General features: G+C 46.5%; 6 protein-coding genes across 7 annotated transcripts in view; 3 read left to right on the top strand and 3 right to left on the bottom strand.

Annotated features, from left to right (window-relative positions):
- LOC118078516 (cysteine-rich protein 2) overlaps positions 1–45,897 on the top strand; it is a 46,529-nt gene extending 632 nt beyond the window's left edge. Inside the window, exons 2-8 of the mRNA XM_035102413.2 lie at positions 26,701–26,795; positions 32,738–32,795; positions 36,887–37,024; positions 39,691–39,759; positions 41,180–41,274; positions 43,927–43,984; positions 44,479–45,897. Of these exons, the coding sequence (XP_034958304.1) occupies positions 26,701–26,795; positions 32,738–32,795; positions 36,887–37,024; positions 39,691–39,759; positions 41,180–41,274; positions 43,927–43,984; positions 44,479–44,546 (581 nt within the window). The 3' untranslated portion in view covers positions 44,547–45,897. The remainder of the gene's footprint in view (positions 1–26,700; positions 26,796–32,737; positions 32,796–36,886; positions 37,025–39,690; positions 39,760–41,179; positions 41,275–43,926; positions 43,985–44,478) is intronic.
- Positions 45,898–55,723: 9,826 nt separating this feature from the next.
- CRIP1 (cysteine rich protein 1) lies at positions 55,724–65,519 on the top strand. The gene is made up of 5 exons (XM_035102414.2): positions 55,724–55,904; positions 61,978–62,072; positions 63,798–63,855; positions 65,073–65,120; positions 65,229–65,519. Exons 1-4 carry the CDS (start codon positions 55,865–55,867, stop codon positions 65,111–65,113), a joined length of 234 nt encoding a protein of 77 aa, XP_034958305.1. The 5' UTR covers positions 55,724–55,864; the 3' UTR covers positions 65,114–65,120; positions 65,229–65,519.
- A 9,807-nt stretch (positions 65,520–75,326) lies between these two features.
- Positions 75,327–100,275, bottom strand: ALDH9A1 (aldehyde dehydrogenase 9 family member A1). 2 transcript variants are annotated; one of them, XM_035102410.2, is made up of 12 exons: positions 100,137–100,275; positions 91,366–91,572; positions 84,836–84,981; positions 83,166–83,295; positions 81,683–81,817; positions 81,134–81,330; positions 80,304–80,444; positions 79,250–79,438; positions 78,019–78,106; positions 76,948–77,089; positions 76,478–76,590; positions 75,327–75,819 (listed from the first exon to the last, which is right to left on the bottom strand). In XM_035102410.2, exons 2-12 carry the CDS (start codon positions 91,544–91,546, stop codon positions 75,725–75,727), a joined length of 1,557 nt encoding a protein of 518 aa, XP_034958301.2. In that variant the 5' UTR covers positions 91,547–91,572; positions 100,137–100,275; the 3' UTR covers positions 75,327–75,724. The 2 variants fall into 2 exon arrangements, with proteins under 2 accessions (XP_034958301.2, XP_034958300.2); XM_035102409.2 differs by lacking the exon at positions 100,137–100,275 and adding an exon at positions 93,341–93,427.
- Positions 96,284–110,631, bottom strand: TMCO1 (transmembrane and coiled-coil domains 1). Its single transcript, XM_035102412.2, has 7 exons — positions 110,454–110,631; positions 108,917–108,994; positions 108,155–108,214; positions 105,726–105,772; positions 103,049–103,116; positions 100,137–100,281; positions 96,284–96,739 (listed from the first exon to the last, which is right to left on the bottom strand). The coding sequence occupies exons 1-7, from the start codon at positions 110,521–110,523 to the stop codon at positions 96,641–96,643; spliced, it is 567 nt and encodes a 188-aa protein (XP_034958303.1). The 5' UTR covers positions 110,524–110,631; the 3' UTR covers positions 96,284–96,640.
- Positions 110,632–110,813: 182 nt separating this feature from the next.
- On the top strand, positions 110,814–127,276 carry UCK2 (uridine-cytidine kinase 2). Its single transcript, XM_035102411.2, has 7 exons — positions 110,814–111,217; positions 116,816–116,975; positions 118,397–118,493; positions 122,710–122,852; positions 124,339–124,436; positions 125,351–125,399; positions 125,872–127,276. The coding sequence occupies exons 1-7, from the start codon at positions 111,101–111,103 to the stop codon at positions 126,009–126,011; spliced, it is 804 nt and encodes a 267-aa protein (XP_034958302.1). The 5' UTR covers positions 110,814–111,100; the 3' UTR covers positions 126,012–127,276.
- Positions 127,277–136,254: 8,978 nt separating this feature from the next.
- FAM78B (family with sequence similarity 78 member B) lies at positions 136,255–141,059 on the bottom strand. Its single transcript, XM_035102424.2, has 2 exons — positions 140,797–141,059; positions 136,255–137,960 (listed from the first exon to the last, which is right to left on the bottom strand). Exons 1-2 carry the CDS (start codon positions 141,057–141,059, stop codon positions 137,438–137,440), a joined length of 786 nt encoding a protein of 261 aa, XP_034958315.1. The 3' UTR covers positions 136,255–137,437.
- Positions 141,060–141,572: the final 513 nt, after the last annotated feature.

Below are 141,572 nucleotides of genomic sequence, written 5' to 3'. Positions count from 1 at the left end.
AGAATAGGCGGCGGCTCTTGGGAAATGGAGAGACCTGAGCCAGACCCGGCAGGGATGCTCTTATGCAACAACCAAACCTCAAGCCACTCCACTAGTCCAAATGTACTTTGCTGGAAATATTTTCTCCTTATCGAATCATTTGCTCTCGCAGGCCTCCTCCTCCAATCATTTCTCCTTGTCAAAAATTCGCTTTCCTACCCAGCGCATTCATTCCTGCCAGATTCCCTCTCCTACTGAAAGAAGAACCTTGGAGCACTCAGTTCTTATAGCACTCAGTTTGTTGCTAGGTTACCAGCTCCTCTTTTTAGCGCAGGGCTAATCATGCATATGTCCTCCTAAACAAAATGGTCAATTAAAAATGAACAGCAGCAGCAGCAGCAGCTATCTAGCCAGCAGCCCCCCCTGGTCTGCAAGAACAGGCAGGTGGGTGTGAGAGAGAAAGTGTTGGGCGAAACCATTCGCTAAGCGCATGTCAAGTGTGTTGGGGGTTGTAGAAAAGTGGAGCCACACCCCGACTTCACCCCATCCTACTTAGCATACCATAGGCTTGCAATGAGAAGCTGCAACTGGCTCCTTCCCATTTTTTGTTGTTATTGGAAGCTGTTTATAGGTGAGAAGGCATGCAATGCAGGTGCCTGAGGTCAAGGAATCCTGCATTCTTGTTGCCAAGAGCAGGAGAGAGAGAACTGGAGCCTCAGTAGGATGCAGTGGGGCTCCCCATGCATAGACCCACACATTAATTTTGTATATTGCATGAGAGTTTGAAGATCTCATGTAGCCATCTTCCAGGCAGGACCATAGCTAGGCAAGGTGGCAAGGTGGGCCCCTGCCAGGGGCGCAGGGGATTGGGGGGCACAAAATTGGCTAAAAGTATGTCCATAAATATAAATATTGATTATTGCCTCATAAGAAATGGTTTTAAATAAAGGGTGAATTGAATGGGTGGAGGGGGGTGGGTTGGAGGAGAGGTGGAAATAAGAGCTCATTTGTCCATGGCTAGGGGGTGCCATCTGGACGGTTCTGCCAGGGGCACAATACCACCTAGCTACGGCTCTGCTTCCAGGATGATCAGAATATCATATTCTCTGCCCCAAATGTCATTAATACAGAATGAAGGTGAACAAGTGAGACCCGGGCAGTTCATGAGCCACCATGTGATGGGTTTCTGGACATCATTTTAGGGTCCTTAACTTGGCAGCTTGACTGTTTTTTTGTGTTAAATTAAGCAAGTGCTGAACACCTCAGAAAGGCAGTTTCTAAATCTTGGGTGTTGGTTTGTTTAGTTCAGTCAGTCAAAGGAGGCACTAAGAATGCAGCCAAGTCCTCTTTTACTGCCACTTTCTTGCCTTCATGACCTCTTGTTCAGCAGTAGATGGTCCAAAATGTGGGTCTGGTCCATGGGGTCATGAAGAGTCGGACATGACTAAACGACTAAACAACAAGCCACTGCATAATGGCCCAGCCAGATTCTGTTCTGCCTGGACAGCTTTTGTTCTGGGAATTGCTGTTTTAAATTAGACAGCAATTTAGGGGGACCCAAGCGCTCACCAGATCCCTTTCTAATGGAATTAGCGTGCACCATTCCCTTGTTACACCCAGTCAGGCATCAATTCCATGCTGAGGATTTGCTGCGCATTGTTCGCTTTTCCTTCCTGGAATTGGTTGAGGCTCAGTGAAGCAAATGACATCACAATGGTACCTTCCTGTTTGTTTCTGTGAAGGAGTTATGCATCAGCCAGTGTGCTTGTTTCCCTCCCACCATCTGCAAGTAAACACACAAAGGAAGACGAATTTGCTGTTTTCTATTTAAAGACATTTGTGTGGGGGTGAAAAAACTCATTATCCCTTTCCTTGGAATCATGTTTGTGATGGGAATAGCACATATTCTTTCTTCAGCTCTCTGGGGGAGTTCTGTTCTCTTGAGCATGATATGAGAGAGACAATCTAATAATTTTTTAATGACTCCTGTGAGAAATATGCGTGGGAAGCATTAAAGTCAGAATTGAAAACCTGTATGAATTTCTCAGGAAAGATACTTGGACCAGTTACTGGCCTAGTTTCAGCAGAACAATACTGGACCAGGAATTAGCCATGTGGTCCTCATTGCACTCCCAGCTTTGACAGAGCTTTCCTGGTTTCTTAAGTCATAGTTTCTCTGCTATCCAAATTGGGAAACTGGTCTCAGTGATCTTAGAGATGCTGTTTGATATCCTGGTTTGTTGGTAGTGCTCAGATCTCAGTTCAGATGTTTCTGGAAGGAGAGCTTTAAACAAGAAAAGCTTTGCTGAAGCTGGATGTGTGAGCAGAGGAAGATGGTGAGGTGAATAGGGAGCACACAAACATACAAGTTGTTCCTGGTACAATAAGACAGGTATCTTCAGACCCAGGACCTGCTTTTAAGCCTATGCATTTGGGGACTCATTTCTTAACCCTTTCCCTTATATTTGAATGTGACAGTTCTTCCGTTTGTGGCCCAGGCCTCCGCCTACTAATGGGTCCTCAGAAATGGTTTCTGCTGTTCCTTCTTTAGAGATATTTCCTGAAAGATTTATTCCTACATGGACTTGTGCTTTTACTAATGAAATGCATCAACAAGGTTCTATGATTCTATGCGACTATGAATTCTTATATTGTGTCTAGCTCTCACTCTTAGCTGTAGAAATCACTATTGTGTTTGGAAATACTTAGGTCATGTGTACAGTCGTACCTTGGAAGTCGAATGGAATTCATTCTGGAAGTCCGTTCAACTTCCAAAACATTTGGAAACCAAAGTGCGGCTTTTGATTGGCTGCAGGAAGCTCCTGTAGCCAATCGGAAGCTGCAGAAGCCCTGTCGGATGTTCGGCTTCCAAAAGAACGTTTGAAAACGTCGCTTCCGGGTTTTGATCGTTCAGGAGCCGATTCATTTGGGAGCCAAGGCGTTTGAGATCTAAGGTACGACTGTACATGGTATTTTTCTACACCCGTTCCCTTGTATGTAGGTATATGTCTCCAAATGCTCCCACAATATGATGTTTCTCTTTTGAATGGGACATTGTATCCACAATTTAAAAAACCCAAAACCCCTTATTGATGGGAAAACTATTTCTAGGTTACTGCTTGCCTCTGACTCCATGGAAACTACAACAGATGTTGGATTTTCCTGTTGTTTTGAGTGAGATTAATGGTAAAAAGGGGTTCTTAAAATAATATGGGAAATGCATGCTAGTGGGATCTTTGATTTCAGCTGTGTAATTTTCCATTATCTTCTATATATATATAAATGTAGAAGGTGCATGTTTGTATGGCCACACCTTTCTCCACAACTGCTTGCCCGACCTCCCTCAAATTTGCCCACAACATCAAGTGCACATGTGGGAGTGTCTCTATCCACTTACATTGGCCAGGTGACACACCTAGGACAGGTAGAAACCTGGATTTCTGTACAAAAAAGTGCCCCCTCCAGTGGACATCCAACAAACAACACCCAACATACTGCCAAAATCCCGCCCACTCCCCATCTACCCCACCACCCCGGGACCCATCCTGCCCCGGAGACCAGACCTCTGCCAGGGACCAGGCCACCCCAACAGTATTCCACTCCCCAAGGACCCCTGCCCACCACGGAGGTACCTACCCCAGAGATCCCCCCTCAGGGAACAAGTGGGCCTACAGGGGAGTTTGAAGGGGGACTCTGAGGCCCCATTTCACAGACTGAGCCACAGTGGGGCCTACAGGGGGAGTTTGAAGGGGGACTCTGAGTGCCCATTTCACAGGCTGAGCCACAGTGGGGCCTACAGGGGAGTCTGAAGGGGGACTCTGAGAGCCCATTTAGGGCCTACAGGGACTCTGAGGGCCCATTTCACAGACTAAACCACAGCAACGCGTGGCAGGGCCAGCTAGTTTATAATAAAATTAGAAATGGGAAATGACAAATTTTGGGAATGCATAGCAGTAAAAACTATTAATCAATTGAGGCTAGAAACAAAACAAAGCAAAACACGTTGGGCTCAGGTTTCTTTAGGCGGCAATCCCATACCTACTTACCTGGGAGGAAGTGTGAATGAAATAGAACTGACTGCTAAGTAGAGGAGTGTGAGTGTGCTGTGAATCTGTTAGGAAATGTGGTTGGTATGGGCTCCCTGAAGCAAGGCAGCTGACTGCAAAAGAGACCTTAAGGATCATGGGGGATTGGAGCAGTGTGCCAGTGCAACTGCTATTTTCTCCCCCAAAATATTTTTATTGACGTTTTAACATAGCAATAGCATTACACATGAAATAACTTGTCACTTTATGGTTTTTTCTATCACATTAAAGATTAATTCTTTCCAGAAAGTACTGTGAATTGTAGGTGGGTGCATGAATTCTACAAGAATGCCATGTAGCATAGAACAAGTCTTTTGGGTAGTGCCTCTCGTGACTCAAGAATGGCGGGTCAGTTTTTCTGACTGGACTATGTATCTGCCATAATCTGTGCAGCCATTTGTTGTATGACAGTCCACTGATGTCTAGTGGGCTGCTAGTTCTGATCTGGCTGCTGCTAGGCCAGTAATGTTTTGGTAGGAGTTGGTATACAGTCTATAATGGATGTTTGACAGGAGAGTCGTTGTTGGGAAAGGTGGCAGCTTGTGTTTGGAGATGGAGGAGGGTGGCAAATATCTCTTCCCCAAAGTGGGTGATCTTTGCACAGGTCCACCACATGCCCAGCTTGGAGCAACCTCACCAGCTGATGGGCAATAGAAGGGGAAACAAAGGGGTGTGTTGTGCCATCTAAATATTGTTTTTAGTGTCATTTACTGTGTTTTGGCCAATATAGATTTGAGCAGTGGGTTAACCCATAGCCTGTTCCATGTGTCTTCATCAACCTGGGTTTCTACAAGGCTCTACAAGATATGGATGAGCCCTTCTTTGTGCCAGTAGTTCATAAAGCTGAGAAGACATACCTTTGTGTTATTGATTAGTTTGGGTGCAAAAACATCATCTGTGAGCGCATTGCTTATGAGTGAATCACAGCACTGGGGTTGCAAAGCCTGCCTATAAAAGTTCTAATTTGTATGTATTGTAGCCAGGAGTGAGAAACTGAGTTTGGAAGCTAGTGCTTCTTTACCAGTTGGTCTCTATGGAGGATGTCCCACAGACTGCATATGCCTTTTGACTTCCCGTCCAGCTGCTATCATCTCTTCCAAGCTTTGTTTATTACAAACCCTGAAAGTTAAATGAAAAAAATTCAGGAAGATAAGTAAGTATGTAGCAAATATGTTTGTCTCTGAAAAGCCTGACAAGCTGATAAGCAACAGGTTTCTGAATGTTGGTTTTCTCTCAACTATCTTGACTGTTAGAACAAACCAATGTGTGGGTCACTTTTTGAGGAAAGGCTGGGAGCCAAACAGTGGATCTCTACCTTTTTCACAGTTTGAACTGGATGAAGGAGGAGAGATTTGAGAGAATGGAAAGTTTGTCTTGAGCCTGAATTGCACTAGTCTTGAATCTGCCATGGGTGTATTTTTTCTCCAGGATGTGAATTGCAATGACAGTTTCTGTAATCTAGGTTTCTATTGCTTGTTGTTGATGCCTCCCTGGAAAAAAAAACAACAGAAGGAGTTTGATTTCCATTTTCTCTCTTTTGTGGACTGAGGGAGAATTATTAGCTCTCACAGTGGCTCGGGACATAACAGGGGGTTTGGCTAAAGACCTGGGAATCAAGTATGAGTGAAGTTGAACTGCCCTTGCCAACTTCTAGGTTTGCCTTGTTCCTTCTCAGTGTCTTCATTTTGCTTTAGGAACTATTTGCACCACTCCTTATTGTCCCTCAACTCATATAGTCTGATTAGGAGGATCCTATCTCTCCTTAATAAAGCAAGATATGAACAAGCCTTTTGCCTGTTAACTCAGCTCCTTCACAACTCCCTTGACAGAGTGAACAATCGGATCAGGAAAACTCTAATTAATCATAGTTAATGAACCACTTCAAATAGTAGTTTGAACTGTAGTTTAATATCCTGGCTTGTTGCAAAGCTGATGACTATAGTTTCCCAGTTTGGAGCACATGGGAAGCTCTGGTTAATGAGAGACTTTCTGGATTGTTTTATTATGCATTCACTGCACTCCATTGTCTTTCAAGACAGACAGGTGCGAACACAATAGGCAAAAGACTTGTTCTTCTTATTGTCCCATCAGGGATCCTGTTTCACATTTTTGTTCATTTTAAAAGAAATTCTGTCAAGCACATTTATGTCAAAGGATGGCTGAAAATTTACTGCTTGGGGGTGCTCTGGTGTGATGTGCCTTTTGCATTAAGAAAAGAGGGAAATGGGGGTCATTGCATAGAGTCTGTACAAGTGGAACAGAAAACAACTCTCTAGTCTGCTTATCCTGTCGAAGACGAAGGAGGAGCAGATAGAGCGCACAGTCGTATTTGCAGAGGGGAAATAACTGTCAACCCAAACTGTACCCATTTAAAGACCACCAGCTTCATTCACACAGAAACAACAAGGTACTTGGTAGTACAGAGATAGTTGTGGTTGGAGGTGAGTTGCAAAGAGCAGGAGCTAATCACTGTATGAAAAACAGTCTGAGGCCGACTACCTGTAATGCTGAACAAGTGTAAGATAACTTAGGTTTAATTTTTAAAAGAGAAGAGAGAAAAGTCACTTCAGGAGCAGGAATTTGCATTGGGGAAAGAGTTTTAACCGGAATGAGTTGATTTTTTAATCAAGGCAATGTAAATATTAGTTTCAAATCCCTAACAAAGATTGTTGTTGTTTAGTCGTTTAGTCGTGTCCGACTCTTTGTGACCCCATGGACCAGAGCACGCCAGGCACTCCTGTCTTGCACTGCCTCCCGCAGTTTGGTCAAACTCATGTTCGTAGCTTCGAGAACACTGTCCAACCATCTTGTCCTCTGTCGTCCCCTTCTCCTAGTGCCCTCAATCTTTCCCAACATCAGGGTCTTTTCCAGGGAGTCTTCTCTTCTCATGAGGTGGGCAAAGTATTGGAGCCTCAGCTTCAGGATCTGTCCTTCCAGTGAGCACTCAGGGCTGATTTCCTTCAGAATGGATAGGTTTGATCTTCTAGCAGTCCATGGGACTCTCAAGAGTCTCCTCCAGCACCATAATTCAAAAGCATCAATTCTTCGGCGATCAGCCTTCTTGATGGTCCAGCTCTCACTCCCATACATCACTACTGGGAAAACCATAGCTTTAACTATACAGACCTTTGTAGGCAAGGTGATGTCGGCATGGATAAATCAAAGTTTATGATAAATCTCATTTTTTAGTACAGATTTCCAGAACGAGCTTGCATTGTATACAGTTTGGACCATAATTTGAGAGAAGCAAATTTGAGGAGGTGAGATCCTGAGTGTTAGAACTTACATGTCCACCTGTGCTCTCTATGGGGGTTGTGTGATCAGGCAGACTCCTGAAGAGGGTTTCTCCGAGGCTTATAGGAACAAAGTGGGTCTTCTGATTAAAATATACCTTTGCAAAAACAAGGGCTGATGGGTACTGGGCAAAAATAGTGGAAAGTGAGATGGAAATTAAATGTTTACAATGTTTGGTTCATAAATACTCTGAATTTAAGAAATGAATATTTGGTCACCCGCACTGAGAGTGTAATGAAACCTCTAACTAAAGCTCCCACCCACCAAACAGAAACTGACTAATTTAAAGACATTGGAGAATGCAGTTGCGCATTTGTAAAGCCATAAAGTAGGGCTAACCTGCAACTGCAAGGTGAGGCTTCCTTGCAATTTGACATGGAAAAGGACATTGCTTTTTGCGACTGGCAGTCAGCCTTTGCAACTAGATGGAGATGTCCAGGAGCCACCCTTGGCACCTAGCATCTCCAACTGTCTGGATGCAGTCAGCAGGTCTGCTGGCACAGCGGCAGCGAAAGACGCACATCCTTTTCTGTAGCACTACCCCTGCCAAACACCTAATTTGCTCAGCAGCGCAGCAGCAAAAGATGCATCTATTCTGCAGACCAATTCACCCAGATTATTTTTTGGTTGTTGTTGTTACGGGGCTTTCTGGTAGCAAGGCAGGAAAAAAAGGTGGGGCACCTAGACATTTTACTTTTAGACAGACCACAATCTAGGTCCCAGGAGCCCCACGGCTCCTAACATTCCTATCCCAGATCCTAACACTCAGTGTTCCCCTGCAAGGTTAGGGGCAGGAAATGATTCCCTTCCATATGATATACAGTGGTACTTCAGGTTAAGTACTTAATTGGTTCCGGAAGTCCGTACTTAACCTGAAGCGTTCTTAACCTGAAACGCACTTTCCCATTCAAAGTAATGGAAAAGTGGATTGATCCGTTCCAGACAATGAAAAACACACCCCAAAACAGCAATTTAACATGAATTTTACTGTCTAATGAGACCATTGATCCATAAAATGAAGGCAATAATCAATGTACTGTGCTATAAAATAAATAAGACAGTATTGTAGATGAAAATTATTTTTTTCTTACATGCACTGATGGGTGCTTTTATCCATTTCTGCAGTCACACAATCAACCAGTAGCTGAACTGGGCTCCACACAATCCTTAAAACAATGACAGAAGGCAGAGTCCCCCAGAAGCCCCCCAAACAAAGGAGCAAAGCAGAGACAAAGGCACAGGGCAGACTCACATAAACAAATCCCAAAATCCCTTGCAGAATCCCAAAATCTTCCACTCCCCCCCTCCCACAGGGTAGGTGGGCTTACCTGGCTAGGTGCCACCCATCTTTCTGCAGCCGTGGGGGGGGGCAAGGGGTGGTAAAGGGCTTTTTGGCCCAGGCTCATCTTTGTTTTCTTAACAGCTTCACTGCTCTTGGTCTTCATTAGGTAAGTGTTTCTTACCTAACTTTGGGGCTGGGATGCGCCCTGCTGGGCATCCTGAGGACATCAGGGCCTGGCTCTGGGCAGTTGGAAAGGCTTTGGAAAGCTCTCACAGCTGGAGGCCGATTGCGGAGCCTCCGCGGATGTTGGGGCTCCAGGCAGAGCTCGGAACACTCACTTCCAGGTTAAAAACATTCGTAACCCAAAAAAATGTAAGCCAAGGCCTTCATAACTCGAGGTACCACTGTAATTATCCCCTTTTACCGGTACTATAGAGGGCCTAGGTGGGAAGAACACTCTCCCCAGAGGATGTTCTTCCCACCAAACTATGGAAACCCTTTGAGGCTGCTGCTTCCCAGAACTTTCCTGGGTGACATGCTGCTGCCTACAGTTTCCTTCCTGGGCCTTGCTGCCTGCACAGTTGGGAAGGACCCCAAAACCTATATCAAAACTTCCTCTAGAGGAGCTTGGAACAGGCTCTCTGTTCTGGAGCTGAGCCCGCCAGCCACCACATGCCTGCCAATGCATACGCCCAGCCAGCTGCTGTGTAGCAGCAGGGGAAAGAATGACGTCCATGGAACTGCCACCTCTTTGGAAATGCATGCATTGGATATGGTCGAGCTTAATCCCGTGTGTGGAATTAACAACTGCATATAGATACTCCTGGTCCTTGGCTATGTCCCAGATGCTGGCTTCCCCCCTTCCTTTCCCACTAAATTGCCTGCTGTGTCTTCCAGCCAGGAAGGCAGGGAAGTTGGAAGAAATGAAGCAGACTGTCATCTTTTTACTTTCTGAACTGTTGCATTCCGTACAGTAGGAAACATTTCTCTGCTTCATGACCAGCCCACTTTCCTCTCTGGAAAGAACACTGGGCTTCTGTCCTGGCTTCTGGCAGGCTGTCTCTGGGGCTTCATGTTGTCGCTGCTTCCTGCACTGGCTGCTTGTTAGAGGCCGAGTTTTGCTTTACGGACTGGATTTTGTTTCCTACGTTCCCTTTATGAGCAGCTCAGCAAGTTGGACTGATTGCAGTCTGGTTTCTTCCTTTTTGCTTTCCTTTTTTATAGCACACCATCACTTCTTCCCTTAGTTTGCTCCATTGATTTTGGGTGACAAAAACATTAGCAGTTTCTCAGATACTTAAAATGAAGTGCTCTGTGAAAGCTTGTGGTGCTTGTGGTTTAAGATGCTACGGGACTTTTTGTTTTGGCTGCAACATGGGTAACGTGGCTAATTGTACAGGAATTTGTACTGCTGAAAATTGTCCAGTACCACAGTGAATAGCAAGCTTGGTGTGGAGTATGAAGAGAGCAAGTAGAAGCATTTTTAGATTTTCCCCTAAGATTTTTGTGTGAAGCTCCAGAGATTACATAATCATCATGATCTGGTTTAGGCTAAAGCATATAGTGAACATTTGAAGGGGGTGATATCATGTGCGTGGAACAGCAAGTGCCTGGGAGCTTTCATTTGAAAGGGCTTTTTCATTTGAGTGCTTTTTCTCTGGATTTGCCATCTTTTGTTTACTTACTTACTATGGAGCAGCTACATGATTTTCAGAGTAAACCTTCAGCATTTCCCCCCATCAATTCGTAGCTATATTTGTGATAAAGTGCAGCTGCAAGACAAAGATGGGCTTTTTACTTCCAATGCTTTGCAGGACTCGGAGGAAACGGCCTTATTCCAAGTCAGACCTTTGATCCCGGTAGCTCAGTATTGTTGACTTTTAGTCCAAGGTTTCAGGTGGGTGTCTTTCTGGTATTCTCCCACCCAGCTATGGCCCTTCCCCACTATTTAACTATTGAAAATAAAAATAAAAATAGAGCACATGAGTAATTTTAAGATCTCCCCCTGCAGGAAGAAAAAGTGTCATCAGGGAAATTTCAAGGGGTAAATTGGAAGTACAGTATTCATCACAAATCCCTAGCCCAGATCAATAACATAGGCTGAATTTGCAAACAGAAGCCTTTCACTTAGCAACACAATGGATCTTTGCAAAATGTCTACTTGTGAGTAGACCCTATAGAAAGAGCATGGTTATGGAGAAGGGCATCTTTGTTGGGCAATCTAGAAATCTATGTAGGACTGTGTGGACCACCTTTTAATCCCATGTCCAGGTTACTGCAGAAAATACTGCATCAGCTGTGCTGAAGGGCATTAAGGGAGAAGCACCTTCTGCTTGTCTTTACTTTCCTGGGATGAGCCATGAAGAGCCAGTTCTCCTGACCAGTTGCTGGGAATCCTTCGTGGGGAGAGTGCAGCTCCGGATTATGGCCTTGTGAAAACAGGAGGCTGCACTAGATGGGCCTTTGGTCTGAGCCAACGGGAAAAGTGCTCCCTGAACCTCACTGCTACATCCTGCAAAGAATGGATGAGAAGGTGAAGAAACCATGTCCCTCTTTTCTCATAGTTTATTTATTTATTTATTTTTACAAAAGAGTTCCTTCTTAAGCCCAGCTCCTTGCAGCAAACAAAGAGAAGGATGAAGAAGAAGGGAGAGGTGGCTTCTGTTTCGCAAGTTGGACTTCAGAAGGAAGTGCCCTCAATGTCTCATTGCTCCTGCCTTCTATGGAATCCTGAAGAGACTGAGAAGCAATGGCCCCCTTTCCAAGAGAGAAATTTGTCCTTCTCACATGTAGTTTTTCGCACTTCCCAGTTGGGCTTGGCAGTGCGGTGCTGCTTCTGCAAAACCCAGAACAAGGGTTCTAAGCATGTGGTTCGTGTCCCATGAAGTGGAGGGTTAATAGCAGCCATGACTAATGAAGCAGGAGTGATGATGTGTGACTGTGGACACTCCTGCAGCACTACTAGGGCACAATCTATATGTGTGCAGCAGCAAGCATATTCTCCTGTAAATATGTAATTATAACTTAGAAGAACCCTGGGCCCTGCAGTCTTTCTAAACAGCAAACACCTTCCCGTGGGGAGAGAGGGAACCGTAAGTGGCAGGCAGCCATCAGCCCTGCCATCCTAATCAACTTGTCTGGACTCTGTCACAAGCGGCTTCTCCTCACTCACTTGGCCACAGTGTCAATGGCTGGATTGATAGCAAAAGGCTTTTATCACACTGGTATGTCCAACCTCTGGACAGTTTCATCCAGCAGCTTCATTTGGCATCCCAGAGGTGATAGCACTGATCCTTTCAGGACATTTCCAAAGTAGCACAGAAACTTGGCCAACATGGTCTGTGTGGGCAACTTAACTTTTAAAAATCTGCTTCTTGCAAGATTCCACAAGCAGTTTGCCAGAATTTGCCACCCTAAAGTATTAAAAACTGCTGAGAGTTCTAAAGAGCATAATACAATAATGATTTATGGATCTGTGAGATTTGTGAGAGAACATAACATAGCGGATAATTTGTGAGACTGCAGCCGCCTCCCTCCCTGCCACTTTCATGGGCCCATTTACAACCAACTGCCCACAGAGTGTGAAAGTAATATGTACATATCAGCAGGGCCGTCTTAAGCCCCTCCGGCGCCGTGGTGCAAAGGTCCCTCCGGCGCCCCCCCCTTTCCCAGAATTACTGACCTTTTGGGGAAGGATGGGATCCGGACGAGGCAGCCGGGCAGGCAAGCAGAGCCGCCACCCCCGGAAGCCTCCCCTAGCAGCTCCCGCGAGCCCCTCCCGGGCCGGGAAACTGCACCAGCTGCATCTGCTATATAATTAGAGCGAGCAGCGCAGGTGTGACAGCGGCAGCCCCTCCTCCGAGGCCCCAGCAGGAGAGCAGCTTCCTCGCTCGGCCCCCTCGGGCCTGCTGGAGCGCTGAGCAGCACTTTGCCCGGCCCAGCATGGCGGAGGCGCCCTCCAGGCATTGCTGCTCCGTGCCGCCTCACCACTGGGGGAACCGCTGCTGCCACTGCTGCCCAGAGCGGGCGCGGCGTTGTGGCCACCAGGTGCCGCGGAGGCAGAGGATGACAGCGCCGCCACTGCCGCCAGTAAGGAATGCGGCGGCAGCGGCCTCAGGACCCCCTGAGCCGGGAGCACTTCCCTGGCCCACAGCACGTCCAGCAGGAGGAGGAGCAGCCCCAGCCCCAGCCGCTGCAACGGCACCTAGAGCCACCTGGCGAGGGCGCACAGCCCTTGAGCTTCCTCTCCTCTCCTCCTGAAGCAGAATCAGCGAGAATCCTGCCTAGGGTGAGGCAGGCAGGAGTCTGGCTGATTCTGCTTCAAGAGGAGAAGAGGAGAGGAAGCTCAAGGGCTGCACGTTACTGCCGCCGTGGGGGGGGGGCAGCACTGCTCCCAGAGACCAGCCGTTCGGTGCCCCTTCTGCGCCGCTGGTGGCCAGACGCCCTGGCGCCTTGCGCCACCCGGCCCGGGCCTAGAGACGGCCCTGCATATCAGCATATTTGCATTGAGAAGTACAATGCCTATGGACATAAAGATTGTGTTTGTCTGCAATAGCGACTAGCTAATTGATAGGCCTCTACTCCAGGAACTCTTCCTTTAAGAACATCTAAGCTAGTGGTGATAACTAGTTTAGATGTATTCAAGTCTCCAGGGCCAGATGAACTACATCCAAGAGTATTAAAAGAACTGGCAGAGGTGATTTCAGAACCACTGGAAATAATATTTGAAAATTCCTGGAGAACAGGCGAAGTTCCAGCAGACTGGAGGAGGGCAAATGTTGTCCCTACCGGTATTTTCAAAAAGAGGGAAAGAGAGGACCCAAACAATTACCGCCCAGTCAGCCTGACATCAATACCAGGAAAGATTCTAGAGCAGATCATTAAGCAAACGGTCTGTGAGCACCTACCGGTAGAAAGGATCACTGTGATCACTAAAAGTCAGCATGGGTTTCTGAAAAATAAGTCACGTCAGACTAATCTGATCTCATTTTTTGACAGAATTACAAGCCTGGTAGATGAAGGGAACGCTGTGGATGTAGCCTATCTTGATTTCAGCAAGGCCTTTGACAAGGTGCCCCATGATATTTTTGTAAAGAAGCTGGTAAAATGCAGGCTAGACAATGCTACCATTCAGTGGATTAAACATCTTTATCAATGACTTGGATGATGGGCTTGATGGCATCCTGAGCAAGTTTGCATATGACACCAAATTGGGAGGGGTGGCTAATACCCCAGAGGACAGGATCACACTTCAAAATGACCTTAACAGATTAGACAACTGGGCCAAAGCAAACAAGATGAATTTTAACAGGGAGAAATGTAAAGTACTACAATTGGGCAAAATAAATAAATAAATGAAAGGCACAAATACAGGATGGGTGACACCTGGCTTGAGAGCAGTACATGTGAAAAGGATCTCGGAGTCTTGGTAGACCACAAACTTGACATGAGTCAACAGTGTGATGCAGCAGCTCAGAAAGCCAATGCAATTCTGGGCTGCATCAATAGCATCTAGGGGAAGTAATAGTACCACTGTATTCTGCTCTGGTCAGACCTCACCTGGAGTACTGTGTCCAGGTGATATGATAGCCATGTTCAAATATATAAAAGGATGTCATATAGAGGAGGGAGAAAGATTGTTTTCTGCTGCTCCAGAGAAGCAGACATGGAGCAATGGATTCAAATTACAAGAAAGAAGATTCCACCTAAACATTAGGAAGAACTTCCTGACAGTAAGAGCTGTTTGACAGTGGGATTTGCTGCCAAGGAGTGTGGTGGAGTCTCCTTCTTTGGAGGTCTTTAAGCAGAGGCTTGACAGCCATCTGTCAGGAATGCTTTGATGGTGTTTCCTGCTTGGCAGGGGGTTGGACTGGATGGCCCTTGTGGTCTCTTCCAACTCTATGATTCTATACTTCTTGGGGAAGTGACTTCCCAAAGGAATTGGGTTCCTTGGGTGCTTCTTCACTGAATGACCTTGCTTTCTATCTCTATTCCTGGGTAAGAAGCTGGAAGTAGACTGGGAAGCATCTGAACGTGTCAGTAGAAAATCTCCCTCCGTTTGGATTCCTGCAGAGGGTGGTGTCTTTGTCTCCCCCTGGGCAGCAGGCCTTTCTGAGGAGGAAGAGCTGCAAGTCTGATTCATTTCCTCTTGTGCTTCAGTGCTTTCACTGTCATACTATTGAGGACAAGTTGAACTGCCAAGGAATTACAAAGAGACTAGGCAGGGTATGGAAGAAATGGGACCTGCAGGTCTAGAGAGCCAGTGTGGTGCAGTGGTTAAGAGCGGTGGACTTGTAATCTTCCCTGCTCCTCCGCATGCAGCTGCTGGGTGACCTTGGGCTAGTCACACTTCTCTGAAGCCTCTCAGCCCCACTCACCTCACAGAGGGTTTGTTGTGGGGAGGAAGGGAAAGGAGAATGTTAGCCGCTTTGAGACTCCTTCGGCTAGTGATAAAGCGGGATATCAAATCCAAACTCCTCCTCCTCCTCCTCCTCCTCCTCCTCCTCCTCCTCCTCCTCCTCCTCTTCTTCTAGTTTACAGCCAGAAAAGCACCTGGTGTCTCAGCTTTTGAGAGGAGTTGAATAGTGGACCTTAGCACTGTTTCTTCTGCTCCTGCTACCAAGATCTGCCTACTAGTGCAGTGGCTAGCTAACCCCATGCAATTGTGCCATGGGGTTGAAATCTGGTGTTTTCATTCCAAGGCTCAAAATTCAAACATATAGCCAGCACGTGTAGAGACAAAGTCAGAAAAGCTAAAGCATAGAATGAACTCAGGCTCGCTAGAGAGGTTAAAAGAAATAAAAAGGGCTTTTATGGGTATGTCCGTAGCAAAAGGAAAAACAAGGAAACAGTGGGGTCACTCAGAGGAGAAGATGGTGAAATGCAAACAGGGGACAGAGAAAGGGCAGAACTCCACAATGCCTTCTTTGCCTCAGTCTTCTCCAAGAAAGAAAACAACGCCCGACCTGAAGAATATGGAGCAGATGATTCAGCAGGTGAAATACAGCCCAGAACAAGTAAGGAGGTAGTACAAGAATACTTGGCTAGTTTAGATGTATTCAAGTCTCCAGGGCCAGATGAACTACATCCAAGAGTATTAAAAGAACTGGCAGAGGTGATTTCAGAACCACTGGCAATAATCTTTGAAAATTCCTGGAGAACAGGCGAAGTTCCAGCAGACTGGAGGAGGGCAAATGTTGTCCCTATTTTCAAAAAGGGGAAAAGAGAGGACCCAAACAATTACCGCCCAGTCAGCCTGACATCAATACCAGGAAAGATTCTAGAGCAGATCATTAAGCAAACAGTCTGTGAGCACCTAGAAAGAAACTCTGTGATCACTAAAAGTCAGCATGGGTTCCTGAAAAATAAGTCATGTCAGACTAATCTGATCTCATTTTTTGACAGAATTACAAGCCTGGTAGATGAAGGGAACGCTGTGGATGTAGCCTATCTTGATTTCAGCAAGGCCTTTGACAAGGTGCCCCATGATATTCTTGTAAAGAAGCTGGTAAAATGTGGGCTAGACAATGCTACCATTCAGTGGATTTGTAGCTGGCTTACTGACCGAACCCAAAGGGTGCTCATCAATGGCTCCTCCTCATCCTGGAGAGAAGTGACTAGTGGGGTGCCACAGGGTTCTGTCTTGGGCCCAGTCTTGTTCAACATCTTTATCAATGACTTGGATGATGGGCTTGAGGGCATCCTGAGCAAGTTTGCAGATGACACCAAATTGGGAGGGGTGGCTAACACCCCAGAGGACAGGATCACACTTCAGAATGACCTTAACAGATTAGACAACTGGGCCAAAGCAAACAAGATGAATTTTAACAAGGAGAAATGTAAAGTACTACACTTGGGCAAAAAAAATGAAAGGCACAAATACAGGATGGGAGACACCTGGCTTGAGAGCAGTACATGTGAAAAGGATCTAGGAGTCTTGGTAGACCACAAACTTGGCATGAGTCAGCAGTGTGATGCAGCAGCTAAAAAAGCCAATGCAATTCTGGGCTGCATCAATAGGAGTATAGCATCTAGATCAAGGGAAGTAATAGTACCACTGTATTCTGCTCTGGTCAGACCTCACCTGGAGTACTGTGTCCAGTTCTGGGCACCACAGTTCAAGAAGGATACTGATAAGCTGGAACGTGTCCAGAAGAGGGCAACCAAAATGGTCAAAGGCCTGGAAACGATGCCTTATGAGGAACGGCTTAGGGAGCTGGGTATGTTTAGCCTGGAGAAGAGAAGGTTAAGGGGTGATATGATAACCATGTTCAAATATATAAAAGGATGTCATATAGAGGAGGGAGAAAGGTTGTTTTCTGCTGCTCCAGAGAAGCGGACACGGAGCAACGGATTCAAACTACAAGAAAGAAAATTCCACCTAAACATTAGGAAGAACTTCCTGACAGTAAGAGCTGTTCGGCAGTGGAATTTGCTGCCAAGGAGTGTGGTGGAGTCTCCTTCTTTGGAGGTCTTTAAGCAGAGGCTTGACAGCCATCTGTCAGGAATGCTTTGATGGTGTTTCCTGCTTGGCAGGGGGTTGGACTGGATGGCCCTTGTGGTCTCTTCCAACTCTATGATTCTATGATTCTATGAATGGCTTGTCCCTATTTTTCTAGGGCATGTGGATTTCTTAGCCACCAAAAGTTGTAGTCACCCTGGACTACATGTTGGCCACAGCTTTTGGTATGTGAGAGCAAAGGCCACATGCGCAGGGGCATACCCAGGATCAAAACTAGGGGGGCCAAGGGGCGGGGCCAAGGCACAGGAGGGAAGGGAAGGGAGGAAGCGCACACGGCGGGGTGGGGGAGGAGGCGGGGGAGGAGCCGGAGTGTGGTGGCTGCCGAGGGAGGGGGCCGGCGGTGGCAGCAGTAGCAGCAGTAGGGGGCCAATGCAATTTTACAGCAGTATTTGAGATGCTATGTCAATCAGAGGCAAAATGATTGGGTGGATCGATTGCCCTTGGCTGAGTTCGTGTATAAGAATGTGGTACATGTGTCCACAGGAACCGCACCCTTTAAGGCCAATTATGGGCGGGATCCGAGAGCCTTTCCAGGTTCCAGGGGGAGGTTTGAGGAGGAGGCTCCTGCAGCAGAGGATTGGGCAGGAGAAATGGAGGCAGTACATCAGCAACTCAAGGAGAACCTGGAACAGGCCAAGGAAGCCTATAAGAGGGGGGTGGGGTGGACAGGCATAGGAGGCCAGGGGAAACCATCAAGGAGGGTGACCTGGTGTGGCTGTCGTCCACAGGGAGGTGCAAAAAGGTGACGCCCAGAAGGCTGGGCCCCTTTAGGGTGTTGCAGCAGATCAACCCAGTAGTGTTCAAGCGGCAGTTACCTGAGTACATGAGAATACACCCGGTGTTTCACAGGTCCCTGATCTCCCCATATAGAGGACACGGGTTCCAAAGAGGGGAAACGGGAGGGCCTCCCCCACCCGACATAGTGGAGGGGGCATTGGACAACAAGGCAACTGAGATTCTGGACTCCAGATGAGGGAAGGAGGGTTTGGAATACCTGGTCGCGTGGGAGGGGGCTCCACCATCAGACAATGCCTGGGTGCCAACAGAAAATGTGGAGGAGGGGTACTTAGTAGAGGAGTTTCATGCACTGTTCCCAGAGAGACCCAAACCTCCCAGCATGTGGGTGGGGGAGGTTTTTGCACCCACGGATGACGAAGAAGTCTTCAAAGGGTTTCCAGCCAGCGAGGAGGGGGGCAGTGAGGAGGAATGGGAAGAGGAACCACGGGAATGTCAAATGTGGGGATGGGAAGTGGTGTTTGCGGACACTGATGAGGGGGAAGGTTCTTTCAGAGGGTTTCCCGAGAGTTCACAGGAAGAAACGGACTGGCAGCAAGTGTTTGCCATGACAGACTTGGACGACATTTCGTTTGAGGGATTTCCACCCTCGCCCATCCAACAGCCCGCCTCGGGAGGGAAGGGGGGGCCTGAGGGGGGTGGATGTCAGGGGATCTCAGGACAGGGAGCCTCCGCCCATCTTCCACACCAGCACCTTGACCAGTGAGAGCAGCAGCAGCAGTGGGTCAGGCGGGGGAAATGAGGAAGTTAGCGGGATGGAGCAGTTAAGGCTCAGCGATGGAGGAGAGTCCTGACCAACAGGTGGAGGGGAGCAGGTAGCCACTTCCGTCGCCTGATTTAAGGCGCGCGCCGAAACGTAAGGTCGAGGGGGCGGGAGGCGTTTTGGGGTTCCCAAGCTCTTATGCTGGACACGTAACAGAAGGCGTAACTCCCGGATTCTGCGAGTGACTGAGAGGTCATGGTTTTTGCTATCTCTGCACTGTAAATACTATGCAGAATAAAACTCTTAAAGACAGAGCAGACTCGGACGTTGTTACTCAAGAGTAACCACAACAACACCTGTCACAGTGGCCGGAGTGGACTACTTCAGAGTAACGACGCTACGCAGCTCTGCATTTTATTCTTTTATTGGTGCTGCGTATTTACAGTGCTGAAGTCATGCTATTTACACGGAGTGATGTGATCAGTCGGTTTCAGAACCTCCTAATGGCTTTTGGCGCGTCTTTCTCCAACACAAAAGCTTTGGCAGACCCATCCTCTTTCCCCTCCTCTTTCTGCGTAGTTCTGGCGTTGGGGGGATGGGTCTCCCCCCCTTATTCGCCCCTTCCTGTCCCACCTGGGACCCTGGCTCCTCTACCTTGCCTGAGCCTCGGACACGACTTCCTGCTTCCCCACTGGAATCGGAACTCTCTCTGCTTTCCCCTGTGCTCGGGGATGGGCTTGAACTCAGGAGGGGAGGGACTTCGCGATATCCCTTGTCCCTCACATCCACCCCCCTCCCAAGCTCTCCTTCACCCCTCCCCAGGTCCCCCCCAGGTGTCGGTGACGACTGGAAGCCTAAGAACTCAGTGCTTTCCGAGCCCGTTGGTGTGAACACCTCCCCCCAGTCCTGCACGCCCCCCCCTTCCGCCTGGGAGGATTGGAATCCCCAAAAGTCCGTGGCGTCAGAGCTGGTGGGGGTAAAAATGTTCTGCCAATCTGCTCCTTCCTCTGACTGGGTGGATCTCGGTGACACCCATACCTCATCCTCTGGTTCCTCAAACTCCGCTTCCCAGCGCCATGGTGAACTGCTCTCCCGTGCTCCCTCCCCCTCCCCCTCCCTTTCCATGTGCCAGGGCTTGGGTATCGCCTCACCCCCCTTGACGTGCATGGTGGCCACCGTGGCTATGGGAGGCCCCTCCCCTGGTTGGTGCTGCATGCAATGTTCCAGGCAAAAGTCCGATCCAAAAGTGATGCATCTCTGGTGCCAACTGATGGAGGGGTCGTGGCGCGCCAGCCAGCTCATGCCCAAGACGATGGGGGGGTCTGAGATGGTTGTGACGTTGAATGCCAGTGTCTCTGAGTGCCTTCCCACCGTCATTCTCATGGGGGGGGGGGTTTGATGAGTGATGGCCCCTCCCAGCAGCTCTCTGCCGTCAATGGTTGCCACGTGCAGGGGAAAATCCAGCTGCAGAAGCTGGATCTGGTGCTCTTCTGCAAAGTTTCTCGAGAAGAAGTTGGCTGAGGCACCACTGTCAATTAGGGCGAGGACCGTCAGGGGATAGCCATTTGGGAGCGTGAGCGTCACTTCTAGAACCACTCCTGCTCTGGGAGGGGTGGGCTGGCTCTGCTCCTCTCCGTGCGGGTGGGTGGGCTGGGGCTGATGTCTGCTGACTGTGCCTGGCTGCTGCCCCTTGTCTCCTGCAGCCAGGCTTTCCCGTTTCCCTGCTGTGGTGCTGCGTCAGTGGGGGAGGGCACAACCGTTCCCGCCTTTCCTTGCCACTCCCTGCGATGTGGGCAGTCTCTGACGAGATGCTGGGGGGAGTTGCAGAGAAAGCAATTCCCACCCCTTCCCTCCTTGCGTCTTGGCGCCGCTGGGGTTTGAAAAGCCCGCGCGCGCGCGCTATCAATCTGCATGGGTTCCTGGTCCTGACTGGCCCCAGGCGTGGCTTGAAAGGGTTGTTGGGGGAGTGGCTTCTCCTGCGACCGTGGGAACCAAGCCCACTTTGCGCGCGTTGCTTGCTTGTCGCTCCACCGGGATTCCTGTCTCACCCCCACCGCCAGAGCCGCTTTGCTCAGCTGATCCATATTACTGGGCTTTGGACCTCTCGAGAGCTCATCCTTCACCTCCTCATGCAACCCCAAGTAGAACGCCGCTTGCATTGGGGGTGACTCCAGTTCCCACCCCAATCTGTGCACCAGCATGGTGAATTTCGCCCAATACGCGCGAACTGTCATATTTCCTTGGCGTAAATTATGAAGTTCCTCCTTAGTCTGGTCCATATGACTATCGGACGAATACATCGTTTTCAAACCTTCTAGAAATAGTTTGACATTCTTCATGCAAGGATTCTTTGTTGCGATTAACGGTCTTAGCCACTCCCTGGCTGCCCCGGTAAGGTGCTCCACAATAAACGCTACCCTGTGCTCATCATCAGGGAACTCATCGTGGTGCAGCTCAAGAGCATACACAATCTCAGTCTCAAAGCCCTGATATTCCCTCGGGTCTCCATTGAACTTGCTTACTAGGGTCCCGGCTCTCCTTCCTGGCAGCACTTGGACTTGGGGTGCCCCTCCCGCCTTGTTTTTCTCTGCATCCAGCTTGTTTTGGAGGTCTACCGCCACCGCCCTTAATTCCTGCTCTCTTTCCTGTAGCGCTCTCACCTGTTCCGCAAGTTGTAGCCGGTCGTCCTGTACCTTCTTAGTCTCTTCTTTAGCTGCCTTCAATTCCCCCTGCGCCTGCAGCGACAGCTGCTGCAGTTCTTGCTGGGCTTGCTCCGCGATCTGCCGCCATCTCTCCGCCTCTGACACGCTCATCCCGGCAACTCCAAAGTAGCCCAAAAAGGATTAGGAGGTTGCTGTCACAGTGGCCGGAGTGGACTACTTCAGAGTAACGACGCTACGCAGCTCTGCATTTTATTCTTTTATTGGTGCTGCGTATTTACAGTGCTGAAGTCATGCTATTTACACGGAGTGATGTGATCAGTCGGTTTCAGAACCTCCTAATGGCTTTTGGCGCGTCTTTCTCCAACACAAAAGCTTTGGCAGACCCATCCTCTTTCCCCTCCTCTTTCTGCGTAGTTCTGGCGTTGGGGGGATGGGTCTCCCCCCCTTATTCGCCCCTTCCTGTCCCACCTGGGACCCTGGCTCCTCTACCTTGCCTGAGCCTCGGACACGACTTCCTGCTTCCCCACTGGAATCGGAACTCTCTCTGCTTTCCCCTGTGCTCGGTGATTGGCTTGAACTCAGGAGGGGAGGGACTTCGCGATATCCCCTGTCCCTCACAACACCCTTACAGCAACTAACTGTGTTTCATCTCTTGGCATTAACACACTTAGATAGTTAATAGATTTGTAACAAACCTGAAATTGTTATTCCTTGAATGAGTGTGCAAACTGAGAGCAACTGTAAGTGTATCTCACCTGAGCTTCCCAACATGGCTTGCTATCATGGCATTCGTAAACACAGAATAGTTGCTTCATCACAAAAGCAAAGTGACTCTGAAAGCTCAAGAGGTTCAGACACCATGTAACCCAAGCTCAGAACCTCAGGCAGATTACTTTGGTGCTGGTATCCTGACAGGGAGAAGAAAAAAAACACCCTGATAGCACATTTAGCACCATCCTCTTGCTGACACTCAACAGCAATAGCCACGGGCATCTCCCATATCAGCAGCAGAGAACGTGTCCAGCCAGTGTACCCCAAGCACCAACCGGGCAGGGGGAGAGAACACAACAAAGCAGCAGCTGCCATCTCAGTTACTCTTAGAACTGAAGTCCTCCCTGACACTGTGTGGATCAGGTATCTGCCTTTTAATATTTTAGGCTATTTTCAAATTAGAGCATACAGTACATGGTTGGGCTTTCCAGCTTGACTGCAACATTATCAGCTGGCAGGGAGCGCACTAAAACTCTCTCTTGTGCATAGGATAACAGGTGAAATTAAACCTTCCTTCCTGGCCCATTTGCCTCACATCAAACACCAGAGGCAGAACCGCAAGCACAGGAGAAGACGCATGTGCATGGGCGTACCCAGCGCGGGGCAGGGGGGCAGCTGCCCCCCTAGAAGCAGGGCCGGCGCACAAGAGCGGCAGGGCTGGTGGGCGTAGGTGGAGGCAGAGCACAGCCCAGCAGAGCGCGAGTTCGGCGTTCCCACGCGCCGCGCCGTGCCCTCCCTCCAGCTTCCCGTCGCACCCTCCGGCAAGGCCAAGCGCGGCGGGGAACCAGAGAGTGCGACGGGAAGCTGGAGGGCACGGCGTGGCGGGCGGGAACGCCGAACTCGCGCTCTGCTGGGCTGTGTGACGTGTCACGGCAAAGAATATAAACAAGAGAAAAAATGTATATTCCTACTTCTTAGCCCTCTATTTCTCAGCAAATAGGACTAAATTCTATAATAATCTTGGTTCTTAGACTTCCCCATTTTATCTCTCCATTAAACTCAGATAAAAGATAAACAAAATATAAGACATGACATATACTTCTAATATTCTAACTCTATTTATCATAATATCATATTTTTAAACTATTTTGTTGCTATCACTTTTCCTTATAAGACGAGAGCTATTCTATTGCAAAGGCTGTTTTGGTGTTGCACTGCTTTTTTAGATAATACAAAAAACTGTTGCATTCCTCAGTGAATCTGTTTCTCGGGTTGTCTTTTACTTTTTCTGACAGGTAAGCCAATTCCGTATATTCTAAGATTTTGTAAAACCATTCTTTTTTGCTAGGTGTTATTGCATTTTTCCAATGAGACACTATCAATGTTCTTGCAGCAGCAGAAGCATATAGATTTTTTTTGTCTTTTTAATTTTTTTTTGGTCATTTTTAAATTTTTGCAACTTTATCACATTCCCACCAGATGTGATACCAACTTCCCACCTCCTCGCATCTCCAGCATAGGTTACTTGCGTTCTTATACATTTTCGAGAGTTTATACAGGGTAATGTGCCATCTATAGAACATTTTTATTAAGTTTTCTTTAATAGAGTTACATGTAGTGAAATTCCAGCTCATTTTCCATAGGCTTTCCCACCTTGTCGTTGTTATATTATGGCCTATGTCTTGTGCCCAGTGTATCATTGAGGATTTAGTTTGTTCTTCCATCACTGTCCAATCTAGCAATAACTGATAAGCCTTTGAGAGAGTTTTTTCCTTGGAATTTATCACTTCCATTTCAAATTTTGACTGCTCTTTCTCAAATCCTATTTTAATGTCAATTTTGTATCTCTCAAGGAGTTGGTGGTATGTAAACCAGTCATTTACTATTTTCTTCAGGTTTTCTTTAAGAGTTTTATTGTGCATAGTATTTACAGTGCAGAGATACCAAAAACCATGACCTCTCAGTCACTCACAGAGTCCGGGAATGGACGCCTCCTGTTACACATCCAGCATAAGAGCTTGGGAACCCCAAAACGCCGCCCCCAACCTTACGTTTCGGCGCGCGCCTTAAATCAGGCGACGGAAGTGGCTGCCTGCTCCCCTCCACCTGTTGGTCAGGGTTCTCCTCCATCGCTGAGCCTTAACTGCTCCATCCCGCTAACTTCATTTCCCCCACCTGACCCGCTGCTGCTGCTGCTCTCACTGGTCAAGGTGCTGGTGTGGAGGATGGGCGGAGGCTCCCTGTCCTGAGGCCCCCTGACAGTTACAATTCATATGACTAAATTAATAAAAGAGGTTTATTCAGATATTGATAGGTAGGAGTCATTGAACCTTACCCTTTGAGTGAATGCTCTCAAAATGAATATTATTCCCAGATTCATTTATATCTTGATAGGACTTCCAGTTTTTATATCTGGGTCATATTTTCAAAGGATAAACTCATTGTTCAGGACATGCCTTTAGGGCTCAGCAACACCAAGAATATCCTTGCAGAGAATGCACCTACAAATTAAAGAAGGCGGTTTCAAAATCCCAAATTTGGAATTATATAATTATGCTTACCTACTGTCAAGTACTAAATATTGGAATTCCACTGTTGGCCGTAATTTTCCCATGTGGGCAACCCTAGAATATATGTACATAGCACCTTTGGTTGGTTGGACAATACTAGGATTGAAATATTTGAAATGTCAGGGGACTCTGGAAACAATTAAATCACAGAAGAATATGGAATACATTGGCTAATAAAAACAAATTTGTTTCATTTTTATATGCTAAACTTACCATGTGTGGGAACCCTACACTAAGAATTGCAAAAAATAAAATAAAATGGTGATATGGAAAAATTGGATGGAAGCAGGTGTACTCAGTACATTGGACCAACTGATAGATGAGGAAGATAAATTTTATGCTTTTGCTGTTTTAAGACAAAAATATCACCTATCAGATGCAGCCAATGGCAATATCTTCAATTACAACATCTCCTAACAAGTATGTTTGAGCCATCAGCCCTTTCAGCTTCCGAGACACCTGAGATATTGGAGCAATTGGACAGTTTATTCAAAAATAAAAAAGCCAGCAATTACTTTTTATAGATATCTATTAACAATACACAAGTTCAATATGCAGACTGTACTTTGGGCGCTTTCCTTCCCTGGGGCTGGAAGAGGGCGGAGATCACCTCCTCTCCATCCCTCCCTCTTCGGGAAAGCTGCAAGGCCCAGTGAGCTCTAAATTTTGGGAAAGGGAGGGGGCGGCGGAGGGATCTTTGCGCCACGGTGCTGGATGTGCTTAAGACTACCCTGAAAGTGGTGCTTCAGGTTAAGAACGGACCTCCGGAACGAATTAAGTTCTTAACCAGAGATACCACTGTATGGGAATATTATATATTGCTTCCCCTCTCCAAATTCTCACTTTTATATGTTTGTTGTTGTTGTTGTTTTTCTCCCTCTCACTTTTCCTTCTTTTTTCTGTATCACTATATTTCTTTTGATTGAAATCACCTTAATAAAATATAAATATTTAAAAAGTTGCTCCCAGTTCCAGTAACCACATGGAAGCAGCTTAAGGCTTAGTATAACTGTTCTGGACATAGATATATACAGCTTGTCAGCTTTTACAGATACAGATATCTATATCTTTGTACAATTACAAAGTATCTCCATTGCTCCAAATAAACTCCAGCAATGCTTGACAACTAACACCAACAGACGGATGACTCATAGACTAACAAACATTACTGAACTGACATACATTAATCACAGATATAGTTGAGGCACTGGGCTGTTACCATAGCAACTAGAATGGCTAATTTTGCACATCCATGGGGTGATTTACACTTATGAAGGAAAGCAACCCCTTCTCATGTCCAGTTATTCCAACAAGGCATCGCAAGCAAAAGCAATGTAAGAATCTCCAAAAAGGAAGGGGTTGAACTTGAAAACAGAGAGATTCTTTTCAGTGATCTAGGATTCACCCCAATATCTTAACTGACTTGAACACAAACTTGAATTCCACCTCTGCAAGTCAAATACTGGTTTAACAGTGAATGAGGTTCTTTTGGTCTTGAGGTACTTCAGTCCCCAAGAGAGAAAGGCAGAAAGGGGGTGCATACTGTATTATTATTTCTGAGACACTATTGCAGCAGCAGCAGCAGAAGGAAAAAGAGCAGATAGAGGGTTCTTGAACTGGTACAGTGGTATCTCTGGTTACGAACTTAATTTGTTCCGGAGGTCCATTCTTAACCTGAAACCGTTCTTAACCAGAGGTACTACTTTACCTAATGGAGCCTCCTGCTGCCGCCGCACCGTGGTTTCTGTTCTCATCCTGGGTCAAAGTTGTTAACCCGAGGTACTACTTCTGGGTTGGTGGGGTCTGTAACCCGATGTGTTCCTAACCCAAGGTACCACTGTAATTTCTGTCTATTTTTCAACTTCCCATCCACTGGGGACAGCATCCGGCCAGAGCATTGCGCCTCCCTCCCACTAAGCCAAACAGAAGCTTCCTGGGCTTTGGGAAGAAGGCACAGGGCTCTGATTTAGGGAAAGAGAAAGGTCTCAGAATTGCGTTCTGGAGCTCTGGGTGTGGTGTTTGGCATGGGGAGCTAGTTTGTAGGCATCTGGAAGTTCATATTTTGATTACATGTTTTCTTGTTTCTCTGCTGTGCAGCTGAGAAAGTAACTTCCTTGGGAAAGGACTGGCACAAGTTCTGTTTGAAATGTGAGCGCTGCAACAAGACCCTGACTCCTGGTGGGCATGCTGAGGTAAGAGTCCCATTGGGGCAGTTTCTGGGAGCACGTGCCTTTGATCTGTTAGCCAATAGCCTCTCTTCTGAATTCTGCCCTATGCTCCATTAGCTAACAAAGTGTTTTGGGGCAATTGTAGTGTCATGCAGGATAGGCTGTCCAGCTCTTCACTGTCACAATTACCCAGAGGAACAATTGGGGCAGCACTTCCCAGTCTGTGAGGCTCCAGCGCAGGAGTCTCCAGTTCACAGGCTTGTGTGGGGTTTGTTACATATTAAGATGGGCTTCCAATTTCACTTTACACAAGTGATAGTTCATCAGGAGTATCTTTTCAGTGGCAGAACAAGAAACAGGAATGACGATTTAGAAAGGAAAGAAATGATTCTACCTAATTCTGTGTTGCCTGAAAGCAAAAGCTTTGCATTTTTATATAAGTTTCTGTGCCATTTCAGATAAGTTTGTGAAATGATGTATGCCTATCTTTCCCCCTTTCTGTCTGCACATGTAATTGCTCCATTTGTATCTGGAGGGTGGTTGTTCTTGTTCCTTTTAAAAACCAAATAAGGAAGTTAAATTATACCTTAGACAATACATTGATTAATTACAAAAATATTTCTACCTTGAACACTGTATCCATACATGGGGATACCAGGGCAGTTCACAAATCCAGTATAAACAATAAAATCATCAAAATAATTAAAACACCTTAATCAGCAGCAGCAATAACGAAATCAGCAGCAGCAATAACAAAAGTTAGAGCAGCCATAGACAATAGCAGTTAAAGTGCCAGGCAAAACAAATGCATTGGCCTCCAATGGCACCTTCTGCAGTCTGGGTGCAATTGAGAAGTGCGTGGGCACAGAGCAGAACAGAGGCACGGGGTGCAATAAGCCTCATCCCACAAGCATGGTTCACCATGGTTTGCTTTATTGAGGGCAGAGTAAAGACAGAAAACCCTGAGAGTGGCTGGCTATACAGGAGGGAAGCAGGATGTTGTACTGTATAGTCCTTGGGCTTCCTCCATTGCATGGGGCCCCAGGCGCTGCCCAGCCAGCTCCCTCCCTCAAGGCTGCTGTTGCTGCTCCAGAGTGCTTGGCATATGCTCCTAAGCCTAGACTTTGAGTCATTGTAAATTGTTGGAAGGTGACTTCTATTCTTTCTTTCCACTTTGGAACCAGACATTATTGTTGCTTCAGCCCTTCTGCTCCTGGCCTAGGGGTGCCTTGCCTCGGTCAGCTCAAGCAAACACCGTTTATTCCCCAATTAATGTTGTAGAGAGAATAGAAGAAAAGTGTATCTGGGTACTATATAAAGTGTGTCCACCTACCACAAGAGAGCTGTAGGTAGGAATCGTCTGGTTTGAAGGCATGAGGTTCCCCCATTATGTGAAATCTGAGAAAAGTGACTCACCCCAGAAACACTTTCTCTCTCAAGGTGTGTCTTGGCCAGCACACTTGAGAGCTCTGCCAGGGAGTTGGGAAGGTTCCCTCCTGACTGAACCACGTCCCACACTTGGAGGAGTCACATCCAGCAATTTCCTTTCCGTGCTTCATGTGGTGGGTGAGGGAAGCAGTGGGCTGTCTCAGTCTTCATGGTGCTCAAAAACGTTTGCTTCTCTCGTGTCTGCTAACTGTTGACAAGCCTGCTGTTGCTACTGGGAGGTGGAAGGGTATTTTCTCAAGCCCGGCTGTATTTGCTTTTCCTTCTATGGAAGTCCAAGCAGTGCATTCCTCACATTAAGGGAGAAATATGTTCCTGCCTTATCACCATTTCCTCTCACAAATTGACTCCTGTTGACAGTTAAGTGCAGATACTGCCAATTGTTTGCTATGCCTGTGATGTTCAGGCTAGAGCAACACGGCACACTTACGTAGGTACTAGAGCACGGAAGGAAACCTACGGTAATGAACAACTAATCATGCAATACCTGAATACGTCCTCATACATATGCAACTCAAAACATCAATATAAACAAGTATAGAAATTTTTCTCCTAGTTTTCTATGTGGAAATATGATACTCCTGTCACTAAAAATTGTGGATGATTCACAAATTATCTTCTTCCGTTTATTACAAGCATATGAAAATGCACAAGTAACACCTGAAAAGGTCTGGGTCACAAAATTGCTGCTTTACAGCATAACCTGTTATTGCTGAATTATTTGCTTTGTTCATTTGTATATAAAACTTAAGAAACACAGTTTAAAAAAGAGAGGAACAGGAAAGGTGCTGGTTTGCTGAAAGGTACTTCTGGTGCCCCAAGGGGGTGAGGAGGCAGGGAGAGAACAAGCCTCCTTCTTCTCGCTGCAAGCTGCTCCTACTGCTGCTTGCCAGGTGAGTAAAAGGAAGGAGATTTGGCGGCTGGTGCAAACGGCTTTGGTAGGCCTGCCATACAAAGGTGGTGCTTTGTCCTGGATCTTAGGCAAGGCAATCAGTTTTTTTGCCAGCTCAGATTCAGTTGGCTTTAAAAGCTTGGTTCTCAATCGATTTTTTTTTTTTAAAAAAATGCTTTATTGATTTTTTTTTAAAAAAAACTACACAACACAAAGTAATCAACAGAAAGAAAACAAGCAAACATTCATTTCATAATTAGTGCTTGTTGTAGGTAAGTTTGTAGTTGGTTTCCACATGACCTCCGATCCCCCCATTGTGGTTCCCAAATTACATTTTTTTTACTACACACTAAGCTTTATCTCTTCTAGGTTATTTTAATAACATTGCTTTTATAAAGTTCTCTTGTTACATGCTGAAAGTCAGTCCAGACCTGCCAACGGATTTATGTTTTTGCAATGTTCTTTTAAATAAACTCTGTACACATCCCACTCTCTATTAAATTTTTGATCAGTGACATCTCAAAACCTTGCTGATAGTCTGGCTAGTTCTGCACATTTTTGCATTTTGTTTTGCCATTCTAGCTTGGATGAGATAGCATCCACTTTCCAACCCTTTGCAATTAAAATTCTAGCTGCTACTGTAGCATACATGAAAATCATCCTAAATTTCTTTGGAATTTTGTTGTTCATTCGTCCTAGCAGGAAGGCTACAGGCTTCTTGGGGAAAGAACATTTAAACATTTTTTTTTATGTTTGCTGTAAATTATCTCTCAAAATTCTCTAATTCAGGGGTCGGCAAACTATGGCCCGGGGGCTGGATGTGGCCCACAAGGCTCATAAATTCAGCCCGTGGACCCTGCCACCTGCTCGGTCAGTGTCTGTGCTGAGCTAAACAGGTGCGGCGTTTCCTTGAAAAGAAGCCACGGACACCTCGCCGCGCGGAGACTGACATCCGTGATGCTGGCATGGCTTCGGATTGGCTGCAGGAAGTTCCTGCAGCCAATCCGAAGCCTCGCCGCCCGCGGACTGAGGTAAACCCGGCTTCAGCTGCAGCTTGGCCCACCTGCTGGCCCCGTGCCTGGCGCTGCTGCTGGTGGCGCACTCAGTGTCTGCGCTGGAGCAGCTGGAGGGCGAGCTGCGCACCACCTGCCTGACACTCCGCATGCGCGGCCTGCCCGCTGACCTGGCCTTGGACGGCGGGCTGCAGCATGTTGTGCATGCCACCTGGGAGCTCCGGGGGTCTGGCCCGATGGAGCGGCTGCTGCCCGTCAAGAATGCCGGTGAGCGGGCAGCGCCAAGACACGCTCCTGAGCGCATGAAGAGTGCCTTCTTCCTCCAGGTCTGGAGGCAGCTGCGGGACTGGCTTGCAGGGTATTTATATATTTCAAAATATAGTCCAGCTCGCCACAAGGTCTGTGCGACAGTGGACTGGCCCCCTGATGAAAAAGTTTGCTGACCCCTGCTCTAACTCTTTTACAGTTTCCCCACATGTGGATTATTGTGCCTTCCGCCTCACTGCATTTCCAACAGGTGTTTGGCCTAGATTTAAACATTCTGGCCAGTTTGACAGGTGTTAAATACCACCTCTCCCATAATTCCATTTGGGTATTATAGCCAAAGTCCCTGGCCCACTGCACCATTACGGATTTTACTTCTTCCTCCTTGAGCTCCCAGTCAAGGAGGAGCCTATACATGTTGGAGAGTAGTTTGTATTTAATTTGAATCCGATCTTTTTTGAGCCTCGAAGGCTCAAAATACCTCTATGGAAAAGCCGGGGTTTTTAAAATCTTTTTGGAAAGTCTCATTCAGTTGGAAATATTGCAACCAATATGTCAGGTAGTTTCAGATTTCTTTGAATTTTTAAAGTTTTAACCTGTTATATTTTTCTTCCAGCAGTTCTTTATAGGTTGCCCAAATACCTCTCATATTTTCTCATATTGGTAGCCACCAAGGCGTTTTGGGTTCTAGAAAGGTCTTATATTTATCCCACACTTCATACAGTGGTACCTTGGGTCTGTTCTTATCCCAAAACTATTCTTAACCTGAGGCGTGCTTTTGCTAATGGGGCCTCCCGCTGCCGCTGAACCGCCAGCACACAATTTCCATTCTCATCCTGGGGCAAAGTTCACAACTACTGTATTTCATGGTTAGCGAAGTTCGTAACCCAAAGCGTTTGTAACCCGAGGTACCACTGTATAACGATTTCCTAATCACATGGTTTGAGAAACCTTTATGCACTTTGGCCTTCTCATAACCTAGATAGGCATGCCAGCCATATCTAATATCGAACCCTTCTAGGTCCAGGAGATCGGTGTTTCTTTAATATCATCCACTCCCGTATCCTGGAAAGGCAAGTTGCTTCATGATACAGTTTCAGATCCGGTACTGCAAACCGCCTCCCGTTTCTTTTATATCGTTCAATAATTTGTGCTTTATACTAGATTTTCTGCCATTCAAAATAAATCTTAGTATATTTCTTCTGCCAATCTTTGAAGCAGCTTGGTATGAATTGAAACAAAAAGATAATTTTTGGAAGCACACTCATTTTTATCGTGGAAATTCTTCCCCAAAATGAGATATTTAGCCTATTCCAGATTTCCAATTTGTTTTTTATCTCCTTCCAGGTGCTGGCATAATTAGCCTGAAATAAATTGATGTTCTTCACTGTGTGCCATATGCCCAGATATTTAACTTTTTTGCTAATTTCCAGGTCACAGAACTCATGTATTTCACTTTTTTCCTGGGCTTCCATATTTTTGACCAATAATTTGACTTGAACTGAACGATACCAAACAGTCTCCTGGCCACTTGTTGGCTTTTGCCACACTAGATTTGACTCTGAATATTTTTTCAGTTCCCTTAAGTACTGTATTTCGCCTTCTTGTAGCTCTAACCACTTGGCTAGCTCCTTAATAATTTGCTCATCTATAATCTCCTCTTAGGGGATACCTCTAAATCTCAGAGTCATCTCTTTTCTCTGCATTTGTAAAGTGGCTGTCGCATCTAGTGCTGCCTCCTGAGTTTCTTTCAGTTCTGCGGTCCCTTTTTTAATCTTATCTTGCTCTCTTATTGTTTCTTTGCTATCATTGTGGGCTTTCTTGGAGGAATCTTCTAGGTTTTGAGATTTATTTGAGGCAAGATGCTTTTTGAGCCACCATGTGCCCTTCTCCTCCATGTTTGGCTAGTACCAGCAATTCTTGTGGGAACTGGAACAGCCTTTCTCTTTTGAAGTCCACAGGAGTTAGAACTCCTTGTTCTCATCACTACTGTCTATATGTTTTTATTTTATTCTATTTTGCTATGCCTTTGTTCTAACTTTGTGATTTTCTAAATATCCCTGAAAACTGTGTGTGTTTTATGTTCTGCGGTATCTTTTAAAAATATTGATGTATTTTTTTTAAATTTTACAACAAGCACCTTGTGAGTGGATGGCAAATTTAGAATCTCAAATAAAATAACAAAACCTTGTGGCATCTCCAGATTCTTTATAGACTCAGGATCACATGAAATAGTCAATGCCCTGCCTTTATGATTTAGTGATAAATCAGCCTTCAGTGGACAATTGTTTGAAGCTAATAATCTTTTCTTAACACTGGTTAATCTAACAGTTGCCATTTCTCTGTCTTAGCATGATGGAAAGCCCTATTGTCACAAACCCTGTTACGCAACATTATTTGGACCAAAAGGTAGGTTTCTCTTTCTGGGTGGTTGGACCGTTTCAACTCTAGACACAAATACTGATAAATCTCTCTCCCTCTCCCTCTCACCTCACCTTCTCATCACCAAAGCCAAGTAGAGACATCACTTTTGAGTTTATGTAATGTCTGTCTGTTCACATATCTCTGGTGTGGCACACCTTGTGGTTTGAGGTGTGCTCTACTTTAAATAGGAGCAACTTTGAGCAGAGCAAAACATTACATGCAAACATGTAGAACAGAGAAGTGCTGAGATGGGTGTTCCACACTTTCCCTGCTACAACTACCCAAGTCCTATCCTGCCCCCCCCCCAGTGTTTCTGCCTCATGAATGAAATAAGAAGTGAAAAATACTGTATGCTTTTGATTATTAGCCCAGAGGCAGGGTGCTCTTAAGACAATGACTAAACCAGCCTCCTTAATAATGACGGGGTCTGGCCCTCAAGCAACTCCTTCCCATTCCTGTGATCACTACAAACCCCGTAGTGGAACCAACTCCAGCCATTCTGTTGGCTAGGGCCCACTCCCAAGGCAGCTCTCACCTCCTCTTAAAAACAGATTAACTTATACAAACTACAAAATAAACCAATAGGAAATAATGATAAAATGAAATGCATGTTAACATTTGCTGTTAGGGGACTTTCTTGGGTGTAGGAATTGAGCTCTTATGGTGAAATCCCCTAACATACAGTGGTGCCTCGCAAGACAAAAGTAATTCGTTCCGTGAGTCGCTTCGTCTTGCGATAATTTTGTCTTGCAAAGCATGGTTTGCCACGGCAAAAAACAACAACAAAAAACCCCCGAAAAACTTTGTCTTGCGAAGCACGGCCATAGAAAACTTCGTCTTGTGAGTCACAAGCAAAATGCTTTCGTCTTGCGAGCTTTTCGCCGCGCGAGGCATTCATCTTGCGAGGTACCACTGTATTACTGGATAGTGACAGTATCTACATTACTAAACTCTGGCTTTCTAGGATGTTCAGATCCTTAGTAGCACAGGCTCTCAACAATATCTTGATTATTGTTGAAAACACCCCTCCAACACAGACACTGTACCAGTAGAGGAATTTGCTGCTGGGTCCAAAACTTTGAAAGCACTGGGGATAGAGCAAGGGCTGGAGCTCACTGGGAGAGCACATCATTTTGTAGGCAGCTTCAGCTCACCATGTACGACTGCGAAAGATCCCTGTTTGAATGAACCCTGAAGAGCTGTCCTCAAGTCAGTGCACTAAGCCATAGGGACCAGTAGTCTGACTCGGTTATGAAGCTGCTGGCTCCCTGTAGTAGTATTAGTAGTAGTAATAATAATAATAATAATAATAATAATAATAATAATAATAATTTATTATTTATACCCCGCCCATCTGGCTGGGTTTCCCCAGCCACTCTGGGCGGCTTCCAACACAATATTAAAATACAATAATCTATTAAACATTAAAAGCTTCCCTAAACAGGGATGCCTTCAGATGTCTTCTAAAAGTCTGGTAAATGTTTTTCTCTTTGACATCTGGTGGGAGGGCATTCCACAGGGCGGGTGCCACTACCGAGAAGGCCCTCTGCCTGGTTCCCTGTAACTTGGCTTCTCACAGCGAGGGAACCTCCAGAAGGCCCTCAGCGCTGGACCTCAGTGTCCGTGCAGAACAATGGAAGTGGAGACGCTCCTTCAGGTATACTGGGCCGAGTCTGTTTAGGGCTTTAAAGGTCAGCACCAACACTGTGAATTGTGCTCGGAAACGTACTGGGAGCCAATGTAGGTCTTTCAAGACTTGGCGGCCGCTCCCCGTCACCAGTCTAGCTGCCGCATTCTGGATTAGTTGTAGTCTCCGGGTCACCCTTCAAAGGTAGCCTCACGTAGAGCGCATTGCAGTAGTCCAAGTGAGAGATAACTACAGCATGTACCACTGGCAAGACAGTCTGCGGGCAGGTAGGGTCTCAGCCTGCATACCAGATGGAGCTGATGAATAGCTGCCCTGGACACAAAATTGACCCACAAACAGTACTTCTGTCTTGTCAGGATTCAACCTCAATCTGTTAGCCGCCATCCATCCTCCAACTGCCTCCAGACACTCACACAGGACCTTCACCGCCTTCACTGGTTCTGATTTGAAAGAGAGGTAAAGCTGGGTATCATCCGCATACTGATGAACACTCTTACTGATCTCTCCCAGTGGCTGCATGTAGATGTTGAAAAGCATGGGGGAGAGGACAGAACCCTGAGGCACCCCACAAGTGAGAGCCCAGGGGTCTGAACACTCATCCCCCACCACCTTTCTGGACACAATTCAGGGGGAACGGAACCACTGTATAACAGTGCCCCCAGCCCCTCAAGACGGTCCAGAAGGATGATGAGGCCTGAATCCCGACTGGAAGGGATCCAAATGGTCCACTTCTTCCAGGCGTGCCTGGAGTTGTTCAGCAACCACTCGCTCAATCACCTTGCCCAAGAATGAAGATTTGAGACTGGGCGATAGCTGGCCATATTGGCTGCATCTAAAGATGTTTTTAAAGAAGCGGTTTAATAACTGCCTCTTTCAACGGGTCTGGGAAGGCTCCCTCACAGAGAGAAGCATTCACCACCCCGCGAAGCCCATCGCCCAGGCCTTCCCGGCTAGCTTTTATAAGCCAGGAAAGCCAGGATGGGAAGGATCAAGGAGACAGGTGGTTGGTTTCACTCGTCCAAGCAGCCAGTCCACATCCTTGGAAGTAACAGATTGCAATTGATCTCACGCAACTTGACTAGACAGGGCTCTAGCACTCCCTTGCCCCAGCCCTGCTCCCACGGTGGAGTCTACCTCTTCCTGAATCTGAGCGACTTTATCTGCAAAAAACTTTGCAAAATCATTGCAGGAGATCATGTGGCCCATGCTGAGCCCCGATGCAGCAGGTGGTTCCGCTAAATTGCGAACCACCTGAAAGAGTCTCCTGCTACTGTTTTCTGCAGATGCAATAGAGGCAGTGAAGAAAATCTTTGCCGTCGCTACTGCCACTTGGTAGGCTCGATATTGAGCTCTAACCCGTGTTCGGTCAGCTTCAGAATGAGTTATCTGCCACCAGTGCTCTAGCTGTCTCAGCGATTGTTTCATTGCCCTCAGATCAGTGGAAAACCACAGGGTTGTCCGGGCTCCATGTAATCGGAGAGGGCGCTTCGGAGCCAGACAGTCAATAGCCCTGGTTAACTCCACATTCCAGCGGGCCACCAGGGAATCGGCTGAGAGGCCATCAACATGGGATAAAGCATCCCCTACCACTCTCTGGACACCATTTGGATCCATTAGGTGGTGGGGGTGGACCATCCAAATCGGTCCCACCTCCCTGCAGAGGGGAAGGGTCGCGGAGAAGTCCAGTTGCACCAGGTAGCGATCTGACCATGGCGCTTCTTAAGTTTCGCTTTTACTTAGTGTCAGATCACCCACATCCATAGAAGTGAACACCAGGTCCAAGGCATGTCCGTGGCTATGAGTTGGGCCAGAGTTATTCAGGGACAGCCCCATGGAGGCCATGCTTTCCACGAAGTCCCGAGCAGCCCCTTGTAAGGTTGTGTCGGCATGGATGTTAAAATCCCCTAGGACAACCAAGCTAGGTGCCTCCAGGAGAACATCCGCCACGACCTGTAGCAGCTCGGGCAGGGAATCCTTGGTGCAGCGGGGAGGTCGGTACACCAAAAGGAATCCTGTACTGCCCCCATTGCCCAACTTCCAGAACATGCACTCAGAGAATAATATAATCATAGAGTTGGAAGAGACCACAAGAGCCATCCAGTCCAACCCTCTGCCAAGCAGGAAACACCGTCAAAGCATTCCTGACTCAGAGAACTGGGTCTTCCCAATAGGACGCCTGGTGCAAACTAACGACTTTCTGGAAATCACTGCAACCCCCCCCCCCCCCGCCCACAAGGACTGGGTTGCTGTATGTTCTGATGGTGGTTTTAGCTGGCTGGGCTAGGCTGACAAACCTTTTTGCCCATTGCTGCAACCATGGGAAGATGTTTATGGCTTCCCTCAAATACATAGATACAGCTGTGGAGAACGGAAAAGCACTTCTTTTTGGGCAGAAAGCCCTTCTGACCTCTCCTGCTCCATTTTCCAGGTGTGAACATCGGAGGGGCAGGATCCTACATCTATGATAAGCCCCAAACTGGAGGACAAGTGGCTCCAGGCCCTACTGAGCACATACCCAAAGTGGAAGACAAGAAAGTGAGTGCAGCACCCAAGGGACCCAGCAAAGGTGAGCATTGGGTCCCAGGAAGCAGGAGAAGGGGTTCTGCGAGGGCGTTTGGGTTGTGGCAGGCAACAGCCTATGCACCCCTGCTTCTTCCATTCCCTGCTGGGCAATGGGGAGACTCTGTGGTTGGCTCATTTCATGATTCCTGATAACTCGCTTGCTATCCATTTTTGTTGCTCCTTCCATACTCAGTGTTGTGTCTTATGTTGCAGTTCTACAGAAATAGAGAAAAGTTCCATACATTTTAGGTCCAGGTTACCTGACAAGCCATGTTCCCTCATAAGAACCTGCCTGGGTTCTCAGATCTTTGGGGGAGGCCCTTCTCTCGCTCCTGCCACCCTCACAGACACACTGGGTGGCGATGCAGGACAGAGTCTTTTTGGTGGTGGCTGCTCACAGACTTTGAACTTCCTTCTTAGAGAGTTAGACTGGCTCCCACTTTGTTGTTCTTCTGCGGACTGGTGAAGACTGTCTTGTTCCAACAGGCTTTGGAAACTGGCTGCTTAGAAGGAAAGGGAGGGTGCTGTGCTGTTTTTTATTGTGAATATCTGTGTGTTTTAATGGTAGAGAGAGAGAGAGAGAGAGAAAGTGACATTTCAAATTGCAAGGTGCAAGAGGGATTGTTTCTTTATTGCTTGGTGCAGTAGTTCAGTCCACTTGTCAAGTGATGCTCTGAGCTCCAAGCAGCCATTGAAACCTGCAGACAGCGGCAGGTAAGAACTGTCTTGACTGGCAGCTGCCTGGCTTAAGGTGGGCAGAAACTGACCAGTGAGACACGATGTTCTCTCCCACCAATGAAGGCAACCTGTAGCGCTTGAACCTCACGCCAGTCAGGTTGAGCTTCTAACTCATAACTGCTGCCTCCTACCTTCTTTTTGCTGCATTAGCAGCACCAAAGTGACCAGCCTGCAGCACAAGCCTGGGCAGTGTCTCTGGAGCCAAGGGCTGTCCAGATGAGGGCTGCCCACTCTCAGCCTGGCTGGTTACATGGTCCAGAGGAAAGCAGAGCAAGACGTTTGGCACCAGCTTGGCTCCAGGAGTTGCCAGAAGGAGGCGTACAGTGTGCCATCTGACCATCTTAGGGACTCAACTCTGGATTTATATAGGGTTTACTCCTGGGTGGGCTCCCTTCCTAGGGTGACAAGCCCCATCTGTCCCTCACTTCCCTCCACAGCATGGGCAGAAGCCGCCTTCTTGACCGTTGGACCCCCTCTTGTCCGCTCAGTCTGCCAGAGCCTGTATTTGCATGCAGGGGAAGTCCCCAACTCAACGAGGGTTTGAGACCCATCAGCTTCCCTCACCTGGTTAAGCCAGCCAGTCAGTGTCGTTTCCTGGGGTGCGGCCGCTGTCACATGCTGACAGCTTCTAGGAGCCACAGGTGAGATTTCTCACTGTGTCAGCTGCAGGAGAAGTGCTGAGAGCAGAGACACCCCTTGACTTCCTAGACCTGACAAAGGCATTGGTGCCAAGTTCCGGATTGAAAAATCCAGGATCAGCAGCGCCACGGCACCGGAAGTCGCTTCTATGCACTTCTGGACATGCATAGAAGTGACTTCCGATGCCACTGTGCCCATTTCCAAAATGTCTGCAGCGCCAGAAGTCGCTTCTACGCATGTCCGGAAGTGCATAGAAGCGACTTCTGGCACTGCAGACATTTTGGAAATCATAGAATCATAGAGTTGGAAGAGACCACGAGGGCCATCCAGTCCAACCCCCTGCCAAGCAGGAAACACCATCAAAGCAATCTTGACATATGGCTGTCAAGCCTCTGCTTAAAGACCTCCAAAGAAGGAGACTCCACCACACTCCTTGGCAGCAAATTCCACTGCCGAACAGCTCTTACTGTCAGGAAGTTCTTCCTAATGTTTAGGTGGAATCTTCTTTCTTGAAGTTTGAATCCATTGCTCCGTGTCCGCTTCTCTGGAGCAGCAGAAAACAATCCTTCTCCTTCCTCCATATGACATCCTTTCATATATTTGAACATGGCTATCATATCACCCCTTAACCTTCTCTTCTCCAGGCTAAACATACCCAGCTCCCTAAGCCGTTCCTCATAAGGCATCGTTTCCAGGCCTTTGACCATTTTGGTTGCCCTCTTCTGGACACGTTCCAGCTTGTCAGTATCCTTCTTGAACTGTGGTGCCCAGAACTGGACACAGTACTCCAGGTGAGGTCTGACCAGAGCAGAATACAGTGGTACTATTACTTCCCTAGAAATGGGCAGAGCGGCATCAGAAGTCACTTCTACACATGTCCGGAAGTGCATAGAAGCGACTTCCGGTGCCGATGTGGCGCTAGAAGAAAATGGCTGCCGGCAGGAGCTCCGTAATCCGGGGGAATACAGGGTATTTTGCCAATCAGGACACCTGCGGGAAATGGTGAGAAAATACGAGGGTACTTGGCAGCTGTGGACAAAGGCCTTTGACCTCATCAGCCAAAAAGGACTCTTCGCACAGCTCCACAAGAGAGGATACCTATGGTACCTCAGCGCCACAAGATGATTGTGTCCTTCCAGGTGAATAGGTGTAGTGTTGTCCAGTATGATGGCTCCTCCTTGGATGCTGTGTTCAGAGCTGGTTGGCTGAAGAGGAACAAGGTCTGTCAGATCCCGTTCTTGAGGTTGGAGCTGAGCATTTTGGAGAATTTGTGCCTTCCCATTTGTGTTCCAGCTACCAGCATTACCACCTTCACTGGGGAGCCAAACATCTGCCCACGCTGCTCTAAGAAGGTCTACTTTGGTGAGTATTGGCCTGTCCTGCATCTGTCCCACCTTTGCTTCAGAGATAGCGAAATGTTGCAGCCGAATGAAACCAGCGTCACCAAGCCAGAAATGGTCATGGCCTGGAATGGCAGATAATTAGATTTTTCAAAAAAGGAATATATCATCTCTAGCAGACAAGCAAGCTCCAATAAGAAGTAATAAACTCTCTGGCAGTTTTATGTAGGTTTATTTAGAAAAAGACAAATCCAGAGCCCGGCTTCTCGCCTGCTTGCATTTACGTTTGTTGGACAGTCTGAAATCTCTCCCCTCCCACAACAGGAAGGATGCCAGACTCCTGCCTTTCCCCTCTTGCTTTCCCGTTGCCTTCTGATTTTATCCAAACGCCTGGCTCTCCCCCCTCCTGCTCACTCTCACTCAACCCAGACTCAGACCTCTGCTTATCTCCTGATTGCCTATCAACGCTTTGACTGCTTTCCAACTCTTCCTCTCCTTGAGAGCCAATAGAGTCTTCTCCAAAAAGGGGGGTTGAACGGCCCTTTCTCGATTCTGACAGGCAGTTCTCTGCAAAGTCGGTCCCTAGTTCAATCTCTAACTCACCCCCTGCACTCTGAGGGGCTATGTTCCTGACATCCTGGTTTCATAGTGGGGAGTGGGTTTGTGTGAGGTGGTAGCTAAAGAAACAAAGGATTGAAGGGTCATTCCAGTCTGCTAAGACTGCAATCTGTAAGGCTACACACCAAGTTCTCCCTTGGGACATAGAGTTGTGTCAGAGCAAAGAATGGCCAAATGGAGCAGTTCCTGGTCTGTTCCTGGAAGTTATTGGCAGAAAATTGATCGGTTCAGTGGCTGCCTGCAATTTCTAGATTTATACTTAAGTAGCATGCACACTCTGTTAGAAAAGGGGGGAATTCCTAATGGGACTACTGTATTGATTTGCATAAGGGGATGGAATTCCTGCTGACCCTTGTACACAGGACTGAACAGAACAAAGTAACAAGGATTCTGCAACTAGAACAGTTGAGTTCTGTGCCCTATATTAATCATAAAGATTTGCATTAATGCATGCAGTATCTGTTATGCTTCTGTGAGGGGCAAGAAGCTTTGAAGAGCACGGAGGCCTCATCTCTCAGTCCACAGAACGGAGCCTCCTTGTAGCTTTGGGGATTTTGCCCTAAATGTGCAAGCCTTTCATTTCACCCAGAATGGGTGGGAACTTGCTCTAAAGGAAATGGGGAGCCGAGATTCTGAGGATGCTGAATTGTGGCCAGAATGTTACATTGAGATTCTTGTGCCCAACCCTCCCAGCACTGCTTTGGGTTTGTCTGATCTCCGGAGGGTTTTTTTGTCTGATGGTTTTCTGTGAGGCACTAGCGGCATCAGTTGCCATGAGGACAGATTGACTTGCAGATTCGCATGCCACTTCTTGTCTGTTCTAGCTGAGAAGGTGACTTCACTGGGCAAGGACTGGCACCGCCCCTGCTTGCGCTGTGAGCGCTGTGGAAAGACTCTGATCCCCGGAGGCCACGCTGAGGTAAGGCTCGGGTGCAAACGCTGCATTTTAACACAGGTGTCTCTGGGTTGGGTAGATACTTTGCACATTTAAAATACACGTAGTGTTCAATAAAATTGTCGTAAAGTGAATCTTCACAATTTTTGTGTGGTAGTTTCATTTTTTTCTGAATGGCTTTCTCTTTATCTAGAAGTAATATTGGTGAAAGATACTGAGAAAACACTGCCTCTCCCCCCACCCCACCATCAATCCAATAGAATCTCTATGTGCATTTTCTTATGGAGATTTTCCTACTCTAAAGGATAGATGTTGTTTTCAATTCGCAAAAGGTTGTACACTAAAAATTTCAAACCACTCACCATAATAGCAACACGGTCACTAGAAATGCATTGTTAGGGGTTATGGTTTTTAGTAAAAACACAAAAGCATTTGCCTGTGAGATTGCCACCAGAAGTTTGGGAAATGGCTTACAACCTGAGGATTGGGTTAATGACATGCTTTGAGATCGGCAGGTACACACAAAATGATTCCTGGAGCGATCTATGGTTTTGAGCAACTTCACATGTGCACTTCCAAAGTATCACAGATGTGAAAGCTCTCTGAGAATTGGTAAAAATCATTAGCAAGAAATGCTTGTTGCATAAAGATAATGAGGAAGAGGCTCTGATTAACTGACTTTTACCAGCGGCAGGTTAATGTGGCATTGGTTTATTCCAAACTTAGTTGTGAAGAGCTTTCACAGTATGTATCAGTCCAGCTTAGAGAGGGGTTTTGCTCACCTTTCAGAAAAGGTCCACTCCTTTGACTTTAGAGTCATCCTGCCTTATGACTGTGATTTCTCATAGTGTACTTCTAGCCTCTGTGACCTGCTCAGGGCATAGTCCTTTGTCTGCTCTGGAATATTAAACACTCCCTCCTGTTTTAGGTTCTCTCGAGCCGCTTCATACAGTTGTTGTGGATTCCTAGCATACACTTCCAGAGCCAGATAACATTTGTATGCTCTTCATGTGCGTAAAGTGCTTTTTTGACATAGCATTTCATCTTCTAGAAGGAAAAATGCAATGTGAGAACTGTCAGAAGTTATAATCCTAGAGGCAGATTCAACCTTGTATGTTTGGCTGCCTGTTTGCTAACTGATATAGCAATTTGATGAGGAGCCCTGCTTTGTAGCCAGAAATCCTGGCTGCAGCTCTTCCCCTTTGAACTGGTTTTGGCATGAAGAGCTTCCTCTGCTACTGCTCTGAAAAGCAAACAAGCGGCATTCTTCTGTGTCCACAGAGCAGCTGTATGTATGCAGAAGGAGCAAGCAAAGGAGGGTCCAGGTGCCCCACAGCATCTCGGACGTTGACCTTCTAGGGTCTCTCGGGGTTTGACTCTGTCCCCTTTGCTATTTAACATTTATATGAAACTGCTGGGAGAGATTGTCTGGAGTTTGGGAGTTTGGTATCTCCAGTAGGCTGATGACACCCAGCTCTCTTTCTCCCTTTTCACCTGGACTCCTGAGTGTGAAGCCCAGGTCTCTGCGGTCAGAAGTAGTTGCTAGGTGTGCCTCTTCCTGAAGAGGTTGGCTTGGGCCACCGTGATACATGCTGGAGTTAGATCCTGTTTGGGTTCTTGTAATGAGTTCCACATGGGGCTGCCTATGAAAATGGTTCAGAAACTCCAACTGAAACTGACTGTTTTAAAGGAAATGGCTGTGTGTTTTGTTTTTTAAAATTGTAAATATCTGTATGTTAATTACCCCTCCCTGGTGTTTTTAGCTATTTCTGTTTTATCTGTATGCCTCCTTGAATTCATGTTAGGGAGAAAGGCAGAATATAAATAAATAGAATAGGAGGGGGAAATTGCAGTTCTGCATTGTTCCTAGTAGCTATATGCACTGTACAGTCATACCTTGACATCCGAACGCTTTGACAACCCCCGGAAGTCCTTTCGTCATGCGCGCCTGGCGCATGCGCAGAAACACAAAATCGTGCTTCGCGCATGCGCCACAGCGGCACTTCGAGAACCGAAAACCTCGACTTACGAAAATGGCCACGGAACGGATCGTCTTCATAAGTCGAGGTACCACTGTACATTTAAATCTCATTCTGTCGCCAAAGGATTCTGGGCAATGTAGTTTACCCCTGACAGTTACCATTCCCAGCAATCCATAACAAACCACAGTACCCAGAATTCTTTGAAGGGGAAACGTGTTTTGAATAGGCTTTAAAGGTGTAATGTAGACACAGCCAGAGAGTTCCAGCTCTGGATGCGAAAGCTCCCGTGTCACTCAGGGACAGTAAACCCCTGCTTCATATTAATGGGTCTGGCCTATGAGATCTAAGACATGCAGAATCCTTGGGAACCAGCCTCTTTTGTATCTTGCCACAACAGAGGCAGACCCAAGCCTTTTGTGTTGCCCTTGTCCTTAGGCACAAGGTCATTTCCAGGCAGGGAGACTCAGCACTTCACTATGATCGGTGCCACATGGGCCAAGCTGGATCCTTGGCCAGCCTCTGCTTTTGGTGAGGGTCTTTGAGAAAGACCCCTGCCTCCCCCTTCCCCCAGCACTTGCACACATGGCCAGTAGGAAAGGCTCCTTGGACATGCAATAGTTGGCCATCCAGTGGTGGAGAGGCTAGTCTTATGGCTTATAGTGATGTATTTCTCTCCCATTTTCCTCCCCTCCAGCATGATGGACAGCCTTATTGCCACAAGCCATGCTATGGGATCCTCTTTGGACCAAAAGGTGAGTCTGATATTGGGACAGATGGATTTTCTGGAACTCGGTTGTTAAACAAGAGACAAGAAAACCTGGCCTGACATAAACTGACATAAACTGATGTAGTAAGAGATACTTAAAAGAAAATACAATGAGAAGTTTAATAATAATAATAATAATAATAATAATAATAATAATAATAATAATAATAAAAGATATCAGTTTGGTCTCATACATAATTGCCCATGTACATGGAGTATTTTGAAGTTAGTCAGTGCTATGCTATGCTATGTCCCCAAACAGAGAGAGGCTTTCTTTCTTTCTCACATGAGATGGCAGTTACAAGTCAGATCTGTGAACTCCTCTTAGTCCAAGCAGGAGGAGCAACACCATTTGAAGCGGAAAAGAAACTTAGCACAGAAAGTTGTGCATTCTGCTCTCATCTTCTGCCTGCTGGGTGTTAACGTGGCCTTTCTGCTTTCAACCATTTTCTTCCATTGACGCTTCTGCTCTTTTTGCAGGTGTGAACACAGGTGCAGTCGGAAGTTACATCTATGATCAAGACTCTGAAGCGAAAGACCAGCCTTGAGAGTTTCTTCTCTCCATCTCCGCTTCCTACTCAGCCCACTTCCACTCCGTTCTCTTAGACTAATCCCCTTGTGTGTTTAGATGTAGTGAAATCAACTCCTGGCTTGGCCCTGTCACAAGAGCGGATGACGCAGCTGGGCTTGCCCTGCTGTCTCCTCCCTGGGCCAGTCTGGCAATCTATTCCCCGCTCCGTTTTTATAACAAAGGCTATGCTATAAAAGAGAGTCGCCTCTCTCCCCTGGGTCTTCCTTTCCTTTTCCCTTTGTCCGTCAAGTGTGTCCTGGGCAATGGCCTGAGCTGCCCTCACATGGCTCCTTGTGGTCACACAAACCAGGCTTTATTCCAAGGAAGTTCCGCAGCCAACTATCGCTCCAGCTTAGTGTGGGTCATTTAATGGCTGCCTGCCTAGAGAGGGTAGGACAAGCTCAGCAAAGCAGGGGACTTGCTTCATTTTTTGAGCCATCTTCTTCTGGGGCTGCTGGTATAGCATTGTCTGCTTGCTAGACTAAGACCCAGCCATCCTGGGAGCAAATGCAGCAGTGGCTCCATCTGCTGGCTGACCTGGACTCCTGCACGCTTGGCCAGAGCTGTGTTCCTCCCACTTGAAATCTCATCTCTGGACAGAATCTGTGGGCTTGTGAGGCCAGGAGAAGGCTTTTGTCATGACTTGGGAGAGGAGGTGAAGGCCTTTGGAGACCTGCCAAAGGATGTATTTGTCCCTTTTAGGCTGATAAGTTTAAATGTGAGGGGTGCATACTTTGTGTCTGTTGCTGTGGGGGTGGGGAAGGAGGGGACTCTGGTTACTTGCAAAGTCTCCCATTGTGGGTGTGCCTCCCTAAGTGTTTGAGGTTTATTCATAACTAGATAGTGATTTGCTTTTTGCTTTGGAGAATGGCTTGCCCTTTCCATAGCCTGGGATATTAGCCAAAGGGACAGCCAGTACCAACCGCGGGAGGTTGGGGGTCAGAGGCTGAATTAACCAATCTGCTTTGCAAAGCCTGCACTACCCAAATTGCAGACCACCTTCTTTATCCCAAACTGACTCACCAGCCTAACTTTTGCTGACAATAAAGGTATTTGGCAAACAGTTTGTGCAGTTCAGTTGGAGCCTTTGTTTATGTGGAGAGGAAGGGCTTCTCATGCTAACCTTGAAACTGTTTTTTGGCCTCAGAGGCACGGCTGGTGATATTTTGTCCTGGCTCCACTTCAACGGATGACAAAAAATGCAGTTTCATACCCAGAGGCCCCTGAAGATTGCTATACACAAGGGCCTTTTCTCCTAAAAGTGTGAGGACAAAAAGTAGGCTATATTTGGCTCATTTGAGGGAGGAAATAAAACACTAATCAAACCACCTCTTGACTCCTAAAGTGTTTACTGCAAACAAGAAGAATTATTTTTCCATAAAGCCATCTGAATTTCCCCCATCAGAGGGAGCTAGAAGAGCTAAGAGCGTTTAAGTATCTTCACATCAAACATTTTGGGAACCACACAAAGTAGCCTTTTTCTGGGACTCCAGCTGGGTGATGGAAAGATGGCTGTTAGAAAGCAGACAATCAATCCGTTACACATTACCTGTTCATTCCTACCTCTTGGTTAAAATATTAACCTAACAGAAACAAAAGGATTGTGGGGGGGGGATCAACAGTTTCTGGTATAAAACCATAAAGCTCCCCTTTAAAATAAAAATGTGGATTGGAAAATAAATACATTGCAATACAACAAAAGGTGCCTAAGAAAAATCTGTCCTCCTTACAAGTAAATTTTAAAAAAATTTTTTTTAAAATTTAAATAAAAAATAAAATAAAAAGAGGGCTGGTTTAATCTTCCTCCTTACAAACAGAAATTTAGGGATGCCTCTCTCCAAAACACTGACACTGTATGGCTAGCTCTCAAGTTGTTTACAGGAGACAGAAAATGGGCACAAAGAAAAGACTATTGTAAAACCAACAAGGAGAATAGAATTCCAGAATACAATCCTAGAAATGGGGTGGTCATTCTCCCCAAGGATTTTGTCCACTAGAGGCAGATGTAGACTTTCTGGGTCATCCACATCTCTTCACTCTGCTGCATAGACTTCATTTTTTTATAGAAGAAAAAGCAGCAGCTGCAGTCAAGACTCAAGACAGTCCAACCAACCTGGCTGGAAGTCAGCAGAGACACCAGCTGAGAGCCTCCAGGAAAGAGCCCTTTAGCTCTCACTGTTCATCTTGGTGCCTGTGGGACAGGAAGGGCAGAGGCACCTCCTCACTTGCAGTGACCTCATTCCAGTCATTCTTCCCCACCAGGCAAGCTTTTGCTCAATTTGGTCCAGGGTAAGCCAGCATCTGACAGATTGTGGGACAAGCATCACATTGCAGTTGCAGGCAGCAGTTCCACAGGCAACCCCACTGCAGTCATTCTCTCCAGTCACTGCCTTGGATTGCAGATAGAGTTGCTCTACTCCAGAAATGCCCTCTCCCAGACAATCAATTCAGTATCCCACAGCCCATGTTACAGCCTGCAGTCCCACAGTGTTTTCATTCTGTAGGTTACACTGGCATTTTAATCCTTGATAAAGTCCCAAATGGGCATGGCGTTTGGGGAGGGCCAGCACAATACATTTTGGCACCTGAAATGAACCCAAAATGGCACCCCTCTGCCCGCCAGGAAAAATCTACATCAGGAACAAGGGGAGAATAAAGATCTACACTGGGGTCTGCTGCCCCTGTGGATCCTGCCACCTCAGGCAGTCGCCTCACCTTGCCCCACGAGAAGGTAGCAAGGCAATTTGGGGGAAAGCAGAAAAGAGGCTGGCATTCTGCTGGCTAGCCAGATTCTCCTATGTCCCTCTGCCCATTAAACACTGTGAGACAAGCACCCTGCTCTCCTCAACTGTTACAAACTACAGTATAGAATTAACAGTTTGACTAGAGCAAAGAACAGTCAAGCAGCAAACACAGCATAATGTGAAAATTAAAAGTGCAAATATCAGAGCCCCAGAAAAAAATATTAAAACTATCCTCTTATAAATTTGCAGTGGAAAGACTCCCCTAAAATATCTGGATTTAGTAAAGGCTTAGAATTTAAACAAACCCCTAAATTCCTGGATTTAGTGGGGGGCCTGGAGTTTAAACCAGTTTTTCTGTGTCCAGGAAATTGCCTGGCAGAACAACAAGATGTAATCACTAGATTGGCTCAGCCATTAACCCATTAAGCAAGCCATTAATAGAGACCCACTTGGCAAACCAAAAATGAGGAAAGCTCCTCCCTGAGGGGGGAGAGAGACAAAAGCCCAGAATTTCAGGAGGGAGGGGCAGAATTGCAGTACAGGGATGAGGTAAGTGTACAGGGAAAAGGCACAACTTTTGCAAGCTGCCTAGGTGGGGGTTGGCAGAGCACGAGTCTGTTTAATGCTGCAGAGTTTGGGGTCTCTTGGAATCTGAGACTGCAGCAATGGGAGGAACAGGACACTCTTGGGATGTGAAAGCTCTGCACTCACTCCATCTAGGCAGAGGGGCTATGGTCAACTCTGAGGGGGTGCAACAAGGCAATCCCATGACAGGCTGGAGCCACGAGAAGGCAAGATGGGGCCGGGTCTTTGGAGCTGGACTGGTGGTGGTGCCTCCTCATGGTGAAAGGATGCCCTCATGTGCCCTGCCCTGGGCCAGCCGAGAGGGAGAGGGCGCCACCACTGCTCACCGAGGGAGGGAGGGAGGGAGGGAGGGAGGGTGGTAGTGCCGTGTCACTCCCCCCCTGCTGCTCTCTGGAGCGCCCCAGGGAGCTGCAGAGGCCTCTTGCTCAGCATTGGCCCATGTGGAAGCAGCAGAGAGGAGCGCCAGGAGCAGCATTGCTGTGCCTCTTCTCTGCTCAGTTCCAGCGTGTGTGAGGGAGCTGCAGTCAGCTTCCCCAGCAACAGCCCAGCACCACCGGGGGGGGGGGCACAACACTTGCCCTGCCCCAGGTGCTAGTAACCTGTGCTACGCCACTGCATCTAGACACAGGTTATATGGTATATATGTGTGTGTGTGTGAATCAACCATAAAGACACCAGACTCCTTGAGAGGTCTGGAGGGTGGCAACACAAGAACGGGCCTTCTCTTTGTGGCTCCCCGTCTGTGGAATGCTCTCCCCAGGGAAGTTTGCCTGGCGCCTTCATTATACACCTTTAGGCGCCAGGTAAAAATGTTCCTTTTTAACCAGGCCTTTGCTTGACAGATCAACATCCTATGCCCTTTAAAAGGTGGCTGTTTTGTGGGGGGTACTGAATTATTTTTATTTTTGATGTTATATTTTGTGATTTTTATTGTAAACTGCCCTGAGGCCTCCGGGTATAGGGCGGTATATAAATTCAATGAATGAATGAATGTTGAGCCTCTTTGTCCAAAAGAATAACATTGCTTTTTTTGGTGCTGCACCACATTGTTGACTCATGTTAAGCCTGTGGTCCACTAAAACCTCTAGATCCTTTTCACATGAGCTACTGGCCAGTTGTCCCCTGTCTTATATGCTTCCTAAGTGCAGAGCCTGCCATTTGTCCCTATTGAAATTCCTGTTCGTTTTTGCCCATTTCTCCAATCTGTTAAGGTTATCTTGAATCCTGATTCTGTCTTCTGCAGCATTAGCTACCCATCCCAGATTGGTGTTATTTGCAAATTCAATGAGCAGCCCAATTCTTTCATCCACATCATTTATAAACAAAAATGGGCCCAGGATAGAACCCTGAGGCTCTCCAAGTGTCACTTTTTCCCAGGATGAAGAGGAACTGTTGGTGAGCATTAATGGGTTTGATCAGTCAACCAGCTACAAATTCACCTAACAGTTACCTTGTCCAACCCAAATTTCAGGAGTCCCTCTATCATGAGGGACTTTGCCAAAAGCCTTACTGAAATCAATATACACAGCATTCCCCTTACCTACCAAGCTTGTAACTCCATCAAAAAAAGAAATGATATTGGTCTGGCATGACTTATTTTTGAGAAACCTATGCTGGGTTTTATGGGACCCAGGTGGCGCTGTGGGTTAAACCACTAAGCCTAGGGCTTGCTGATCAGAAGGTCGGCGGTTCGAATCCCTGTGACGAATCCCGTTGCTTGGTCCCAGCTCCTGCCAACCTAGCAGTTCGAAAGCACATCAAAATGCAAGTAGATAAATAGGAACCGCTACAGCGGGAAGGTAAATGGTGTTTCCATGTGCTGCTCTGGTTTGCCAGAAGCGGCTTTGTCATGCTGGCCACATGATCCGGAAGCTATACGCCGGCTCCCTCGGCCAATAATGCGAGATGAGCGCTGCAACCCCAGAGTCGGTCACAACTGGACCTAATGGTCAGGGGTCCCTTTACCTTTACCTTTTTATGCTGGGTCTTAATAATCACGGCATCCTTTTCTAAGTGCTCACAGACTGACTGTTTAACTATCTGTTCTAAGACCTTTCCAGACACCAATGTCAAGCTGATTGGTTGGTAGTTACCTAGGTCTCCCCTCCTCCACCCTGCTTTTGAAGATAGGGACATTGTCCGCCTCCAGTCTGCAGGGACCTCACTTGTCCCAAAATTCTCAAAGTTTATTGTCAGGTTTCAGCAACCCTCACCCCTCCCAGCCACCCCTCCTGATGTCGGACAACTTGGTAGGAATGGCAAGAGTTGCAAACCTCCTGCAAAACGTAGCCAAAACAAACTCAGCAGAATCTGCCACCACCTCTCCGTTCCCACGCAAGCACCTTAGGGGGAGAGACCGGAGAAGAAATCCCTCTGCCCTTTCCAGGTTGCAAGGTTCTTTGATCTCTTTGTGAGACACAGACAGAAGTTCAACCGGTTTGGTTTTCCTTTACCAAACCCAGCCTACAAAAGATTCATTCAAAAGGTTGTTACAGGACTCTGGCCCACCTTAACATGGCGCCAGCAACTTAACACAATGGTAAGTGACCAAATGGTTTAGGGACCAGATCAGTTTTGCCCTCCGCTCAGCAAAGCACACACAAACCAGGAAAAAATAATATTCCTGTTCCAAAATTTATTTAAAAGGTTAAAACAAGACAACTTAAAAATCAGTGCATATTTCTTAAAGAGGTTGCAGACAGGAAAATAACAAAGTACAGTACAGTGGTACCTCGGTTTATGAACACAATTGGTTCCGGAAGTCTGTTCATAAACTGAAGCGTTCATAAACTGAAGCGAACTTTCCCATTGAAAGTAATGGAAAGTGGATTAATCCGTTCCAGACGGTCCGCAGAGTAACCGTTCATAAACTGAAGCGAACTTTTCCATTGAAAGTAATGGAAAGTGGATTAATCCGTTCCAGATGGGTCTGTGAAGTACTTAAACTGAAGCGTTCATAAACTGAAACATGGGTGTAATTGGTTCCGGAAGTCTGTTCATAAACTGAAGCGTTCATAAACTGAAGCGAACTTTCCCATTAAAAGTAATGGAAAGTGAATTAATCAGTTCGAGATGGGTCCGTGGCGTTCATAAACCGAAAATTCATAAACCGAGGTGTTCATAAACCGAGGTTCCACTGTATATAATTTCTCTAGCTAATACATACGTATAGATCTGAGTTCCAATAGGGTGACGAGCAAACTGCAAATTTCCATTACCGGAGCAACTATTCTTATCCAATTTGCCCCCCGTGGGGTTCCGTTTTTGAACCAATCAAATAGCTGTATTAATTAAGACTTGCCAATGACTTTAGGTGTAAAGCATAACTCACAGCTGTCCATAGTTAAGCAATAAGTGGGCCCTGGAATGTCTGAGGGTGACTCCTCATTGCTTCTCAGTCTAATTGATGTACAACAGACCTTCAGGTGGAAAAGGGTCTCCTGATCTTTTTTGACCTATTCCTGCCAACCTAGCAGTTCGAAAGCACGTCAAAGTGCAAGCAGATAAATAGGTACTGCTCTGGTGGGAAAGTAAACGGCATTTCCGTTTGCTGCTCTGGTTTGCCAGAAGCGGCTTTGTCATGCTGGCCACATGACCTGGAAGCTGTACGCTGGCTCCCTCGGCCAATAACGCGAGATGAGCGGTGCAACCCCAGAGTCGGTCAATACTGGACCTAATGGTCAGGGGTCCCTTTACCTTTACCTTTACCTTTACATCCTCCTTTCGCATCCCACAGCCCTGCCATACAAATGTAAATCAGGGCTAATCAGACAACAGATGGGCCTCTTTACAGCTTTGAGGCAATTAACTCACCTTCTACAAACAGACTAAGTGGGGGGGGGGGTAGAGACTGGCTTAAAGAACCAGTTCGCATCCTTACACCATGGAGTTTTCCCTTTCTCCCATCATGCCTCAAAATAAATGAACCAAAGTTTATAAGTTCTATAATTCCTATTTCCATGACAGTTCTAGACAGAGGCTCTGAGATTCCATCTGCAAGCTTTTTTATTCTCCTTCTTTGGAGGTCTTTAAGCGGAGGCTTGACAGCCATCTGTCAGGAATGCTTTGATGGTGTTTCCTGCTTGGCAGGGGGTTGGACTGGATGGCCCTTGGGGTCTCTTCCAACTCTACGATTCTATGATTCTAGAACCCTTGGATGCAGCTCATCAGGTCCTGGAGATCTGAATTCCTTTAAAGTAGCACCTCTTTTCCTTTCTCAGACTGCAGCTCCCTCCTTACACCATTTATTCTCTTATCACCAGGTTGGGCATTGCTTTCCTTTGGAGTGAAGGCAGAGGTGATGAGCAGTTCCACCTTCTCTCTGTCACCCAATAGCATTTAAAACATAAACAATTGTAAAAAAAAATCTGCACCTTTACAAAAAATGGAATGTAATCATTGAAAAATACACAAATGAACCCCCTCGATTAAAAAAAAAGGTTTGTTTCTTTGTTTTGTTGTCCATTCACTCAATTAGAAGAGCTAGTCATAGTCCGCATGAGTTTTCACCACGCTAAATAAGTAGGGGATGCGGGTGGCGATGTGGTCTAAACCACTGAGCCTAGGGCAGGGGTAGGCAACCTAAGGCCCGTGGGCCGAATGCAGCCCAATCACCTTCTCAATCCGGCCCATGGACAGTCCGGGAATCAGCGTGTTTTTCATAGAATCATAGAGTTGGAAGAGACCACGAGGGCCATCCAGTCCAACCCCCTGCCAAGCTGGAAACACCATCAAAGCATTATTGACATATGGCTCTCAAGCCTCTGCTTAAAGACCTCCAAAGAAGGAGACTCCACCACACTCCTTGGCAGCAAGTTCCACTGTCTAACAGCTTTTACTGTCAGGACGTTCTTCCTAATGTTTAGGTGGAATCTTCTTTCTTGTAATTTGAATCCATTGCTCCATGTCCACTTCTCTGGAGCAGCAGAAAACAATCTTTCTCCCTCCTCTATATGACATCCTTTTATATATTTGAACATGGCTATCATATCACCTGGACACAGTACTCCAGGTGAGGTCCGACCAGAGCAGAATACAGTGGTACTATTACTTCCCTTGATCTAGATGCTATACTCCTATTGATGCAGCCCAGAATTGCATTGGCTTTTTTAGCTGCTGCATCACACTGCTGACTCATGTCAAGTTTGTGGTCTACCAAGACTCCTAGCTCCTTTTCACATGTACTGCTCTCAAGCCAGGTGTCACCCATCCTGTATTTGTGCCTTTCATTTTTTTTATTTTTTTTGCCCAATTGTAGTACTTTACATTTCTCCCTGTTAAAATTCATCTTGTTTGCTTTGGCCCAGTTGTCTAATCTGTTAAGGTCATTTTGAAGTGTGATCCTGTCCTCTGGGGTATTAGCCACCCCTCCCAATTTGGTGTCATATGCAAACTTGCTCAGGATGCCCTCAAGCCCATCATCCAAGTCATTGATAAAGATGTTTAATCCACTGAATGGTAGCATTGTCTAGCCTGCATTTTACCAGCTTCTTTACAAAAATATCATGGGGCACCTTGTCAAAGGCCTTGCTGAAATCAAGATAGGCTACATCCACAGTGTTACCTTCATCTACCAGGCTTGTAATTCTGTCAAAAAATGGGATCAGATTATTCTGACATGACTTATTTTTCAGGAACCCATGCTGACTTTTAGTGATCACAGCGTTTCTTTCTAGGTGCTCACAGACCGTTTGCTTAATGATCTGGTCTAGAATCTTTCCTGGTATTGATGTCAGGCTGACTGGGCGGTAATTGTTTGGGTCCTCTCTTTCCCCCTTTTTGAAAATAGGGACAACATTTGCCCTCCTCCACTCTGCTGGAACTTCGCCTGTTCTCCAGGAATTTTCAAAGATTATTGCCAGTGGTTCTGAAATCACCTCTGCCAGTTCTTTTAATACTCTTGGATGTACAGTAGTTCATCTGGCCCTGGAGACTTGAATACATCTAAACTAGTTATCACCACTAGCTTAGATGTTCTTAAAGGAAGAGTTCCTGGAGTAGAGGCCTATCAATTAGCTAGTCGCTATTGCAGACAAACACAATCTTTATGTCCATAGGCGTTGTACTTCTCAATGCAAATATGCTGATATGCAGGGCCGTCTCTAGGCCCGGGCCGGGTGGCGCAAGGCGCCAGGGCGTCTGGCCACCAGCGGCGCAGAAGGGGCACCGAACGGCTGGTCTCTGGGAGCAGTGCTGCCCCCCCCACGGCAGCAGGGAGAGCAGCCCGGGCGCCCCCACCATGGTCCAGCTGCCCCGCTGCTCACGTGGTCGGCTGCATCTGCTCCGTGGCGGCTCTTCACGCCGTCGTTTCCTCCGGATAGAGGCGAAGCAGGCATCTTGCATGGCGGGGAAGGAGCACGCCGCCTCGACCATTCGCTCCGTCCCGCTTCTTTCACTCCCTATCCAGCGCTGACATAGATTCCTCTACCAGTCGCTAGTTGGCTCTAGATACTTCTCGGTTTTTACACCATTTCAATGTAGTAAACAACTGATTATTCGACATCGCCCTACCTAATTTTGTTTCGTTTCATCACTTTATAACCATTTAATTATTTTTTGCTTCGGGGGGGGGGAGCTGCCCCCCGCCCCTCGCTGGGTACGCCCATGATGGGAGCCAAGCAGCTATTATGGGACGGAACTCCAACACTCAAAGGACGAAGCTCTAACTTTTCTTTTTGTAAGACAAAGATGCTGATCTGAAGTTACAGGAATTCCACCCAAAATCTGTTTTACGCTGGGTTAGTTCAGCATGTAAGAACCACCAGCAGTGTAGCTGTTCTATTAACATACACACGGCAGTGGAGGCAAGAGTCCCACTCTCCTTCCTTAGCCTCAACTTGTTCCTGTGCCAGCCAATGATATATTACTGATTCAGACGGGAGGGTTCCAAGGAGAGCAATAATACTCTGATTCAGATGAGATAGGGAAGTGCTGAATCAGTGCTTGAGCACATTAATGCACTGAATGAGAGCCAATAAAGTGAAACTCAATTCAGGCAAGGTGGGTTCATGGGATCAGGTTGGTAGTTCAACCAGTGTTGGATGGAGCTGCCTGTACCCCCTTAAAGGAGCGAGTTCACCATCTCTCTCTCTGTGTGTGTGTGTGTATGTGTGTATACCTAGTCCTAGACCCAGGGATGTCACTAGAGGTGCATAGGGATTCTGGACCTAGAATGCCTTCTATCAGCTTGCCACTGGGGAATTGCTCTAGTTCAGGGGTACAGCAGCTGTTTGGCATGCAGAAGGTTCCAGGGTCAGTTCCCCCATGGCATCTCCAGGTCGGGCTGGTGGGAGAGAACCCTGCCTCAAATCCTGGAGAGCTGTTGCCAGTCAGTGTGAACAACACTGAGCTAGATGGACTGATCATCTGACCTGGGATAAAACAGCTTCCTCTCTTTCTGTATTCATTACTGGTCAGAAAGAGCTTAGCCCCCTATCTCCATCTCTGGTCATCACTAAGATGACCGCCTTTGGAAACAACTGAAGATGACACAGCCGCCTTTGGAAACAACTGAATTCCAACTACTGTACCTGCTGGGAATGTATTCCGTTAAACAACTACACTGGTTGGTTGGTACCCAGGTCATTTCTGAGCCCGCCGAGTTCAAAAGGCTGCTGCCTGTTTAATTCAGGCTGCTGCAAACTTGGAGGAGCTTCGGTTGCGCCCAAATGCACAACCCTTTTGAAACTGTCTCCCGACTCGCTCCATCTCGGGCATGGCCTTTTGCTTTCTCCACCCGCCGCCGCCCTGGGTCTCCCGCCCGCTGGGTCCGAGGAAAGGGCGAGGCGTCGCTGGCGAAGCTTCGAGGGTGCGGCCAAGGCGGGCGTGGTCGGGGGCGCCCAGGCAAAGCAGGATCCTCTCCGCGAGCGAGCGAGCAGGCAGTGCAACGGCTCTCCGCTAGTAAGCTGCGACCGCTGCCCTCCGTCGGGGTGACCGAGTGCTTGACGCCGCCGCCGCCGCCACCGCCATGCCCAAGTGCCCCAAGTGCCAGAAGGAGGTGTACTTCGGTAAGACTGCGCCCGTCGCTCCGCACTGCCGGCGGCACCTGGAAGGGAAGCCCGTCGGGGCGCCTAGGCAGGGGTGGTGGGCTCCGAGCAGCAGGGAGTAGCCCGCCCGATCCTGCGCAGGGAGGCTTTCTTGCCCTAGATCGGGGCCGCCCGGGGCGCGAGCGGACTCAGGAGCGAGGCGGAGCCCTTCGGGGGCGCGTCTCTCGCGCGGGCAGCGCGCGCCCAAGCCTGCTTCGTGGACCCGCCGCTTGCCGCCCTCCTCCGGGAGCCCCGGCGGGCGAGGCTGGGCAAAAGGGCGCTGCCGGCCGGAGAGGCGCCCGTCCCCGCGACGTCCCCTCCGGAGGGTTGCTTTGGCGAAGCTGCTGGCGGTCCTCGCAGCGGGTTTCCCGACCGGCGGCGCAGTGGAGGCGGGAGGGTCGGGCAAATGCGCGTCTGGACGGGGCTCGGTGGGCAACCCGGCTTCACCTGGGAGAAACGGAGGCCAGATTGCAGGACGGGCGGGCGGGGCTTCGAAAGGAGAACCTCGACAGCTGCGTCCAGATTTGCGGGAGCAGAGCAACCTCGGAGCACGCGCTCCCGGGGAGTCTCTCCGGGGTAACGGAGGGAGGCCCAAGCGGCCAGTGATCGGGGACCCGGAGATGCCGAGGGGGAGATCCGCAGGCTCGGGCTCTTTGTGACGACATGGGCTGGTCCGTGGTGTGGCGAAGGCACAGAAGAGCCAAGTTCGACGGCCTTGCCAAGCCTGTTGTCTGGCAGACCCAGAGAACGGGAGGCCAGCCAGCCGGCCACTCCCTACTGGGAAGAACCAAGACTATTGTCAAGGAATCTGCTCCCTACAGCCCTATTTGCAATGCAGGCCCAATAGAATAGCACTAAGCTGGGGGGGGGTGAGGTGGGGACAATAGGATAGAGGAAAATGAGTAGGAAGGAACCTGGATGGTGCGGAGAGGAAACAAGATGAGAGGATGGGAGTCTTCCAGACATAAGTTGCAATATTGATCCAGCAGGTCTGCTCGGGAATGGTGCCAGATGAGGAAATATCATAGAGACATAGACCATAGGAGGAATATTCAGTTAAGACCAAGACGAAGCATAGGAGTTGCTTGGGCACCCATAAGAATACAGTTGTGGGGGCTGGGCACCCACAAAGTCAATGAGAAAGGCTGGCCGGCAGCAGGGGTGGGTGCTGCCTCCCAGAGAGCAAGAGAGAAGCAGTTCAGCTTCGCCCTCTGCTCTGCATCCAGCCAGTGAGGCAGCCTTTTGGGGAGGGGGGGGCTTGGACCTAGAGGCAGGGTCTGTGCTTCTGCGTCCGAGCCCCTCCCTGTGTGACATCAATCCTGAGGGTGAGTTGGCACCCCAATATTAAGTATCACTATGGACAAGTAAAGAAGATAGGCAAACATTTTACAGAGGGGAGTCACATGTAATAAACATGATGTGGCATCAATATAAACTGCTCTTATCCCTCAAACCCTCCCCATTGGCTTCTCTACTAGAAGATGAACAGTTCAATCTAAAAGGACAATTGGGAAACCTCCAGATATGGAAAGAAAATAAACAGAAAATCTTTCAAGATTGGAAAGATTCCAGACCATTGAACAAAGTATAAGCAAAATTGAAGGTAGACCCACTCAGAGATCAGTATTTACAAATTGGGACTTTTCCGAACAGGCTGACAAGAAGTTAGGAAATTTGGAAGGATAAGACTGAGTCAAACAAACTGAAAGATACCTCAAGTATTCTCCAAGATTCTCAAATTATTTATAAAAAACATAGGTAAATAATCCATAATCATATGATGAAATTGAATTACAGTACAAATAGAGAAATTCCAAGGAAATAATTTTGAAAACTAGTTGATGAACAAAATATCCAGTTTTTGTTTCAGAGGGGCTCTAATTTTTCAATTGCCATATCTTATAAATAAAATTAAATAAAAATGGCAGTTCAGTGGTACTGGACTCCATGTGTATATTGGAGGGGAAAATCTGTAAATCAGGAGAGGGAAAGTGTTGGATTTGACAGGAACCAAAAGGTGATTTTTATTTGGGGGGGAGCCTTGTAAGAAAGCAGTAATATTGGCAAATGGTAATAGAAATATTTAAGGAAATGTTTCACATACAAATAGATGCAGCTCCATCTTTACGCTTGCTGAATTTTACACAATGACAAGAGCATTAAAAAACATAAAATACAGATTATGCAAGGATACCAATCCATTGCAAGGATACTGATCGTAGAAACAACAGAACAGAGGACCAAAAAATGAACTAATCAGGAAAGTTTGGGGGGAAATTAGAGGTAATAGAACTAACTGTGATGATGTGTCATTACAAAACGATTAGAGAGGAAATGGCTACCGTAAGTGAGTTCTGACAGTCCCCGAAATAGAATTGGGTACAGTATAATGGATACAGGGCTGCCAAGAACTTAGATTCATATGTTCACATACAGATCAATATTTATGTGTATGTATGTTTATGATTGTGAATGATTATGTAAAATATTCTTGCTTTACACACACACACATTTAAAAATGAACAATGTCTAAGTGATACATCACTCATGTAGAATGAACATACAGTCACAGCATACTGGAAATACAAAACAGGCTGCCAGAACCATAAAAAGATTAAACAAATGAATCTAAGAAAGCTAAAGATCACCAATTAAGCATCCTTTTTTCAAATAGGGAAAATGTGTATTTGTGTTACAAGTTTGTATGGGACCCAGAGAATTAGTGTTCAAGCATCATCTGAGGGAGTCTGGACTGCCAAGCAGACACGGTGTTCACCTCTAAGACGCGGTAATCAATTTCAGAAGTCCTCTGTGCATCTGAGGACAAAATGTACAAATCCAACTATATGTGCAGTCATTTCTGATCTGCAGCAGAACTCAGCCCTGCCTGGAGTCTTACAACATGGGAAGGGGAGTTCTGAGCATGTGCAGAGGCCAGGGCACACGACCACAGGCAGCTTCCTCCTTAGATGGGTGAGGCTTCAAGACAGATATGCATCCCTGCCACTGCTGTACTGTATTTAGAAAAACCAGAACACTTTGCTCATGTCACTTTTCTTTTCATGTAGTGGGTGCTGTTGAACAGGAAACGGTTAACAGGAAATGATTGCCTTTGACATTGATAGTTCCAGTTCATGGGGAAGTAGCTAGAAGTTTTCTGTAGACAGAGCTGGCTTGATGCCACTGACTTGAGTTGGCTCATATCACCTTTCATCCTGTGCTGCTTTTAGCATTTTCTTACCTATTTGCTTAAGGTGTTAATGCAGGGCCAGATCAACAGAAATCTAGCAATGTTGCTCTTGCTTCAAAATGTACCTGCAAAGCCCTTTAAATCTCCCAGCCCTTATAAATTGTAAACAGCAGTGGTGTAGCCTTTTAAAAAAAACTTTATTTTTTGAAGTGTGTCCAGCAAACTCTTCTCTTTCTGCATGTAGTGGATATTTGCCTGATTTTGTTTTTTTTCCTATAGTTTGTAGTTTGTGATCTGGAAACTTTTGCAGATTTCTAAATGACAAAGAGCAGGACCACAGTACTGTATTCCGAAGTGGCAAAGCTATTACACTGCTGCAAAAGAAAATGAACTTGCAGGAGCACCTCAAGGCATGTTTGAAACTAGGCAGTGCTTGGAACAATGGATCTTTAAGTGTGAACATAAAGCTAAACAATGTTGCTGTGAAAAATCTAACCCTTGTCCCTTGGGAAATATTTGTGAGCTGCAGTAGTTGAAGGAGCCTTATTAAAATGACACCCTTTGTAAATAGGACTAGGAGGGGAAGCAGATAAAAGATTGTACTGGTGGCGGTTGAATTCATAGAATGCTTGCCTCTATGTGTTTGACTTGAGTTGAAGTGGCAAGTTAATTCAAATGATACTTGTGGCAGGAGAGGCTGTCTGCCTGCAGTCCCTCAGAAGCTGAAGAAGCAGGTGATCTATTTGGACAAATGTGTCACTGCAAATTCCCACGTTCTTGGTTTGGGGCTTGCAGAGTTCAAAATTTGCCAGGCGCCAAGCACATTTTGCACCTGGCTTTCGGCCACTTGCAACCAGGTGAAGATGCCAGGATGGCACCTGGAGCTGCATGTCTGGAGATCCTTGGATTTTGACTGTTTTCACACATCAGCAACACATCCTGTAGAATTCTATCTGTACTATATCTGCACAGTTAGAATGAATTTCAGGATTGAAATGTATGGATAAATATGGCTTTTGAACCATCTGCCCCCCAAATGGCAACTAGGCATTCCGTTTTGGTGACTGTAACCCGGGTTTAAGGAGCCACTAACACTGAGTGCTAGTATACTGGGCTCTCACTTGTGGGGTGCCTCAGGGTTCTGTCCTCTCTCCAATGCTTTTTAACATTTATATGAAGCTGCTGGGAGAGATCATCAGGGGGTTTGGGCTGGGTGTTCATCAGTATGCGGATGATACCCAGCTCTATCTCTCTTTCAAATTGGAACCAGTGAAGGTCCTGTGTGAGTGACTGGAGGCAGTTGGAGGATGGGTGGTGGATAACGGATTGAGGTTGAATCCTTTTTTCTTTTTCTTTTTAAATAAATTTTTAACTTTCTTTTCTGTCATTACAAACATATTATATCAATAACATACATGTTACACACCTTCACCCCTTCCCTCCCAGGCTTCCCACAGCTTCCATTTCTGGTTTGTTGCCCCCTTATTACATACTGCTGTTTCTTACAATCTACTGTATCATTTATACCTTATTTTAAATGTTCTCTATCAATAAAGATATGAGTGTTTATTTAAATCCTGCCATCAAGTCAATGTTCTTTTTTTGTTTCTGCAGATATATTATGAAAGGTTCCCACTCTTTTTCAAAGTCACTGTTGTTCTTTTCTCATAGTCTATCTGTCAGTTTTGCCAGTTCTGCATAGTTCATCAATTTCTCCTGCCATTTTTCTTCTGTGGGAATTTCTCCAGTCTTCCAGTTTTGTGCTATCAGAATTCTTGGCACCATAGTAGCATACATAAATAATGTGGATTGAGGTTGAATCCTGACAAGACAGAAGTACTGTTTTTGGGTGACGGGGCGAGCAGGTGTGGAGGACTCCCTGGTCCTGAAAGGGGTAACTGTGCCCCTGAAGGACCAGGTGCGGAGCCTGGGAGTCATTTTGGAATCACAGCTGCCCATGGAGGCGCAGGTCAATTCTGTGTCCAGGGCAGCTGTCTATCAGCTCCATCTGGTACGCAGGCTGAGACCCTACCTGCCTGCAGACTGTCTTGCCAGAGTGGTGCATGCTCTACTTATCTCCCGCTTGGACTACTGCAATGCGCTCTATGTGGGGCTACCTTTGAAGGTGACTAGGAAACTGCAATTAATCCAGAATGCAGCAGCTAGACTGGTGACTGGGAGCGGCCGCCGAGACCATATAACACCAGTCCTGAGAGATCTGCATTGGCTCCCAGTATGTTTCCGAGCACAGTTCAAAGTGTTGTTGCTGACCTTTAAAGCCCTAAATGGCCTCAGCCCAGTATCCCTGAAGGAGCGTCTCCACTCCCATTGTTCTGCCCGGACACTGAGGTCCAGCTCTGAGGCCCTTCTGGCAGTTCCCTCCCTGCAAGAAGTGAGGTTACAGGGAACCAGGCAGAGGGCCTTTTCGGTAGTGGCACCTGCCCTGTGGAACGCCCTCCCATCAGATGTCAAGGAAATAAGCAACTATCTTACTTTTAAAAGACATCTGAAGGCAGCCCTGTTTAGGGAAATTTTTAATGTTTAATACTGTAATGTGTTTTTAATATTCAGTTGGAAGCTGCCCAGAGTGGTTGGGGAAAACCAGCCAGATGGGTGGGGTATAAATAATAATAATTTGGAAAGACAGGGGGCTAGGGCTATAGCTTAGTGATTGACACATGCCCTGCAAGCAGATGGCCCCATTTGCCATCCCTCGACATCCCTCGGATGTGCATTGGAGCCCATTTGCCTTCTTCCAGCTTCCCATGTTGGTGTGGTGGGGAGCACTGACAGGATGCAGCCTGAGGTCTAGGTTTCTCTGAGCCATTTCATCATTATTTCTTGTTTGTGTCCCTGCCATGGCAGCTGAGAAAGTCACCTCCCTGGGGAAAGACTGGCATCGGCCGTGCTTGAAGTGCGAGAAATGCAGCAAGACCCTGACGGCAGGTGGCCATGCAGAGGTAAGTCGAGGTTTGAGGTGGCTGCTTCTTGCCTGCATTACAAACTTCCAGGTGGAGCCAGTTTGCAGAGTAACTGCACTTTCCCAGGTGGCTTTTTCTGACGTGATGCTTCTGAATAATTTGCTGCAAACATATGCAGGTGTCTCTAAAGTGGGTTGAGCAACAGAAGCAAATTGTGATGTTTGCTTGCTCTGACAGACTGTGCAGATAGTAGCCTGCTACCTAAAGCCACTGGCTTCTTTCTCTGATTATTTATTACATTTATATGCCACCTTTATCTCCCAGCAGAATATGTGAAATGGACTTTAGTCCAGGATTTCTGGTCACCTGTTTCTTACTGTTTTTCACATGTCTCATTGGGGAGAACCATATATGATATCATTAATTATATTTCTAAAAGCTACCTGTGCTGATTCCTTTCTAAAGTTCTACACAGGACCCATGGTTTACGCAATTTATTGGTGGGTGGTTGTTTCCCCCCGGTTAAATTACTGTGGTTCCCGTTGTGTCCCTTGCACATACATATGAGTAGAAGGAAAAGAGGTTCACAAAAACATTTCTTTTGGCAGCTTATTAACTGGTCTCCTACCGTTCAGGAGTGCATGTACATGAGGAGTGTTCCCTGAGGGAAACAATTCAGAAGGAACGCCAGATGACAGACAGCCTTATTGTTCAGATTAGTTGGCTGCAGGTCATGTTTGTGCTGCCAGGATGCCCGGTTCTCACACCACAGTAACCACCAGCTAACAAACAACACCCTGGTTTGCAAGTGTCCTGTTTCTCATGCTCATGGGAAGGAGCAAAGCAGGGACTGCAATGATTTGCCACGAGGATCACCCAACACTGTGCAGCACGGCCCCTCCTGATTATTATAGAGTTACTTCTTCTTTTTTAGTTTAACTTTGGGGGGAGAGAGTCCCGTTCCTCGTACCCGCGGCCATGGTGCTCCCTTCTCTCTGCACAGAGGCTGAGCAGAAAAGGAAGAGGGGGGTGCAGCTGGAAGGTTGCTTTGCAGCACACCCAGCCCAGCAGCCTCTTCTGAGAACAGGAAGAGGGGTGTGCATGGGGAAAGGGAGCTGGGCTGCCTGGAAGGGGGGCGGGGGGGAGCCTTGGCGATGCTGGCAGGGTGGGGTGGAGTGCCTGTTTGAATGGCTTGTGTTTGAATGGCTTCCTGAGTGGGTGTGGGTGTGTTGTGTTACCATGGTATCTTTGTGAGAGTTTATTTTGAGCTGTGGAATGAGTGAGTTTGGGTTTCTTCCTGGGTGGGGGAACTGAAGGTTATCCTTTCTTTCTCCCCCCCCCCTCTCTCTGTGTGTTTTAAAAGGAGTCAGAGGAAATATTGCTGGGTAGGTGGGGGAATGTGGAGTGGGAGGTTTTGGAGGGGTTGGTTTGGGGTTTTGGAAAGGAGAGATTCTTGTGGGGGGTTGTTTGTTTGTTTGTGAGGGGACTGTCACAATGGTTTGTCAAAATTGCCCCCCCCCCTGCTTTGCCATTATTTGTGGACTCTACTCTGGCAGGGCAAACAGATCTGCAGGCAGCTGCTCTGAGCAGCAGGCTTTGTTTATGCCCCAAGGCTCTGCCTTCTTAGCCTCCAGCAGGAATTGGTTGGTGGCTGGGGGTCTGCCCCGTCTTCCACAGATTCTACAATCCCCCAAAGCTGGACTGGGTTCCATCAACTGTCCCGCCTCCCCTGCTTCCTCTGAGATGTTTGTATTCTCTCTGCAGCATGATGGGAAGCCTTATTGCAACCACCCTTGCTATGCTGCCTTGTTTGGACCAAAAGGTAGGAATCCTCTGGACAAGCACTTGTTGCTCCAAAGATTTCATTTTATGGAAATAGGATCACATGCCGGAATATCCCCACATATATTGGAACCTGTCTGGCTCACAAGAGGCAGAACTCTCTCTGTGAAGTATGGTAGTTATAAACCGGATGCTGGCTGGGCTGCACATTAAGTGCCTCCGCTGTTTGCTGTTGTACGTTAATGTGTGTTGTCTTTGCAACATGTCCAAGGCTCCATTTCCCATCTCTTCACACCTTCCGTGCAGTTAGATCATTCTGAAGACATGGGGAAACACTGGAAAAAACAACACATTGTAAATGCTTATTGATATTTTTACAATTTCCATTCAGATAAAATGAGAGTATTTGGTCTGGTACAAAGTATGCAACTATATGTTTAAACTATTTACAAAACTAGGGTGGGTCCCAACATTAAATGCTTTTATTTAAAAAATAATGTAAGACAATCTACAGTATTAGAGAATAATAATTCTTATACTGAACACTCAGATGCAATATATATTTCCGCACTAAGTCTATGAAACGAGCATATAGGTAAATTGCATGTGACTTCTTCTTGCCTTGCCTTTTATATTCTATGTTGTAAATGATACATTTTACATTGTTAAAACAGTAAAATAAGATTATTTGATATGCTTTTTTATTTGATATGTTTTTCTAAGAAACACCCGGAAGAATCTGTGTTTTAATGGCTTCAACATTTCCTGTAATCTGAGTGTGGACATAGCCCCAAATCCCCAAACTAGGATTTCTGCACCCATTCACTGGTGGGTCTGGGAAATGATCTTCAGTCTCTGTTTGAGAGGCTAATTGCTGCAGAAGAGCCAAATAGCCAAATGTATCCTTTGGAGGAGCTGCCTTTCCATGTGGCAGGGATTGAGGAAGCTCGCTCCTTGGTGATCGTGGTCCACCAAACTAGAGATGTACTGTCCTTTCATTAAATTAAGATGACTTTTCAGATCCCTGGATAACTCTGGATGAACCCCTTTTCTGTACGTGTCTGGGAGGCTACAAGAGAGGGAATTGCCATTAGCTTTAAAAAGTCCTGGCAAAGCACTGCGGGTCACTCTTCCTGAGCTGGCCTAGGCCCATTCAGAGCCTCATCTTGGGTGGGCTCAGGGGTCAGAGTGGCTTTTTTCATGGATAGATAACCAGAGGTGGAAAATGAGTATTGATTTTGTCTGGTTTCCTTTCAGGGTTTGGCCGTGGAGGGGCTGAAAGCCACACCTTCAAATGAAGTTCAGGTAAATAACTGTTATTAGAGCTTCTTCTTGATAGAGCCAGGATTGCTTTTGTAGCCCTGATGGCTTAGATCCGTTTTGCTCACAGAATTCTCTTTGCCTTCTTTTTAGAGCTGGAAGGATGGAATTGGCTGTGGATTCCGGCAGTTTCACAAATCGTAATAGCCACCATGTGCCTCCCCCCCCCCCAAACATGTAGCAAGCTAGCTTATTATGAAGGCTTTCAAAAGAGGCATCATGCTAGATAACTGGGAGATTTCCTGCTCTGTATAAGTGGAAACATACTTTGAGGTGGAGACCAGAGGTTCTTGGAAATGAATTCCTGCCCAAAGCCTAGCCCTGCTTTTAGACTCTGCTGTCCATGATGATGATTGTGTCTCAGTAATAAAATCCTGATTTGAAGAGGTTTGCTGCAGCTCATCTTTGGCGTGATGTGCTGGTATTTGCTCAATATCTTTAAGAAAATGCTGCCCTGGAGGCTCTTGAGCAGACCCTTTGGGATCTCCTTTGGCATCCCAGATGGAATGGATACTAGCCATTGCTGTGGGGATGTTTAGGATTAGAAATATTTGTTAAGTATTATCCTTCCTTCACTCACGCTAGTGAGTGACGTAGCAGAGCAAATCCCCTCTCTACTCACGGAAGCTGGCTGGGAGATTCGTTTGAATCTCTACAAAATGACTAATCCAGTCTGGCTTGCCCAGATTGTCCCCTCCTAAAATATAATAAAGACTCACAAGTCTGTATTTAAAAGTATAACAATAAGCTTACTTACAAGTTGTTCACAGTACACATCCTAGAAGGCAGGCTTTAAGCTTCAGGTTACAAACATATAACATGGCTTGCATCCTTTGTGAGGATGGGCCTAAGTGCTAACAAAATGGATTAGACTTAACTATGAGTTGAATCGAACAGGAACTAACAGGGCAGAACATGGCTGCGTGACTCAGCTTTTATAGAGTCACACTCATATGCTGAGTCACTTAGAGCAGGATCAGGAACATACACATCCCCCTGTCTCTGTCTACTCTAGGAAGAAGGGCCGTCTCAAGCACGTTGGGTGCCCTGGAGCCGTGGTGCGGAGATCGCTCTGGTGCCCCCGCCCCGCTCCATTTCTTGCCGCAGCTGGTGGACGGGTGCAGTGCGCAGTATGCATTCCATGCGGCTCTGCCGTGTGGCGCCCCCCCCCCCACCGGGCCGGTGCCCTGGCACCCCGCACCACCCAGACTATCCCTAGAGCCGGCCCTGCTAGGACGTAAAGCATGTTGTAATTGACTGTACTGATGTAACACATCCCACAATTGCACCCATGGAAAATTCCATTCATGCGCTGAAATTGTTTAGTTGGTGACATCCATCATAGCCAAAAGTGTTGCTCCATCCACCTCTGGCTGCTGTCTTGGTAGCCAATCAACAAGAGGCTCCACCCCCTCTGACTACTGTCTTAGTAGCCAATCAGCAAGAGGCTTCAGACCCCTGGTGGAATTCCGAGGGACTGCATCAGCAGACCCTGCTTTGGCTCTGCTGCCCCCCCTCGCCTGGGGGGAGAAGTAGGGAAGAAGAGGGGGGGGAGGGATGTTGGAGATAGAAGGAGAGGGAAACACAGAAGACACTCCTCACTGTCAGGGCTATTTTTACATCTCACCTCATAGAACTGGGGGACTCTCAAAAAAAGGAGGGAGGTTATTGGTGCTGGTGGGGTTTTTTGCTAGGGAAGGGTGTTACAAAAAACAAAACAAAACAACTCCCCCCCAGGAGGGGGCACACACGCTATCAAGCTACTTTGCTGTTTCTTGCATTTCTCAAGCCCTATGTGTGAAACTAACTGAAACTGGGGTGGATTTTGGTTTTTTTGTGGGGTGGGATTTTAAGCAGATCGACAGCAGTAGCAAGCAGTCATCATACTGAAGCCTCATTTGCTCCTTGAAAAGGGAGCAGGGGAAGGGCAAGGCACACAGTGAAGGAATCACAGTATGAATCCCCAGATACCTGCACATCAGCGACAGACAAGGACAGCCAACCTCCTCACGCCACATCTGTTGTCAGGGATGCTGCAGCAAGCAAACAAAGGCAAACTTCCTGCTTCCCCTGGATGTGCTTGTGCTCTTCCTCGCCCTGAGCCCATGAGAGGACCCTTGGCATAAAGGGTGACAGAACTGGAGAGTGGGCGGAGGGGGAGACTGGGAATCTGGGAGGCAGCAAACAGGAGGAGGAAGAGGAAGAGGAGGAAGAAGACTCCGGGAAAGATGGCCAAGGCTCAGTTTGAGAACCAGTGTCTTACAGTGAAGACGGTCAACAGTGTCTTACACAAGTTGCACATTGAAGGAGCTTCTCAAATACAGTGGTACCTCGACTTACGAATTTAATCCGTTCCGAATGGACCTTCGTAAGTCAAAAAATTCGAAGGCGAAGCCAATGGGGAATTTTTTTTAAAAAAATCGTAAGTTGAAAAAATCCTATTTAAACAGCATCCAAAATGGTGGATGGAACTCTGTTCGTAACTCGAAACATTCACAAGTCGAGTCATTCGTAAGTCGAGGTACCACTGTATTCCTAAACCATGGCACAATACACATACCCAATTTACTATGTCATTTACATTTTACATTTATATGTATTTTACTTATAATTTACTAGTCCACACTTTCTTTTTGAGGGGATATTCTGCTGCAGAGGTTCTGCACTGAAAGAGCAATGTTTTGAACTGTAGTCACAAATTGACCCTTCTTTTTGTACACTATATGAGGCTCTAATATTTACAGAATAAGGTGACGCCACTCTTGTTCCTTGAGCATTTCGGCTCCGCATCTCCTACTGCAGCAGCCAGATCCTTGGATTGTCGAAATTACTGTCTCTGCCAGAGCCTTTCTGTAGACTTGAACTTAAGCAATCCTACTGAAGGGAGGAAAGGAAAACCTAAATGGAACCTTTCACTTATTTTTAGAAGGAAGGGTCAAGGGTCGCCCTTTCCTTCTGCCAGTTCTACTGCAGCTGCTACAACTATAGCTACTGCTAATCATTAGGTGAACGTGCAACAAAGGCATTGGCATTAAAATTCATTTGCCAGACTGCAAAGAGATAAATGTGACAAATGTCAGATCATGATAGGGTAGGGATAATATGCGTTCAAAAAAGCTTGGATGAAATATGCTGCCTTTATTGTGGTTCACTGCAGGAAATTTTAAAGTTACTGCTGCATAATTGGTTGTTTAAATGGTAAATCCATCTAACTAGCAACTTGGTCACTTCAAACTCCCAAAGCAGCAAGTTAAAAGTGCCTTTATCTGTTCTTAAGGGTATTTTTGTTCACGTTTGCTGCTGCAATAGGGAATGAAAAATAAAATAATAAAGGTGATACATCCTTCTGACAGGAAGTGAGCTCCCACTTACTTTAAATGCGGTTTTTCCACTTCATTCCGACACCTAGATTGGTGTTTGGGTAATATTGGGTAAAATACAAATACATTGATATGATAAATTAATCTGTTACAAAGCAGGTGGCTGAGTATTCTTCAATAGCTTGAGAAGCCTTAGATAACATGGGTGGTTTTTAAAAAGACCGAGACCCCTGGTGAGTGAGGCTGGAAATACAGTAGACATCTGCTATTCTGTTCTCAGAAGAAAATTGCAGCTTCTTGCCAAAGAACCCAAACAGTCTCTTGACATAGCAAGCTGTTCCCAAGCAAATAATCTGACACCAAGAACATGAATAGGAAACTCTTGCTGTGCCATTTCAGAGGTTTGTGGAAATTCTGGTTGCTATAAACATTTAGTCATCAAAGCAAAAAACAATCTGTTACGCTGGGCGTGGGTGGAAACGGACAGATAATGAGCGGAATGAATCAAACAGGAAGCTGGCTGTCTTTGCAACAGATGTATAGTTGTAACTGCCTGAGACCAAGAAAAAGGGGAAGGTTATTTATACAATATCCATTTTTTGCTGCTTTTGCCTATACCACACACTTATTATTATTATTATTATTATTATTATTATTATTATTATTATCATACAACCATTCAGCTGTAGATATCAATATAAAACCACAAAATACATAAGAACAACAACAAAAACAAAATAATAATAATAATAATAATAATAATAATAATAATCCCCATTTAAAAGTTCATCAAATGTCAATCAGCCAAAGACCTGGTTGAAGAGGAATGCTTTTGCCTGGCACCTAAAGGTGCCAGCTGACCCTACCTGAGGAGAGCATTGCACAAACAGAATAACCACCCATACTCTATTTTTGGCATAGCAGAGGAAGGAGACAGAATCATAGGATTGGAAGGGACCTTGAGGGTCATCCAGCTCAACCCCCTGCAATGCAGGAATCCCAGCTAATGCATCCCTGACAGATGCCCATCCAACATCTGCTTAGAAACCTCCAAGGAAGGAGAGTCCACAATCTCTCCATGTCTGTTAGAAAGTTCTGCCTGATGTTCAGTCAGAATCTCCGTTTTTCCAGAGATAATGTGATATCCAATATTTATGGTGTGGCTATAATTAATCACCATATAATTATCTGTGGGGATTAATTATAGGCTGTTGACAGACTGTTGACAGGAGATGTCTAGATAGAAGGAAAGATTGGGGGGGGGACACACCTTGGAGAAAACTCTTGGCCAGGGAGCCCAAATGTAGCAGGACATGGGGCTGGCCAGGACTGAGAAAGAGTGAGAGAGCCACTCCAAATTCCTATTCAGCCCTTGGATGGCCTTGTTCAAGCCATTCTCTCTCTCTCAATATAGGGTTTGTAAAACACACTGTGCACTGAAAGATGAGATAGAAATCTACGGAGGCAGCCCATATGCCTTTCTTATGCTCAACAACTTTAACCTAAACCCCAAAGAAACAGGGCTTCCCCTCCTAAAAAAAAACTCAACAACTTTGACCTGAACCCCCCAAAAGGGGGTAGATCACTGCCAGTTTTTAACTCTGTGAGTAGATTGCAGTCTCTTGGGAGTTGGCCACCCCTGATCTAGACATGCCCCCTGTTTTGCGTAGTGATGGCCGTCAGTCTGGGATGGTTTTAGACGGATTCCTGGCTGTCCTGCCTTTCCGTGTTTGAGGCAGCAAATCCTTCTGGTTGCATTGCTGGGATTCACAAGCGGGGAGAGTTGCTGCTGTTGCCCAGGGGTCCTGCTTGTGGGCTTCCTTTGAGTACAGGATGTTGGACTAGAAGGGCCATGGGCCGGATCCTGCAGGTCTTTTCTTAGATTTTAATGTGCTTATAAGTTGCTCACCTTAAAGATTAGGATCTCCATTCCCCAGCATGGCAGGGGGTTCAACATATTTTTAATTTGCACTCTGACCCTGAGTGTGTGAGCAGCTTTTTCTTTGCTTTTCTCCTTTTCCCACTGAGGTGGCAGTTGTAGTTTCACTATCTGTCTCATCTTCACAGCAAACCTATAGACTAGTGACATCTAACATTCACCACACATTAACATCCAGCATCTATAGAGCACCCTTCAATTGTTTAAGCAGACATACGCTATCCCAGTAACAACAGTATTTTCGCCTTTTTGCACAGAGGCTGAGGCATGGCGGCATCCTTGAAGCAAGCTAGCAATGGGTTTTTTCAAAGGTGTCTCTGCTGTCCTTGCATGCTTTTGGCATCACATATAAATGTTGTTATACAACACATATTTTATTTTCATGAATGTAGGTCAATTTGAAAATGACCCTAGTCGCTATCCACATCTCTCAGAATTGAGGAAACAAGAGAATGGCTGAACGGTGGCTCTTCCCAGATCCAGATTTAACATAACGGTACTACTCTGTGATGCAAGCTGCTGCCTGGAAAGACCACAAAGCTTCCCTTTGTGATCAAACACAAGGGCTACTCCAGATGAGGGTTTTAAACACTGCCACCCATTGTTTTCCAACTGTAAGCTACAGAGCTTTCCATGCATCCCCGTCACCTCAATTTTCACTCACCTTCTCCAGGGCAGAGTGAGAATTGCACATTTAAAGACTAATGTGGAAATCCCCACTGTACTGGGCTCAACCAAGCAAGAAACTGTTTTCACTCGCAAGATCACTCAAGTGATATTGGCTCCTTCCTGCAACTGCAAGGAGAAAAGGTACCATGGCTAGTGAAGGGAGGAGGAACTGCTACGTTGGCAGTGATCAGCTGATTTCAAGAATTTGTGGCCAAAGGTTGAGCAGCAACGCAGCCCTCTTGCTCTCCTGAGAATATGGCAGCAGGGCCAGCCTCTTTGCTTGCTGCGCTGCAAGTATCATAATGGAATAAACTCCTTTGGAAGCTTCAGAAAGGAGGTTGAACAGCAACCTACCAGGGATGCTTTTATCCTGACCTCAGTCCAAGAAGTTCCTTTCACACTTTAGGGTTTTGATGACCACTTTTTGCCAGTGACCGATTTTGCTTTTAGCTTTAGGCTCCCCACCCTGCCTTCTCCGTGGACCAAGAACGAGTTGCGTCTAAACATTGACATCTGCCTGCTATGGAAAACAGAAGCTGGCTGTTTACAGAAGTTCACCTCAGTCAAAGCACATTCCATTAATATTTTGGATTTCCTATTTATGAAAACAGGGCACATTAAGGGCAGTTATTTTTATTCTGACATTAAGGGGCCTGAGAAATGCTGATCATCATCATAAACATGCCATAAGACTTTGGGAGATGGTGGGAAAACTGCTGTGAGAACGGAGGGAACATCAGAAGCCTTCACAGCAGACCAAATTAGCAAGGGAGTTTCTCCCAATTCTTCTCTTTCCCCACAGTATCCTCCACAACAAGTTATGTGAGTGCCTGGAGGCGGTGGGAGGATGGATGGCAGCTAACAGATTGAGGTTGAATCCTGACAAGACAGAAGTACTGTTTATGGGGGACAGGAGACGGGCAGGTGTGGAGGACTCCCTGGTCCTGAATGGGATAACTGTGCCCCTGAAGGACCAGGTGCGCAGCCTGGGAGTCATTTTGGACTCACAGCTGTCCATGGAGGCGCAGGTCAATTCTGTGTCCAGGGCAGCTGTCTATCAGATCCATCTGGTACGCAGGCTGAGACCCTACCTGCCTGCAGACTGTCTAGCCAGAGTGGTGCTGGTTATCTGGTTATTTCCCGCTTGGACTACTGCAATGCGCTCTACGTGGGGCTACCTTTGAAGGTGACTCGGAAACTACAACTAACCCAGAATGCGGCAGCTAGACTGGTGACTGGGAGCGGCCGCCGAGACCACATAACACCGGTCCTGAAAGACCTACATTGGCTCCCAGTACATTTCCGAGCACAATTCAAAGTGTTGGTGCTGACCTTTAAAGCCCTAAACGGCCTCAGTCTAGTATACCTGAAGGAACGTCTCCTCCCCCATCGTTCTGCCCGGACACTGAGGTCCAGCGCCGAGGGCCTTCTGGCGGTTCCCTCGCTATGAGAAGCCAAGTTACAGGGAACCAGGCAGAGGGCCTTCTCGGTAGTGGCACCCACCCTGTGGAATGCCCTCCCACCAGAGGTCAAAGAGAAAAATAATTACCAGACCTTTAGAAGGCATCTTAAGGCAGCCCTGTTTAGGGAAGCTTTTAATGTTTGATGGATTTCTGTATTTTAATATTTTGTTGGAAGCCGCCCAGAGTGGCTGGGGGAACCCGGCCAGATGGGCGGGGTATAAATTATTATTATTATTATTCCCATGAAGTCAGAAAAACTCCAGATGACTCTCCTACTGGGCTGGCAGATGCCTGCTCTTTGAGCAGCTCCATCTCAGCTTCAAGGCTTTTCGGTGCACAGCCATGGAGGGGTAAGTGTTGCAGAGACAAATGTCTGTAGGCTCCCATGGAAAGGAACGGCCTTTCCCATGTTCAATTCTACATTCGCCTACAACTCGGTCGCGAGTAAGACGTCGGCATTCCCGCCTCCTCTGCTTACAAGTGAACGCTTACTGTGCTGCCTGAAGACAGGGAACAGGGAAAGTAGGATGCCTTGTGTTGCTATTCTTCAGGGAGGGTGTGCAGATGCAATGTTCCCATTAGAGAGGGGCCTCCCCTCCCCCAGCCGTATTCCTACCTTGCCCCTTCCCACATACTGATATTCATTCAAAATATTTATACCCTGCTTTTCAGCCAGAAAAGCTCACAGGGCAGCTTAGAAAACAACAACAACAATCTCAGCATGACAATCTAAAAAAAGAAATGACCACAAAAGGAAAAGATGATTTGCAGGGAAGATGCAAACTAGCAAAATCTACTTGTTTAGAAATATACAGAGTTCACCAGCTTGGATGGAAACATATTGTCGCGCGCCACCCCAATCTCTGTGTGGCAAGAGGTTCATGTGGTCGAGTGTGAGAGAAGTGTGGAAAGTGCCTAAACTAGCCATCTAGAGAGCAACATCGAGCTCCTTCTTTGGTCTTCTGCTGACCAACTAAAGCCATTGCGCCTTGATAAGGCAACTGGTTTGGCAGGCTTCCTCTTCTACACTCCACTCCGCCCTCACTGTACATTTACCAAGAGGGAAAGGACCTCCATCATAGATGGAGAGCTCCTCTTCTTGGAACGCCCCATAAGCGAAGGAGTTGGCCCCACCCAAAAGGCATAAAAGGACCTCACAGATCTCCCTTAAGCTGCAGCTCCACAGGGTCTCCTTTCTGCCCCTATTCCAGGGGCTCTTCTCCTGTCGCCATGGAAGGTGCAAAGTGGACAGAACGTGCAGCTAACACTCCAGCTCATTTTCCAAATTTGTCATGCTTTTTGGACTCACTTTTTAGACATGCATCATTTCACGACACAGTAATTCAGTTTTATTATCAAACTGGAGGTTATAACCCTTTCCAGCCCCGGGAGGAAGCTGGGGAGCATTCGCATGACACGCTGCAGCCGGCAGTTTGGAAAGCTCTGCTTTAGCCTCTCGACGGTGGTCCTCCCTTCTCCCTTAAAGGGCAAGATGTCTGGGGAGGAAACTAAGAAAGCTCCAGGACAGTTTCTGTGAAGAGGTGAGACATTTTTCTCCTCAGAACAGGCAGGAATGTGAGTAAACTGGACAGATATGGGAGTAGCCCTCTAACAGAGTTTCCGACGTTTCCCTTCTTCACCAGCTTGGAGGTGCTAGAATTCAGGATCAAAACCTTTCACTTTAGAGCTGTCTGCTTTGCCGTGCAAAGAGGGATGGTGCGAGGGATGGTGCCGCCCCTGAAGAGGAGGCAAAGGTCTTCCAGAGGCATTCCCAGGAAACAGATTCACAACATACCACATTTGTCTTGGCTTTCCACTTTGATCTTTAGGGCAGGCATGGCCAAACTTGGCCCTCCTAATGTTTGGGACTACGACTCCCATCATCCCTAGCTAACAGGACCAGTGCTCAGGGATGATGGGAACTGTAGTCCCAAAAACTTGGCCACATGCCTTGTGCTATTTCTGCATTGCAAGTGGCTGGACTAGATGGTCCTTGGGGTCCCCCAACTCTACAATTCTAGATTCTGTTTTACAGGACAAGCCCAAAGACCCCAGACTTACTGCTCCAAGGGCAATACTGGCCCTACGGATCAGAGCAAGTCTTGCTCAGGCTGTGGGGAAGGATGTCTGGCAAATGCTCCTCAAAATGCCCATTTCCCCTCTTACAGACTAAGGGAAAAGGTCACCTGCAATCCACTTAGAGCCCTAGAATTGTAGAGTTGGAAGGGACCCCAAGGGTTGCAAGGCAGGAATCTCAGCTGAAGCACCCATGGCTCAGTGGGGAAGCCAGAGAGGGAACCACCGCTGCTGCGTTCTCATAATCTGTAAGGAAGGAACATGTGACAGATTTTGTTCCAGGTGGAGGTAGAGGCTCCCAACTTTGGGGAATTGAGTCTGAAGCTAGCTGATAATCTGCTTTTTACAAAATGCTGCAGTGACATTGCTTCCTACCTAAGTGGCATGTTTTGCCACAGAGCTCCATCCCTCTTTAAAGCAGCCATGGCTCCTTCCCACCTGGACACAGCTGATGGCCTCTGGGTTGAAGGCAGTTCCACCAGAGGCCGGCATTCACCATGTGAAACTGTCACATGTGGGTGAACAATGCCGCTTGTCACCCCGCCAGCCCCCCCCCCCCCGGCTGAATTTTACATTTAAATCAAATAGCTATTGGGGCCCTATGTGATGGGTCCACAGGGACGGCCAAACTTTGTGTATGTATATATGCTCACCCCACACCCCACCCCCACAGCACAGGTGTCCCTTGACGGCAAAGAGAGCTATTACCTCTTGGTCTATGCAATTAATATTGAAAAAGCAGCTCTTTTATTTGCTCAGAAAACTGTGTACAAAAGTGACAGCTTAGAAAAGGTAGCAGATATATCATTGCGGCAGTAGATGTCTGATTACTTGACAGCTAAAATAGAGATCTCGCAAGCAGATATGTTGTCACAGCCCCTCTAAACAGGAGCAGGTGGTTTTTGGCATGCACTGCTCCTAGTGTCAGAAAATTAAGCAAGAGGCAGAATGTGAGAACTGGTGGATAGGAACTTTTTCTCCTATCTCCACTGTGAATTATTTCAAGGCAGCAGAGGGAATTCAAAGGAAGAGCGGGCAGCAAGAGCGCCACACCTTCAACCCCCCACGGCACACAGCACTTCAGATGTGTGTTAGCTGGAATAAACGGACAAGACCAGGCCATTAGAACACTGATTCCACATTGCCCATCTCCACACAGACAGTCTTCAGCTGAGAGTAATATTCTATTGCTGCTTCGCCATTCTCTCGGCCAAACCCTGCAAAAGAGAGAGGTCTGTGGTAAGACTGCAACTCTATGGCTCCCTGTAGCAGTTCCTGTTTATCTACTTGCATTTTGACGTGCTTTCGAACTGCTAGGTTGGCAGGAGCTGGGACCGAGCAACGGGAGCTCACCCCGTCACAGGGATTCGAACCGCTGACCTTCTGATCAGCAAGCCCTAGGCTCAGTGCTTTAACCCACAGCGCCACCTGGGTCCCTTCCGAAGCCACTATTTGCTCTTAAAAATATGTTTTTCCTTGTGAAGGTTTCAGAGGCAAGCTTGCTGGCAACTTACCTGTGAGAATGCAAAGGACCCAAGGGAAGGGACTTCCTTACTTAAGTGTATGTACAGGTGAACCTAAAAGCTGGAGTTAGCATGTGCATGTCCTTTCTCACAGGGTGAGCACTGCAAACAACAGATGTATGTATCTCCAACTGTTTCAGGCAGGCTGTATGGCCAACACCCAGAACGACCTTAAGCCAGAGGAACTAAATGACACCAGCATTCTTGGCCAGCACCACATCCCCGCAAAAGGCTGCAGCTCTCTTGGTCCACAACCCAAGCTTGGCTAATATTTCGATTCCCTTTTGCCAACTAGCACATAATATGCTGAGAACCAAAGCCCAGCACTGTAGCCACCAGCGGAGCAGCTCACCTGACATCTTGTATCCTCCGAAGGGCAGCTCCACAGGGCTGACGTTGTAGTTGTTGATGAAGCACATCCCCGCCTGGAGTCCAGCCACGACTCGATGAGCCCGCTGGATGTCCCTAGGAAGCAGAAGGATGGGGTGAAGCACCAGTGCGTCTCCCATGGCCCAGAAACCTTGTGGTGTTCCCTGGCCTTCCTTTCCAATGGGACAGGCTAGAGTAGGCCAAATGCCACTAGGCACAGCTGTCACTTTGGAGCAATGCCAGCTGATGAGGATGGCACACAATTCCAACTTAGCAGAGGCAACTGGGCAGCAAGCATTGGCCATCATGCTCTGGGCTGATGTGCTGCTTCCCAACTTGCATCTTCCACAGATGCCACATTACAGAGCAGGCAGCCCCATTTACTGTCCAGTCTGGCCCCCCGTTTCATTTTCCATCTCCCTTCCTGAAACCTATGCCCTTCCTTGATGGTACCTGGTAAAGACACCTCCTGCCAGGCCAAAACGAGTGTTGTTGGCTCTTTCTAGGACTTCCTCTTCGGTGTCAAAGGGCAGGATGGACATGACAGGCCCAAAAATCTCTTCTTGTACACATGTCATGTTGTCATTACAGTTTCCTGAGAGCAACACAGAAGTGATCAAATTATATTAAATAGGTGTGCAACTGTTCTGAATGCACAAGTGAGGAAGAAACAGATTTTCCCACCCAGTTATCCTGCAGTTATGAAACAAATTGGGATTTCATAATAATAATAGTTTATACCCTGCCCATCTGGGTCTGAACACTCATCCCCCCCCCCACCTTTCTGGACACAACTCAGGGGGAATGGAACCACTGTATAACAGTGCCCCCAGCCCCTCAAGACGGTCCAGAAGGATGTTATGGTAGATGGTGTCAAAAGCCGCTGAGAGATCTAGCAGAACTAGGAAACAGCTCTCACCTTTGTCCCTAGCCCGCCAAAGATCATCAACCAGTGCGACCAAGGCACTTTCAGTCCCATGATGAGGCCTGAATCCCGATTGGAAGGGATCCAAATGGTCTGCATCCTCCAGGCGTGCTTGGAGTTGATCAGAACTACCTGCTTGTTGCTTTAGATCTGGATAAACTATCAGCCTAAGTCTATGCATTTTTATTTGAAAATAAGTCCCACTTTGTACAACAGGACTTGCTTCCAAGTAAAGTGTGGACAGGATCTCAGTGCCTGACAACTGAATTATTTACTGCACCCTCCATACTCTATAGATGAAAGCTTCCTGCACAAATAAAACTACGATGTAAGGAGGCGAAATTACTTCTCTGCACAGGAGGTTATTTATAGTACAGACCATTCAACATGTGAACCTTGAGTACCATCCCAAACAAGTCTTCTGGTCATGTAGTTCAGATCACAGCATCAGGTGCCTGCAGAACAATGAAAGGGGCCACCATCCTTTCTCAAGCTCAGGAAAGATTGTAAGGAGGCCAATTTCTTAAGCTAAAAATGCCATATAAATCTGTGCACTGTGCTCATCTTCCATCCCCTTCAACCAATAATGGGGTTCATACCTAGCACACAGGGAGACATGTAAAAGCCGCCACTCAACTTAGGGTCATCTGGCACATAGGCTTCTCCTCCACACAGCACCATTGCGCCCTGTAAAGGCAAAATGTCCAGAGCAGACCATTAATCCTTCAAAGGAAACTACTATGGGAAGCATCCAGTGAAGTCCTAGCATTAGCCATGGGTTTCCGTTTGCGCAATGGAATTTCCCCTCTCCGTCTCTTTCCCTCTTGCCCCCCTCCTTGCACAGCCTCCCCAGATATGCTCCAGAGGGTTGGGCAACCCCTAGAACAGATTTAGGGAGAGGAGAGGAGAGGGAAGGGACAGACGTTGCTGCAATAACATAACTACTTTGCTGGACAAGGCCCTCTATTTCTAGTCCTTTGGCCAGTCCATCCCAGTCTCCATAGGGCTCTTCTGCAACTGAGAGCATTATTCAGTCTTGAAAAGAGATAATCTGAGCACCATGCAAGCAAAAGTCATAACCCTTGCCAGAAGACAAAGTAGAATTGAGGGACAAAGTCCTTAAATGTGAATAGTCAATTGGTCTCAGATTCCTTGGGTTTATATTGACTCTGGACTTCAAAACCTTTAATCCTGCAGGGAGAATGTACGCCAACTGATCTGAAGCGACCTGCTAGATCCATAAACAGAGAACTGAAGTATGGTCACCCCTGCAAAAGATCCCTATTTATTTGCTTGACATGAATAGCTGAATCTGCTTTTGCTAGTTATGGGGAGGCACACTGACAGCACACCCCACAAAGTCAACTTTCCTGTAAGTTATCAGGAAGTGTTCAGGTGCAGTCCCTCAGAACCTAGCAAAAGAGGGGAACGCAACTTCATATATACAGTGGTACCTCATGTTGCGAACGGGATCTGTTCTGGCGGCCGGTTCGCAACATGTAAAGGCCGCAACATGAAGCGCCGCATCTGCGCACACGCATGATGTAATGCGGCGCTTCTGCGCAAAGCGTGACTTAGCGCTTCTGCACATGCACGCAGGTTACGGACACGCCAAACCTGGAAGTAACGGGACTTCCGGGTTTGGCGCATCCGTAACCTGAGAAGACGCATCCTGAAGTGGACGTAACATGACGTATGACTGTATCAAAACTCCATGTATGCCTTGCCAGGCACAGCCTTTGTTATGAGCACAGAATGTGGTGTCTGTATGATGTTCTCGGGGTGAAGAGAGGCTATCCTCTGCTTTCTGATATACTTCATGACTCTCACCTGATCCTTTGCTTGTTTAACAAAGCTCAACACCTTCTCCAGGTGGGAGCGGTTGATAAGTGCTCCCATCCGTGTGTCTTCCAGCAGGGGGTCGCCAATTTTGATAGCCTGCGTCTGTTTTATGACTTCCTTGGTGAAGGAATTCAGTATCTCGCTTTGCACAAACACCCGAGTGCCATTGCAACAAACCTGAGGCACAGAGAGAGATCTAAGAAAGTACCAGCCAACCAGCCAGCCAACTAACCCCACCTTGCTTGCCAGCTCTGGTAGCAACAATGAGCCACCTGCTCACTGGATCTTTGGCACTGATTTAAAATCTCATGGGAATGAAGAAAGTCAGACTCTTCCGCACAGTACAAGAGTGTGAGCCGTAGTGCCACTTTTTGCATAGCATACAAATGTTAGACTATAAGAGTGTCTTCTTATGTGTCCTCTGAGTATTGAGACTCTAGCCCACCAGAAAAACTGGAGCTGCCCTCCCTTGAATGAGATAAGAAAAATGTTTGTTGAGAAGTAGAGCACGACGACTTTCTTAGGACCCTCAGTGCCACCATGTGGGGAAAATATAAAGAGCAGTCAAGAGTGAACTACGGAACAAAGCACAGCAGAAATGGCCCCAAATCCAAATGGAACCCCATGTCAGTAAAAAATATAATCAAATGTTATATTCTTGTTAGTGGTACAGTATCTTGAAGAAAGTCTGGCTTACAGTTACAACATGAGTACTCTTGATGGAGCGTTAAGGCTTCAAGTTCAGGAGTGGACTAAATACAACAAATTGCATCAAAGGGCCAAATGTGAACCTAGCAGGCCAAACGATAATAGTTTAATCACTGCTCACACCAGTAAGAAAGGGAGAGGCCTTGGCCTCTTGCCCTAAATAGTTGAGACTTCACAGGCATCTGTTTTCATGTCATTTATCTTAAAAACCAAGGCCGCCTATGCTGCAGTAATTTAGAAATGACAGATTTCTTTTTCAGCTGTAGAAGAATGTTACCACTGAACTTTGGACTTCCCTGACAAGACATAAACAAGCTCCTCAGGAGGTCCACACCTCGCCTTGTGTGAGGAAGTTGGCCATGAGAGCTCCTTTTACAGCATTCTCCAGGACACAGTCAGAGAAGATAATAAGGGGGGATTTGCCCCCCAACTCCAGAGTAACTGGCTTGATCCCTTGGGCTGCCATCTCCATGATCTATTGAAGCAAAGATGGAACAAGGTGTATGAGCAACACAAGCAAGTCTATCACAACTCTGCAAAATCGCTAGACAAGTGAGAAGGGACATCCTCATTTGGGAGTCTGCTGAATAAGCATCTACATCTTTTGCTTACGGAAGATACTTTCTGGTGATGTCAGGATTAAATGTCGAGCAATTCTGAGCCTACAGTGATGTTACACTAACTCAACTCTGTCTTCCATGCATAAAAGCATTTTGCAACACATGATAGATTTAACCACTCAGGACTGAAATCTCATCTTGCTTTTCATGTGTCCTTGCCGGACGATTCTCCAGCAACAGGGATTGAAAGGCAGGCAGTGGAACTGCTAGCGGTTTCCCCAGAGGATACAACATGGAAAGCACTGACTGTAAGTGCATTGTTGACATGCTTTGCATCTGCGGCTTACTCAAAACACACTGTCCTCTAGCAATTCAAAAGCCCAAAGGGATTTGACTGAAGCAAATGGCAAAGGCATAAACAGAAACTTCTCCTGTCCTGCTCTCTGGGGCCTCTCCAGCTGGCCTTCCCCACTCCAGAGGCATGTCAGGTACTCCAAACTGACCTCTGCATCGCATGTTTGTGCTCCTATAGCCGTACCAATTTGGAAGCCATAGGGCTAAACTTTGCAGTTCAATATTGCCAGCCAGCATTGGTGTCCTGTACCTTGATTCCTGTAGGAACGCTCCCGGTGAAAGAGACCTTGGCCACATTCGGGTGCTTGCACAGGAACTGGCCTGTGGCAACTCCACCTTGCACCACATTGAAAAGCCCCTTGGGAACTCCAGCCTCATGGTAGATCTCTGCCAGCATCACGGTGGAGACAGGGGTGAAGGGAGAAGGCTTGAAGACCATGGCGTTACCTAGGGGGAAAGAACAGCTGTGCATTAACTCTATCTGGAGGTGCAAAGGAGAAAGATGGGGTGGTGGGGAATGGATTTGGCCTCTCTGATACCCAATCCAAACATGATTGTTGAGTAAAGGCTTCTACTAGGACAGAAGCAAGAAATGAAGCCCCATCTTAATTTGGTGGCCTCACAATACACATTAATGTGTTCTCTCTCTTCTTCACCTGCCATTTATATACTTGCATTTATAATATTGCAGAGTATTGTTCCCTATTCCATGCCTGTGCGCCCTACAAAGCCACCCCCTGATACTAGCTGTTGAGATGACCCCCACATTCTCACTCCTCAAATAGAGCATCTCTTTTACCACAGGCCAGAGCTGGGGCAGACTTCCAGCAGGCAATCTGGAAAGGGTAGTTCCAGGCTCCTATTCCAACACAGACTCCAAGAGGTTCTCTTCTCGTATAAGCAAAGGATCCCCCAGGAAGCTGGATGTGCTGGCCTGGACAGGAAGGACAAAGCAAAATGGGCAGGAGCAGGACAGCTGGTCAGGGGGGCTTGCAAAGTAAAAACCACAACAAACCAAACCAAACCAAACCAAACCAAACCATTTAAAAAAGGTACGAATAAAAAGAGTATGAAACATATGGTATATTTTATATTATAAAAAGAACAGGATTGCAAATAAATCCCCATTCCTTGAGTCCATTTGAATGGCTTTATGCTTTGGATTCTGGGTGCAACCTTCTTCCTGAGGAAAAAAGATCGCATTTAATTGCTCCAATTTACCACCTGTGTGGTTCAAGGTTGTAACAAGGTCACCAGTGACTGCAGATATTGATTTAGTCGCTGCATGATCTTCCAGCACTATACTCCAATTCCCAAAGGTGTATTTATACTGGGAGTTTTCCTTAACTGTCTTTTTGAGGTGAAAGGGTTCTGTTTTGCTTTGTAGCCTAATAGCTTTTGCATTTCTTCCCACGTGGCGCTTTCTGTGATAAGCTTTCAGCTCTGAATTGGCTACCTGGGCGACATCTCGTTTTCAACACTGTGATCTATCAGCAGCTAAAGATCGGGATTTGCTGATACATCCACCACCCAAGTCATCTCCCCATTCCACAGAGTGAAACTCCCCACGTGCTCACTGGAACATAACAAATTCAGCATGGGAACATCGGAAGGAGCCCTGGTTGGCTGTGGCTGCCTGTGAAGTTTCTTTCTGCAGCTTTAAAAAGAAGAAAGAATGCATTTTAAATATTAGACTAGTGATGGGGAAGCTCCAGCCTGCTTATTCAGCTTGCTAGGTCTCAGAGGTTGGCTCAGCAGGTTGTTTGGGGCAAAATTTGCCCATCATATATGGTGACAGGTGTGAGAAAGCTCAAGCTGTGGATACAAGGAAGAAGAATTGAGAATGTTTTAAGTGCACTCCCAATTCTTCCTTTGCATATCAAGAAGTCACTGCTCTTTAAACTTGGCACCTTTTTTATTGCATTTAAAACGGGCCAGCTTTCTGATGCAAAGGAGAACTGGTAATCCTGATTCTTTCCTTTGCAGCTGAGCCACATGATGACATATTAGTTTCAGCAAGTACACAACACTGCACACACGGGACCAGTAGAAGAGCTGGACCCCAGACATCACTGCATAAAGCGGCATACAAGAAATCTGGAAAAACTTATTATCTGAACAACAAATGTTTCCTGTCTGAGCATTCAGGCTCCTCCCATGACTTGAATGTGTTACCCACATTTGACTTCTGCACTGTTCCAAGGAGTGTATTAGACTACATGGGAAGAATGAAAAAATACAGCTAACAAAGCAGAACTAACAAATGGAGTTTGCAGACTCACCTGCTAGGGAGCCAGCTAAGCCGGCATAATACTGCAGACACTGCCAAGATGTATCAACATCTATTCGGGCTTCAGTTATGGATTTGCCATTATTGATTGTTTCCAAGGTAGCTATTTCTTCCCTTCGCTCCTGGAATCCCAACAGAGACGCAGTATGACTCAAACTATGCTAGCAGCAAGTGGAACTGGAATTAAGTGGCTGCCCAAGCTTCCTCTTTGTTGTTTAGTCATTTAGTCGTGTCCAACTCTTCATGATCCCAAAAGAAAGTCTGTGCCAAAAAAGCTAGAACTGCGAAGTGATATACATTTGTGCATATTTCTTTGTGCTCTATAATCAACTATTTCTAGTCATTCGTTTATTAAAATAATGTATATACCACTTTTGAAGCAGAAGATGCCAAGGCAGTGTGCACTATAATAACTGAAGGCAATTCACTAAAAAACTACATTTATAAACATTTATATCTGCTGTGTCTAAGGAACAATAAAACAGGTACAACAGGAAGGCCTCAGTGAACAGATACATTTTTAGTAGCTGGTAAAATAGCAGTGGGTTAAACCACAGAGCCTAGGGCTTGCCGATCAGAAGGTTGGCGGTTCGAATCCCCGTGACGTTGCTGGGTCCCAGCTCCTGCCAACCTAGCAGTTTGAAAGTGCAAGTAGATAAATAGGTACTGCTCTGGTGGGAAGGTAAACGGCGTTTCCATGTGCTGCTCTGGTTCTCCAGAAGCGGCTTTGTCATGTTGGCCACATGACCTGGAAGCTATACGCCGACTCCCTTGGCCAATAATGCGAGATGAGCGCGCAACCCCAGAGTCGGTCACGACTGGACCTAATGGTCAGGGTCCCTTTACCTTTTTAAAATAGCAGTACTTTTGGCCCCTGCCGGATGCTCAGGGTGTGTGTGTGTGTGTATGGGGGGGAACATTCCACAAGGTGAGCAGCATCATGGAGGAAACATGCAACTCCAAGTAGCTGTAACATGTGTAGCTGTAATGACAGGACGCGGCAGGACCAAGAGGGCTTTTCCCATGAACTGCTCTTATTTATTATTTTGTTAAACTACCAGCAACCTCCTGCAATGAGCCTTTAAGCAACATGCAAAATAAAAACAAACATTAAAACTTATCAAAATACCACTAAAGTAAAAATAATTCAGAATAATGCAGCCAGCCAACAAGAATAAAAACGCCATAACTCTTTTTGGCAAATTAAGCAATGGCTATATGGCAGAGGCATAACATAGCTGCAGAAGGGCGGCAGCTATGATCCAAAGGCTTCCAAGCACGTCATACAAAGCAGCGCTGAGCAGAATGATAAGGTTGGGAAGGCAAGGGCACCCCAACACTTTCAATCTGAGCAAAGGTGACTTTTACTTACCGAGAGCTGTTAATAGGTTAGTGAGCGCTGCAAACACAGCACTGCAAACCAGAGTCCACAAATCTGGCTTCCAAATGCATTTCCCTCTCTAGCAACCTCTCCTTCTATTGACACCTTGCACAAGATCTCTCATTCTTCAAGTATTGCAGAGAACTCAGGAGAAGAGAGAGGCCAGCAGCAACCACAAACTAGAGTTATGAAGCCAAGTCAAAATTGGTGGGCAATGGCTGAAAAGGTATCCCCTTGGAAAGCAGCCAACGCTGCCTAATCATGTGATTTTTAACACATACCCGGATTATCCTGGCAGCCTCCAGCAGGACAGTGCTCCGTTCCATGCCTGACTTCTGACTCCATATTTTAAATGCAGCTTGTGCACTTTGCACAGCCAAATCTACTTCCTTCTCTCCAGAGAAGAGAAATTTGCCAATAACTCGCCCTGAAGGGAAAACACAACAACAATAATTCAGGTTTCTAAAGCACAACTTGTTAGCATACCTCTGTTACAAAAAGCTCTTACAGAAGCAGATCTTGCATTTTGATTTTATGTTACTATTACAAATTTATTCCTTTTGTATCTGAATGGCCACGTTCCTTAATTTGGAAAAGCCACAATACAGAAAGAGGACTTATTAATTAAATTTGTATACTGCCCTTCAACCACAGATCTCAGGAAGGTTCACAACACAAAAATAGACCAATGCACACTTAAAAAACATGCACCCAAGAGAGTCCACATTCAGCAACAAGAAAAGCAGAATTCTGCACAATCATACTGATTAAGCAAGTTTGCACAATTTCTTTAATTTGTAAATTGCTTGCGTTGCATAATGCATCCTGTTTCCACCAGTCATAAGGAAGGTTAAAAGTGGAGGCAAAAGTGGTTTCTCCTGCATTTCCCCCCATGCTTTTACTTCTACGATGAGTTGACTGAAAATCTTTTGAGATGTCAATAGCTATTACTTACATGCTTAATTTATATGTTCGCAACTGTAAGCTCCGGAAACTTGGTAAAGAAAGAAAATATCTTCTTCTTTTCCTTCTTCTTCACATTTGTGCCACTGTCCATTTCAACTAGCTTCCCGCCACTCCCAGCAAGCTCTGATTCTACCGTCTCTTCCTTCTTCTTCTTCTTCTTCTTCTTCTTCTTCTTCTTCTTCTTCTTCTTCTTCTTCTTCTTCTTCTTCTTCTTCTTCTTCTCCTCCTCCTCCTCCTCCTCCTCCTCCTTCTCCTTCTCCTTCCTTGATTTCTGCTTGTAGCTCTGGAGTCTGTCTGAGGGAGATGAGGCTGCTGCTCCATGTTCCCCAACACTCTCCATGACCTTCTTTGTCTGGCTCCACTGGGATGACTTCCTCTTTTACCCTTTCCTTTCCAGCAACCCTAAGGTAATCCACATAGTTCTACTTCCAGGCCTGGGGAGCTATCTCATGGGGCTTGCTGTGAGCATCCAGTAAGACTCGCCTTGATCGTCGTCTTCTGGGCAGCTTTCAGGACAAGCCCCCACTTGTGAGCATAGGTAGGTGCCTTTCCCATTATCACATGCTTGATTTTTGGAATAACTCCATGACTGCAAGCAGAAATCACTGCAGTTGTCATCAAGGTACTGGCTGTCCAAATGGCCTCTCCTTTTGTGCTGTTAACAACTTTCTGATGGACTTTGAGGCTGTCTTCATACCACAGCAGGCCAGGTCACATGCTCTTTTCACCATAACAAACGGCGTTCACTGCATTGTCGTTCATAACCAGTCGCTTGTGGGATGTCAGCAGCTTCTCCAAAGGGAAGATCACCCTCCTGAGAAAAGTCTCATACTTGCAGTTGTCATATTGCCACTAGGCATCCAGCACATCATACAGTCCCCTTACTGTCCTTGTCTCCCATGACCCCATAGCACACTTGCACAAGCCCAGGTGCACACATACCATCCAGGTGCAGGTCCCAGCTGCACAGCTCACCCAGAAAGTACCCAATCATATTCATACGCATGTGGCTTGCTCAATGCACACAATCAGACCCCCAGGCACTTTGGGGTCCAGCATGCCACTGTGCAGTCTTCTCAACATGGAGGATGCAGCAGACTCAGGCCACCACTTCACAGAAGGGCTGGGAGGCTTGTTTGAATTGAACAATCGCCAATCACCCTCCTTAAGAGATTGCAACCAGAAGGAAGGAGTGTGCAGCATGCTGCCCTCACTTTCAGCTTGTCAAAGTTTTTGAGAAGTAAAGGCCATTGCGATATGTCCAATTGAGCCTCTCTGGATTCAGGCTTGATAAGGAATTCTTCTGAATATTGTACATCAGCAACTATTTATAGGGCAGGGTCTCTATTCTTTCTTTTTCCTATGCTTCTTAAGAGACATAGCATGGTTCATCTATTATCTTCTGCATAGGACTGCAGGCTGCGTGCTGAACAGGAAAAGCAATTCATTCTGCAACATGACCAAGAGGAAAAGCCTGAAGCGTCCCATCACACCCATGCCTGCAGCAGGGGTAAGCAATTCATGGCCCTTGGCCTACTTTCATGAAAGTGGTGAGGGGAAAACCAGAAGGAAAAGGGCAGGCAGTAACTCACAGCTCTGTCACTGCCCACTTTTAGCAGGGTAATTAGCATAAGAACACAAATTGATGTTCAAGACTGGAGTATTGTAGAATCATAGAATCATAGAGTTGGAAGAGACCACAAGGGCCATCCAGTCCAACCCCCTGCCAAGCAGGAAACACCATCAAAGCATTCCTGACAGATGGCTGTCAAGCCTCCGCTTAAAGACCTCCAAAGAAGGAGACTCCACCACACTCCTTGGTAGCAAATTCCACTGCTGAACAGCTCTTACTGTCAGGAAGTTCTTCCTAATGTTTAGATGGAATCTTCTTTCTTGTAGTTTGAATCCATTGCTCTGTGTCCGCTTCTCTGGAGCAACAGAAAACAACCTTTCTCCCTCCTCTATATGACATCTTTTTATATATTTGAATATGGCTCTATCATATCACCCCTTAACCTTCTCTTCTCCAGGCTAAACATACCCAGCTCCCTAAGCCGTTCCTCATAAGGCATCGTTTCCAGGCCTTTGACCATTTTGGTTGCCCTCTTCTGGACACGTTACAGCTTGTCAGTATCCTTCCTGAACTGTGGTTCCCAGAACTGGACACAATACTCCAGGTCAGGTCTGACCAGAGCAGAATACAGCGGTACTATTACTTCCCTTGATCTAGATGCTATACTCCTATTGATGCAGCCCAGAATTGCATTGGCTTTTTTAGCTGCTGCATCACACTGTTGACTCGTCAAGTTTGTAGTCTACCTAGACTCATAGATCCTTTTCACATGTACTGCTCTCAAGCCAGGTGTCACCCATCCTGTATTTGTGCCTTTCATTTTTTTATTTTTTTTTTGCCCAAGTGTAGTACTTTACATTTCTCCTTGTTAAAATTCATCTTGTTTGCTTTGGCCCAGTTGTCTAATCTGTTAAGGTCATTTTGAAGTGTGATCCTGTCCTCTGGGGTATTAGCCACCCCTCCCAATTTGGTGTCATCTGCAAGCTTGCTCAGGATGCCCTCAAGCCCATCATCCAAGTCAGTGATAAAGATGTTGAATAAGACTGGGCCCAAGACAGAACCCTGTGGCACCCCACTAGTCACTTCTCTCCAGGATGAGGAGGAGCCATTGATGAGCACCCTTTGGGTTCGGTCAGTCAGCCAGTTACAAATCCACTGAATGGTAGCATTGTCTAGCCCACATTTTACCAGCTTCTTTACAAGAATATCATGGGGCACCTTGTCAAAGGCCTTGCTGAAATCAAGATAGGCTACATCCACAGTGTTCCCTTCATCTACCAGGCTTGTAATTCTGTCAAAAATGAGATCAAATTTGGTTCTTTGTTGTCAATGAACAAGATAATAATTAAAAATAAAATAAGCTTATATAAGCAATATCCTATGGCAATTAAATTGGGTGGGAAATGGTCTGACTTCTCAGACACGTTGGAAACTCAGCAACCGCTATCTCATTTGATGGCACAGTAATGACATCAGGACACTTTGGTTTATGATGGAAAATGCATTACCACAGATTTTTTAAAATTGCCTTTTCTCCCCAAATAGTTTTATTGAATAATGATTGAATAATATAACAAGCCAAGTTCAATATTTGCTTGTTGTTGATTTGCTAACTGTAGCAAGAAAGTGACTTGCCAAATATTTGACACTGCACATCTCTGAAGGAGTTGCTCTAAAAGGTTTGTGTTGAAAACAGGATCTGACGTTATTATATTGTGTAGTCAGACATATAAAGAGACATAGTCATACACAGGGAACTGAATAAATGGTCTTTATTTATTAATTATTAGAGGGGGAAATCCATGCTTGAGGGAAAATGATAAAGTAAAGTATCAATGATTTTTGGTAAATGACAGACAATAAGACTCTCTGACTTATCATAGAATTGGAAAGGATTCTGGGATTCATGTGGTCCAACCCCCTACAATGCAGGAATCTCTGCTTAAAGCATCCCTGACATCGATGGCCACCCAACCTCTGCTTAAAACCCTCCAAGGAGAGGCCACCACCTCCCGTGGGAGACTGTTCCACTGCCGAACAGCTCTTACTGTTTTTCCAGATGTTTAGTTGGATCTCCCTTCTTTTAACATGAATCCATTGGTTCGAATCCTACCCTTCAAAGCAGGAGAAAACAAGCTTGCTTTATCTTCCATATGACAGCTCTTAAGATATTTGAAAATGGTGATATTTCTTCTCAGTCTCCTCTTTCCCAGGCTCCCTCAACTGATAAGGCTGGGCTTCCAGACCCTTGACTACCTTGGTCACCCTCCCCTGCATAGGTTCCAGCTTGTCAACATCCTTCTTAAACTGTGATGCTGAGAACTGGACACCACAAGCAGGGATGAAACTAGACTTGTATTTCACCTGGGTCAAAGACGTAGTTTGGCACACACCCCAACACACATTTGTGTACACACACACACACACTGTCCAGGAGCCTCAATGGTGCCCCTCTGAAGACCTCACCCGGAGCAAAAAAAACCCCTGGCTAGCCCTACCATAGCTACGGCTCTGACACAAGGCAGAATAGAGCAGTTCTATTACTTCCCTTGTTTGGTTCACTACACATTTGTTGATGCAGCCTAGAATAGCATTACCGGTACTTTTTTTGCTGTTGCATCACTCATGTTTAGCATTTAGCATCATTTTCACATGTATGTCTTATAGTTGTCCAGGTGTCTTATTATAGTTGTGCAGCTGGGCCAAGTCTGTGGGCTGTAAAGTAGAGTCAAGGCCTAGTTTGTAAAGTAGAGCAGAGCCCTAGTTTGTAGGCTTTAAAGTAGAGGCGAGGCCTGGTCTGTCGGCCTTGGCTTGGGCTAGTATTTAAATGCGAGCAGAGGCCTCCGCCCTGTATCTCCATTCCTTGCCTGACTCTGTGGGTTGTCTGGTAATGGCCGCCTTGGTGTTTTCAGTTGCTCGGTTGATGACGTCATTATTTGGCGCTGCCCTTCAGAACTTTTGCTGGTGACAGTGCGCGATCTGCCTTTCTATTGGATGCTGCTGGAGTCTTCAGACCTTCTGCTGGCGATGTATAATTTGCACGCCACTTTTGTGTGTGTTTAATCATTATTTTAGGTATGAAAGGTGTTCAAAAAAAAATTATGCCAGATCCCCCCTGATGGGCAAGGTACGCTTTGTCCTAATTTGATGCAATTCGGTTCAGTGGTTACGGTGAAAGGCTGTCTTATGCACATGCAGTGGGAACATTTATATATATATATATATAGATTTATCATTTATTGTTACAGCAAGTACAATAGTTTAAGAAATACATGTGCCTGGACAAATGCTAGTGTTCCACTGTCTCAATTATTTGCAAGTCTTGCATATCAGCCCTCAGCCACATTTTTTACCAATCAGCAGATTCAAAGTTCAAGCATTAAAAGATAAGATAAACAACTCAGAATGCACCTTGGCACGAGTGCAGCCAGCCAGCAGCTTCAAAGGTCATAGATTCCTGTTTCTTCTGGTTGGAATAAATCTAAGCCAGAAACTTATTTGAGTAATGTGAACAGTGATGTTAAATTCTTGAGAATAATCTTTTGGAGAATATTCTCAATTAATGAAAATATTAGAGAATTTTCATTTAAAATAGGAGAGGCACTGCAAAAACCAGCTACTGGCACTAAATAAAAATATGGAAATGTCAACTGTTTAAATCCAGGCCACTTCACATGCTGTTACACATAACTATATAGGCTTAGGTACTTTAAGTGTATAAAGCATTAATCTACTTTCTGTAAAATAAAATAAAAAATCACACTGTATGGCCAAGGGTATAGAATTGCTAAGAATAAGGTCACACCAAAATAGAAAAAAAGGCTATGACATATAGTTGAAATACATATGAATTCAAATGTTCATCAAATTAAATGAAAAGCACTTCTAAAACAAACAAACAAAGTTTTCTGTAGCTCACATTTCAGAACTGCCAATGGTGAATGACACAACACCCAGTAATGTAACTGGATTAAAAAAAAAACATTATTCATTACTTACACTGGCAATATCACAGCTTGATTTATTCTCTCCTAGATTTTTTAAATGAGTGGTGTAAAACTGGTTCTTACATTAGAATTTACAGTTTGTGGAGAATATTCTCACCTCACCTCACTGAATGTGAATGTTATCTAAAATGCCATGTCAATAGCAAATTGATGTACTACAGAGTCGGGGGGGGGGGGGTTTCCAAAGCCACCTTTTGCTGCAACCAGGCTGCCCTCCCTGAAGCCCACATCCCCCCCCCCCGAATGTCACCCTGGAGATAATTACCAGTTGCTGGTTCATACGTCTCCTCGCTGTGATCTCCATCCACAGGCTCCATGCGGGCATCCTCTCGGTAGTTGAGGGGCTGCTGCAGTTGAAATGCGCCAGTGATGCTGCTCATTGCTGCACAGCGGAGCAGACCAGGAAAACCAGGCAGAATGAGTAAGAAGCGGGAATTGTGAAGCATCGGACAGCTGGCAAGCAGGATCAAGGCTGCATCGGACGGAAGAAGTAGCAGACAAGGTGCATGGGAATCTGCCTACAGCTGTGTCATTTATCTGATTTGTATACTGCCCTCCAGCAGAGCTACTAGGGCAGTTCATAAAAACAACATAAAGCACACTATCTTATCAAGTTTTACCCTTCAATGAATTTCAAGCATGTCTATAAAACACAGAGCCATGTACAATCCTCTTTTAAACCCTCCTATTATTTTACGCAGTTGGCTACAGATTGTCCCCAAGAGAAAGGCCACACAAATCAGCCAACAGAGGGAAAGCTCCTTTCAACTTGTGCCGAGTGAAAACCAGTTGCTCAGAGCCACTCCAGAGCCTCAGAGGAGCACAGTGGGAGAGGGCCTAGCGTGGCACCCGGAAAAATCAAAAGCAAGAGCAGCAAAAGCTTCATCCTGCATCCATATGGTGGCCTCCAAACTGGCTCTGGAAGGGGTCAGGAGAACCGCCCCCCCCCCGAACAGCCCATGGGGGTGGGGGAGGGGAGGGAGATTAGAGTATGGTGTTGAGAATCTTTTGTAAACTGTTTTGAGGCTCCACAATTGATGCATCCCCAGCATGGGTGTGGGCTTCAGGGTGGCCCAAAAGCTTCCTGTGGGGTGTATGCCCCTATCTCTTACTCTTTTTTTACAGTTTGTTCACAGAGCTAAAATTCCCAACACAACAAAGGTTCTGAATGCACATTAAATGGATGGCTTTGGATGTGACTTGGGTCAGATGTGATTCAATAGCATCTCACAGAGACATGAACACATCAAGACTTGGAGCAGTCCCAACACTGTTCCTTCATCACATCGATATACCACAGTATCATGGGCACAGCCCCTTGACAGGTTCTTCTCCTCAATACTATCTCATGGAAGACACTCTCCTGGAGCTAAGTTTTATTGTGGCCCTAAGCTTACTTGGGGGGGGGGCACATATTAAGTCCTTGTCGTTTTCCACATATTTTAGTAATTATTGGTGGGAAGAGAGCAAAAGCAATGAGTTAAGGGAGTTTAAAACATGAAAATCCATATGCTCAAGTATTTTACTTTGTTTCTTGAAGTTGGAACAGTGCATTTGCTTGTGCTTTGCTGATAAAACTCCACAGGCGCAGAGAATATTTGTAGAATCTATGAAAGCTCACACCATAACCAATTGGCTGGTCCTTAAAATACCACCAGGCTTGCTTTATGGCGCTTTAGGGGGGACAAGAGGGGGTGCTATAGCGCCAAACCCGGCTTTGCTGCAAGGTCCTCCTTTCATTTCCCGCTTTCATGATTTGGGAAAGGGCCCAACCAAGGCAGAGCAGCCAAGCTAGCATCTCCTCCTCTGCCGGGGCCTTTTCTGCAGAGGCCCCCTGCTCGGTGGGAGGCTCCTGGTGCCACCATTAGCGGAAACATTCCTCTCTCTCACAGGCCTCCCGCCTTTAACAACCGGGGGCCTCTTCGAAGCTGGTGGGGGTTTCACAGGTACCCCCCCCAACACACACACTCCATTTATGGTACGGCATAAATTCCGTTGGTCGCAAGTCCTTAGGCAGGATAAACCTTGGAGCTCCAGGCCCAGCCGACACCTCCCTCCCCGGGACCCTTCGCAGGAAAAGGGGAGGCCCGTCCGGGAAGGCCCAGAGGCCGAGCGGGGCCTCGAAGCGCTTCTCCGGGCGCCGGAAGCGAAGGGGCTTCCCGGCCCGCTGCCCTGGGGACGCGGTGGGACCCCCACCCACCCTGGGACCCCCGGCCCCCCTCACCGCGACCCTCACTCACTCCGCCTCCTGCACCACGTCCGCGCAGCCCGGGAGCGGCCGAGGGAGCAGGCGGGGCGAGGGGAGGGGAGGGGAGGGGAGGGGAGGGGAGAGAGGGCGGCGCCGGGAGGAGAGGGCGCCCCGCCCCCGCGGGCCCAGGAAGCGAAGGGGAAGCCCCTGCCTGGACAGAGGAACGAGGCTGCTGCGCCTCTGCTGCTGCGCCTGAATCGGGCAGAGAGAGAGGATCCAAGCAGGTTTTAAGACTTGCGTGTTGATGGGAAACCATCCAGAGGTAAAAAGTGTAATAGTGCAACAATCCCACTCTCCGCACTAGATAGAATCTTTTTGTTGCCCCCAAATTAGTCTCCCGTCAACGTGCGTCGTGTGCACTTTCTGCTGTTCCGATAGGTAGAATCTAGGCAGCACAGTTCTCTACCCGTCTACTCAGAAATAAGAAATAAGCTGAGATCCACGAGACTCACTCCCAGGTAACTGCAACCTAAACCCAGCGCTCTTCTAGATGTATTTTATTAGCAATTCTATTAATACATACCCAAAAAATGAATAAAAAGAAATGTTTACACACAAGTTATTACTATAATGAAAACACATTGAACAGTTGTATCTTGATATGTACGATACAGCTCATTGTTATATAAACTTATTTGGCTGGTTATTAGTAGCTCTTCTATAGGAAGTTAACTTATACGGTACATTGTTATGGCAGTCCATACTGCTCTGAGATTGAAGGTGCACAATGCTTTTTCCAATTTTACGCTGCGCAGTTTCACAGTAATAAGATTTGTTACTATTTCAAAATCATTTAATACTGCGTTTTAAAGTATCCTAATAAAGCTCTGTGTTTGCAAGGCTATGATGCACTGCTCTCCTCTCCAGGACCCTCTAAAGCAGGCATCCCCAAACTTTGGCCCTCCAGATGTTTTGGACTACAATTCCCATCTTCCCTGACCACTGGTCCTGTTAGCTAGGGATCATGGGAGTTGTAGGCCAAAACATCTGGAGGGCCGCAGTTTGGGGATGCCTGCTCTAAAGCATGGGTTCCCAACAAAATTTTCTCGAGGACCCCTCATCGAGCTGCTATTGTGACAAGGACCCCCATTAATTCCTAATCCTAAAATTAAAAAGTGAGAGCCAAATTAAGAGTCTTTTTATATTTTATATTTATACGTTTTTTACAGTTCTTCCTCTTCATCTGTAGGCCTTTGTCGTTTTAACGAACCACTTTTTAACCAACGGTCCATTTTTAACTACGCGAACTGTAGCTTCCGCGAAAAGAACGCTTTGTTTACAAACACTACTGTTTTGCAAAGAGGCAGCGCGCGCCAGGAAGGAGGGAGGGGAATGGAGAAGACAGGGTACCTGCGCAGTAGCGCACAAATGAAGCCGATGCGTGCAAAGCATCTTGGGGAGGTGAGCGTTAGTAGAATGCGTGCGCTGCCTCTTTGCAAAACAGTAGTGTTTGTAAAGCGCCACCTAACGGCATACAGCAGAACTACTGCCTCTATCTAATTCTAGTTTTGCGCTAAACTCTGCTCATGCAGGAAGCGGCCAAAACAAAAAATCTGTTATCATACAAAATATATTTAATATATTTTTTATTCTAATAGCATCTTGCGGACCCCTCTGGCATAGCTCGCGGACCCCTGGGGGTCTGCAGACCACCTGTTGGGAACCACTGCTCTAAAGCACCCCTTATTTCAAATTAATTGAATTTGGGGCAGTTCAAGATGTTTTACAAGATGCTGCTGGCAGATCTTTTTTTGCCAAAAGGGAGCTTAACTACCATAACTATAGCTTCTGTTTACTGACCCAGTGAAGGGCAAACCCTGTTTCTAAAAAGAACCTTTCAAACTCTGGTGTCTTTTCAAGAAGGTGTTGTCATGTTAAAAGGTAAAGGGACCCCTGACCATTAGGTCCAGTCGTGACCGACTCTGGGGTTGTGGCGCTCATCTCGCGTTATTGGCCGAGGGAGCCGGCGTACAGCTTCTAGGTCATGTGGCCAGCATGACTAAGCCGCTTCTGGAGAACCAGAGCAGCATGGAAACGCCTTTTTGTCATGTTAGTTGGTGATTAAAATGTGATTTCTGATGGTCACATGGATAGCAAGGGCTCCATAACTTCTAAAATGAAAACACAAGCCAATACTTTTGCCAAAGCGTTACAATACTTTAAATTCATTGGTGCATGGCATTTGCTTCACCCAACTTTTGTTTCTAGCCTCATCCCCATGAGCTATACACTCATATTGATTTTGTCCCTTTGTCTTTTGTTGAATCATGCAGGCGGGCACTGAGCCAGTCTCAGATCATGTCCTAGTAAGGGAAATAATACAAATCTTTGACAAGGTTGTAATGGCCCGGCGATTCCCTCCCATGATGTTGCAGTACCACCTGGTGGTCAAGCACATTGGGGAAGAATGGAAGTCGTATTTGGAACCAGCACAGAAGGAATCAGAACTGCAACTGTATGGGTATCTGAAGAAGTGTCCATGCACACGAAAGCTCATACCAATGACAAACTTAGTTGGTCTCTAAGGTGCTACTGGAAGGAATCTTTTTTATTTTCTTTCAACTGTGTGGGAGGCAATGAAAGCTGTCATACAGGAAAACTGCATCACAGGAGACATGAAGAAAATGTGTGCCTTGGAAACGACCCACCTTGAGGTAGATGTGAAACTTTTGGAGCAGCACTACAAATGGAGGAAGATGCCGGAGACTTGAAATCAAGCAATTTGACTCTGCAGCAAGCAAAGCCCCCCTCAACTGTCTCTTGACATTGCTTATATACAATGCTAATCTTAACCAACTGCAATCGAAAAACGTCCAGGGGAAGCCAGTGGCTGAAACAAACCAATGCTGCTGTTCTGCAGCTGTCAGGAGTTTGTGGAATAAAAGCCTTGCTCAGAATAGTGTCTGAGGTGAACTATATGAACTGGAAGCACAGAGACAATACAATTTTTCTTTTATTTTCACTTTGGTAAAAGTTATTACACGAGATTCTTCTAACAAAGAATACTACTGTTGTTTACTTCTAAGTCACTCTTTTCTCATCAAACTTTGCTGAAGTTTTCACTGAAGCCGCACAGCACTCCTTTTAATTCCACTAATATATTTCTCCAATTCCCCAGAGTAGTAAGTGCAAGATCTAGCCCAAAGATGTGCTTCAGTGCTGTTCTCTTTGCAAAACAAAGATATGATAGTTACATATGCAACATGTTCAGGAAGCCTTCTGTGCAATCGAGAGTTTCTTGCAAAGTCAGGATGTTTTGACTAGTGAGATGCAATAAATTACTTCTCTTATTTCAGGAGAACTTCCCAGATTGAGGTGGGGGGCCAAGGAATCCTCCAGCTTGCTTGGTGGCAGCTCGAGAAGGAGCCAAACCCAACAGCTTCTGAATATTCTGACAAACAGGAGAAAAACACAAACTCATGTTGGTTTGCTTTCGTGTATTGTGTAGGGTCCAACTGGGGTGACTGAGGGGTCTTCCCAGCATAGTCAGAACAGAGTCCCCACAAAGCCTTCTTGTATTTGTACTCTTTTATATGGAATAGCTCTGTGCTTTGCCCACAGAGCACTGAAGAGCACAGCATTGGTTTTCACTAGCTAAAAAAAATCATTAAAGTTTTTAGAAAACTATTTTACTCCAAGCAAAGAAACAAACAAAACCAGTGTTCCTCCAAACTCTGCAAGTAGCATTCTAGACCAGGCATCACCAAACTGCGGCCCTCCAGATGTTTTGGCCTACAACTCCCATGATCCCTAGCTAACAGGACCAGTGGTTGGGGAAGATGGGAATTGTAGTTCAAAACATCTGGAGGGCCGAAGTTTGGGGATGCCTGTTCTAGACAGCCTGACATTGCCAGGCCTATCAGAGGTGTGCAAGGTCTAGCACTGGAAAGGCTGGTGTAAAGTTGCAAGTTTTAAAAAATGCACAAGCTAGAATACACACCACTTAACCACCTTTTAATTGCTTAAATTAAGAGCAAGAGACAAACCCCCACTACCCCACTTTCAAAATATGAAACTAGAAGGCTCTGACCCTCCCATGCACATTAAACCCCTAGAACTTTGTACTGGTTGAAAACATCAAATCCCCTTTCTCCAACCCTATTTCGAAGCAAATTTCATTCATTTTGACCAAAAGTCACAGCAGTTTTTAGATTCCACATTGTAGGGAACAGGGATCGAGAGCTCTGTTTTATACAGAGTGACATGGAACCCCAAACACAGATCAAAGTGGAGGTTGCACAGAGTACACACACATGCAAAGAAAAACATCCCATTTCTTGTCCCACTAAGTGTTTTAATTTTCTCAGCAATGCTAAAGCTACTCTGCTTATTACCAATAACTGCTGCTGGGACACCATCACTGTGCTCCTTTAGCATAAACCTAAGATCTAATTGTGCTGCCACTTGATCCAATCATCTCAGCGCTGCCCACCACTCCTGTGGTGAATGATAGTTTTGCCTACAGATAATCTCTAACTGAATTATCTCTGACTATACTTTTGCACTCCATTCAACTCCAACTTTAAATTCTCCCAACCCCCATTTACACTGTATGTCTGCATATGTATATATCTGTGTGACACACACAAACCTCTGACAATAGAGCATCTCACTCTGTATGCATTTGATGAATGGGCTCTAGTCCATGAATATTTGTGTTGTAATAAAATTGGTTAGTCTTTAAGGTTCTATAAATTAGTCCATGCTAACAGAGGCAACTCAGTTAAGGAAGAGGAAATGTGAACAATCTGCCTTGAGTCATTTTAATCCGCCAAGTTGTCGCATGGAGTGGTCAGAGGCAGAACAAACAAGGGACAGGATGTACATCTTCACACCCAGTCCAGATGTTGGTTTACTTTCCTAGCCACTTAAGGGGCCTTGAAAAACAATCCATGCAGCACTTCACACCCCCAGCAGGAAGCAGGAAGAACTCCAAGGCAGGATTGACGTGCCAAGGGGACATGGAAACAGCACAGAGGAAGCTGCTCACTGCAGAGAGATACAGTGGTCCCTCGACTTACAAATTTAATCCGTTCCGAATGCACATTCGTAGGTCGAAAAGTTTGTAAGTCGAAAAAAGCGATTACCCATAGGAATGCATTGGAAACGGAAAAATTCGTAAGTCGAGAAAACCCCATCTAAACCGCAACGGTTTTCCTTTTGGATGTCGAAAAAAATGTAAGCACGCAACCATTTTTCATTCGTAACTCGAAATTTTGTAAGTCGAGTACTTCATAAGTCGAGGGACCACCGTATTTCAGGCAACCTCAAGCTCAAGTCAGGAGTGAGCAGTGTCCCAGCCAAGGCTCAAAACATTTCCTCAACATCAAAACATCCAAGGGCAAATCAATTGAGACCTAAGCTGTTCACGTCTCCTGGAGATCACCACTCAAATCTCTGCTACCCTCTTCCATCAACAGTTCTGCAATACTGCATTGTCTCTCTAATGTACTTCCACTCATCAACAGATTCCAAACAATATATTACAAAGTTTATACATTAAAGTACACACATTTAACTTGTGTGCATTCAGCTTCTAAAAAAACAAAAAAGGGGGTGGGAGTCCAGGGGGAAAAAAGACTGCCACTCCCACCCACCCTTTTGACTACATGCGATTTTGGCTTTTTCTGCTTTCCCCAGAAAAAAAAAAGTGGGCTTACTGTACTGCAATGTCTAATTGCATGTGCATGGTGCACGTAAAACTAGCCCATGCCGAATGAGGCACCCGACTGTTAACCAGAGCTAGTTATTGGGACCACATTACTCTTCCGTTTAAACAGCTGCAATGACTGCTGGTTTGTTTTCAGCACTAAGAACTTATGACCAGTATATGTAAAAGATCACTTGCTCTTATATAAGCCTGTCTAACTGCTAAGCATGTCCTGCCAATTTCTGAGTTGAATTTGGCTGTTTTTAAAATAGGAAGTACAAAGGCAAGGATACTGGGGACATGGACATGAAATACCATTATTATAATAAAAAAATTCCTTCAGTAGCACCTTAAAGACCAACTAAGTTTTTATTTTGGTATGAGCTTTCGTGTGCATGCACACGAAAGCTCATACCAAAATAAAAACTTAGTTGGTCTTTAAGGTGCTACTGAAGGAATTTTTTTATTTTACTTCGATCCAGACCAACACGGCTACCTACCTGTAACCATTATTATAATACGAGACTTCAGATATGCTTACAAACACAGTCGCAACAAAAATACTTAGAATCATAGAGTTGGAAGAGACCACAAGGGCCATCCAGTCCAACCCCCTGCCAAGCAGGAAACACCATCAAAGCATTCCTGACATATGGCTGTCAAGCCTCTGCTTAAAGACCTCCAAAGGAGACTCCACCACCACACTCCTTGGCAGCAAATTCCACTGCTGAACAGCCCTTGCTGTCAGGAAGTTCTTCCTAATGTTTAGGTGGAATCTTCTTTCTTGTAGTTTGAATCCATTGCTCTGTGTCCGCTTACGCTGGTCATTTGTGGCCTCCAAAAATAAGGGAGAGCAGCACTCCCTCATTTACAATAATCTGGAGACAATTCTTATTTGATACATGTGCCCCCTGAATGAGTGGTTATTGAATAAGCCCGAGAAAAAATATCAAGCTCATACAAATGAGTATCAAAATGGTGGAAGGCTAGGGGAAAGGAAGGAAGCAAAGAAGGCTACAACTGCATCTTTATATCACACCATTGTAGTTGTCAATTATGAGAAAAGTAATAAAGTGGGAAACACGGTGTTCCAAGCAAAGTTTCTGAATAAGGCAACCTTCCACAGAGCAGCACTTACCTGCCGAATAGACATAGTGCAGAGAATGTAGAGGAAGATGAAGGAACAATCTGTATAATCCTCACCCAGAAGATTGCGATGGGACAAACCCTGGATGTAGGAAAGTGGCACAAAGGGGAGCTTGGCTACCACTCGGCCATCAAATCTGGGGAAAGCATACAGATGCACTTGGTTATCAGTACAAGTCGTCTGCGGTCCAGACTCACATTCTCCAAACAAGGCAGCAGATGGAGCATTTAAGCCAAACAGTGTTAACATTCAAGACATACAGGGGTACCTTGACTTACGAATGACTCGACCTACGAATGTTTTGAGTTACAAACAGAGTTCCGTCCACCATTTTGGATGCGGTTTAGATAGGATTTTTTCAACTTACGAATTTTTTAATCCCCCCCACTGGCTTCGACTTACGAATTTTTCGACTTACGAAGGTCCGTTCGGAACGGATTAAATTTGTAAGTCGAGGTACCACTGTAGCATGGTACATGGTAAAAATGGTAAAAAGTGAAAATCTGGACACAAAAGTTGTTTCCTTTTTTTGTGGGGGGAGTCATTGAGCTTTTTGGAAATTCACCAAAATCTAGACTTCCGACATGGGTTGCCATATGTCTGGATTTTCCCAGACATTTCAGTGATTTCTGCCTGGACACTGTTTCTGACTGCCATATTCTGGCTCTATCCAGGAAAGGAATCCATCTTAACTTAAATCACTCAGAGGTACCAGATTTATGGTACTGTAAGAGGTGCTGAACTGAACTGACAGTTTGACCTTAGAGCTGTTTGTGCTTAAAATGATGGAATAAGTCTGTAAACACATACTGGTACAGTCCAACCTCGGTTGTCTAATGTAATCCGTTCTAGAAGACCGTTCAACTTCTGAAACATTCCGACTACCGAGGATCAAAGAGCAGTTGGCAAAGTCAATGGAGAAAAAAAGGGGGGGGGACTCCCCAGAAGCCGTTTGGTTTCTGAAAAATGTTCGAAAACCGGAACATTTACTTCCAGGTATTCAGCATTTGGGAGCTGAAATGTTCCAAAACAGAGCCGTTTGGGAACCGAGCTTTGACTGTAGTAGAACTTACCCAGAAAGAATCAGATTGTGAAGAGTCTGTGCCACGAGAAACCTTAAGCCACTGGAATATAATATGAGGACTACAGGACATTTGTAGCTGTAGCTCCCAAGTGAAAACGCCAAATTTAACTATATATAGTATTTGGTTCAAAGCAGATTAGTCCTCTTCCAATTAGAGCAACCACAATTTCTTTAGGTGTACAGAGATAAAGAAAAACCCTTTTGTTTACAACCCAGAGCAGGGACATACTTTATCCACTGCCCCAACCCTCTGAGGTATAGATTGAAGGCTGTACAACTGTGTTTTGGAGCTGAGCCCAGATCGCTCAGGTCCAATATTGTCACTCAGTGTTCAGATCCTTTAACAGAAAGAGAACAACAGCATGTAAAATAAGGGACAAACTTCTCAGAAATCAATTAACCAAACTGGGTTTTGAAAACATTTTATGAGTTGCCAAAGGGGAATGAAGTTTCTTCCAGGCTCTACTTATACAGAGGAGAAAAGAAACTTGTGTATTTTAAGCTCCTGGCAGGGAGAGAAGTGCAAGACAAATGTAGATGGTGGACTCTAGGCATCTGCCTCACTAGTTTCTAACTGCATGTCCTATAGTGCATTGCTATCTGAAGCTCTCTCTCTCTCTCTCTCTCTCTCGTTTTCAGCAGGTGCTTCTGGTACTGTAAACTCTTAAATGAGTGTTTCTTCCTGCAGAGTTAACAATACAAGGAGCTGCACTTCCAGTAAGTGCCAAATGGAGAACAAAGGCATTTTTGGCAGAACGGATAGGAACGGATGTTTATCTCCCTCTGACAGTGTTGTGATATTCTACGTGGTTCCTGTCTTCTTTTCTGGACACAGATAAAAGAAAAATTAGCAGGAAGTGCTGCAGGGTGTGGGCACCATGCCTTTTACATTGTTAGGGAAGAAAGATGAATGTGGGAATATAATCTAATTATCAAAGTGATTATGACTAAGTCACTTTGAGAGTTCTTACAAAAACTCACTTTTAATATAGTGTAAGAAAAACCCGTCTGGAACACACCAAAATCTAGTCCAGCATCTCAAAGTCAAGGTCTTTCTGATCTGAAATCTACGGTCATTTTCCTCACGACCACATTGGGTGTATTTATACAAACACCATAACGGAAGAATAGGTTAACCTCTTTTAAAATGTCAATGTCAAACTCAACCTTTGAGTTGCTTGAGGGTTGTGTTTAAATATCCTGGTTCATGTCTCCTCAAGCATAAAGCTCACAGAGTAGTCCTGACCAAATTACTTGATCTTAGCTTAGCTCATCTCACAGAAATGCTGGGGAGATAAATGAGAATTGCAAAGAACCTTTTCTACTGTGAAAAGCTACCAAAATTACCAGTGAGAATCCATATTGCTAGTGTGAGGAGCTCTCAGCTAATTTCTGCTAGAACCGTAACACTGAATATTTGGGATAAAAGTAGAAGATTGCAACCACTTGCAAGAATGGCTACCATGGCTGCAACCATGTCTGCACCAACACTCTTTCCTTTTATGCTAATTCCAAGCAGTTCCAGGAAGGCACAGTGAGCTATGGAAAACATATACGGTACACACTTAACTTGAGCATATTCAGCTTTATGCGCACGGCAAAAAAAATAAATACAAAGGGGGTGGGAGGGAAATAAACTCTGGCAATCCCACCTGCCATATCACCCAATGTGTTTTGGCTATACACAGTTTTGGCATTGGGCGCTATGCCCAGGATGTAGCCCCGACATAAGTTGTGGGCTTACTGTACCATGAAGGAAGAAGAGAACATAGAGCATTGTTAACATTTCTTAAAGAAAAGCAGAGTGGTAACCACTTACATGGAATTGAACATTCCCATCAGAGCAGTGAAACAAAAACCAATTGCAAACATGGACTTCATGCGAACCTGCAGTCAAAAGAACAATTGAAGACCCATATTAGCGCCTGGCAAATGAAGATTCAATGGAGAAGAGACTATTGCCACCGAGTGCCTCCTCCCACAAAAACTGATGAATCAACTGGGATGTGTATATGCATTATCTGGAGCCACCTTGGTGAGGCCATTGGATGTTTATGGCCCAAAGGCTACAGAACAGGGGTCCCCAAAACTACGGCCCGGGAGGCTCTTTTATGCGGCCCCCAGCGACCCCCACCGCCGCCTGCTCTTACCGGCGTGGCGCGGCTGCCCACTTCCGACCCGGAAAAGCGACGGAAATAGCTTGCACTTGCGTCATTTCCTGTGTACTTCCGGGTTGGAAGAGGCTCCTGCACATGCGCAGAAGCAATTTCCGGCACTTTCCAGGCCGAGAGTGTGCCAGAAATAGCATTTTTGCATGCGCATGGCTGCGCCCAGCTGCGTGCTCCCCGCCCTCCGCATGATTGGCGCAGCGGGCATCCAGCCCAAAGCCGGGTAAGTTTGGGGACCCCTGCTATAGAAGGTTAGCCCAGGAAATGTACTAGCACAGGGGGCAGCAAGGCCTACCGGGCATAGACCAGATCACTCCCGTGGAAATCCTCCGTAGGCTGGACTGGTGGAGCGTGATGCCACAAATTGCATCTGCGCATGTCCGCAACGCCAGAAATTGATTTTGCACATGCCCAGATGCCAAAAATTGTGCCCACACAGAAGCGATTTTTGGCATCTGGACATGCGCAGAAGCGATTTCCGGTGCAGCAGACATGCGCAGATCCGATTTCTGGCATCTGGGCATCTGCAGAAGCAATTTCCAGAGCTGTGGAAGAGAGTCCCTGCGCTGCACTGCGCCAGTTTAGCGCAGCGCGTGTGGACTCGCTGAGCGGGCAGCTCGGTTGGGGGGCGGCGTGTGGGCTGGTTAAGTGACCCTCATTGGCTGCTTCCAGCCAATGGGCCTTGGGTTGCCGACCTCTGTACTAGCACTTGACTTCCAGATGCCAACTTGCTCTCAGTCTAAGTGAAGCAAAGTAGATTTTAAAAGCTTAACTGGCTGGCAAAACTAACAGCATTAGCACTCGTTAAATTGTCTAACTATGGTTGGTTGCATTTAAAACAACCATCCCTATTTCTACTTGAAGGGGCTCAGATCAGCAGTGAAGGTCACCAATAGCTTGCCTCCTAACCTATCAGTGATGCTGACTTTAAAAAAAACACACACAAAAACAAGTAATGGCCTCATATTATGCATCTTCCCTGCTCTTTTTTGTTATGAGTTGGCATCTTTTATCCCGAAGCTCAAACTTGGTTACTAATTAATAGGAAATGTTGCGCTGACCTTTTGCATCTGTGTGGTTGACATTCATGAGACTGGGCCATTTTGTTGGTATATGCTCAGAACATGATTGCTTACTAGGTCTCAATGAGGAAGAGTTTTTCTTCCTTCATAAGAGGTGTGTCCAGTCTTAATATCCTGCTGGGACTAACATGCACTGGTTTCCCAATCCCAGTTTTTGAACCACTGCACCCCTTCTTCCTGCCGAGAGCCCACTGTTTACCAACTAGCATCAGTCTCCCATTCCACAGGAGGACTGGGGCAGGGGTGGTGGGAGATATGCTTGACTGTAGACTGCTCATCGTTTAGCGTATTCTCCTCCATATTCCAACACCCTACACAGGGCATAGATGTCAGGACTCATGACATACAATTAAAAGAGGCATCATGTAGTTGCACAGGTATTGTACCACTGCCTGCCTTAACACTACAGTTAGCAAATGGGAACCAAAACATTACAAGCCACATAAGGAGTTTCAAATAAGCCAGTGTTTCTCAACCTTTTTTGGGCCACGGCACACTTGTTCCGCGAAAAAAATCACGTGGCACACCACCATTAAAAAAGTTAAAAAATCACAGCTTGATATTAGTTGTATTAGATGTTAACTATATAACCTGTGTTGTTTAATTAATGTATGCAATATAACTGAGTTTTCATTGACATTTTGTACTAACATTATAGAATTTTTTGGTCATTTTAATATCTTGGTAATATCTTGAATAAAAGCATAAAAACAAACTGAACAACCAGGAATTATATGTTCTTTCTCAGTAATGTTTTTTTCAATAGCATCTGCAATAGCAGATAATGTAACCAGCAGAGGTACCGGTAAATTGCACAGCAAGTGGCCAAGGGTGGTGCCAACTGGGCACAGAATACAAGCATGGCAACAGGTGAGAGAGACAGTAGCACGGGTGTTCTACTGCCCAACAGAACATCAAGCAGGTGGGGTTGGTTGACAGACAATACTTCACAGGCATTAGTAATCGAAAAGTGAAATGTAGCATTAGTTGATGGGAGCTGTTGATGAGTTTACATGAAAACTAGGCATCTCTTCAGTTCACTTCTACACTTTCTTAAGTGTTGCATCCCACAGAGATAGTGGAATTTGGTGCTCACTTCCTAGTTCTAATGTCTGCAGGTTAAACACACTGCTTTTCCGAAAAGCTGCCCCAGTTCCTACTCCTACTCCTTATTATTACTTTCTTGATTTAGGAATCACTTTCCCAAAGAGTTTTACAATAAAGGTTCAATTTGCTGTTTCCTCACCATTGACAGATCCCTGTTGTTGTTCTTCAGCTTCTCCTCCTGCCTCTCTGAAAAAGAGAAACAAATTACTGCAGGTCACAAAGTCAGGAACTTGCTCCCGATAAGCCTATGAGGGACTTGCAGCAGGAAAGCGGCAACAAAAAGGCATACTGAAAGTCCGAGGCATGTAAAGGTCACCAACCCACTTCAGGTGCTCTGACATTCAGTACAGATACTGTAGTAGCAATCCTGTTCCTCCCCATGGAAGCTCAAGAGCGTTTCTCAATACAAACCATCCAAATAATGCAAAAGTGTATACAGTGGTACCTTGGTTTACAAACCTAATCCGTTCCGGAAGTCCTTTCTTAAACCAAAGTGCTCTTAAACCAAGGTGTGCTTTCCCAGAAAAACAACCCCTAAAACAGCAATTTAACATGAATTTTACTATCTAACGAGGCCATTGATCCATAAAATGAAAGCAATAGACCAGCCTGCAATCTACTACCCAGTATAAAAATCCTTACTGCAGCGGCAGCACCACCAGCATCCTGCCCATGCCGTCCTGCGCCTCCCATGGTCGCCTCTTCACTTGTCTACAGGGTCAGTCAGACTTCCCCTCCCCGATCTCTCTCTGACAACCTGCATTGGAGGCAGGAGAGACCCCTGGGTCTGCCCGTGCCTGAGCCCTCCAGCCCCCATTTCTCCGGAGGCACAGACACCAAGACACCCCCTCCCTCTGCTTAAAGATGCGCGCTTTCCCCCTACAACACATGCCAGGCCCACGCATGCTCGCCCTGCTCCCTCGGCAAACTCCGCTCTCCCAGCCTTGAGAGGTGCGTCTTCTCCTGCCTGGGGCAAAGCACCAGTTTGAGATTGAGTGAGCACAGAGGTCAGCCTGGCGGCAGTGTTGAATAAAGGAGCCGCCTCCAGCCCAGAGCAGCGCGCTGCAAGCCCTGCACTCTGCCTACTGCTTTCTCCGGATAGCCCCAGTTGCCAGAGCCAGGTTCCTCACTTGCTCCTTCCGTCGCCATCTTCCCACTGGCAGAGCAATCCCCGACCCTCAGCAGAACAGAACCAAGCAGAGGTAAGCTGAGGGGCAGTCGGTGCCAGCAAGGATGGCCCTCCAAGCGGCTGCTTCACCCGCCCACCTCCTTCCCAGAGGAGGGTGCGGCAACGCAGGTGGGCAGCTGGAGCCAGGGAGCCCAAAGAGCCGCGCACCTGCCATTCCGTTTGCCTGCAGTCGGCACTTTCCACAGTAGAGGGACCCAGAAGTGAAGAAGGGGGCCATTGATGCAGGCGGGCGGGCGAGCAAGCAAAGCAGCTGCTTGGAGGGCCATCCTTGCTAGCGCCAAGGGGAATAAGCAGGCTCAGCTTGGCTCTGTTCTGCTGAGAGTCGGGGATCACACTTCTCGAGGCCAGGAGAGTGGAGCACGCCGAGGGAGCGGGGCGAGCAAGCACGGGCCCAGCATGTGTTGTGTGTGTGTGGGGGGGGGAAGCGCTGGGTCCCACTGCCACCGCAGCACCGAGCAAGGGAAGGCCATGCCAACAAAACGGAAGTACACCCCCAGACGGTACCTATTTATCTACTTGCACTTTGACTTCCTTTCGAACTGCTAGGTTGGCAGGAGCTGGGACCGAGCAACGGGAGCTCACCCCATCACAGGAATTTGAACCGCTGACCTTCTTATCTGCAAGCCCTAGGCTCTGTAGTTTAACCCACAGCGCCACCCGCGTCCCTATCACTGGTTATATTTGCTTAAAAAGAATTTTTAAATAAATATTATATTAATGGGAGATATTAGTGCTATAACAACAGCTACTACTGTAAAAAAGAAAAGGAAGATTCAAGTGTTTTACTCATGATCTTTCACTCTCATCCCCAATATATAGATTTTTGCCAAAAATATGTTTTATTGGAAATAAAAATAGGTAGCATCTGAAAAAGATATAGCACTTTTGAGAAATAATATGTTTATTTCTTCATTTCCATTCAGTGCACATCCTGTAGCTTCCTGCTGAAATGCCATCACTTTTTATACTACAAATGTACTGGTTTGTCGCCTAATCCCTGCTGCTTTTGTTTCACTTGAGCCCCTCTGCTATTTCACTAAGAATATTTACAGGTAGGTAGCTGTGTTGGTCTGCCGTAGTCGAAACAAAACAAAAAAACGTTTTCAGCAGGGGGCTGGTCCACTGTCCCTCAGACCTTGTGGGGGGCCGGACTATATTTGGGGGGGGGGAAATGAACTAATTCATATGCCCCACAACTAACCCAGAGATGTATTTTAAATAAAAGGACACATTCTACTCATGTAAAAACATGCTGATTCCCGGACTATCCGCGGGCCAGATTTAGAAGACAATTGGGCTGGACCTGGCCCCTGGGCATTAGTCTGCCTATCCACTCTGAACATTGAAACATGACAAACCATGTAGCCCCCCAATGTTACCTATTTTCTTTTTCTGCTGTCGGCCAGCTGATTCTGTAATTGTTTCCTTTTTCTTTTCCACTGCAGAGATAAAACAACACAGCAAGTTTTTTCATAAAGAAAATGTTCCCTCTTCTCATTGACCCTCAGGCCTCATCAAAATCTCTATAACAAAATCAGACCAATGGGTATGGCAGGCAAGATCTGAAAAATGATTAATAACGGTGAAATGCTTATTTTTGCCTAAATTATATTATTATAAGGCTTCAATTCTATACTGGTTTATCTTAGTTGAAATTAATGGGTCTTACTTCCGAGCAAACATGTTTAGGATGGTGCTGTAAGTGTCCAGAAGTGAAAGCCTCCAGAATGGAGTTCATATTGTAACATAAGCTTCATGAAGCACAAAATACTTTGCTGAGTTTTCTTTTTTTTAAAAAAACCACCACCAACTTTGCTGAGCTTCCTGCTCACATTTACTCCCTTTTTAAAGTTTGATCTCTATGTGTGTACATACACCTGCCTATTTAAAATAATACATCATGGATCTGATGGAATAGACACTAGTCCATGAAAGCTCATGAAGGGTTTCACGTTAATACACAGTGCATGACTATTTATTTATCAGCCATATAACTGCATTCTCTGGGTGGTTTGCAGACAAATCCATGATGAGGGATCCATTTATTTCAAGATAAAGCAGTTAAGCTCAATTTAAAGAAATATTGCCCAGAATTGGAGTGTTGTTGGACAAGACAAGCTCCATCATGCATCTGCACTTACATTTTTTACTCTGCTTCTCCACTTCTGCTTTCAGCCGCTTGTACTTGTCTGTTCTATAAACTAGCACCCATGTTATCCCTGAAACAAATAGCATAATAATCAGGAGACAGAATAACCGATGTATCTACAAAGCACTCAACATGACTGCCAGAGGACTTCCAAACCCAGTAACTTGAGCCTTAGTAGCATAGCTTACTGTCTCCTTCCTACAACTGCAGTACCATGCAGTACAAGCTATTCCCAACCTGATTCCACCAGCCCAGTGAGAGCATGCATGACTCAACCATCATTCACAAAGTCAGAGATGGGAGCCCCTAGCAACTGATGTCACTTTCCAAGAGAGATGAAGCCCATTGCCCATCATGGTAGGTCTTGTGAGCACATGAACTTTGAGATATTGACGGTGCTTTAATAGAGGCTTTGGTGCATGAGTAGGAGCATCTGAAAACAACAGACTGGAATTTTGAGTTGGGCTGCAAGCATCAACATCACCATTGCTCCTGAAAGTGCCATCTACACATGTCTCTTCATTCCCTGCACCTAAGTTACAGAATGGCAAGAAGACACCATTGTAACCATTGCAGGTGCTAGTGCAACAGTAGCTGCAGTACAGTGGTACCTAGGTTCTCAAACTTAACCCATTCCAGAAGTCCATTCCAAAACCAAGGTGCGAGTTCCCATGGAAAATAATGCAAAATGGATTAATCCATTCCAGACTCTTAAAGACCTCACCATAACACCCAAAATGGAGCATGTCCGGCTTCCGAAAAAAGATCGCAAACCAGAACACTTATTTTCGGGTTTGCAGTGTTTGGGTTCCAAGTTGTTTGAGCACCAAGGCGTTTGAGAACCAAGGTATCACTGTACAAAGAATTCAAGGACAGTCCACAACTCTCCGCCCCCCCCCCCTGCAAACTGGCATTCATTGGTTTGGCTAGATAAGGATCTAGAATGAAGTCACAATTAGCATATACTAGGATGGTTTAATCCACTCCTGAAGATGAAGTGATGCAACTCCATGGGTGGAGCCAGGATTTACTGGGGGTGGGGAGACAGGCTTCATGCTGGGGATGGGCAGGACCTCAGTTGGTTAAGTATTTTTATTGATTTACTTGATGCAGCTGCCCCCCTGCTCATGTGCAACTCAGCTCCCTCCCAGGCAGGATTTGTTTTACAGTATTTGGAAATTCCAACTTGAGTAATTCAAAGCATGTTGCGGGGCTGTATGACTCATCCTGTTGCCGATGTGGGGCGGCGAGATTCCTGTGCCTTTCAGAATGACGAGGAAATTTAGGTGGATCCCTTTGTCTATCCCTTCAGAATGGGGAGAGAAGCTCCTCTGGCCACCGCACTGCCGTTCCCACGGCTGCCAGCTAGTCCCTCCCAGGGGAGGCTCCACCAGATGTTTCTCGCCTGGAGACGCCACCCGTGAGCCCCACCCACCGCTGAGAGACCATCACGGGTGTCCTTAGTGGGCCTGCAGCCCCTTTGCCCGCCCTCTCCTCTCCGCAACACCCCGGCCCACGGCTCCCCTCACCCTCGGCCAGCAGCGCCGTGCACACCGAGATGAAGACGATAAGGACGGTGTCGGCGAACATGGTGCTCATCTTGGGCGGCCGGAAGTTGGGCCCAACCGGAAATCCGCGAGGCGCTCTCGAGACACGCGCGCCGCTCTGCTTCCGGCCTCGCTGGCCTCCGCGTCCCTCCTGGCGGTTGGTCGAGCTTGTCCTCGGTCTCGACAGCCGCAGAGAACGCGGGTCTCGCTCGGCCAATCGCAAACTTCACCTGCCAGGACGCGGGGGAAGGGACGGAGGGGGCCTTCCCCCAATCAGCGGTCCGCGGTGCCTGGACCTGATTGGCCCGCCCCTCCCATCGCCCGCCTCCCCGTGGCGAGGGGCGCTGCCATTCAAGAGCACACGGGACCCCCGCGCCCACCCCCCGGAGGAGAAAGGCCCTTTCGGAGTCGCTGCTGCCTCTTTCGCTGACGAATGAGACTCTTGGTGCGCGGGCTGCACCCGATGCGGCCGAGGGACACGCCGGGCCGCTGCTTTTCCCTCACGAAAGAGAAGCCAGGCCGCCCCGGTGACCTGTACACGTGACGGGCGCTTCCCACGTGCGGGAGGGGGCGGTCCTGCGAGGGACAGGCAGCGAGGAGGCGCCGGCCGCAGGCGAGCGGGAACTGCCATGGCCGGGGACAGCGAGCAGGGCGTGCAGGGCCGCGGGAGGCCGCCCGGCGACGGAGCTGTTGGCGGCGGGGAGCCTTTCCTCATCGGGGTCGGCGGAGGGACCGCCAGCGGCAAGGTGAGCGGGAGGGCGGGCGGCGGCGGCGGCGGCGCGCTTCCCCGCTCCAGGCGCCTCTCTGCACGTGCTCAGAGGCACTGTCGCCATCCAGATGGAAAGGAGCCCGGCTGGGGCGGCTCTGCGACCTCACAGGCGCCTCCGTGGCTGAGGGAGGGAGGGAGGGAGGGGGGTAGCGCGTCCGCCACGTGCGCGCAGCCTCCGCGCTAGAGGCCGGTTGGCTGGGGCCCGGGAAGAGCGGCCTGAGGGCCTCGAGGGCCTGCATTGAAGTACTGTGTAATGGCGAAAAGTTTCCCCCAAAATGCAGGTACAACGATGGCATCCATTATTCCCCAGGCGATGCTCTGTTTGCAGGACCGCGGGTGTTGGGGGGGGGGGCAACAACCCAGTCGGGTTCCTTGTGCAGCTGGGTGTCTCCACATTCCCGCAAGACAAAAGCCAGATTCTAACTTTCCTGTTCTAGGGGAAAATAAGAGCTTAGCCTGTACTTCAGCGGCTAGAAAGTCCTCAGGGTGGCTTTGCTCTGCTGGCTTATCCCTTGGTGGCAGGAATATGGCCCGGATTGGTGGGATCCTTCTCTCTTTCTGCTTCTGCGGACATCTGCCTGCAGCTGGACAGATGAAACTCTAGTCTTGTTTCTGTTTTCTCCCCTCAAGTCCTTAAGATCCTGCATGCTTGGGGGTTATACCCTGTTTCATCGAAAATAAGACGTAGCCATAAAATAAGCCATAGCAGGATTTTTAAGCATTCAATGAATATAAGCCATACCCCAAAAGTAAGCCATAGTGATAGGCAGTGAGTAGGCATAGTGATAGGTTAAACTGTACGATACTTAATTAAGAAATAAGACATCCCCTGAAAATAAGCCATAGCGTGTGTTTTTTTGAGGAAAAATAAATATAAGACGGTGTCTTATTTTCGGAGAAACACGGGTATACTGGTATTAAAATGACCACTTGAAAACTCTTGATATCCCTCCCACATTTTTGCAGGCTTTGTGTTGTTCCTGAGACTTGATAATCTTGAAGCAAAACAGCATGTCAGAATTCTAGGTTTCATCTTGCACCTGCCCTTCCAATTGGTGGTTTGTAGTTTTGAGCCCTGCAGGTTCTTCCTTTCTGGGTTTCTCTGCAGATGCAACACAGGTGTCACCATTCCCTCAACTTCTAAGAAACTTGAGAGCTGTACAATCAGTTCTTCCATTTTTCTTAAACTATTTCCTGAGCTCTATTAGGAAAACAAATTAAGAGATGTTTTTAAATAATGAGTTTTATTTGGTTTGAAATGACAACTCCCACTTTTAACAGCTGAATCAAGTGGCCAGTAATTGTTTGTTTCCTATTGCATTGAATTAATTTGGCAATGATTTTTAATAATTTGACAATCAATAAAAGTAATTGAAAAAGTATTTGTTTGCTTTCTGTTTAAGAATTTTATCAATAAGTTCCACCTCCCCAATTTTCCTTGTTTTCTAGTGCTAAGCAGCCAAAGTACAAGACAGATGTACTCATGGTAAAAATCAACAAGGTTCTCTTTGGGCCTTATATGTGAACCAAAAATAACAGCTAACAAGGAAATAACATTAAAGAGAGAGATCTGGGTAAAGGTAAAGGACCCCTGGATGGTTAAGTCCAGTCAAAGGTGACTATGGGGTGCGGCGCTCATGGAACTTTTCAGGCCGAGGGAGCTGGCATTTGTCCGCAGACAGCTTTCCGGGTCATGTGGCCAGCATGTCTAAACCGTTTGTGGCTCAACGGGAAGCTGTGCTCCTAGACACTCTGCCAGTACATGGAGAGAGGGGTGTCATGGTGGTGACTGCCAGGGCAGAACAAAATTTTTCTCCTTTCTAAGGTAGGGCTGGGCGGTATCAACATAACATTCAGAACTGGTTTTGAAGTCTGCATCATGATAACTGTTTAATCATTTATTTCCTGGCTATATATCACAAATCATGGGTCTGTGTGCTATGCAAATATAGCCAGCCAGTGGTGCTTTTGATTCCTGTGCAGCTCAGCTCTCTGCTACCTCCTGCAGGGGCAGAGAGTCACAAGGCACTGGCAGAAGCAGCTGGCAGCCTCAGACGCCACGAGGCTCTTCTTGCTTTAAGGTTAGGGTTAGGTGCACCAGGCTGGTAGGTGGCTTATGGAGATGCCGGTGGACTAGTGTGTCAACTCTAAAACAAATGGTAGGTGTTCACTGGTCAGCAGCAGCAGCAGCTCATGATATTTCTCTTCTATAAACAAGTTATTTCTAATGAGTCTGTAAACCATGTAAACTAAAGTCCGGGGCCCAGATCCAGCCCACTCGCCTTCTAAATCCGGCCCACGGACAGTCCAGGAATCGGTGTGTTTTTACATGAGTAGAATGTGTGCTTTTATTTAAAATGCACCACTGGGTTATTTGTGGGGCATAGGAATTTGTTCATTCCCCCCCCCCCAAAAAAATATATAGTGCCGCCCCCTACAAGCTCTGAGGGACAGTGGACCGGCCCCCTGCTGAAAAGGTTTGCTGACCCCTGCTGTAAACAGTTTAAAAATGAATGTCAATACAAAGTCCACCATCATTATACCCAAATGGTAGGGGGAGACTGTTGCTGAGAATAGGCGTTTCTCCCGCTAACTAATCAATCATTCAGAAACAGATGGGTTTTAAATCCTGCCACAAGTTAATACAATATTCGGGAGTGCAGATAAAAATCTGCCAGCTCTAAGGAAAGCAAGTTTTACACCATTAGTTTTACATGTACAATGGGATATTAGAACTTGGAAAGACCTACATTTATCATAGGTGGAGACAGTTCCACTGTTGAACAGCTGTTATGGTCAGGAAGTTCCCTTTAATGTTTAGTTGGGATCTCCTGTCTTGTAACTTGAATCCATTGGTTCGGGTTCTACCCTCTGGAGCAGGAGAAAACAAGCTTGCTTCATCTTCCATGTGCACCCCTTTAGATGTCACTCTCCTTCATGGGAGGTTTCTAAAGAAGTTGGGTGGTCATCTGTGAGGGGTTCTTTAACTGTGATTCCTGCATTGCACGGATTAGACTAGATGACTCTTGGGGGTCCCTTCCAACTCTACAGTTGTGATTGTAAAACTTCCTTGTCTAGGTCAGGGAGGGATGGGTTTTTTTTAAGCTTCATTGTTTGTACCCTACTAACTTATCTCCATTTCTAGGACACTTGCTTTAAGCTGTTACAGGCCTGAATGGGCTGTTGCCCTCTTCCCTCCATTTTCCTTGTTTCTTTTTAATTTTTGTCAACTGACCCTAGCATTGTGTGTCAACTGTGTTGGGTTGGCAGGATTTCTTGTCTGTCTAGGCTTGACTCCCATCAGCTTTCTGTAAATTCTGGGGTCTCTCAGGTTATCTTGGGGTGTATTTTAAAAAAATCTTTGTCAATTTGCAGATTTAAATGCTCCTCTGTCTCCTGAGTACTGTATGTAGAAACCATTGCCTTGTTTTTTGGCGGTCCCCTTTCACTTCCAGGCTGGCAGGTGCTCAGTCATCAGAGTTTGCTATTAGGCCAGGGGATGGTGATAATTGAAACATCAGCTGTTAACATGTCAGTACAGTAGAAGCAAAGGCAAATGGAGGAAGATTGAGGGGAATTTGCCTGTTTGAACCCATAGCAGTTGCTGATATCCTGGAAATTGTTGTTTAGTCGTGTCCGACTCTTTGTGACCCCATGGACCATAGCACGCCAAGCACTTAACTTAACTTTTAAAAATCTGTTTCTTGCAAGATTCCACAAGTAGTTTGCCAGAATTTGCCTCCCGCAGTTTGGTCAAATGCAATATTTTTCTTTACAGCATTGGACTTTCCTTTCACTTCCAGGCATATCCGCAACTGAGCGACCTTTCGGCTTTGGCCCAGCCACTTCATCAACTCTGAATCTACTTGTACTTGTCCTCTGCTCTTCCTCAGTAGTATGTTGGACGCCTTCCAACCTGAGGGGCTCATCTTCCAGCGTCATAACTTTTATATGCCTGTTGTCTTTGTCCATGGAGTTTTCTTGGCAGGGATACTGGAGTGGCTTGCCAGTTCCTTCTCCAGGTGGATCACGTTTAGTCAAAACTCTCCACTATGACCTGTCCGTCTTGGGTGGCCCTGCATGGCATAGCTCATAGCTTCTCTGAGTTATTCAAGCCCCTTCGCTTGATCCATGAAGGGGATCCTGGAAATAGGAATTGGAATTAGGGGGGATACATCCCATGAGGTTAAAAGGCTCTCTTCTTCTTCTCTGCTTCAGGACTGGCAGCCTTCTAGTACCATATAGCACAGTGGGAAAAGATTTGGGTAGGTGGGAAAGGGAGAAAGTGTCCTCAAAGAGTGCCAGAAATGTACTGTGAGATGTTTGTTCCATGCAAACTAGAACCCTGATTTGGAGCACGCATATTGGGGACTAAGGATAAACTGCAATATGTTGTAGGTTTCCTATAGAATTTGTTATAATGACTATGCAAAAAGGTAACAGCTAGGGATGTTCTGGGAGGGGAGGAGGCAAATGTTGCTCCCAGCTGAGCCAGTGAAGTGAGCTTTGCTTCCGGTAGAATGATCACAAGTTAGGAGCCCTGCAGAAAGTCTCAGTAAGCTCTTCTGCTGCCTGGTAGATTTATCCTGTTCCTTTGACAAGTGTAGCAAACTGGAGTACTTACAATGAGACCTTCTGTCAGGAACATCAGAACAGGCCTGCTGTGACCTTGGCCTGGCCTGGGCTGAGCCCAAGTCCCATAAAATAGTGGAGCTTTCCCTGCTTGGTCATCCTCCCCAGTGCCCAGATATGATGCACTTGATGAGTGCTGGAAAGAAGGTTGCAGACTGAACTGGAAGCAAGTTGCACTACCCTTAGCCCAAGGTTGGGGAGGGATGGTCTGTTGACATCTGAAAGACCAGCAGGAGACATGAAATCCTCCCTGGGAGAGAAGCAGATGGACAAAAGACAGTTCAGTCAGGTGCTGGAGCAGGACAGAGCAGTGGGCCAAAGCCTACATAAGAATCTATTTTCTGCCTATGATGACAATGCTCAGGTGTTGTCATCGCCTAATGCTCTAGCTACTGATTTTGGGATCCACCGATTTATATCTATATGTGGAAAGGGAAGCAGCTGAAGACACATGCCTGCCTGCCCCTTCTGACAGCATATTGAGTGGGGGGTCGGGGTCGGGAGGTGCTTGGAATGCCTTCCAGCCATGGGGCACAAAGCTGTCTCCTCCTTGGTGAGGGAGAGGCAAGGAGATTAAATTAATTGCGGGTATGTAAGCTAAAAAGGGGAGAACTAACAGGAATGAAAGGACTGCCTGTTAATGAAGGGAAAGTATGCCTGCAACATTTACAAAAGAAGTTTTCCATGCTTGATCCATGTACAGTACTATGAACATGTTCCTGCTGGTCTGGGTGTTGCAGGGCCTTTGCTTTTCTGTTCTCTCCAGGAGACACAGTTATATATTTGGCAGATCGGGCCGTAGTCCTTTCCAGAGGGGCCCCCTGCCCCTTGGAAGCTTGCAGATAAGTTGGGTCCTTTGCAACTGGAGGGTCAACACCTGTCAGTCCTTCAGTCCACTTATATTATGATTCTCTCTCTCTCTCTCACTTTGAATCTTTTGCAGTCCTCTGTCTGTGCCAAAATAGTCCAACTGCTTGGTCAGAATGAAGTAGACCATCGCCAGAAACAGGTGGTGATTCTGAGCCAGGACAGCTTCTATCGTGTGCTCAGTACAGAGCAAAAAGCCAAAGCTCTCAAAGGCCAGTTCAACTTTGACCACCCAGGTAACTCAATCCTGAAGCCTAGGAAGGGAGTGGAGGGGCATAGGCTTTTTCCTTAGCTTCTGCTTAGACTTCCCAAAGACAGAACTGGGAAATTGCAATGTCAAAACAACCTGCCCTTCTCAAGAGAGATCATTTGAAAGCTGTTGAGAGGAGGCCCCACCTTGACAATAGGATAGATTGTTATTGCTATTGTTGTTGTTGTTAAATTTATATGCTGCCCTTCATCTATAGATCTTAGAACAGTTCACAGCAAAAAATGCAAGATAAAAACACAAAATTCATAATAAAAGAAGAAAAACAACAATAACCCTTTTCATAGCTGCCAAGTTATCCCTTTTTTAAAGGGATTTTCCCTTATGCTGAATAGGCTTCCTTGCGAGAAAAGGGAAAACTTGGCAGCTATGACCCTTTTCCCTGCAAACCTCTTGTGTTCATCCTGCTACTTTAAATTTGCTTGGAGTACAAGCTTAATAAATTCTTCCTTCCCTTCAGCTACCCAAGTTACATAATATACAATGTTCTGGTCATTCATGATGCTGATCATTGAAGTAATAACAATAAGTAATTAATAATTTTGATTATTATTTAGATGAAGTGGCTACCTAAATTAGCAGGTTACAGGCCTCAGAAAAAGAGAGGTAGAGCTGATCCATAGCTATCAAAAATTAAATTAAAACAATGATATACGGTATAGTGGAAAACAATATAAAGCCAAGGCGAAACTACAATGAGCAAAGAAGCAGGGGGAGGAAGAATAAGGTAGAAGGCAGGCCTCCTGGTGGCTTCCCCCCCCCCCCCCATTGTACAGGTTCCAAAGCTGAAGAGGCCTTTTTACTCATTCGCAAGCTTCAGATTTCCCACAGCAGTGGAATGTTCTGTGTAAACTTCTTTCAGATAGAAAGGAACCATGAGAGCAAAGTTGCTCAGATAATCTTGTTCACTCTGATGAAAGGACTGTTCCTCTCCACTGAGTGTGGCAACCATTTCTCCCAAGCTTGAAATTGCAGAATTGGAGAGGAATTATCTGGCAGCTACCCAGTGACCCCTCCCGTGATTCCCCCCCCCCAATACCCAGAGGGTGTTTGGCCAAGGCTCCTGGATCACTTGCCAGGCAGAGCCAAAATGGCAGCCAAAATGGTCCTCCCTTTCCTGTTCCAGAGCAGGAAGTAAGAGTTTGGGGGCTTTCTTGGCTGGTGCCGCAGTCAGAGCTGTTGAGTGGCACTGGGTAGAAACCTGGCAGGCACAATTTCTGGTTAGCCAAAAATTGTAGCTTTCTCATGATCCAGAAGACTTCACCTAACTAGGAAGGTTTTGTGGGACGTTTATGCTTTCCTCTGAGGCTTTCTCTGCCTCACTAGGGAGACCTACCTTGCACTGAGAGACACAGCTATTTAACTTCCCCTCTCTCATTCTTGCTACAGATGCCTTTGACAATGAGCTGATCGTCAAAACTCTTAGAGAGCTATTGGAAGGGAAAACAGTTCAGATCCCCGTTTATGACTTTGTCTCGCATTCTCGGTAAGTCTGCTTCTCCCCTCTTTTGCTCTGTGCTTTGGACGTGGCGTTTTCTGTCTGCATCACTTCTCATTAGCAGATCCTTCCAGTGAGCCCATGGTGGAAAACATTTGCATAAATGTAAATGCTGCATCTTGGCCCCAAACCAACCTGTAATGTCTAATGGTCTAGTCCAGTGTTTTTCAACTACTGTTCCGCGGCACACTAGTGTTGCCTGGTGTGCCATGGGAAAAATTGAAAAATTACTTTATATATAGTCAATATAGGCACAGAGTTAAATTTTTTAACATTTTCTAATGGTGGTGTGCCTCGTGATTTTTTTCATGAAACAAGTGTGCCTTTGCCCAAAAAAGGTTGAAAAACACTGGACTAGACTCTAGTCAAAGCAAAATTGTAAAACAGTTCTTCCCACTTCCCTTCTGTTTATCGGCGGTAAACACTAATCTAGTGTTTTCTTTGGTAGAAGAAAACAGAGGTGGACTCCCATGTTGTGTTGGGTGTGTTTCCTGCAATGAAAGGAGCTGTTCCCTTCATTCCATTTCACTATTCCAAATCCAGTGAATTGTAGCCTAGTGGTCTTCAACTGGTGGGTTGGGCCCCATGCATGGGTCACACCCCGATCCAAGGCTGGTCGCAACATGAGCACTCCAGTATGCAAATACATGGTAAAAGATTAAGAAATGGTTTCCCTAAGGCATGTTTGGTCTAGACGTGGGTAGGAGGTGCTTGGTCTAGAGTTTATTTTTGGGCAACTCCATGGCAATGATGACGACAAGACTTGGTTTCCTTTCCTCCCCCATTGCATCTGTCCTCTTCTTGCCAACAGACCAGAGCTATTCCAAATGATGAGGGGCCTTTTAAAGCTGGACTCCTCAGAGAAGCTGAAGGGATCCATGGAAGCAGACTGTGAACATTGTGCATGCATCTTGTGAATGAAATCTCTTACATCCTCTCAGTTTAGGCTCCTTTGGTACAGGGCCACTTATCCATGTGGATGGGTTCTTTTCCTGTTTCTATGTTTGCTTTTTAGTTTGCATAACCTGAGGAGGTAGCAAGTTGTGACATACCAGCAGGGAGCTTTCCCTACTACTGATCTCCTTTTTGTACTGTTTTCTCCGAAAAGAATCCTGAATCCAGTCAGACTGAACCTCTTGACAAAGCCAAGACTGTCCATTGTTGTTATTGTTGTTGTTGTTTAGTCGTTTAGTCGTGTCCGACTCTTCGTGACCCCATGGACCATAGCATGCCAGGCACTCCTGTCTTGCACTGCCTCCCGCAGTTTGGTCAAACTCACGTTGGTAGCTTCAAGAACACCGTCCAACCATCTCGTCCTCTGTCGTCCCCTTCTCCTAGTGCCCTCAATCTTTCCCAACATCAGGGTCTTTTCCAGGGAGTCTTCTCTTCTCATGCGGTGGCCAAAGTATTGGAGCCTCAGCTTCATGATCTCTCCTTCCAGTGAGCACTCGGGACTGATTTCCACAGGGCAATTCTAAGCCCTACAGACAAGGAACATTCCCGATAGGAAAAAATAAAAAGGAAGCAACTTTAGTTTTGCATTCCCAGATCCCACAGAACGCTGTAAACTATCATTGGAGGCACAATTGTGCAATCTTAGCACTTGGGGAAGATTTTTGTGAGAAATTTAACAGAAATGCCTTTTTAAACCAACAAATCCATTTGGGGGAGCAGGGAGATTTTATGGGGCGTGTCTTATCAAGATTTTATGGGGCGTGTCTTATCAAGTGTCGTGGCTGCATAATTCCCTCACACCCAAATAACAGATTAATTTAGAAACTCTGAGTTTGCTTTAAAAACTGGGTGATGAAAGGAGTGAAAGAAGTGAACTTGAAATCCTATGTTTCTGGTACAAGAAGCTCTGCACTACCCAGGAACATCAGCTAGCAAAACTGAGCTTTATCTGGTGGTGAATGCAGACTGTCAAAAGTCACCAAAACTCCCATGCAGAGTCCCAATGAACTCCTTGCCCATTTCTAAAGTGACAATAACTTTTCTCAGCCTGGAATGAAGTCTTATTACAAATACTGTAGATTAGAAATAAGCTGAAATCTTATTAAAATTAATGGACCCAGAAGTTGCAGCTAGTAAATACTGTGACATGGCAAGTTAACATTATAAGAAAGTAAGAAAACAGCTCACCCTAATAAAGCTCACCATTATCAGGCAGCTGACCTGAAAACAGGAGACATTTAAATTTGAGGATGAGAAAATCCAACCTGAAAGTCTTCTTAATTAAATGGATCAGTGCAGTATGCCTGGACATGCAGCCGGCAGAGGAAGACTTAAAAAGAACTAATTAAACTCTAGGACCAAGATCTCAACAGGCAGACCAACCCAGGGGTGTCTTGATACGTTTCACTAGGTACCCTTGCAAGCTAGAGGAGAACATCTTGTGCAACTTGGAATAAATAAATCAGGACCCTTGCCCTGAAACTCCAGAAGCACAAATCTCACTGCCATTTCACAGAATGCCTTTGTAAAGCAAGACTTGCTTCTCACTGGGGCTTTGCATTTAAGCTGCTGCTTCTCAACAAATGACGTGGCACAAACTGCAAGGATACTGGAAGCACTGGACATTGATCCCTGTATGGGACAGCTGTGTATTCCTGCATTGCAGGGGGTTGGGCTAGATGATCCCCAGGGTCCCTTCCAACTCTAATTCTGATTCTATGATCATAACTTATTTGAGCAGGAGGGTAGCCCCAAAGACCTGGAGAGAGCACTTGTGGGAGGAGGATAAGAAGAAAAACCAGATAAGAGAACTAGAGCCCATAATCTCTGGCAGTTTACCCCTTTAAAGGAGAATAGTGTCACCTGTCTTTCTCTTTGGGGGAAAAAGTTTATATATTTCCAATTAAATACCTTTCCTAGTGGTTTCCAGTTCCTGTCTTCTCCTCACCTTTCCTGCCTCACCACCTTTTATATACAGTACAGTTGTACCTTTGAAGTCGAACAGTTTAGTTCTCGAACATTTTGGCTCCCGAACGTCAAAACCCAGAAATGAGTGTTCCGGTTTTCAAACGTTCATTTGGAAGCTGAACATCCGACGGGGCTTCCATGGCTTGGAAGCTCCTGCAGCCAATCAGAAGCTGAGCTTTGGTTTTTGAACGTTTTGGAAGTCGAATGGACTTCTGGAACAGATTCCGTTTGACTTCCAAGGTATGACTGTATATTGGTAAATTGGTTTCTCTTGTTCTAATACTTTTGTGTAGTTTTCCAGTGCTGATAAAATATATTTGAACATACGGTGTTAAGGTCTCTCACCACTATTCAAGTTTAGATTATAAACACCTTCCAGATTTGTCATCTTTGCTTATGAAACCAAGGATCCATGGGTGGTGCTGTAGAAATAAAACCAAAAACCACTGGAAACATCTAAAGTAATTTTTAGTGACATTTCTGATGCTAAAATTCAGTACTTAGATTCTTTAGTCTCATAATTCTGTTATTTTTGTAGTGTCCATACATACATTTTTGTAGTGTCAAGACATACTACCTCACAAAATGTTTGAAAAACAGAATATTGGGATGCCATCAAACTTGCATAAGCTTTTATGGACCAAAGTTTATTTCATCAGTTATATGCCTCTGCAGTCTGCACCCATCTAAGAACCATGTGCATATCTGGTGTGTCTGTGCCTCAGAAGCAGCAGCTGAGAACTATAAAAAGTTTGCAGCAAAAGTCTTGACCTCTTTGGCGGAGTGGCTCCATGTGTCCAAGCTGAGGCTGCTTCCTGCAGGTCTTTGTCTGTCTGTTCCTAAACTACCATTTTAAGTTCATGGATCCATTTGAGAACTTTGGAGTCCTCAGTTGTAGTTCACGGGCATACTGAGTTCTGAGTGATAGGCTTGGGAAAGAGGAAAAACCTTTATGTGCTCATCCCTTCCTTTTCTTGGTGTTAAACCAATCAAAGTCCACAGGTTTTCTCACTTTTTTCTTGGGCTGAAAAGAATTCTCAGGAAATTGCAGTTCAATCTGCTCCCAATCATTTTATTTATACAAATAATTATATGCCATGTTTTGGCTCCATGTTACCTAAACATATACAAATAAATAAAATTCATTTAAACATGAACAATAACCTAATATAACAAAAACGGGAGCACCATAAGAGCTTTGGATCAGACCCCATTGTCATTCATCCACATGGCTTTCCTGACCTGCCATCCATGCATTAATCTCTTTTGCACCTCTTAACAGCAAAGAAGAGGCAGTGACTGTGTACCCTGCTGATGTGGTGCTATTTGAGGGCATCCTGGCCTTCTACAACCAAGAGGTTCGGGACCTATTCCAGATGAAGCTCTTTGTGGACACAGATGCAGACACCCGACTCTCCCGCAGGGGTAAGTTGGTAGCCTTTTCGGATGAAGAGGGGAGTAAAAAAGTTTATTTAAAAAATGAAGTTCACAACAGTGCAAAAGCAAAGCATTGCACTTCAGGATAACACGGTGGTGGTGGTGGGGAAACCTTGTTTTCTTACAGTTGTCAGGCTTCCACGTTGGCTGATCTGAGCTTTCTGTTCTCCCGCTTTCAATGCCCTCTGGGGTTGGGGGGCCTGGAATGCTTTCTAAAGACACTGAGTCTTCTCAGCTGTCTCTCCCCTGGGCTTCCTGCTGCTTCCTGCTCCCCTCCCAATATTTCCCAGCTTCTCCCCCCTGCAGCCTTTGAGCTGTGACCTTTTGCAAACTCCTGTTGTAAATCTATACTGTCTTCCTCTTCTCTGGCAGGTGCAGGCAGAGGAGGCGGTATCCGCCATTCCTCCCCCTCCCCTCCCCTCCCCAGTCCCTGACAATAGTGGAGGAAGGGGGTCCTACCCACCCTTTCGAAAGGCTACATCTAGGGGCAGGGCAGCCCCCCTGCCAGTTAAACTTCTGGCAGCTCCACTGCAAGACACTCTATTGCTTCCTCTGCCAGCAGCCCCCAGGCACAGCACAGAAAAGTTGGGGAAACCATTTTGAAAAACCTTTACTTTGTCTTCCTACACTCAATCTGTTCCTCCGCCTGCTGCTCTTCGGCTTCTGCCTCCAGCAGTAGTTTTCTCTCCCTCCTGCTCTCTAAAGATCAGCTGCCTCCTTCCCCCAGGGCCTTGCAAACCTCTTGAGGCTCCTGGTGGTTCAGGGTTGAGGAGATGGAAAATGATAGAGAATTTACTGTAAAGATGGAGCTTGCCTGGATGAAATTGGCTGCCTGGGGCGCCTGTGCAGGGGACCCCGGGAGTTCCCCACCCCCAGGAGGTTCCTCCCTGGCTGCAGAGTTTGTGGGGAACCTGCAAAGGCCCATTTGGTTGCTGTCTCCCCCTGGGATGTGACTTTTGCCCCCGAGGGGCTAGCCTGGCTTGTATAGGCTTTGGGCCTCCCCTTGCCTCCTGCAGACCCCGTGGTCCAGCAGCATCTCCCAGTTGGGAGGGGCACTGGCTTCCTCATGCGAGCAACCTGGGGGCAGGCAGGGCTGAGAGCTGCTGTGGCTGCGGAGCCCACCGTCTTTGGAGGCTACTGTTAATAAGCACTGTGGGAGTGGCCCTGTGGTGTCTTACATGCATCTTGCTCCGCATACTCCTTTCCAAGTTGGCTTTGAGTCGTGCCGTGTTGTATTTTCCCCACTCAGCACAAGTTCCTGTTCTTATTGACTTTCCGGGGGGGGGGGGCATACTTTGGTATTCGAGTTTTATTTCCTTTGTTTAAAGGGAAACTCTCTCTCTGTAGTTAAAGCCTTTCTTTTTGCAGAAAAAGTAAAAGCAAGCCGCTTAGAGCCCCATCTTCTGCTTGGCTGGGCCACCTGTCAGTGCAGCTGCCTTCGCCTCCTCATGGTTTCTTTCTTTCCCCCCTGCAGTTCTCCGAGACATAAGCGAGAGAGGCAGGGACCTGGAGCAGATCTTATCTCAGTATATTACATTTGTGAAGCCAGCCTTTGAAGAATTCTGCTTGCCTGTGAGTAAAGGATATGGCAGCCCGAGAGCTTTTGCAGCTCTGGCCTCTTTGGGAGTGGGTGCCTGGGAGGCTCACGGGGGGGGGGACTGGTTGGGTGCTTTCTCTTCCCAGTTAGAGCTTTGTATTCCTGTCCCTGAGCGAGATGAACTCTGGGTATTTTTGTGCTGTCCTTTCCACAAATGTGCTCAAAATAAATTGTGCCACTTGGTTGACTACACATGAAGTTTCAGTTGGGCGTCAGTAACAAAAACCCTTGGTTTTTTGCAGGCTCTTTGCACTTGCCACAATTTCTCACACTCTTATCTGTTCCCATAAGGGCTGAGGACTTTCTGTGACTGCATCTCTGCTGCAATTGCAGGGGCTCTTTCTGCAGAGCTTCCTCAAGTGATCCTGCAACAGAAAGATGTAACAAATGTATCATGGCATAAATTCCCGTAGACTAGATACTGTGTAAATGTGCATACAAATCCATATCTCATGGGTGTGGATTAATAATAACAACTTAAAATTAATTTTCTCTATGTCTCTAGTTCAGGGAAGGGCTAGCAGTGTCTCCTCAGCACAGTCTGTGTGTTCTGAATTGCAGTTTCTGGGAACGACAGGTGGAGAGAGTTATGCACTGGGGGCACTGTGAGTGCTGGACTAGTTGGGCCTTTGGCCTGATCCAGCAGGCTCTGCTTAGGTACTTAAAGTGCCACAAAGTCTCCTCCTCTTTTTTGCTGTGAAATGTGGAAGCTGGCAGCAGTTCTGCCAGGGGAAAAGAGGAGCAAGAAAGGTATCTTCAGCATTCATTCCTTCGTCAGCTGTTTGAGCTGAGGAGAGAAAATTCTAAAGCAGTTCTCTCAAATGGGTCTGGGTAACAGCTCCGGATTTCACCTGCAGCACCCTGTAATGTGATTTTATCTTTCTGGCAGACCAAGAAGTATGCTGATGTGATTATCCCAAGGGGCGTGGATAATCTTGGTGAGTAGTTGACCTTCCATGTACAGTCATACCTCGGTTTAAGTACGCTTCGCTTTGAGTACTTTCAGTTTAAGTACTCCACGGACCCATCTGGAACGGATTAATCCACTTTCCATTACTTTCAATGGGAAAGTTTGCTTCAGGTGAAGTACAGACTTCCGGAACCAATTGTGTACAATACTTGCTTTTGACTTGTGCACCTGTTTCTGGAGATTGTGAATCTGGAGAGGGTAATACTGAGAAACAATGCAACAATTTCTTTTCTTATTCCTGCATTGCATGGGGTGGGATTAAATGACTTTTGGGGTCCCTTCCAACTCTGCAAATCAAGGATAGATTTGTTAAGAGAGGACCATGGTGTGGAGTAGAGCTGCTGAGATGTTGAGTATGTGGAGGGCGATGAGGCATTTTGAAGGAAACATGGGACTCTATGTGGACTATATTCTAATCACTCCTCCTCTTCTCTGCCCAGTGGCCATCAATCTGATTGTGCAGCACATCCAGGACATTCTGAACGGAGGCCTTGGCAAGCGCCAGCCCAACGGCTGCCTGAATGGCTACACTCCTCCCCGCCTGCAGCAGCACTCAGAAGCAAGCAGCCGGCCACATTGACCTCAGGGCTGCTGCCTTAGGGACTGAATGCCCTTGGTTCCTGCCCTGTATTTACAGCCCCATGTACAAACACACTTGCCGGGCTGAATGGCTTCTTTTCTGTCTGATGGATAGATTGCTGAGTCTGTGCTGAGGACTCTTGCTTCCGGGGTCAGATTTTGCCTTCCTAGGGTGGCTCTGCTCCAAACTCCCAACATGGGGCAATACATTCCTACAGTGAGGATGCTGATGATTTCTAGGTTTTGTGGAATGGAAAGGGGACATCCCTGTCTTTGGGGGAGATCATGCTGTGTGCAAGGCATAGGAGGCAAGAATTGAACAAGAACCGGGTGCCCAAATGGCTCTGCCACTAGCTTCAAATCACATCTGGACCTCAGGTTTGTATTACCAGCTAAGAAGGGAGGGAAGGGGGTAAGGAAAGCACCATTTTTGGCTTGAGAAATTGGGCTCTGATATGATGAGAGATGGGGGAGCTGTTAAAAGGAAAAGGTTTCAACTGAAGTCTCACCTGGGCTGAGAACGTCCGTTTTCACCCCCCTACTGCTGAGCAATAGTTTTGCAACGGGCTAATCTTAGTGATGAGAGGAAGGTATATACAGCTCTGAGTGCCACTTGGCCTTAAGTCTCCACCCATGTGACTGTACGGCCACATACTCTGCCTTCCCAAGTATTCCTGAGCCAGACTCAGAACTGGTATTCAGCTGATGCCTTTGGATCATCAGAAGTTCTGCATGTTCATCCTAGTGGTGCTGAACACAAGAGTGTTGTGTGTCTGTCCCAGCCAGGGAGCAATGTATCGATACTGACTTCAATGAGCAGGGCTAATAGTGATCATTTCTGACGGCCCTGGGAATGAATGGGGAGTGACCAGGACACAAGTAAAAGGGGTGTGTGTGTGTGCCATGGTGCTCAGTGTAGGGTTGCGCTGATACAGATTGAAGCAGTCAACAAAGTTCTCTACCACACCCACCCACCTTAATGGTGTGGTTGGAGAGAGAAGGTGCTTGTATGTCCTCTGGTGTTTTGGGTCCTGGCTGGCTGAGAAGCCACAGCTAAATATTAGAAGCTTCCTGCTCCTGTCCTAGAAGGGGAATAGGAAGAGCCACTTGTTTTGCCTGCAAGTCTAGGAGGTTTGTTCTTCAGGGTTTAGATGGAATCTCTGGATGAGGTCAGGTGGGAGAACTCTTGGGAGAACTGTGCTCTTTTCAGTAATTATTGTTTTCAAGATGTAATATTCAGCCTTAATAAAGGTGGCATGAAAAGTGTATTGTGGTTTTTGTTTATAATTTTGGTCACGCTGACTACTCTTTGCTAGGTGTAACATCAGGGGCTCTAGAATTCTGTATTTTAAAAAATCTGTACACGTGAGTTCTGTTTGCACACATAAACTATGTCATTCTACATGTGTTATCAAAACATGCATTGCAAAATTTAGAATGGTCTCCTTTACTGAACTATGAATGAGGGCTGGGAACGTGACAGAAGGAGAATGGGCTGTTGCTGCACCTAAAAATAAAGCTGTGAAAGGTGCAGAAAAAGGCAACCCAAATCATGAAGAGGCTGGAGCAAGTCGGCTGTGGGGAGACGTTACAGCATCTGGAGCTGTTTAGTTTAGAAGGAAGTTTGGGGGAGAGATGAAAGGGCTTTCATAAAATGATGCATGCTGTGGAGAAAGGGGCTAGTGAGATCCTGAGCTTCCCCCAATTTGGACCTCCTGTCTCTGAGCTCCCCGCTTGCATGTCAACCCAGAACCACTTTGATTTTGTTCTTTGGCACACCACCCTGAGAGATAAGGGGGTCATGGAGAAAGAGGGTTGTTCACCGGTTGAGATGGCATGAAACACTTGCCCAGCAGAAAGGCAAGGCCAGTTTCTGTCCACGATACCAGACATTTTTAGCTGGGCTGAAGCTCTCTTTCTCTAGCATTGAGCTGGATTAACTTGAGTGACAGCCCACGCCAACCATCTGGCTCCCCCCCCCCCTTGCCTGCAACAGCAGATTAGTTGGGGCTGAGTGGGAGGGAGACCCAAAGGATGCCTGTCATGGTAATGGGAGGAGAGGATTTCTGAAGTTTGCCCTGCACCAGGTGCACCATCATTTCCTAATAGCTGGATTTGATTGTGTGATAGATTGGATTTCTCTGTTAATAATTACGCTAATTTCCTATGGTTGTCTGTTATAGCAAAACAACTGAGTTTTGTAGTGCCTAAAAGATTTCCAGTTTGATACTCAGTTTTTCTTTCCAATCTTGAGACCACAGTATCCTTGACTGAGTATTGGGAGGTGCTGTATTGCAATGTTGCCCTTCCTGCCTGTGCAGTGGAGTACATACCAAGTAGGGCAGGGGGAGTGTTTTTTGGCCCCCTGGCACTTCTGCTATGGGGTCCCACAGGGCACTCTTTTGTCCCCAAATCCTATTTAACGTCAACCTGAACCTGATTTTGGTGGTCAATATGCTGATGGCGCACACCTGTTTCTCCATAACATTTGAATAGGGCGTGGCTGAGCAAGCCTGGCCAGAATGTAGTGGCAGAGTGGAAGAGGTCCAACAAATGGAGTGTGACTGGGTAGGTGGCTCCCATGTACAGCTGACAAACCCATTTCCTATTCTGAATGGGGTTGCACTCCCTCTGAAGGAGCAAGGCTCAAGTGTTTCAGGTGGTCCATCAGCTACATCTGGATTTGGGTAGCCTGGCCACTCTAGTCCATGCACTGGTGACCTCCATACTGGATTGCTCCCTTAGGCCTAGTCCAGAACTCCATCTGGTGTGAAATGCAGCAGTCAAACTTCTGATGGGCGCAGATGGTTGACAACACTTCTGCTAAAACTCACCCCCTGCAAACATTCCTCAGATGAAAATAGGGCCTTTTCTCACCCCACCAACTGACCCTCCTCGACACACACACCCCCCCGAGCATTTTCACCACCATTACACCAATGGGACACAGCACCATCCTGAAAAAACCCTCAATCCTGATTTGATATGATTTCATTCTTTGGTAGATGTGCAAAAAGAAAAATACACCAATAAATGAATTTTAGAAAGGGGACAAGATTAGACGCGGACACAAAGCTTTTTTTGATTATTATTTTTTTAAGCAGGACTCCTTGCGCTCCGCTCTGCTCCCCCTTCTTTCTACCTGCCCTTCAGAGTCGGAGCGTCACACAGGGCTGGGCTTTGGCAGCAGCCTCTCCTCCTCCACAGCTGCTACAAGCTGCCCAAGGGAGGAGGCTGGCAGCAGTGGCCAAAGAGAGGCAGTGGGATGCTCCCAATGCAGCCACCCCACCACTCATACAAGCACTGGCTCCTCCGCCCTAAGCTTGGTGGTAGTGGCACCAGTGGGGGAAATGGGGACATTCTGGGATCAAATCAGAAGCTGGGATGGCTTTCATAATTCCAGGACTATCCCTGGAAAATAGGGACACTTGGAGGGCATGAAAACTGCTGCATATGTTGCCAGGCGAGATTCAGTCTACAAAATTCTTGACCTAAGACTGCCTCAGCCTTTCTACGCCAAGATCATCTGGAGAAGAGCTAATAGTGACCGCCTATGTTTCAGAAGCCCAAATGGGTTCAGCCAGAAGTCAGGTATTTAGCATTCCCAGTGCCATACCGTGAAATGCCTTTCCAGCAGAGATCTGCCAAGCACCCTTGCAGCAGTTGTTTAAAGTTTATCAGGCTGAGTTGGTCATTTTTAGCAGGACACTAGCCAGGAGCTTTGAGGAGACCCTTCCTCTTCCCACTCTGGAGTTGGTCTCCCAGCCCCAAATAGCAGTGCTGCATTCCCCACACTCCCTGGCCTCCTGAACTTGAGGGGATAATTTCTCCATCAACTGCCTCATTATTTGAAATTGGCCAGAGAAGCCCTCCTGAAGAGTTCCATCTTACAGATGCTTAAAATGTTTTTCAAGGTATCTACCAGGAAAAACACACGCATGTGTTGGGTTAGGCATCATGTTATCATCTTTGAACCATAACCAAGAAATGAGAAAAGCAGATGTGAGACAGAGACAGATCATCGGAGCCTCTAGTTTAGTCAGTTTCCTGGTTGATTTCACCACGAACGTCCACGGAATCCTCTCCCAAATGTTAGACATTTGGAAGCCAGTAAACCTGCCTTTAAACCTGCCCCATCTCCCCTAAAGAAAGAAAACAGCCTTCTGTTTGCAATACATGATGTATTTGACAATTGGTTAAAAATCCCAGAGAAGTGGAATGCAACATTGCCTGGCCCTCAGAGATAAAGAGCAATCCCCTTCCCATCACAGATTAAAGTCAGTCTTTTAAGGCACTCTGCAAAGCCCGCTTTCCTCTTCCTTCCCTGCTTCCAGCCTTTTCAAAATGGCAGAATACCTGATTTTTCTTTCCAAAGTGACTTCCACATGCTCCTGCTCCTATAAATATCTCTGGAAACTGGGAACATCTAATACTGCAGGAGTAAAGGACACACACACACACCCCACAAAGGGAGAAAGAAGAAAAATGAGGATGCAAGGGCAGAGGCAGTCTTAGAGTATTGGGACCAGTTTGGCTGCACTGGGCACCACAAGAAGGATGCTGTAGAACAGCCCTGAGAGGCGGGGCTGCCAAATGTTAGTGACATGCTGGGCACCACTGAAATTTGAGAGCCCGGATGTCTGCTACTGGTGAGGGAGATCCAAAAAGAGCAGACAAAGGTATGAAAGGAGAATCTCACACTGAAAGGAATAGATTCAACCTTCTTTCTCTAACCCCTGCTTTAATGGAAGTTGTATTCAGAGCCCCCAATCCTTTTGAAAAAGGACAACTACAAACAAGGTTGAAGCTTAAGACAATGAATAGCTCTTTGTTTCAGTACAATCGGACGGACACACACACAGTTTTCTGTAGACCTTGCATACTCGGGAGCTCGCCTGAGGGAGGGTGCATGTGTCTCTTAATTGAAAAAAATAACTTAAAATAAATAGATCAAATAAATAAGCTGAGTAGCCTTCAGTTTAAAGCAGTTCATGTTCAAGTCCAGAACACAAAGTGTGCTTGCTTCCCTGATGCACAACATTAACATAAGCACAGAATTTGGCATGGAGTTGTAGAGGGCTGCTTTCTCGGCTCATCCACACTTCCATTTACCCTGCTGCTCCCCCCCCCCTTCTAGGAAAACTGCATTGGAACAAACAGCCGTTGGATTTTCTGCAGATGTAGTGCTAAAAGAGCAGGCTTCCTGGGGGGGGGGGGAATCCAGCAGCAGGGCAGAGGCAAAACTGCTCAGACCTGTGCTTGCTAAGCAGAGGACAAGTGTGGGATAAACCCAGGGTCCAGCGCAGGAAGAGCTTTCTCGCAAAAAGGGCAAGGCATTTTTAGCAGAGTTGCCGCCACCCAGCTCTGAGATCTGCGAGAGCCAAGGCGGAGGCTGCTCTACTCCTGAGGCCCCAGAAGATGGATCTGAAAAGTCCATGAGGATTTTACTGGCTCTAGTGGTGAAGGCAGACCTCCCAGCCTCCTGTACCAGATCTTGGGGATGCGGCTCCTATGCATGCCTCCCCCCCCCCCCCCGAGGCTGGAGCTCATTGTGCAAAGGCACAGGTGTGAAATGCATTTGCACAAAAGGCAGCTTGGGCACTGGAGAAGGTTAATGTCCAGTTTCAGAGCTGGAGAAAGTTTGAGTCCCCATTCTACAAACAGGCTCTGTTTTTATCCCTGAGAGATGTTGGATCCTTTTGAAACAGCCTTCTGCACCCTGGTGCTCTCAGCCTGCAGTTTGGACTATAACTCCCATCATCCCTGGCCGTTGAGCATGTTGCTGGGGGTGATGGAGTTTTGTCTAAAGCAGCCGGAGCACATTGGGGAAGGCTGCTTCAAGAAGATGAGGGAACCATTTCAAAACATACATGGCAAACTGATAAGACTGCACACATTTGGTAGAGGCAACGATTACAGGTTGGTAGGGTCCAGAAAGTCCACTTAACTGATCCAAGGTGCAATTTGCCACACAGTTCCCTGTAAGTTAACTCACTGAATCCAATGTATAGCAAGTTGCAAGTGGGATCCAGTAAAATTTTCTAAGATAGCCTGAAGAACTGGGGAAAGCAAAAACTGCCAAGGCTGCCAGCCCCTAGAACAGGCATCCCCAAACTGCGGCCCTCCAGATGTTTTGGCCTACAACTCCCATTATCCCTAGCTAACAGGACCAGTGGTCAGGGATGATGGGAATTGTAGTCCAAAACATCTGGAGGGCTGAAGTCTGGATATGCCTGCCCTAGAAAGTTGAAACAGTGCAGGCAGGATGTTTTATTGTGCCAATGGCTGTTGCTGGATAATATGCACAAAACTTGGCAGAAAGGAAGCTCATTCTCAGCCATAGTTTTTGTCTCCTAAGGTGGATGATAGCGGCTGAATCATATATCTGAAAAGCCACAAATTTATTGGTCTAAAAATGAGGCTTCCTCAACCTTGGCCCTCCAGATGTTTTTGGCCTACAACTCCCATGATCCCTAGCTAGCAGGACCAGTGGTCAGGGATTATGGGAATTGTAATCTCAAAACATATGGAGGGCCGAGGTTGAGGAAGCCTGGTCTAAATCATCACTGAGGTTGCAGCAGTTGGGGGGGGGGAAGTGAAGGGGCCACAACTCCAATAGTGTGCACCAGCACACTGAGTGTTCACCTTTAAACTGTCATTTATTTCACTATCGTTTAAAAATACATGCAAACGAGGTCATTATATCCAAGTGAATGCTTATATTTTTATGTCTATATTAATTCCTAACCAATACAACCTCAACTTTTAAAAAATTGACCACTGTATAGTGCTAAGCTCCTTGCTCTCTTGCAGACACCAAAACACTTTCTTAAAATAACAACAGCAGTGCTTCCAAAACCTATTAAGGGCTAGGAACCATTGAGAATGCAAAATGTGCCCATTTTGTACATCCTTAATGCAAAATAATTTAATCAAAAGAGAATGCTCAACAGTTATGAGATGAGGGGAGCATTAATTTTTAGAAATAGGATTGCCCTATGCACAGGTGAGAATTTGGAAGGGAGGGCTGCTGCTTTAACTGAAAGGCTTGCATATTTACATTGGTAGATGTCGGCCCCATAAAGATCTGCTTGGCTATTTTCAATCAATATGTAGCATCAGTCATCCTCGCCTCTTTGACTGTTGGCCATACTCTTTTGGCTTTCCATTCCCTCTAAAGATGCTAGTCGTTTGTTATATGAGAAAGGGGGGGGGCTTAATGAAACCCACAAGCCACCTTGTATCACCCAATTTTAGCCCAATAATGCTTTCTGCAGCCATTAGAAACAGGAGCTAAGGGGGTCAATGAAAGGGTAAGGGGTCAGGCGTTCTCTTGCCCCAAACGTAATTTGAGAACTGGCCCGTTACCTTCTCTGCATTTTTCTTGCTTTCCTAGGACTCTATCCCATTCTAAATATACCCATTTCTTGGGATCTTCTACCTATTGTATGTCAGAACAGCTGACCCAGGCACTGCCAGAGACCCTTCTGATGACCCCCTAATCCTGTATCTGAACCAGTTGTGCCAAATGTTTCATGTTCTTGGCTCTCTGCGTAGGGATTTATTTTTTGCTATTGACAAAAAGCAGCCTCATGGTTTCCCCTGGAGTGGGGACCAGTTTTGACTTGGGCCTGAAATTAGTTAGTGGGCTACACACCTGCATTCCTTCACAGCTGGGCATCACACTCAAACAAAGACTAAAGTCCTTACAATATATTAGTCCCTGCTTTGAACATCTTGAGCTCATTCACCCTGAACATTCCCTGCACCTTAAGTTGTATCTATTGAGTTTCATGCTCTCACTCACCCAAGAAGCAGTGAGGTCCTGCAGTGTGCCTAAGAGGGACCTCTTGAATCACCACCCCGATTGATTTTCACTTGAGCAACACAGTTCTTAAAATACACACACAAACACTTTTTAGTTACAGTATCTCAAACAGTGAAGGAGCTTGAAGTAAAGTCAAGTTGCAAGGAGAACCGATACCAGTTATTTGGTTACATTCCTCCAATGCTCTTTATCAGAGATGAAAACATGGGCAGACTCTCATGGATGAGGACACATGAACAGCCAAACTTGTGGGGCAAGTGTCAGGGGGCTAAAGCTCAGGACGAACTTAGGCTTGTGAGAAAGGTTAAAAACAACAAGGAGCCAGTCTGGAGCAAGTGGAACAACAAGAAAACCATAGATCAGTTGAGTGGAAATGTGAGTGGAAGACAGAGAGAAGATGGGACTGCTCAACTCCCACTTCACCTCTGTCTTCTCCCAAAAGTGAAATTCTGCCAAAAAATAAAAAGATAGATGAAATAATTAAGGGAATTATTACTCAAGATGCAAACAGCAACACCCAGCTGCCCTAAACGAAATCAAGTCGAGGGCCACATGAGCTGCATTGCAGATATAATAGCAGAGTCCCTGTAATTTTTGAGCCTTATTGGAGAACAGGTAGCGTGCTAGGTGACTGATGGTGAGCAAATTCTCCCCTTTTGAAGATAGCGACACAAAAGGACCCTGGCAAGTTCACTTGGCACCAATGCTTAGAAAAAATCTAAACAGAGTTTAAAGACAGTTGGTCTGTCTTTTAAAAAGCACAATGGTTACAAAGAGCCAGCAGGAGTTCATGTCAAGCAAATTTCATCTCCTTCTTTTGGGCTGCAGCTAATGGCTTGCTAGATCAGGGATGCAGATGTGCACAAAGTATCTTAACAATTTTCAACAAGCTCTCTCATTTTATTTTTGATGGAAAGCTAGGTTCTGTTCCCAAAGAGTGCTCTTCAATGGGTCAACCTAGAAACCCTCAGGGTATCCCTATACCCAGTGCTGCCCAATGTTTGCTCATCAAATTTCCAAATGGCACTAAACTGAGAGTTCTTGCTAATACTTAGATGCAGGAATCAAGGTGATCTTGGCAGGATCTGGGCCAAAACTTACAAAACCAAACAAGCAAAATGAATTTCAACAAAAATGAATATGAAGTTCTGCATTATGGTAGGCTAACTAAGGTGCCCAAATATAGAATAGGTGATACCTGGCTTAGCAGCAGTACATGTAAAAAGGATCTAGGGGTTTTAGTAGCTAAACATGAGTCAGCAGGATGAAGCGGCAGCTAAAAAAGCTAAGACAATTCTAAGCTACATCAACAGAAATATAGTGCCCAGATCATGATAAATATCACTCTATTCTGCTTTGATTAGACCTCCCTGGGCACTTCAGCTGCAGAGCTGAGTGAGGAACCTGGAGACTAATGAAATCACAGCTCTAAAAGATGGGAATAAATGAAAAACTCAGTGGAAAATGTATCACTCTTTAGGAGTGCCAATCTCTGCTCACTTGAAAATTTAAATCTTAAGGCCAGCAGCTGACTACTTGCAGAATTATGGTGGGAATCCACAGAAAGGCCACACTTGCTGTGCTATTATGGATTCTGCAACCAGTTGTTTGTTATAATTCTCAACATAAATCTTCAACTTCTGTTCATCTCTCATCTACATTTTCTATCCAAAGTAGTATGTTCACATTATTCTGGGAGTTAATGTCAGTAGTTCTGATATTCTATACACTTTTCTACAGTAATTTTGCTCAAGAGCCTTTTAATGCTCCATTTCCACAGCTGGAGAACCAAAAACCAAAGCTTGGAGCTAGAGTCAACTGCCCTGTGTTCCTCCTCCCAGTTTTCCAGAACAGGTGTTGGCTGGGAGTCAGCAACAGAGCAGAAAGAGAAGTAAGCTGAATGCACATCTCTGGAGATTTCACAGGAGCTAAACTCCATAGGTTCTCTTCCCGTTCCTGTTAGGACACCATCACCATCGTAAGCAAAGAAGCTGCCAATCTGTGCTTCTGACAAATGCTCACAAAGATACAGAAGTTCCCCATTACCTTCCAATCTTCATTTATCCTACATAAAATCAAAAAAATTACCTCAAATATGGGATGATCTAATAATACTTTCCTTAACTACAATAAATATGGGAAAGGAATAATTTTCAGAAAACCTTCCCTCTATGTCATGCATTTTCAAATAGTGTTGGACAAGGACTGGGCAACCCAGATCCAAATCCCCACTCAGCCACGAAGGTCATTTTGTGATCTTGGACAAGTCATTCTCTCTCAGCCTAAGCTACTTCACAGAGCTGTTGTGGAGACAAAATGAGGGAGCCATGTATGCCACCCTCCATTCCTTGGAGGAAAAGTGGGAAATAAATAAACAAACAAACAAACAAACAAACAAACAAACAAACAACAGCCAGCCAGTCAGTAAGTCAGTGGCATCTAACCTTGTGAGCTTCTGTGCAGCTCTGACTGTCCATTAACAAGAGAATGCTTTTGCTCCAGGTGGGGTTCTTTCTCCCAGTCTTTTCTCCACCATGAGCAAAACTGTCGCTGATTGGGAGGATATGGAAAGAAGCAGCGTTTCCAACATTACCCATTTTCCTTGTTCAATGGCAGTCTGAATCTTCCTAGGGCAGAAACAGCATGCCAACAACACACACACACCCCAAGCACTGAGCAATATTGTGCCTGGGCTTTTCTGGGTCTTCTTCCAGCATGCCAGATATAACCCTTTCCCACTGAGCTGGAGAAACATACTGTGCACAGACAAACTTTTGAAATACAGATTAACTGTGCTTTGATAAAAAGCAGAGTTGGGGATGATAAGTGGTTTTTTGTTTTGTTTTGTTTTGTTTTGAAGGTATAGCCAGTTGATTTGCCTTGCATTTCACCCACAGCATAGAAAACTATGGCAGAACTCCTACACTTACAACTACGTGAAACACACTGAGAAACATGCAAAAGGTCTGAACCCGATGAGGCCGAATCAATTAGCCCCAGAAAAAGGGAGAGTGGGTGATATTATTGGTAGTTCAAAATGTGTTTTAGTTCAGCACCATGGACAGTTTCCTCAGGCTAAAGCTGCACTTTCTACAAGAGTGAAGCTTAACAGACGGCATTCTTGTTCTCCCCCTTTGTAAACATTTTCTTCCTTCTAACGAGCAGGTGATAATATTGATTATCAATCAAAAATGCATAGGTATCATGTTGTGGGGATATGCCATCCCTTCCTGCCTTAACCCAAAGAACAGGCATTGCACAGAATGTCTGGTAAGAACAGCCTCCAGGACTACATCTAGTTGGCTGGAAAGCAGCATTGGCCACAGGCACTGGAAATCAAACTCTGGATCTCTGTGTTTCAGCCTCTTTCCACATGAGAACACACGTGAAGTGTGAAACAACCTAAATCTTCTTCCAAAGTCCGTAAATCCAGCTACTCTGCTGTGGCCCAGCACTGGCCATTGTGATCTCACGCTGTCTTGAAGACGCCCTATTTGCACTTGTATTGCAAAAGGCAGGTGAACACGGAGGTCTTCTTTGGCTCAGTTATCCATGCCAGTGGTGGCAAAAGCCCTCATTGATACCATCAAGTGTATCTTTTATTTGGGTGGTATCACTACCAAAGGCGGTCCTCTTTTGGGTCTCCACATAAGGACCTGGGCATCATTGGCATTGGGTTTCACTAGTGCATTTGGTGGGATGGGTTCCATTCTGCTCAAAATTTTGGGCTGCTCCTGCTGAGTCCTCCCCACTAGCCGGGCTCGCTTGCCCAAGAGCTGCATGGGATCAACTTCAATGTTCACTCGCATCCTCCACTTTATAGTCTGCAAAATAATCTTTTCCTTGGTGGTCATATTCATGGCTACGAGCCACGTCGTAAAGCTTTGGTCCCGTTTGATCCTGGTTAGTAGTGGCACATTGCTGTCACTCACAGGAACAGCCCATGTCACGCTGGGGTAGAAATTGTCATTCATACTGACGGAGAACCTGGAGACCTTATTGGTGGGGCCAATCAAGGTCACTGTTTCTGTGGTGTTCCCATACCAGGGGTAGCTCACGCCATCCGAGTCACTGATGGCTTTTACACGCCCTTCTCTCAAGTCTGGGAGTTCCCAGCTTGACCTAGAGGGACAAAGCAAAAACAAAACCAAGACATGGGTTAAGAATGTTTAAGAGCAAGAGAGAGGAGGGGGGAAATAGGAGGGCAAGGGGAATGATAGACACAATATACAATAAAAGGTATAGAAAAAATAGTAAAAGTGAGTCCTATGCTTCAGGTTGTATCTAAATGTATATCCCAGGCCTGGAAAGATTAAAAACTACCGTTGTAAATGGCAAAGGAGCTGAAGTAAAGTGATGTACAACACTTCAGCAGCAGACAGCCTTCTGAGCAAATAGCTTTGGCTAGCATGTATTGATTGCAACACAACCTTCTCACATAGACAGCATCCCTAGACTGGCACCTTTTGCAATGGTGCCACTGAAGCAGCAGGAAGCCGACTGTGCCCAACACTTTCAAGTGCACTAATCCATCAGCCTCAACCTCAGGGATTCCAGTAGGAGGGATGGATTCAGGATTGGATCCACTCTATCTATTTCCCCATATCACAGTATGAGAACAAAGGAATCACAAGAGAAAGAGATCACAGGGATAGCAATTACTCTAGAGCTACATCATTAACCTGTTCCTGCTGCTAATCACTCTTCTGGTAAAGTGTAGTGCTGCTCTTTGAGATACCACATTTCTCTCTAAAATAGGGATAAGGAACCTGTCCCCCCCCCAATGCTGTTGCCATCCAACTCTCATTAGGCCAATTGCCAGCGATGTTGGGAGTTGTGCTTGCTCCAGACCCAACAACACCTCTCTCTCTCTCTCTCTCTCTCTCTCTCTCTCTCTCTCTCTCTCTCACACACACACACACACACACACACACACACACAGTATGTGCATACCTCATGCAACCTGATTCATTTCTACCCCATTCCATTGTTCACTTAAATAACAAAGAGTATTGCAGCACCGCCAGTATTAATATATCTACTGTGGCAGGATCTTAATGCAACTGAAAAAGAAACATTGTTCTGGAACAATGTCCTTTGGACAAACGAGACCAAAGTGGGGATGTTTGGCCGTAATGCACAGCACCATGTTTGGTGAAAACCAAACACAGCATATCAGCACAAACAACCCATGGCAACTGTCAAGCCCAGTGGTGGAGGGGTGATGACTGGGGCTTGTTTTGCAGCCACAGGACCTGGAAACCTTGCAGTCATTGAGTTGACCATGAACATTTATATATTCTAGAGTCAAATGTGAGGCCATCTGCCCAACAGCTGAAGCTTGGCTGAAATTGGGTCATGCAACAGGACAATGATCCCAACCAGCAAATCTACAACAGAATGGCTGAAAAAGAACAGAATCAAGGGGTTGCAATGGCCCAGTCATTAGAGTGGGCCAAAATTCCTCCACATCGATGTGAGAGATAGATTAAGTCCTACAGAAAACAATTAGTTCAAGTTATTGCTGCTAAAGGTGGTTCTACAATTTTAAGACCTTCTAAGGAACAGGTGATTGCTATTATGTCCTTAAGTGCAAAACCACAGAATTCAAAGAGGGTGTGTACTTTCTTTTTCCCATGATTGAATGTTCTATGCTGAACTGCCTTTGAACACTGTTCAGAAACATCCAAAATGTGGGGGGCAATTTATGAATGGGAACGAGCCTTGGGCCTATCAGCAGCAATCTATGTCAGGGAAGACTTCAAAATGCTGGCCTTGACCTTTAAATCACAAATAGCCTTTATTCGATTTAAGGATCAACTCCACTTTTTGCATGAAGGCCATGTTCCCCACAAATGTCAAGCACAATGCCTTTTATCTGGTGGCAGTGTTGCTGGGAAACTCCCACAATGCAACTGCTTCCCCAAAGAACCTTGCCAGGGCCTGACACAGTCTTTACTATCAGAAGGGGGAGACGGTGACAATTAACAAACTGGCAAAGGGTTTCTTTTGCAGAATCTGTCATACAGTACAGGTTTTTTTTATGTTGCTACTACTATCCCTCAGCTCCTCATATGGAGACAATCCATTGACTTCTCTTACAAAATTGCTATAAGGATTTCTGAAATAAGAGTACAGTACAATGTAAAAATCATATATTATTATGATTGCTGCTTAGGAAGGATAAGAGTTCAAGAGTATCAAGTTATTCCAAATTACCACGAGGCCCAAGGCAGCCACATGAAAAGGAGCTCCAAAGTGCTGTTGAGTCTTCTAGCAACAGGAGGAAATTCACTGCCAGGACAGAAGATTCCCTTTCCTGATACTACACCTAAAGGGGGATGTGTAGCTTTGCAGTGGTTGGCACAGCAGTGCACTGTCCAAGGTGCTTTCTTGCAGGCGGAGAAGGGTGCCTGGTGGCATGAGGACAGGTGCACTCACCTGCCCAGGTGAGCTCAATTAGCACTGCTCACAAAGGGCCCTGTTGCTGTAGGTGTTGGAGCATCCAAAGGGGAGGGCATAGGAGCTGAGGGCCAAGCTACATGAGAGGACAGAAGACTCGGCCACCTCACCAACCGCTCCCAGTTTCACTTTTACTTGAGAACTGCCACGGGGGCTTGTATTTCGACTGTAGACATCTGAGCAATTTCTTCTTTGGGTTTGCTGCGATTTGGGCTGCTTGGCCCCGGAAAACTCTAGGCAAGGAAGAGCAGCCTTTGCCCATAGACGGCAGCTAAGGAAGGGGCTGCTCTGCTCCCCAGGGCGCCGTCCCACCCCCACCTGGCCCGAGGGGGGTGCTCTTGCTCCCGGGGCAGCCTCGGTGGCCTTTCCCTTTGGGGGAGGAGGGGACAGCCATCTTTGTGGGAGGGAGGGAGGGAGGGCGCAGGCTCGGGGAGGCTGCTGGGTTCCTCTGGCGACCCCCCCCCGTGACCCCCCTCCTCTTCCCGGCGCCACTCACATGCCCAGGTCACTGTAGGTGTTGTAGAACTCCATGTGGTTGCAGGCCTGGATCCAGCCCACCACCCAGGTGTGGCGCCGCGGGATGGGCGGCATGAGGACGCGCGCGGCGGCGCGGAAGTAGGGCGTTCGGTAGCGCAGCACGATGGGCGACGTCTCCTCCAGGGCCGTGGCGCCCGGCTCGATGCACGCCGACACGTCCGACACCACGATGTGCTCCCGCCGCACGCGCGCCTTGCACGCCACGCTCTGCAGGCAGCCCATGGCCCGGACCCGCCGCCCCCACTAGCCCCACCGCCCGGGGGCCCCGCCGCCACCGCCGACGCCCCCCGACCGCCACCGACGCCCCCCGATCATCTCAGCCCGGCCGGGCGGCGCGCCGGGCGGGACAGGGGGCCGGCGCACCGCGCGCCCGCCCGGCCGCTCCACCTGCTCGCCAGGCCGCCGCCGCCGCCTGCCTCCCTCCCTCCCTCCCGGGCGGCCCCGGGCGAACGACTCGGGCCGAGCAGCTCGCCGGCGGCTTCCTCTCCCAAGCCGAGCAGGGTGCGCCTGGGACACGTGTGAGGGAAGGAGTCACGTGAAGGGAAGGAGAAACGGGTCAGAGCGGCGGCGGCGCCCACCCCCGGCCAAGCGCGCAGGGCCGCCGCCGCCGCCGCGGGAAAGGATGCTCGCGGGGCGGACGGGGCGGCGGCTCGGGCGCATGCGGAAGCCGAAAGGGAAGCCGCAAAGGCCGATGGAAACACCTGGAGTGCTGTTGGGTGGGCGTGGGTGGCTTAA

This window comes from Zootoca vivipara, chromosome 7 (genome assembly GCF_963506605.1).
Source record: "Zootoca vivipara chromosome 7, rZooViv1.1, whole genome shotgun sequence".
In the NCBI taxonomy this organism is placed as follows: Eukaryota; Metazoa; Chordata; class Lepidosauria; order Squamata; family Lacertidae; genus Zootoca; species Zootoca vivipara.
This window is presented reverse-complemented; position numbering and strand designations above follow the sequence as displayed.

Coding starts and splice junctions, on each gene's coding strand:
- CRIP1 (XM_035102414.2), top strand. CDS start 55,865: ATGCCCAAGTGCCCCAAGTGCCAGAAGGAGGTGTACTTCG. Junction 55,905..61,977: donor CCAGAAGGAGGTGTACTTCG/GTAAGACTGCGC, acceptor CTGCCATGGCAG/CTGAGAAAGTCACCTCCCTG. Junction 63,856..65,072: donor TGCCTTGTTTGGACCAAAAG/GTAGGAATCCTC, acceptor GTTTCCTTTCAG/GGTTTGGCCGTGGAGGGGCT.
- ALDH9A1 (XM_035102410.2), bottom strand. CDS start 91,546: ATGCTTCACAATTCCCGCTTCTTACTCATTCTGCCTGGTTTTCCTGGT. Junction 81,331..81,682: donor TGCCCCAGCTCTGGCCTGTG/GTAAAAGAGATG, acceptor CTTTCCCCCTAG/GTAACGCCATGGTCTTCAAG. Junction 75,820..76,477: donor CGGAGGATACAAGATGTCAG/GTGAGCTGCTCC, acceptor TCTCTTTTGCAG/GGTTTGGCCGAGAGAATGGC.
- TMCO1 (XM_035102412.2), bottom strand. CDS start 110,523: ATGAGCACCATGTTCGCCGACACCGTCCTTATCGTCTTCATCTCGGTG. Junction 108,995..110,453: donor CACGGCGCTGCTGGCCGAGG/GTGAGGGGAGCC, acceptor TATTTGTTTCAG/GGATAACATGGGTGCTAGTT. Junction 103,117..105,725: donor ACAACAGGGATCTGTCAATG/GTGAGGAAACAG, acceptor TTTTGACTGCAG/GTTCGCATGAAGTCCATGTT.
- UCK2 (XM_035102411.2), top strand. CDS start 111,101: ATGGCCGGGGACAGCGAGCAGGGCGTGCAGGGCCGCGGGAGGCCGCCC. Junction 124,437..125,350: donor TTGAAGAATTCTGCTTGCCT/GTGAGTAAAGGA, acceptor TCTTTCTGGCAG/ACCAAGAAGTATGCTGATGT. Junction 125,400..125,871: donor AAGGGGCGTGGATAATCTTG/GTGAGTAGTTGA, acceptor TTCTCTGCCCAG/TGGCCATCAATCTGATTGTG.
- FAM78B (XM_035102424.2), bottom strand. CDS start 141,059: ATGGGCTGCCTGCAGAGCGTGGCGTGCAAGGCGCGCGTGCGGCGGGAG. Junction 137,961..140,796: donor ACCTACAGTGACCTGGGCAT/GTGAGTGGCGCC, acceptor TTGTCCCTCTAG/GTCAAGCTGGGAACTCCCAG.